We start from the raw sequence: 144,179 nt of genomic DNA, 5'->3' as shown, positions 1-144,179 counted from the left end.
TAAAATGTACAAATGTATCATGTAATTAATTATTACTTTTTATTATTATCATTAGGTACATTATTGACGATAGTAACTTACATGCACATTGTACAGAGTACAATACTTTAAACTATTAACTACTTATGTTCTAACTTTTAACTATTAAAAAAATTATTTTATGTTTTTGGATTTTGAAGTTCTCAAGAACTCGATATTGTAGGGTTTTCAAATTTTCAAAGACTGTGACTGAATTCTCATTTTTTTTTTGAAGATTAAAAGTTTGAAACTTGAGTATCATAAGAGAGCACCAATTATCTTAGTTTCTGCTAGCATCAGTATTATCAAATCTCAATTTTGGGTATTTGAAATTTTTAATTTTAATTTTTTTTGCAATGCACTTGCAACAATAGAAGTCTTATTGTCTTAGATTTACACTTTACAATTTTTTTAATTAGGACTTGGAGAAGAATTTTGTGTAGTAACTAAAACTAGTAGCATGCATGGTCAAAACAAAGTCAAAAACCTCCAGTACGAGTGCAACCAAAAAGGAAAAGAAAGACATTATAGAACTCAGGAAAGAGCTAAAAACCCCATGTTTCACCGATAAATATCATGATATTGTTTATCTTGTTATCCATGAAGATTTGGGAACCATGGGAATTAGACATTCATTGTTTAATAAGTGGAAAGATCTACATAAGGGGAGAAATTATTTCAAATTAAAAAAATATTGGCGCACATATAAATAAACAAGCTACTTTAGTTAGTGGATTAGCAAAACTAGTTGTACTCAAAGTATTCCCTTGCCCAAAACTTATAATGTTATGCACTCAAAGTTATGATGAAAATATAAAGACAACTGTAAACCAAAACACTCAGGAAGAAATTTTATCCATAACCAATAGTGAATTTTTCACTCTATTAGACCTGGGGATAGGGTTAAAGTAGAAAGCTTTAATGAGCACATTGAGTTGGATAAACTAACACAAGCTTATGAAAAACTAGAAAGAATTTTTGAAGATTCATATATCAAGGGTTTTATAAACTCAGAGTCATCTACTAATCATACTAGATTTACTATTACATTAGGCATAGATCATAAGCCTCCTTATTAGTATGATATTTTTTTTGGGAATGCATAATAATAAGGAAGTAGGGGCCAATATTCTTGAAATGATTTATATTATCCATTGTCAAGGCCAATCAGTTGACAAGGTAGAAGTAAGATATAATCATGTTTAGCACATTGTTGAATATATGCAAGAATAATTACTAATAATTAAACAAAGTGAAACTACAGGCAAGATGAAGATGTTTAGGTTCACATGCTACTTGTACTACCTTCATTTAGCAAAACATCACCCAATATTTAAGACTGAGAACAACAAGCTTGATATTGAGATCTATAAGTTTGATGAGAAAACCTAGAAGAAATCAGAGACTCCAAGTCCAGTATATGAGTGGACACATAAGATGAGGATGACTAGTGGCAATAATAACTCCAACCATTTTGTAGACTTCTTTTTGGCACCTATTTATCAAAAATTATGGGCACTTCAAAGCCTTGATTGCATATGCCTTGTAAAGATTGCATTTAACAAGAAAGTCAAATTCCATTAGTTGACTAGTTCTTCATGAAAGACTACACTATGTTTAGGTTTTATAGTTTAGCGGTTGAACTGCACAAACTCTCTATGCATCTAATAGAAAGGGTTTTTTCACTAGACTGTGTATGACAAATGGAGAGCATAGATGAACTTTTTAGTGGACAATAAAAGAAAATGATATTTCCTTCCTTGCCTTTCGCAATTGGAGGCCTCACATTTGAGAGAAAGGCTTTCAAAGTGGTAAATGAATTGGTGAATTTTTAGCTTTGATTTTATCAATCATGTTAAGATTAAACCATAGACAAAAATAACAATTACATGTATATATAAACAATATCAAAAAATAATAAGATCGTACAGAAGAGAACACAAAATACCAAGATTTAACATGGTTCACCAATCCCTAGGCTATGTTCACCAAATAACAAGTCCAATATTATTACGATCCAATGATTACAACCTGATTACAATATGTAATCCCTTACAACTCAATATTGTTGCAAGAAGAAATTTCCACATCATACCTTATAGAAAAACCCCTAATCCTAAGCCCTTTTATACAAGTATTTTTGCCGCTTTAGGGTTATAGTTAATTATAATATGTCAACCAAAAATTACTGATAAAATAGGCCCTGATAAAATAGGGCCCACATTTTTTATGGAGTATGTATAGTACTTCCTTGATTAGTCACCACAAACTAAAAAATAAGTGGAATTGTGATCCACTAAACATAATAAAAGCAAGACTTTTGCCAATGGGAACTCTGCAAGCAAATATCAATACTAGGAGATGTCATTGATAGAAAAGTTTAAAAACATGCAAGAATATTTCAATGCAAGAATTGTCATCACAAATTATGACATTGTACATATAAGAGTCACACAAATTGAAGCCTATGACATACTTCAATTTCTACAAGAAAGCCTTTGAACCTTCTAAGAGATCTATACAGAAAACAATTAAAGAGCCATGTAGATTTGAATTATGGTCTCAAACCAAAATGAATGATTTTTGGGAAATGAGGCAAAATTTGGGTGAACCAAAGACCTCAACAACTTTTGAGGAAATTGAGGATGGACATTTTTGCAATTATTGGAATAAAGAGAATCCATTTTTAGTATATCAATTTGGCACTTGCAGTGACTGTAATAGTCAAAGACAAAAGGACTCTGATTCTAATGAAGACATTCAAGGTACTCAGGATCCTAGGTCAACCAAGCATATTGTTAAACTTTAAATGAGTGGTTTTATTAAACAAACATATACTAAAGGGGAAACTATGATACAAAACATGGGTTATAGAGGTATAGGGTCCATTAGTGCTTGTGTTGAAGGGATTTGGAATCCAATTGCACTACCAAACCCACCAAAAAAAAGAAGTCAACTAGTCATTGGTCTCTTTGATGAGATTGAAGATGATTCATCTAAAGTGGGCAAAACACATTATACTTCTGAAGGTCATTCCAATACAATATTTGCTAAATCTTTAAATCCAATTGAAGTTGATTCCACTAGCACTGGCACTAGCATAGGTGAACCTTGTGTAAAAAAGATTTTTTTATGAAAATTAAAATGAAAGAAATGTCAGTAGTTACTTCACCAATGTATGCACTAGTAGCTTCTGGACAAAACTCTAAAAATAGTCTTAAAACACTAGGATTTGGAATTGATCATCTTCAGGTTGTTAGCAATCCTCAAAATACAATTGTAGGTGGAGTAAGTGTAACTAGATTTGGAGGAGCATACAACAATACAAATGAAAATTCACCTTTTAAACACTCAATTGTGTCACCAAACCTTGATTTTACTTTAAATGACTTTGCAACAAACTTTGATAAGAAAAATAGAAGAAGTAGGAAAATTATGAAGATGTTCAAAAGTGATGTAGTTGGTGAACATCAGGGATCTAATACTAACATTATATTTCTAACATATGACCCAAATACCTAAAGGATAAAATTCATGGTTGTTATGCCCCTAGCTAGAGATAATGTGTAACACCCTGCTAGGGAACCCACAAAAAATTTAAGCTAAAGTTTCACTAAGTTTGCCAATTTTTTTTTTTAAATTTAAAAGATTAAAACAAGAAGAGATAGCATATCAGAAGCAATAACTCACATACATACAACAATCCATAAACAAAATACATCTCTTAAGGGATCCATGATGTTGAATCACATATATAAGTTTTATTAATATTAAATATAATACATAACAAATCCACATCATAGAATAACCATAAGTACAAATCCAATTAAATAATATATAGTTACTTCAGATGCCACTCGGCATAATCAAAATGCATAATCATTTGATGTACAAGTCATAGGATATAAAAAGCTCAAAGAATATACATCATGAATAAATCCAACATCTCATAAGATCTCTAGATAATAAAATAGAATACAACAAAATATAACCATCCAATAGAAAATACAAGATCAAAATGAAAGGAACAACTGCACAAGTACATCTAGCAACAACATCTAGCTGTTGGATTTCAATGGTATAAGAAACACTACCACCTAATCTCGTGGAACCTAAATGATCCACTCCCACCATGCTAAGGAGATAATCTCAAATACCATATAGATATCAATCCACAAGTCATAACCAACATCTAGGTCAAAGAAAACCTGATAGCTATCCATCTCAAAGGTACCAAGACACAAGTAACATCTAATCCTAGAGGCAACAAAGACACGTAGGAAATCTAAGTAGGCAACTATCATTGCATGAGCCTCTAAGGCTACCCTGGTAGCTCAGGACCCCTAGTGTCTCTATGCAATACTAGTATCCTTTCGTACAGACAAGGCATACTAATGAGGCAAGGTCACAAACATCTTCTCTACTCCCATCCTAGCCTATAGTAGTGTTCAAGGTATGGGCGAGAAAAAACACTGACTCTTATTAATTCATTTTAGACCCATTTAATAAAATGTTATCACTTATTAAAACAACTTACAATGGGTTACCCAGGTAGCCTCTTTAGGGCTTCAACCTCCATTGCAAGCCGCTTTCCAACATATACGCAGATAACCTACCCTAAGCTCATGAAAAATACAACTCATAAAATCACAATATTCACCTCAGTCCTATACAAGCAACTAGAAAACACCAAAAGATAACTGATCAAAACCCCAAAGGTTACAACAAGAAAATCATAATAATCACCTCAATTCTATACAAGCAACTGGAAAGCATCAAAAGATAACTAATCAAAACTCAAAGGTTACACTAGGAAAATCACACCATTCACCTCAGTCCTATTAAAGCAACTAGAAAGCACTAATAAGTAACTAATCAAATCTCATCATATAAATATATGAATACATCACAATGGATAGGAATAAAAAATCACGACCAAATGATAAATATTGATCCATATCTCAAATATCAAAACATAAACCACGATATCTCATATAACATCATAAAACAATAACTCCAAAGCCTTTGGTAAACATCAGAAAATGGTCAACATACTAAGTCAAACCCAAACCCAACACAAGGTAAAACATACATCACACTACATGTAGATTCATAGTTTATCTAGTTTTGAAAACACAAAAGTTTGATTTACAAACAAGGTTCCAATTTCCCATTTCCAAAGTGTCATAATTACTATGGTTTTCAAATTTACAAATGTAATAAAAATTACTTAGTATAAAAATCATGTTCATATAAAATAGAGCCCTCTAGACAAAAAAAATTGAGTTTTTATTGAATGCACTCAGTTTTCCCAATTGAATTATAATAATCAATTAAATTTGAAATATATTCATATATATTTTTAAAAGTATACTTATCTATACAAATCTTTAAATAAACATTTTTAAAATTATTCAATTAATAATAATAGTAGTATTATTAATATAACCTCAATTTAATTTTTAATTACAATAACTATTAATTTACTATAATAAAATAATACCTATAAATAATAATAAATATTTAAAACTTTATATAATAAAAAAATACATTTTAAAATTTAATATAAAAAAATAAATTGTTTATAGTCCAATCGGCTTCATGCAAGCCGTGAGTGCTACAAGGCAGTGCTCATCATTGCTACAATAGTATGAGCCACTACTTGGAGCACTCATTGCTACTTGCAATGCTCATGGCTACTATAGTAGCGTGAGCTACAACGACGACAAAAAATAAGGAGGGGGTGAGGATTATGACACACTTCCCCATTTATATATATATAAATAAAAATAGTAAAAAAAAAGCCCCAACATAAATCACAATATTTTATAATATAATTACCATAGTAATTATTAATTACTGTGGTAAAAAAATAAAAAATAAAAATAAAAATATATACATATATTTGATTAAATTCTAATATAGATCTGATAAGAAAAAGAATTACAACCAATCGAATTCGTTAAATAAAATCCTACTTTTCTTTTTCAATCCCTATCCGAATTATAACTTTTTAAAAACAATATGATTTCCACTAAGAATTTTTGATTGATTTTTCTCACAAACAATTCAATAACAAAGAGCAATAATTTTAACAAGGGTGTCAATCGATAACAATCATGAAGAAGACAAAGAAATAAGGGGAATTACTATGCAAATCTCAACAAGACCTTACCTCAATTTGATGTTAACCAAATGAATGCTTGGAACTCGTAAGAAATCATGTCCTCTTGAAAACCCTCTTTCTCAAAATTTTCTCCTCCAAACCAATGTGCGGAGAAATTAGCTCCAATTTCTTAAGAAAGAGTTTTCTCCTTTACGCTTTCAATTTTGCAAACACACAAACCCTTTTCTTTATTATTTTAATTTAATTTATTTCATGTGCAAACTTTTTGCATTTTTATTTAAATAACCTTTATTAAATTTATTCTCTCTCTCTTGCTCTCTCTCTCTCTCTCTCTCTCTCTCTCTCTCTCTCTCTCATTAAATCACAAGACGTCTTTAATAGTATATTTATTAATTTAACTAATAACAATATTTAGAGTTCATTATTATCAAGTAACTCTTAAATTAATTATTATTAAATCAAATAAATATTACTATGCTAAATTTGGAACTTTAATTAAATCTTTTAAATTCATTTCTTCTATTTAATTAATTTCTCAATTAATTAAATATAATTAAAATTTAATTTTTATTTATTTATTTTTGTTAAATTCAATCATTTAATACTCTTTTAATTTGATTTAATTATAACTAAAAATCACAACAGACCCACAAAATTAAATAAGAAAACCTATTTGAAAGACAAAGTACTAAATCAAACTCAAAGGTCAACATCTCAAATTCACATCACTTGATGGATTCAGAAGACTAAATAACTCAAATACTTGTCCTACTTTCTAGGACAATTTTCTTAGGGTTAGGATTTGGACTCAAGAACTATCTCCCCTCTTTACCATTGAGATATTGCGATAGGGCACACTCATCCTGACGATTCAGGAAAGTCGATGCCTAGTACCTACAATTTGTATAAAAATTGAGCATGTACATATACATAAAAATCTAAACTAAACAGACAATGGCAAGGAGTGGTGCATCGTGTAGATCTCGACTAGTAGATGACTATGACTCCCTCCCTCAACCACATCAAAAATATCAAACATAAAGTTAAACATACGTGTGCACCATACACATGCAAGTATGGGGTAAGTATCCATAGAAACTACATATAAATAATCCATCTAACTATCATCATGAAATAACTGAAATCACTATATGCGTCATCATCGAAGAATAATCATGAACACATTAAATGAGTATCAAGTAGCTCATCAAATATATAAATCGAGTATGAAATAACAACCCCATCAAATCCAGTAACCAAGTACCACTAATCATAAAACATAACCATAAAACTAGTGTAAAAGAATTCAATAATATAACATGAAAAGTAAACTAGGGGTAGGCATACATAATAATTCACCATAAAATCTAATAAATTGTATTGATGTACAAGTTACTAGCCTCCAAATGGATTTCTCGAAAGTGAAAAATATTGACCAAATCAATATATCAAAAGAGATCAAAAAATGGTCTACTCTACACTTATGAATGCGGAGAGGGCAAATAGAAGGCTTGCAAAGAAAATAGAAAAGTTACAGGCAAACCTTGATAATATGAAGGCCTAGGAGAAAACATCAGACAATAGGTTCAAATAATTGCAAAACAGTACAACGAATTCTTCTTCTATAGAGGCAATTGTCCAACAAGAAAAGATGAAGGAACAATTAAAAAATATGACTAAAGAATTAGATGAGTGCAAAAAAAGATTTGAGAATGAAAAAGTCTCTACTACACAGTTGTTCAAGTCTGTAGAGAATAGTGCACATGAAAATAATAAATTGAAAAATGACCAAGACTTTGTTGTCAAGGAAAATAATAATTAAAAGATGGAATTGGAGAATGAAAGGAAAAAGTTCTCCTCTACTAAAAATATAATTAGTAATTTGAAGAAGGCATTAGAGAATGAAAAGAAAAATGAGGAGTCTAATGCAAGGATAAGTCATAATTTGTAGAAGGAATTGTAGAATGAGAAGAAAAAATAGGAGTCTAGTGCAAACACAATCCATAATTTGAAGAAGCACTTGGAGGATATGAAGAAAAAAAGGAGTCAACTACAAAGATGATCCTTGATTTGAAGAAGGAATTGGAGAATGCAAAGACAATAGAGTCTAGTGCAAACACAATCCATCATATGAAAAAGGAATTAGAAAATGCGAAGAAAACAAAGGAGTCAATTGCAAGGAAAACCCTTGATTTGAAGAATGAATTGGAGAATGCAAAGAAAGATGAATTTACTCATACTACAAACACACTCCATGATTTGAAGAAGGAATTGGACAATGCGAAGAAAAATGAGGATTATATTGCGAAGATGATCCATGATTCGAAAAGGGAACTCAAGGATGAGATGAAAAAAGAGGTAACTACTACAAAGACAACCCAAGATTTGAAGAAGGAATTGGAGGATGAGAGAAAAAGAGAAACTAATTGGCAAGGGAAAATAGAGGAAATATAGAATGAGTGAAATAGAAATGTCTGAAATGAAAAAATAAATATGGAGAATGCAATTTCACAAACTATAACATCTTCCGAGATCATCATGTCAAGGATACTATAAGAAACACAATTAAACTTATCAAACAAAAAAATTGGGAAAAATTATGTAGAACATTGATAGCTTGTTTGAATGGCTTAGTTTAAATAGCAATATCAGAGGTGTCTTTGAAAATGTATAAAAGAATTGTTGATGATAAAAAAAACTATCTTCATCAATTACATAGAAAATATTGCAAAATAAATTTTACATAAAGTATAGAGATCCAGTAATAGGGAATTGGCAAGCCAAGGAATAAAAAACCATTGTGCCTTTGTAATGGCCTTAGCTATCTATCAAAATTTTGAAAAATTAATGGAAATAGATGAAGCTACGAAATATTCTTCCAGAGACTTGATGAAGATGAATCACAACATACTTCACTTGCTAAATGTTGGATTACCAAATTCAGCTGACTTAGGAAGCAAATTCATTGGAAAAGAAGATTAGATGAAACAATTGCACAACATCATGAACTCTAATTTAGGAAACTTTCCCAAAGAAATCACTCCAGAAAGAATTGCAAATTGCATCGAACCATTGTCAACATTTAATGCATTTACAGATAAACTCCTCGATTCATATAAAAATATCTCTTCAAAGTATGCACTATTGACGATGTTACATCTATTTATTTACAAACTACATAAAATAGAGCTTCCAAATAATGAAAAATGGAGCACCCTAGAACATCCTTGGAGTTGGGCCATCTATGTAATCTGTTAGTGTCAATTTTAACACTAACAAGTAAGAACTTAGTAAGTGATAGTAGCATAAATGTTTTGTTACTTGTTGATCTTTAATTTTGAATTTTGAATTTAATTTCAACTTTGTTTAATGTTAATTATTATAGGAATTAGGAACTAGCCTATCAGGATAGTTGGACAACCTACTAGTACTACTTAGAGCGGATGAATTTTTTTTCCCTACTCCTAGTTGAAAAAATTGTACAATTGGCAATGTGATTGTTCCTACCTATTCCATGTTATTAATTTCATGTTCCTAATCTCAAACTCCTCCCAGTTTTGGACTTTACCTACTTTGTTCCTACGTAGATTAACCAAATTCCATTTTTCTGGAGCCTCTTCTTGATTTATCAATTCAGAATCCCTTAAGAATGTCTTACCTCAATAGGAATATATTTTCAATCTCCTCTTTTCTCAAATTTTTCTTGGGAATGTGGAATAGATCCCATTTCCTTTTGTTTTACATTGTTATACTCTTTACTTGTTATTATATCTAAGCGTTTATCTTCCCTTGTTCCAACAAAAGTGCTTAAATCTATGTTTTTATCTAATATTGATTCACTACTTTCCTTGTTATCTACTAAATTATGTTTTGCTTTATTATTCTCTATGTGCTCATCTTCAAATTCTTCCTTATCCAATTCCATGATTCTTTCAACTAACCATCTTTTTTTACCTCATCACTTTTTTACTTTCTTCTTCTTCTTCTTTAGCATCAAGATCCTTAGGGATTCAGGGAAGTCTTCTACATCTAAGTTAACTTTATCCAAAGGAACGGAAGAATCAAGTCGATCTATTTACTACCTATGTTCAATGTTGTTTCCTCAGCTTTTGATTTTCAACATTTTTGTGTTCTAATTTCATTCTTTTCAAGACTTGAAGTAAACTTTTGTTCATTTTTCCCTTCTATATCTAGCTGATTGCAAAGTATATTTTCTTCTTTGAAAGAATGTTTACCTCCTATTGGCATTTTCCAAAACTTATATAGCTTCTGATTCTTTTTATATTTTTCCTTGATCAAATTAGTATCCTCATTATTTGGTTATTTTTCTATTTCTTGAGTTTATTTTCTTGCATTCTCCACTTCTACATTTTCTAACATTGAATTGATACTTTCTATATTGATCTCATGATCTATCACCCTAGGTTATTTTCCCTTTTTTGGTCTTTTTTATATAATTCTTTCCCCTCTTACCTTCTCTACTTTGGATGAGTCTTTGATTTTATCCCTCTTTAAAATTATTTTCTTTTGTGCCTTCTTGGGTTGTTAGGTGCTTGGTATTTATGGTATCTCTATTTATACCTTCGTCTTATTCTAGTAAATTTACTTGTGAAATATGTTGTGATACGGATAAAGCCTTGTCCATTCTTGGCTTAAAATTGGTTCTAGTATTGTTATACAATGTTTTCTTCAAAGGCTCTGTCAGATTATCTCTAAACATGATGAAGGGTGCTCCCTTTAATACGATAAACCATAACAGAAACAAAGAAACAACAACAATTGCGAGAACAAAATATGGACTTCTTATTTGTGTCGCAAATGTAAAATTACAAAATTCACAAGTACAATATGCTAACTGTTGGTCTAAGATTGGTTCTGACATGTGAGTGTCAACACACTTAAGTCATTTACTTAGTTCATGCTGAACTAGTAATACATGTTGAGCACATGATGTAAATATTAGACCATGTCAAGTCACTTGTATGCCAAGTCACTCAAGTGCCAAGAAGATAGACCATGCCGAGTTATTTAGGAGCCGAGTAAATAGTGGATGCCGTGTAATGCATGTGCTGAGTCATAGTATAAAGAACAGTGCATGTCAAGCATCAAAGACTTCATATGTTGAGTGACACAATTTTGACATATTTTTTTGTAATGGCACAAACAACTATGTAAACCATTTTTGAGCCGAATTAAGATTATATTTTGATATTTGGAAGATAAGGATGAATCTCTATTTGAATTCCCTATGCAATTACATACAACCAATCAGAAAATGGGAAGGATTAAGTGATAAAATGGATGAATCTTAGCCATAGATTCATACCTAACCCTAAGCCACCTAAGTCTTCTTAAGGAGGATGAAAACCCTAAACTATCAATGGATGAAGGAGAGTCAAAGGAGTGAAAAAGATAGTTTGCATGCAGAGCTTTCAAGGTGACTTAGAAGTTATGAAGAAAGATTGAATTGTAGAATTAGTTAGAGAAGAACAAAGGATAGAGAAAAGGATACAACATTGAGACATATGATCATGAAGGATCAAGGAGACATTGTTTAGAGGTGATTTGTTATCAGGAAAGCAAGTGCCAACTACAAGATCTATGATGAGATATTTTAACAGGTGGTTTCAGTCAAATCTCTTAATAGAGTAGTCATAACAAGCTGTATGAAATCCTTTAACAAGGTGCTTATTTAGTTATATTTTGAAGTCCTCTAACAAGGCACACTTCTAACAGGATGTTGAAATCCTCTAACAAGGTGAGACCTAATAGTCTTTGTAAGCCTTTAACAGGGTAGACCTTTCACAGGAAAGATCATGTTCTATGGTCAAAATATTGTAACCTTTATTGGATACACTTTATTACTACAGTAGTGAAAATTTGTGGGTGTCATCCCCACCTCAATTTTACCTTCTCACTTGGATGGTTTCTAGGTAGTCATATCTAGTGTTATGTGTGTGAATGCTTACATGGTTATATGATTTAGATGCATATACTTTACATGTTATTTCAGTTTAATCATTGAATGCATGAAGTAGATGAATATTGAAAGTTTTATGGGTCCAAGTTTAAACTACTGATTCACCCAGAGTTGTCTTAGACAATGTTCGAGCCTTTCTTAAATAGGCAAAATTTTATGTCATCCAGGAAAGTTCCAGATGCTCAAACTTAATACCTAGGGCTGACAAACCCTAACGATACATATAGAATTAGCCAAATACATCTTTAACAAATTATTTTAGAAATTTTGGTAGCCCAACTTTCAAAGGCCATAACTCTAGAACTATTACTCCAATTGGCTATTATAACCACTTTTCAGAAATGTCAGCTCCTGATCTACAGGCTCAGATTGGTGCAAATGCCCTTCCATCGAGTTTTCAAACCTGCTCCAAGCACTCTAAGGCCTCCAATAGTGAGCCTAGAGATTTTTTTGCAAATTTTTTCACCAAAAATCCGCAATAACTTTTCTAATACTTAAGTTGGAGCAATGAGATTTGTATGGTAGGCTTATAATTCCAAAATGAAACTTCATGTAGAAAATGAAAACATTCCAAGCTCGTATGAGAAACTTATTAAAAATAGCAAGTTCTCATAAATAGTAACCACCCTGTCTACTAGTCCTTATTAAAATAGAAAAGACTAAAAGTAAAATATTTTTGGGTGATGCAAGATTGCTCTTACACCTAGGATGCTCCTGCATCAAACACCCAGGGTAATTTGAGAAGTAACTCCATCACATCTTAGGTTTTCAGAGGAAAACCAAGATAGTTAACCTCCTCCCTTGCTAGCCATGATGAATCCTCCACTGGCCTCTCTTTCCATTTGGCTAGATATTCCTCATAAGTTCTATTCCTTGTACTTTTTCCAACACGATTGTCCAGTATCTCCCTAGTCTCCTTTTTAGCCAAACTAGCTACTGGAATACTCCACCACACTTCTACAACTTCATCTCCCTCACCTCCTTCATAATACTCTATCAAATCTAAAATGTTAAATACTGTTGAAATATTCAATTTAGTAGGCAACTCCACTTCATAAGCTTTCCAGAATCATGCCTTTTCACTATCTTGCATGGTCCAAACTTCTTCATCTTTAGCTTATTATATGTACCCACTGGAAAATGCTCATTTCTCAAATGAACCATGACTTCATCTCTAATCTAAACTTCCTTATACTCCTTTTTACATCTTCCTTCGCCTTATATCGTATATTCATCTTTATGATGTGTTTCCTCACCTCCTCATGGATGTTCTTCAAATGTTCAACAAATTCTTCTACTTCAGCACTACTTATCTCTCCTTTATCCAAGTGCCTCAATTCAAAAGCATTTTTGGGACTACTCTCACATACAATTTGGAATGGTGATTTACTAGTACTCTTGTTAACAGAATTATTATATGAAAATTTTGTCTGTGATAAAATCATATCCCATCCTTTTGGCTTATCTCCAATCAAACATCTTAGCAAGTTTCCAAAACTGCATTTCACAACTTCTATCTGTCCATCAATATGTGGATGATGTGATGAACTAAACTTGAAATCTATCTTCAACTTCTTCCACAATGTACACCATAAATACCCAACAAAAATCGTATCTTGATCTTAATCTATAATCTTGTAAAGACCATGTAGTCTCACCACTTATCTGAAAAACAATTATGCTACATGAACATCATCACTAGTCTTCTTGCAAGGAATAAAATGTGTCATCTTTGAAAATTTGTCAACCACCACAAAAATAGAATCATGTCTTTACTATGTCCTCGGTAATCCAAGAACAAAATCCATGTTGACATCCTCCCATAGCTTGTTTGGTATAGGTAATGGTTGATACAACCCTATATTTTGCTTCACTCCTTTTGCCATCTGACATACTCTACAACTTTGTACAAACTTCTTCACATCTTGCTACAACTATGGCTAGTAATAATTCTCAGCAATCAAAGCTATGGTTTTATCTCCACCAAAATGTTTAGCCAATCTTCCACTATGCTTCTCCTTGATGAAATTATCTCTTATTGAATTTATAGGAATGCACAACTGGCTTCCTTTGAACAACATACTATTCTGGATCATGAAATCCAACCACTTTGTCTTCTCGTGTGTAACAAGTTCTGTACAAGCCTTCCACGCTTCACCAAAATCAGGATCATCTGGATACAAAGTACTATGTTCCTTGAACCCAACTACCTCTATTCACATTTATGTTAGAAAAATTTGTCTTCTACTAAGAGCATCTACAAGTTTGTTAGACTTCCCACTCTTGTGTTTCCAAACAAATGTATAACTCTACAAAAACTCAACCCACTTCAAAATGCCTTTGGTTCAATTTTCATTGGCTATTCAAATATTACAAAGCTTGATGATCAATATACAAAACAAACTCCTTAGGGAGAAGATAGTGTCCACTTTTTCAATGCTTAAACTATGGCACAAAATTTTTGATCATAAACAAAATATTTTCTTTTTGCATCATTCAACTTCTCACTAAAATAAGCAACAGGTCTACCTTCTTGGCTCATAACAACTCCTATTGCAGTACCACTAGCATCACAATCTACTTTAAACACCTTGTTAAAATCTAGAGGTTCTAAAATAGGTTGCTCAATAACTTTCTGTTTCAACATATTAAAACTCTTATTTGTTCCTACAATCCACTTAAATTCTTTCCTATCCCCTCTCATTGTTTCAGTCAAGGGTCCACAAAAATTGTTAAAACCTATTATGAACTTTATGTAAAAACTAGCTAGCCCATGAAAAGATCTTATCTCTATCGCACTTCTTGGAGTAGGCCATTCAAGGATAGCCTTTACTTTCTCTGAATCCATTTTCAAATCTTCTGTTGAGACTACAAATCCTAGGTACACCAACTCCTTCTTTACAAAACTACACTTCTTCAAGTTTATCAACAACTTTTCTTCCCTCAATTTATCAAACACCTTACGAATATAGATCAAATGCTCCTCCAATGGCTTACTAAAGATCAAAGTATCATCTAGGTAAACAATGAAAAACTTACCTAGAAACTCCTTTAGTACCTCATTCATGAGTCACATGAAATTGCTTAGTGATTGGTTAGCCCAAAGGGCATGACTAACCACTCGTACAATCCTTCTTTTGTCTTGAAAGTAGTCTTCCACTCATCACCTTCTCTGATATGAATCTAATGGTATCCACTCTTCAGATCTATCTTTGTGAAATACTTAGCACCACTCAAACAGTCCATAATATCATCCATCCTTGACAATGGAAATCTGTACTTGATTGTGATCTTGTTGATAGTGCGAGAATTAGTGCACATCCTCAATTCTCTATTCTTCTTTGGTGTTAATACGACTGGTACAACACATGGACTTAGACTCTCTCCAATCAACCCCTTCTAAAACAACTCATGAACTTGTTTGTTCAACTCTTCACTTTCTACTAGTGTCATTATGTGCACTACCTTGTTAGGTAAATTGACTTGTGGGAAATGTTTTCACTACATAGAACAATATTAGAAAATTTTGCCAATATATCTACAACTTATGCAAGTACCTCCTCTATTTCTTCTTTATTATCTTTTGGAATTATAGCAAAACACACATGCTCATGCTTTATACCTTTGAGGAACTCTTTTTCATTGACAAAACATATTTTGGTAGCACTACATACCTTTTCTTCTTTCTCCTTGAATGACTTCAACTTATGTTTCACTCCATCCTTGGTCAAAGTGTAGGTATTTTCTCACCCATCATGTCCAACATGTCTATCAAATTGTAATGTCCCCTTTCTAGCATTCATAGCATGATGTTGTCGTTAGCCTATTTCCTCACAGTCCCGTAGGCTAACTAGGACATTAAAGGGGCTTAGAGGCCATTTGGCCTAGACAGTTTCAGTTGCAGTTCTTTTTTAGGGGTTCTGAGGCAACTTTGGGCATACTTACTATTTATAGTAAGTCATCTTGGACATGGTCGGACATTCAGTCACAGTGGTATGTCGATGGTAATTGTTTAAAATCGACAGGAAAACTTATTTATCATTGATAAGATTTGTTATGCATTGATAAAGCCATTTTATAAAGTTAAATTTAAATATTTAACTTTATTAATGCATAGACTATAGTTTGTGGGAAATATTTAAATTAAAAGAGTTCCCTTTATTTTTATAATACATTGGAGACATAAGGTACATAAAGGGAGTTATGTTTTATCCCACATTGAGAAAACGAAGGATTGAGCTCTTGTGAGAACACTATAAAAGAAATGGAAGAGCTTTTTTTTTGTATGCTTGGATGAAGATTAATGTTATGTTGTTGGATATCTGATTATCAGGCTTGGAGGATGAAATCCCTCTTTGCTAGCATTCTCTTCGCTGTTGGAAGACACAATCAGGAGGATCAATGGTGTTTTCACTTTAGGAAACACACTGGGTTTCATTTGGGGCGTTCGCATAAAAATTTTTATAAGGGTTTGAGGTGCAAATCTAAAGTTAGTTATTGCTATAGTGCCGCATGAACAGTATTTTGCTACAGTACGGCGTGAACAGTGTTGGTATCAAGTTTACTTGTTTTTCTGGCTGATTAGAAGTTTGGAAGGCTGCTGACTACATCTGCAAAATACTACGGCAACTAATTCCAAGTTTCTTCTGTCAAATTTTGATACTTTGCATAATAATTGTTGAATACAAGTCTGAATAGTTGTTGCAGCCTTTAAGGCAGCTGTAAGTGCACATCTACATTTAAAAATCACCCTTTATCAGTAGATTGAAAGAGTTTCCAGACTTTTCATATATTGTTGAATGTGTGCCAAGTGTTTGTGAAAATGTTATGATGTGTATTATGCATTTTAATGTCACTTCATAGTTGTTCATAAATCTACTCATTGGAAAGCAATTTATTGAGGAAATCAGCTTTATGAGTTCGCATACAAAGTGTTTGACAATATTCCTTAAGTTAAACTTCTACAAGTCAAAGTTCAAATCAGGGGAGGATATTACACAAATTGCCATGACCTACCTTGCAACATATGACATATGCCCATAGGTATAATATCACATAGCACTTCATCCTGATAGCTTCCAATCTTGAACTTCACTAAGCACTGCTTATTGACCATGACCTTGTGGTTATCTTACACCCAACCAATACAATATAGATGTGGGTGTTTCTATCTCTTCAACTTAAATTTTGTGACCATTATTTCTAATACCAGATTGTTAGTTTTTACACCATCAATGATCACATCACAACACTTATCTTCACATTTGCATCTTGTGCAAAACAAGCTCCTTCTTTGATTAAGTTCATTCTCACCACTCGGCAGGACTCTTCTATTAACTAGGACTTTTCCTTGTTCAACATCTTCAGAATGTGAGGATCTAGCATCTTCATCAACATTGCAACTCTAGCCTAGCCTTCTATTCTTCAATCTGTCCTTCCTTAGCATTGAGAACATTCAAATGCTATATGCCCTTCTTCTCTGTAGTGAAAACATTTCCCACGGAAGCCTCCTTTTCCAGATCCTTTTCCTCTGCCTCTTCCTCTCTGATCTCTATTGTTCTAATCATGGGAATTATTGGGATTGTTTCCCCTCTAGTTCTGACTGATACTCCTAGCCTCATCCTTGTTCTTTTGATCAGCATTATAGCCACCATAAGGTTGTCTGCTAGATCTTCCACTGCAACCTCTTCCACTATTCTTGTCGTCAAACTTCTTTCTTAGTTTCTCATCAACTCTTAGGGCAAACTAGTATGCCTCCTCAATACTGTTCATTTGAACTAGACTCAATTTGTCTTGAATACTTGGCTTTAACCCATTAAGATAATGAGCCACTTTCTCCTTATCAAGTTCTGCATGGCCGGCTCTAATGAGAACTCGGTAGAACTCTTCAGTATATTCCTGAACATATTTTCCCACTTGCTTCAACCCTTGCAGTTTCTTTAAGAGATCAAACTCATAATCCGTAGAAATGAATTGTCACTTAAGTTTAGCTATTATATGTTCCCATATAGGATTTAATCATTTCCCTTTCTATTTCACTCCAGCTAAACCTCCTGCCACCAGATCTTCACATGTCCCTTCAGTTTCACCTTAGCAAGCTTGACCCTATCAAGATCATCAATATCTTCATACTCAAACTACTGCTCCAATTCATTGATCTAATTGATCATCTCCTTTGGGTTAAGATTTCCCAAAAATGTGGAAACTTCAAACTTAGGTATTTTTCCAATCTTGGAGATGACCCTAAAAAGCCTCTCTTCCTCTAGGGTGTCTTAGAATTGCCTCTACTTCGGCATTTTCTTCTACTTTATCCTCATCCTTGCTTTCATCTTTTATAGGAAGATTTATTCCTCTATGCATTTTTTCTTCCAATGCTTGCATTTGTCTTTGGAGAGCTCCAAAACCCTCAAGTGCAACACCTACAACTCTTCTACCACACTTTCTTCATGGAGTCATTTTTCGTGCTTCCGTTGAAACCCTAGTGCAAATTGCCTCACAATCAGAGATTTGTCTACATGCTCAGCCTAAACCACAATCCTAGTGCGAATTGCCACATAGTCAATGATCTATCTACACACTCAAGAACTCTAGCTTTAATACCACTTGATGACGAGTGCTCCCCTTAATACCATAAACCATAATAGAAACAAAGAAACAACAACAATTGCAAGAACAAAATATGGACTTCTTATTTCCACTACAAATGCAGAATTACAGAATTCACAAGTACAATATGCTAACCCACATGGGCATCTTCATTACAGTAATTTGCAAGACTAAGCTATGAATGCTTAACCCAAGTACAATATTTGGTTATTTACTAAAATCCCCTTTTGGAGGGGAGGGATAGATTGTTAGTGTTTGCCACCCAAAGTTGTCCAAGACAATGTTCGGGCCTTTCTTAAATAGGTAATTTTATGTTGCCTAGGAAGGTTCTAGATGCTCAAATTTAATACCCAGGGTTGATAGGCTCTAACAATACATATTATATAGTGGGTTAAATACATCTTTGACAAATTATTTTAGAAATTTTGGTAGCCCAACTTCCAAAGGCCATAACTCTCGAACTGTTGCTCCAATTGGCTATTATAACCACTTTTCAGAAATGCCAACTCCTAATTTACAACATACTTAGATCGACGCAAGTGCCCTTACATTGAGTTTTCAAACCTCATGTAGGAACTCTAAGGCCTCCAACAGTGAGCTTGAAGATTTTTCTACAAAATTTTCCACTGAAAATCCACAATAACTTCTCTGATACTGAAGTTGGAGCAATGAGATTTTTTTGGTAGTCTTATAATTCCAAAATGAACCTTCATGTAGAAAATGAGAACATTCTAAGCCCATGTGAGAAACTTGCTAAAAATAAAAAGTTCCCATTAATAGTACCACCCTGTCTACTAGTCCTTAAGACTGAAAATAAAATACTTTTGGGTGATGCAAGATTGCTCTTACACCTAGGATGCTCTTGCATCAAAAATAATTGTTTGTTAGAAAATAGAATATGATTATCTATCCTTAAGATTAGATTCATGTCTAGTTGTTCATCTGTTATCTTTTTGCTTTCACAAATTATACCCTCTATTGATGATGTTTCTAGCTTTAACCTCATATCATTCTCCATAAGTTGATCCTTTGGGTCTATGTGAGGTTATGCGCCTTTTTCCCATTAAGTGAGTTGATTGCAAATGCCATTATGTATCAACATTATGTCCTTTATCAACTAGCTATGTAGTTTGATATTTTCTCTTATGTCTTTCAAAAAATACATTTTATTTTCTACATTTTTCACATTGCTCCAACATCTTTATCTTGTCTATTATGGCTGAATTATATAAATAACATCTATCATTCTCAATTGTTTCCTTCTGTTTTCTTACTAAACCACATAATATTTCTTCCTCTTCATTATCCTAAATATTATCTTTGTGTTCTACTTGTTTTGTGATGTTGTCTTGAATATCTTCTTGGCAAGGAGAGGGGTTGCTAATTGGACACTCTTTGTTGTCTATGTCTTCTTCTCTAATTTTCCCCTTCCTCTATTTCCTTATCTAGTTTATATATCAAACTTTCCAAATGATCCCTTTGTTTGGTATTATTGATCAATTTTAGGGAACTTGTTACTTGTTTATTCAATTGATCCTTAGGGTTTGGTAGCTATATTACCTTATTCTTTTTTTTTCAAATAGTTAACCTTGGGAATATCCTCCCTAGATATGAAGTTCTACCTATATATTTGAAGCTTCCTTCCTTTGTGCCTTTCTTAGATTCTAGAAGGACAATTTCACTTATGTGTTTGTCATATTTTACCCAGTTTAAATTATAAATAGATCTATTAGTTGTGATTTTAATTTGTTTGAACTCTTGTTATTTTTATAGGTTAATTAATATTTTAATTTTATTAGAATTTTTGTAATTGGCTTGTATGCCTAAGAATTCCTTGATAAAGTATCATATTCTTTCTAGAGTATGAAAGTTAATGAGTTATACATGAATTTCTTTAATCTCAACCCAAGTAGGCATTGTTAAGGATTTTACCATATTTTCATTAAAGTTTGGCATCCAATGAAAAAAATTTACGCTATAACCTTTAAAAAAACATACTGATCCAAAAAGCAGACTATCTTTAATTTCTACATTCTTGCAATATAAGTAAATCTAACTATTAGAAAGAGGATACATACTTACCTAATCTCCATGAAATTCATATGACCAATCTATGAGTTTCAGGTCCTCTACTTTAGGTCTATTTCATAAGACAAAAACTCCCAAATTTTTGCATTCCATCCTTTGATTTCTATTGTAATAGTTGTTTATCATGAATGTATTGGAATCTTCATTGGTGTTCCTCTAGTTGGTCTTAGCATTACATTGGGGTTTTGTCGTTACTTCTTCTTTTGTTCAAACTATTTTTAGTTTGAATAGAGGGCTCAACATAATATTAGGTAGATTTTCTATATGCTCTATTGATTTACCATCTTCATGATATTTTGATATTCTAATCATATCTCTACTATTTGACTGTGTTAAGTAATAAGGTATTTTCTTACTGACTCAATTTTACTTAAGCTAAACGTTAGGCATATAATAATTAATTCTTTTATTAGTTATTATCATACAACCTAGGTTAGATTCCTATTAGGGCTTTGATCTCCTTTTATAAGGATTGATCTCTCTTTGTAAATTCATTCACTTTTCTATTAATACCAATTTCTCTTTTTGCTCATCAAGAATGTATCCTTTATGGATTTGTGAATTCCAACCTCCATAGCTTTTTCTTCTCTCATTCTACAACAAGTGTTTGCATGTAGGTGATTATTGGGAGTCATGGGGTTGATCTTTCATCAACTTCAATAGAATATTTAGTTTTCACATTTTTTTTGAATGATAGTATCTTCCAATGTTGAAGTTAGCTACTTCTTTTGGTTTGGTGACTGATGTTTCCTTCATTTGCTTCTAAATTTGTTTGTGGAAGCTCAAAGTGGTTTGAAATGGTGATTGGATTGGCAATTTTTTATTTTGGAAAATAAAACTATTGCATTTTTCCTTGGCAAAAGAGGCGTATAATTTTACGGACCTTGTGCTCCTTTTCATTTAATTCTACCACTCTACTTATTCTCTGAGAACCTCATTTGTATTTATATCTCTACTGGATTCCCTGCCTGGCTTAGACTAGAAGGTTTCTCTGCTAACTGTTACCCTAGGTTGATCTTTACCTTCCTCATTTTTTCCAACTTCATTATATTTTTATTTTTGCTACAATTTTGTATTACCTCCTTTTATGTTTTCCTATGATTTTGATTGATATTTGTAGGTTTTGTTTTGTTAATATAGTGTCTTTTGTAGTTTCTGCATTGATAGGTATGTAGGATTTTTTATTGACACCTAATGTCATTTTATTGACTATTGAAAATCTACCTTTTCTGCCAGTAGGATTTGGTGGCAATTTCTTATTTTGGGCTTTTTTGTTATTTTTCATTCCAATCTACTGAGGGTTTTTGTTGCACGAAGATTCCTATGTAATTTTAGGCCAAGGGGAGCATTATTGGATCTTATCTTGAATAGAAAATTTATGTGCTTCCTGGGTCACTTTTGGCTCTAATCTAGCTGTCCCTCCATGGTGGAGTATAAGAACTGATAATGTGTCCTAGATTTCCATATACTACTTGCACCAATTGTTTTGTATTTTGGTCATGAATCTCAAGGATCTTGGAAAAGACATTGAATTGATTTTGACAAGGCAATGAAGTGTAGTTACTGAAATACACACTGGTTTATTTTGTCTTCCCATATTTCATAAGAGAAAAACATTTTAATTGTTTAACATAATTAAAACCAGTTTTATAATCATCAATTCCTTCCTTCACTGATGGAGCGAAGTAGTTTGCACAAAAGTAGAGATACTGGCCATTTGAAATTGTAGAAAGTGAGTATTTTTAAATAACTCTTTAATGAATATTAATAGATAATTAAGTAATTAATTAAAATTATTAAATTATTACAATTGGAGGGAAAATGATGAATTTGAAAATAAAATGAGGAAGAATGACACTCATTAATTAAATAATAAATATTATTTAATTAATAGTACAAATTATTTTTATTAATTTAGAAGAATATTAGTAAAATTATTGTGCATAAGAAACTAGAAAAATTTTAATGTCTACATTTTGCCCTCTTTAAGACAATGCACTTTTTATATATTGTTTCAAAAAATAACAAGTGCCACATAGTGGCATGTACTTGCCTTATTGTAATTAATTGTATTTTTAAGTATTAAATACAAATTATAATTTTTAAAATAAATTTAATTTAATCTAATTCAATAAAAATTTATTGTGAAAAGTAGAAAAAAAATTTATAATTCATAAATTATTGAGTATAATTATAAATGAATGAATAGAATAGTGTAAAAAATCATTATATTCATATTACCTCATTGGTTAACTACAAGTTCATTGTACTATTTCACTTATATATACTCATAAAATAATCTTTACAAGGTTAAAAATTTTGATTGTGTTATTAAATTTATTAAGTATCAAACATTTGTTGCAGTATTTGATTTTGTGACATTAACCAAAATATATTGGGAGAGAAACTAAAACTTGCATTAATCTTGAATCTAGTCAGAAATATTGCATTATGGAGACCCTTCGAAAAAAGGGCTCCTATAACACAAAACAAGGTCACCCAATCATATAATTTGTATGAAATATTAAATTTGCAAATGAATAAATGAACTTTAAAAGAAATTGAATTATTCTAATATCATTACTTGTGATTGGTAGATACATTTTGAACTAATTCAGTAATTGTGCAAATTGAATGCAATAGTACATTGCCTACGACAAGTACAAGGAGAAAAATTCATGCCGCACTATGCCCTAGTAGGATTGTGAACTACGTGAAATGTTACCCCCTCAAAGGATTAAGTGAAAAAATTGGATATTGTAATGACCCCTTTTGAGGACATTTCTCATTTTCCCTTAATTTGTCTTCTAGACTTCCATAAAATCTCTCTTATGTTCCTCTTCCTGAAATTAATACTTCTCTTATATATGATATGATGAGAAGAGAGATGTCTTTTCAATTAATTATTAATATAGGTTATTATTTATTAATATAATATTCTTAATATTAATTAATTTGTATATTATTAATATCATTTCAACTATCTCATATTAAATAGAATATAATAACTCCTAAATTAAATAATATATTATTAATATTAAGAAATGATATTATTAAATTTTAAAATTTAATACTATTAGATTATAGTATTTAGTTTATTTAACAATATTAAGTTTATGAGGTAGATTGAATATTATGATAACATCTATTAAATACAAACATTATTTAGTTATATAATTTCATTTATTTATAACTTTAATCGTTATATATTACAATAGTATTTATTTATTTATTTATCTATCTTTACTTAAAATAAAAGTATTATTAGTTATTTATAATTATTATATATATTACTTATTTATTGTATCTTAATAATTATTAAATATTATTTTAGTGGGGCTATCAAAGATATGAACTCAAATTATTGGCAAAGTTTCTAGGAGTTCAACAAATGAATGTATCTAAATTTGGAGGTGCTTGGAAAATGTTATAGGCTCCATAAAGAAAAAGGCTACATGGACAATACCAAAAGATGGTTTGCACATCCATATGCACATTGACAAGGTATGCTAACTGCATGTTTGCACAAAGCAAGTGTATGTAATATACGACACAACCAAGTGGATAAAAGAACACAAGTTCTTGGTGAACATAGGATATCAACACAAGTTCTTGGTTAACATAGGATATGTGACAAGTATGATTCAACATATTTGTTGTTAGATAACTGGTATGGGGGGGGGGGTGAGGGGGGGGTGCTTAATAAGTTATAACCATTTATCCTACAGGCCTTAAAATAGTTTTACTCAAACTTAAACTCTTTCATCTTTCAAAATCACTTACTTGGTAACCAAATCTAACATTTAACCTAATCATTCAAGTAAATTTTAACTTCTTCTACCGAGTATCAGAGTAAACTTTGAGCTTATATCGAGTTGCATAAATAAATAGTAAATATGAAATAAATAAAAAACACAATAAACATCCACATAATTTTGACACAAGTATTTAATGTGGAAACCCTATTAAGGGAAAAACCACTGAGGAACTGATAACCTAAAAATTTTACTCTTTTGAAGTGTGCCTTATGAGGAGCCAACCTTGTTAAAGGTTACATACACATTGTTAATGTGACCTTGTTAAAGGATTTTATCTAGACCTTATCACTCCTTGAAATAACTAAAGAGTGTCCTACTTTAAAGGACTTACAAAATATTCAACAGAATGTCAGCATTCAATGGATTTCAATAAGGCTATTAGGTTCACTCGGTTAAGAAATTTTAGAGAGTGACAATAAAATGACTTGTTAGGTTTTAACACTACCTTGATTATTCATATCTCTATGTCACTCAATCTCTTTCTTTCTCTCTTCCTCTTTCTTCCTTCTAATCCCTTTTGGCTAATCAACTTACTCATACATCAACTTAGCACTTCTCTTGCTTGATCTTCACAATACAATTTTGCTTGGTTATCCTGTTGGCTATCAATCTCCTTTTCCAACTTGATAAATAACAATGAATATAGAGTGCATCCCGTAAATAGAAAACTTTTGCCACTCCTCTAGAATCTTCTAGGTTTTTCCACTTAATCACAATTGTTAGATCTTTATCTATCTTAGGTAAATTGAATCTAGACGCTCGAGAAATATACTTCCACCCTGAACTTTGTGCTCTAATTTAAATTGTCAAATTGCCTTCATCATATCTTCTTTGAATTTCTCCATCCATTGACCTCATAACTATCTTCATCCTAAACTTCGAAACTTCTCAGACAAACTTTGTTTTCATCAAATGTCTTAGATCCTATTGCTGCAAAAGTGTCTTTGGCATTTGTATGGTGTATTTGTTAGTGTTAGATATCTTTATGGTGTGTGAAGATGCTTTCATCTTGAGGACTCATGGGGTTCTTGGTAGAGGTGTGGTTTATTGTTTTCATTTGACATATTATCCTTGGGGTTAGGATAGTTTTGTTATTATTTAATTGTATACTCTTGATACGCGTTTAGAATTTTGACATGTTATGGTATGTTTATATGAAACATGTTATCTCTTTTAGTTGAGATAGTTAGATCATATTTTCATATTTATGTTCATAAGGCCATGGTTGGCATTTTCATATTGATCTTAGTATTGAGTACATTGACCATTTGTTGGATACTACATGACATTGTTATGTTGCATTTGGAGTTAGCATGGGTTGGTCAATTACAGGTGCTCATGGATACTTAGAGATGGTGGTGATGTTGATTTCTCTTGTGATTAGAGAAGTATTTGTTAGGATGTTGATAGTTTCAACAAGTCTGAGGGTCATTCACTTGATATGGACTTGAGAGGATATTATTCTTAGATTAGTCTTGGTTGGAGACTTGCATATCTTTATGAGCATTCACATTCGTCACTCTTGATCTACTCAATGATTTTACTACTAGAGAGACTAGTCCATTGTTTCTCTCAAGTGTATTATTTTTATGCTTGTCTTTCATTTATATAGACCTTGAGCTATGGTACATAAGTTAGTTTTAGAGGGTTCATTTGAGAGATGGTTTAACATTGGTTATCTCCTTGTACAGATGTTGTTGTTATGTTTGTTGAGTACAAGAGATGGTTTTATATTGACCATATTCCTTGGATTAGGAATGGTTATTCATTCTTGGTTTAGGAATGGTTTATGATTTTTATCTTCTTGTGAGAGGCTTACATCCATGATTAGTTATATAGTATGGATTGGGTGTTGTTGTGACTTCTTGATTGGGGTTTTACCAAGAAGATCATACTTGGCACAATTTACATCTTGAGGTGTGTGGAAGGACATGATACATAGGTTATGATTTGTGTGGTTTCTCTTTGGCCATGGTTATCTTGTTGGATGTTCAATTTCACTTACATTGGATTTAACATTGGTTGGAGATTATGATCACTAATTTGTATTCATGTCAGAGTTGTCATGGTTATTACTCTATCTCTTTCCTTTATTGGTAATGGAGAGCTTGGTAGAGTGGTGCAGACATGTTGTGAGAGTTGTTCTTGCCAGTTACTAGTTTATGTGTTGTGGATGTTCTTGATACTACATGGATTCACTTCTATGAGATGTTGTGAGTGGACTGCTTACATATTTGACATTATCTTTCACAGTGGGAGATTCTTAGTAAACAAGTGGCAGATATTTCTCTTGAGGATTTTGATATTTGGTTATAGATTGGTTATGCTGATAATCTAAGATTCACTTGGTATACCTTTTGAGGTATGGATAGTTGGATGGGTTGGAACTTGTTCTAGGTGTTATTTCAGCTATTTATATGGACAACTAAAGATACAATAGATTATCCTTGGATCAGGTGTTTATACTTGGCATTTTAGTTGGTATATGATTTTATTATTCTTATATGACAAGTTTGATGGATTTTTCTTCGGATAACATCTATATATGTCAAGTGATAGTGGCATAATAGGAGATGGATCATTCATGTTTGAGATGTTGGATACTTTGATTTTGTTGCGAGTACTAGGATGAAACACATGGTGTACTTTGATCCATGGTGGTGTATGTGCTAGGAGGGATGGTTCCCTTGTTCATTTATGTGGCTATGGATTGACCCTATGCAATGTATACAACAATTGAGAAATTCTTGAGATTATTTGTGTTGCTCACATTGCATAATATTATTTTAATTATAGTAGCTTTTATATATATATATGTGTGTGTGTGTGTGTGTGTGTGTGTGTGTGTGTGTGTATATGTGTATATATATATATATATGTATGCATATATGTGTATATATATATATATATATATATGTATGCATATATGTATATATGTATATATATATACATGTATATATAAATGTATATATATATATATATATATATATATATGTATATATGTATAATATATACATATATATGTATATATATGTATATATACATGTATAATATATACACACACACATATATATATATATATATATATATATATATATATATATATATGTATAATATATACATATATATATATATATGTATATATATATATGTATGTATGTATGTATGTATGTATGTATGTATGTATAAAAGCTAGTGGCAGTTGCGGTGCAATAGGAAAAACATTTACTTTTTATTTATATTTTGACAAGATTATTATAAAATTGTTAATTAATTTTATAAACTTACTATAAAATTATGCTTCAAATTTTTATTTTTTTAAAATTTAATTTATGAAGTTTAATTTAGATTAAAAAAAAGTAATTTTATTTTTGGCATATTGTCATGTAAAATGTTATAGTCAAACATAGATATATGGTTAGGGGCAAAGTTACCATTACAGTTAATGGTAACCTTAGGGATATAATAAGGGTTAGGGTTAGCATTAGGGTTAGGGCTAGAGTTAGGGTTAGGGTTTGAGTTATGGTTAAGGTTAGGGTTAGAGTTATGGTTATGGTTATTGTTAGAGTTATGGTTAAGGTTCGGATTAGAGTTATGTTTATGGTTAAGGTTAGGGTTAGAGTTATGGTCATGGTTAAGGTTAGGGTTAGAGTTATGGTTATGGTTATGGTTAGGGTTAGTGTTATAGTAAGGCTAGGGTTAGGGTTTGAGTCAGGATTAAGGTTACATTCAAGGTTAGGGTTTGAGTCAAGATTAAAGTTAGGGTTAGGCTTAGGGTTAGAGTCCAATTATGGTAGAGTTAGATTTAGGGTTAGAGTTAAGGTTTAGAGTTATGCTCATGGTTAAGGTTAGGGTTAGAGTTATGGTTATGGTTATGGTTAGGGTTAGGGTTATTATAGGGCTCGAGTTAGGGTTATTGTAGGGATAGGGTTAAGGTTTGAGTCAGGGTTAAGGTTAGATTTAGGATTAGGGTTAGGGTTTTAGTTAGGATTAAAGTTAGGGTTAGGGTTAGGGTTAGAGTCTATTATGGTAGAGTTAGATTTAGGGATAGAGTTAGGGATAGAGTTATGTTTATAGTTAAGTTTAGGTTAGAGTTATGCTCATGGTTAAGGTTAGGGTTAGACTTATGGTTAGGGTTAGGGTTAGGGTTATAGTAGGGATAGGGTTAGGATTAGGGTTAGGGTTAGGGCTTGAGTAAGGGTTAAGGTTCTAGAGTTACAGTTAGGGTTAAGTTTTGAGCCAGGATTAAAGTTATGGTTAGGGTTATGGTTAGAGTCCAATTATGGTAAAGTTAGATTTAGGATTAGAGTTAGTGACAAATTAATGTTTATGGTTAAGGTTAGTGTTAAGGTTAGGGTTAGGGTTAGAGTTAGAGTTAAGGTTAGGGTTAAGGTTAGAAATAAGGTTAGGGTTAGTGTTAAGGTTAGGGTTAAGGTTAGAGTTAGGGTCAAGGTTAGCATTAGGATGAAAATTAGGGTAAGGGATAGAGTTTGAATCAGAGTTAGGGTTCTTGTTAGGGTTAGGTTTGCAATTAGAGCTAGAGTTAGGGTCAAGGTTAGAGTTACAGTCAGGTTTAGAGTTAGGATTAGGGTTAGGGTTAGAATTAGGGTTACAAATATAGTTAGGATTAGAGTTAGAGTTAGGGCTAGGGTAAGGGTAAGAATTAGGGTGAGGGTTAGAATTAGGGTTACAAATACAATTAGCGTTAGTGTTAGGGTTAGAATAAGAGTTAGGGTTAGGGTTAGAGATAGAGTTAGAATTAGAGTTAGAATAAGGGTTGGAGTTAGTGTTAGAGGTAGAGTCAGGGTTATATATGGGGTTATAATTAAGGTTAGGATTAGAATTAGTGTTAGAGTTAGGGTTAGGGTTAGTGTGAGGGTTATGGTTAGGGTTAGCATTAGGGTTAGGGTTAGTGTTAGGGTTATGGTTAGGGTTAGCATTAGGGTTAGGGTTATAATTAGAGTTAGGGTTAAAATTAGTGGTAGTGTTAGTGTTAGTGTTAGTATAAGAGTTAGAGTTAGGGTTAGAATTAGGGATAGAATTAGGGTTAGGGGTAGGGTTAGGGTTATCATTAGATTTAGAGTTAGAGTTAGGGTTCAAGTTAGAGTTAGAGTTACAGTTAGAGATAGAGTTGTGGTCAGGGTTAGATTAGAGTTAGGGTTAAAGTTACCTGATTAGATTTAGGGTTAGGGTAAGAGTTAGGGTTGGGATTAGGATTAGAATTAGGGTTAGGGTTAGAGTTAGAGTTATATATAGTGTTAGGGTTAGGAAATCGGGGGTAGGTTTATAGTCAAAGTTAGGGTTAGGGTTACAAAAAGAGTTAGAGTTAGAGTTAGGGTTAGAATTAGGGGCAGGGTTAGAATTAGAGATAAAGTTACAGTTGGAGTTAGGGTTAGAGTTAGAGTTAGATTTAGGGTAAGAATCAGGGTTAGAATTAGGGTTAGGATTATAATTAGCATTAGAGTTAGAGTTAGGGTTAGAATTAGGGTTAGGGTTAGGGTAAGAATTAGAGTTAGAGTTATAGTTAGGGTTAGAGTTAGGATCAGAGTTATAGTTAGGATAGGGTTAGAGCTCAAATTAGGGTTAGGGAACTAGAATTAGGGTTATATAGGTTAGGGTTAGGATTAGGGGTAGAATTAGAGTTACAATTAGAGTTACAGTTAGAATTAGGGTTAGGGTTAGAATTAGGGTTACAAATATAATTAGGGTTACAGATTGAGTTAGAGTTAGAGTTAGAGTTAGGGTAAGGGTAAGGGTAAGAATTAGGGTTAGGGCAAGAATTAGGGTTACAAATAAAGTTAGGGTTAGAATTAGGGTTAGGGTTAGGGTTAGATTTAGAGGTAGGATTTGAGCTAGAGTTAGAGTTAGAATTAGAATTAGAACAAGAGTTAGAGTTAGAGGTAGGGTTAGAATTAGGGCTAGGATTATGGTTAGCATAAGGGTTATGGTTAGAGTTAGGGTTAGCATTAGGGTTAGGGTTATAATTACTGTTAGTTTTAGTGTTAGTGTTAGGGTTAGAATTGGGGCTAGAATTGAGGCTAGGGTTAGGGTTAGGGTTAGGGTTAGGGTTAGAATTAGAGTTAGAGTTAGGGATCAAGTTAGAGTTAAAGTTGGAGATAGAGTTGGGGTTAGGGTTAGATTTAGGGTTAGGGCTGGAGTTAGGGTTAGATTTAGGTTTAGAGTTAGAGATGGGGTTAGAATTAGGATTGGGTTTATGATTAGAATTAGGGTTAGCATTAGAGTTAGAGTTACATATAGTGTTAGGGTTAGGATGATGGGTAGGATTAGGGTTAGAGTTAGGGTTAGTGTTAGGGTTACAATTAGAGTTAGAGTTATAGTTATAGTTAGGGTTAGGGTTAGAGTTAGAATTAGAGTTAGGGTTAGAATTAGGGGTAGGGGTAGGGTTAGGGTTAGAGATAGAGTTGGAGTTAGAGTTAGGGTTAAAGTTAGAATATGGGTTAAAGTTAGGTTAGATTTAGGGTTAGAATTAGCGTTAGAGTTAGAATTAGAGTTAGGATTAGAGTTATAGTAAGGCTTAGGGTTAGGGCTAGAATTAGCGTTAGGGTTAGAATTAGCATTAGATTTAGGATTATAAAGGGTTAGGGTTAGGGTTAGGGGGAGAATTAAAGTTAGAGATAGAGTTAGAGTTAGAGTTAGGGTTAGGGTTAGGGTCAAAATTAGAATTATCTAGTTAGAGTTAGAGTTAGGGTTTGTGTTATTATTGCAGTTAAGATAATTTTTGGGTTACTGATCATATTATAGTTGATGTTAGTGCTATTATTACACTTTACCTTGGTGTTAGGATAATTGATAGGTTAAATTTTAATGTGGGTTAGTTCTATTATAGTGCCCATGATTAGTGCTATTGTGATACAAGTTATTAACCTTTTTAATAATGTAATCCCTCCCCCCCTCTCTCTCTCCCTCTCTCTCTCTCTCTCTAACTACACCCATTAATATCTCCCCCCAATATCTAAATATACCCTCTCTCTCTAGTCTCTAGATATGCCCCCTAATCTGTCTCTCTAATCTCTAGATACACCCACTTATCTCTCTCACCCTGCTTTCTAGATACTCCTCCTAATCTCTCTCTCCCTTTATGCTCTCTAGATACACCCCTAATCTCTCTCTCTCTCTCTCTCTCTCTCTCTCTCTCTGGGAGTGTGTATATACATATTCTCACTTATAAAAAAATATAATATTATTTCTAGTTACTTGTACATATAGGGTTAGGCTAAGGTATATAATTTACTAAATGATTAGTACAATCCTATATAGAGTAAGAGTTAAAGTTAGGATCCAAAATTTACAATTTTATTTATATGACACTCAGTGTTATGGTTAGGGTTAATAAGTGGTTAAATGTTACACTAAAATAAGGGACAAGGTTAAGGGAAGTATGAGATTTAGGTATAGTGTTGGAATATCTAGAGTAAAACTATGGTCAAATTTGGCATATATGTTATACAAATGACTCGAATAGTGGAAAAATTAATTCATGAAAGGGAAGTTATAAGTCCCAACACAACAATTTAGATGATGTTAAACGTGTGAAAGAATATATAAGAGTCAATTTTATGAAAATTATTTCTCCATGATGATGTGAGAACATTATATATTGTTGAATTTTTAATAATGCTAATGCAATTTTTATTGCAATGATTAAGAATTGTAATCAATAAATCTCCCTATTATTAAGGAATCTATTTAGATTTATGATTTTCTTTCTTAATTAACATATTTAGTAGCCACATCCATTGAAGAAATTTTTCATACAACAATAAATTTATTTTGTCATGTTCTCTTCTCCATGAAAGTTACATTGAACAATGGGGAAATAAAACTGCCAATACAACTAATTAGAAGTAAAAATTTGAAATCGGAGACAAGAATGAACTATATACAAAAAATATATCTGTGATGGTGTAAATACATGTCACATTCTTCAATGATTAGGATTCTTTTGCGACCTTTATTTGAACAATGATTGTGAAATACTTCTTTCATCATTGAGGGAAACTCGTCCACTTTTGTAGATGTGTCACACAAATTTTTATGCATCTTATGTAACCATTTCTTCCATTTCCTCAACATAGTCAATTGGAAATATTGCTTCTCTAAAACTTTAATTATAGTTGTGCGTGCCTCTTTAATTATTTGTAGGCATTTGTCAAACTCGATCTCGAAGAAATCATTTGAGATCATTGAAGTAGTTAAGCTCTAGTATCCAATAATGTTTGATTCTCTATTCAAGGTATCCATAACTCAAATAGTAACCTATAAACTTATAAACAAAAATCAACATATGGAAATAATTAGAATGAAAAAGTATTAATAGTTAACGTAAATTCTTTCAAATGAATAATGTTCAAAATAATATAAATAAAAATCAAAACTATTTCAAATGAAATAGTTAGATTGTAATGTTTGAAATATGGTGGCATTGTTTTCCACTTTTCAAACATTACAAACATAAATATTAATAAAAATTATATATACTATGAAAAATATTTAAATAAACACATATATAATCTAATTAAATAATGACAAAATATAAACTAAATATATGATTCGTTTATTTTAAATTAATATAAACTTTAATAAAATACAAATTTTATTGATAAGGTAACTTTGCTATCCACATCAATGATTAAATTTAATTATGAAACATTAAAAATATAAATATTTTGAAACATGCAAATATAAAACTATTATGAAACATACAAATCTAAAACATGGAAACCAAAAGTATTTTGAAATATGCAAATCTAAAACTAATGTAAAACTAAATTGAAACATGCACATTAAAAATCTGCAAAAGAAATGTATTATCAAATATCTAAATCAAATAGTTTTTGAATCCTAAATCTAAATCAAACATACAAGGCTAAACTATATGAAACTTTAATCTACTCCTCTTCAAAAACTCTAATTTGCTCCAATAATCTCCATCTCTTCCTCCTTGCAAAAACACAAAATGAAAATGAAATGAGGAGCATTTGTTTTATAATTTATGAGAGAACCCTCATATCCCCTAATAGATGTCTTTTGACATTCCACGAATTTGTTTCAAATTTCCCCACTCCTCACAAAAAATAAGCATGAATGTGCATGCAAAAATATATTTAAAAAAAAGAAAATGTTTTATATTTAAAATTTTAATTAAGTTATTTCAGCCCTATTTTCTTGGGTTCTATTTTTTTGGCCTTATTTTTTCGAGTCCTCTTTTTTGGCCTCTCTTTTCGGGCCCTATTATTTCTGCATCCATTTGGCTTAATATTATTTTGGCCAGCTATTATTTTGAGAATTTTATTTTATTTTATAATTCAATAATGATAAAATATATAATAAATATATGATTCATCTACTTTAAATAAATCATTAACTTTAATAAAAATACAAATTGTATTGATATGGTGGCATTCTCATCTAGATTAATGATAAAATTATACTTTGAAACATGAAAATATAAATACTTAGAAACATGCAAATGTAAAACTATTATGAAACATTCAAATCTAAAACATGCAAACCAAAACTATTTTGAAATATGCAAATCTAAAACTAATATGAAACATGCAAATATAAAACTAATTTCAAACATGCACTTTTAAAATATGTAAATGAAAAGTATTATAAAATATATAAATCAAATAGATTTTGAATACAAATCTAACTCTAAATCAAACATGCAAGACTAAACTATTAAATGCAAGCCTAAATAGTTCTGAATAGAATTCTAAATCAAAATGAAATTAATTAAAATCTAAATCTAAATCAAAGTAGAACATTATAACTAATTTTGAATTTCAATTTACATCTACATCTAAATCTAAATGCAAATGTAAATAAAAAATAGAAATCTTACTTGCAAAAAAGTTACTCCAAAACTTCAATCTACTCCTATTTAAAAACTCCAATCTAATCCTCCAATAACCTCCACCTCTTCCTTCCTGCAAAAACATAAAATGAGAATGAAATGAGGAGCCTTGGTTTTATAACTTCTGAGAGGCTCCTCATATCCCCCAATAGACGTCTCTTCACATTCCATGAATTTGTTTCAAATTCCCCCACTCACCACAAAAAATAAGCATGAATGTGCATGCAAAATTATATTTAACAAAAAAAAAAATCATATTGAAATTATTTCCCCCCAATTTTTTTGGGCCCTATTTTTTGATTCCTATTTTTTTGAGTCCTACTTTTTCGGGCCCTATTATTTCAGGCCTCCATTTGGCTTCCTATTATTTCAACCAACTATTATTTCAAGAATTCTTTTTTAATATTTAATTTAGAAGTTTGTAACCACTCCCAGTTCTTTTTTATTGATAGAAAATCTTTTTTGGCATATTCTCATGCTGGATATTTATGATGTGATTTTATAGAATGCCTCTCAGCATAATTATGTAATATTGTACCTAGGATCACCTAGATGGGTGCGTAACATGGAGAGATTCATATGGAATATCCTTGATGAGTTGTATAGTAACATTGTGATAATATTTGATGTAATTATTTAACATTGGGGAAAAATATTAAATGTGGGTCAATAGGGGTTTAGTAGCACATGGTTTATGTAATAGCACTTGGTGGTTTTCTGATAGATCGCTACTATTAAAGCAACCACAAGGGTAGTTGTAGAGGTAAGGGTGAAAAAAAGGAAAGTCAAGCAAGACAAGGTGAGAAAGGGTAGCCAAGGTAGTAGTTGTGAAGGTTGGAAACATGACATGGGATGTGTGGATTCGTGCGTGTTCACATGAATTGCTTGGTTGTGGCTATGACTTTGAAGGCTTCCATGGTTATATTGCAATGGTGTTTTGTTGAATAATACATGGTGATGGATGCTTTCGAAGGGTGGATCTTTCCCTCAATGAGGATTTCCCAAGACATATCTTGTGTCACATTTTTGTGGGTATGTTGTCTATTCTCTCGCAAGTGGATTTTAAATGCCTTTTACTTTAGATCTATTATGGGTTATGTGGAAAGGATAATATTTTTGTTGCAAGTTTCCTTGAAATGTGGTTCATCTTCCTCTTCAACTCCTTAATGTTCATTATTAGGCCAAAACTGACAATTTGGGACAAGGTGAACCTGTTGCATAATCTCTTAAGCTCCTCATGTTCATTGGCACAATCAAACCAATAATCTTCAAAAGCAGTGTTCACTTGCAAACTGCTTGTTATCAAATTTCATGTGAGGTTTATAAAACTAAAATTGACATTTGAACAAATCTACATCCAGATCCAAAGCATCTAATGTAATTCTATATTCACACACACCTAATTCAATGTGAAAAGAAATACCTACCTCACTCTTGTGTGAGTACATTTTATTGACATGGGTAATTTTCTGCACAATTCCATAAACACAAAGCAAGCCAAGGCATGTTTGGAAAACTTCATAGGGGCTCCTACGTACCCTCCAACCCTTAGGTATATAAAGAGCGAGAATTGTGTATAATTACACCCATGCATACCAATAAGTTGAGTAGCTTTATTTGATACTCTCTGATAAGGAATCCCTACTAGTTCATGTGTCAATTTACCTGAGAAGGTAACGTTTATTCTTTTATAAATCACAATGCAATTCTTTCTTTGTAAACATGAATAGTATTCATATCTTCATGTCCTATGTGAAAGGTTCATGTAGCAATACAATCCATTCTCTGGTACAAGTGGGGCTATAGAGCAAGAATGAGGTCATGTGAAACCCTCATCTATCAAAAATGTCATTATTGAGTTGAACATGCAACTCTTCTATGATAATATCTCCCTAATCTAAGAACTAAAATTTGGATGAAAAAGACATCCAATATTCAAAATGATAAGAGCATTGCAGGATCCCTTAACCCTATTTAACAAGGCTACTATGTCTCTAATGTGGTTTTTCATATGCTCAATAGTAAGGGGTCTTGGTAACCTTGACCCACCTCTTTGTGCCTTAATTAACTAGTTCTTAGCTATCACAATTATGTATAATTAATTATTTTGGGAGAATTGTCCCTATGAGGAAAAAGTGTCAAATTCTAAGTACTCGTCCCTTACCTAAATTTCCAAAGCTTTTGTGATAGTCTCTTTGTTGATTGGGAGTAACATCTTATAACCAACATTCACGATGCACCTCTTCTTGGGGTCATACTTGTCTATACATTTCTGGACCAATTCTAGGAAAATCATTGATGGTAGGAAAGTCATGGCTTCAACAATTTCACGTTAACTATGTTGTTCATGACAAAATCAACTATGAGATTACTAGTCCTTACAAAAAATGAAGCCATTACATGTCTTTGTGTTCTGGAGTGTTGCATACCATACTAGAGGCATTTTTAAAAATTTGGAAAGTTGTCTTCATCTCTGTTTCCAAAGGAGAGTAGATATGCCCATAAACTCAACTGTGATACATATTCTTTGAGAGAAGAAAAGTAGTCAACAACTCACCTCTACAAGCAGTTAATGTAATGCCTCGCCAGGTGACCCAAAAAAAATTAACCTAAAGTTTCACTAAGCTTGTCAAACATTTTTTTGAAAGATAATAAGTTAACAACAATAAATATAATATAGTAGAAATATTAATTACATTCATATAAGTACATACCATAAAACAAATTACATCTCTTAGGGTCCTGTGACATTGAATCACATTTACGTTTAATAAATACTAAACCCAATATATAACACATCCATATTAAAGAATAACTACAACTAAAAATTCTATTTAAACAATATACAATTACAGGATGCCACTTGGCAATAAACAGAATGCACAATCATCCATTGTACAAGTCACAGGGTATGAGAGGCTGAAGTAATATACATCATGAAATAGATTAAATCATCTTGTAAGATCTATGAAATCAAATACAATACTATTAGAGTATAACCATCCATCATAGAAATACAAGATCACATAAAAAGGAACATCTGCACAAACACATCCAACAACTACATCCGATAGTCGGATCTCAATGGTATAAGAAAAAGCACTACCACCCGACCTCATAGAACCCAAAAAGGCCCACTCCCACTGCGCTGAGGAGATAAACTCAAGTCCCAAATAGGATAACAAATTCAAAAGTCAAAACCAATAACTAGGTTCAAGGAATCACCTAAAAGCAAACTATCTCAAGGTACCAGACACAAGTATCAACTAAACCCAGAGGTAATAATGACACATAGGGAATCTATTATGCATGTGAGAAAGTGTCATCACATGAGCCAACTCTAAAGTTACCTAGCTATTCTTTTAATCATTTGCCCCCCTAATGACTCTTTGTGGCACTAGTATCCTTTCGTACTAATAAGGCATATTGACAAGTCAACTCTAAGGTTACTCGGCTAGTATTTTAATCCTCCAGCCCCCTAGTGACTTTCTGTGGTACCAATATCTTATTAATTAATTTTAAACTTATTTAATAAAATGTTATCATTTATTAACAACCCACCATGGATTAACCAAGTAGCCTATTTAGGGCTCCGGCCTCTATTGCAACCCACTTCCCAACATAACATACAAATAACCTACCCTAAGCTCAGCAAAAGAAAAAGATTTCAAATGACTATAAACCACACATCAGTTCTTAAACAAGCAACTAGAACATACTAAAAAATTAGTAATCATAATCACAGATTCCACAAATACGATCATCTGAACAAGACTAATCCAAAATCAAGTACACATAAACCAAATCTATGTCATAAAATGACCACCAAAAACAAATCATATAATCACCTCAGTCCTATACAAGCAATTGGGAAGCAATCAAAGACTCAAAGGTTATATTAGGAAAGACACATCATCCACCTCAGTTTCACGTATGAACATTGGAAAGCAATAATCATCATTAGATCAAACTCATCATAGAAACACATAACACATCACCATGGTCAAGTATAAAAGATCGTAATCAAAGCATCATCATGACATCACAGAACAAAACTTCCAAGCCCCTCTGGTAAACATTTTGATTTGGTCAAAGATAAGTCAAACCCTGAAAACCCAACACCAAAAAATCACATGTCACATTAGGTACATATAGAAGTCATTTTCATAATTTATAAGGTTTTGAAAACACACAAGTTCAATGTTCACTATAGGTTTTCAAGTTTTCATTTTCATTTCCAACACAAAGATTCAACAACTAGGATTTTAGTTTTCTTTTCCAACTATGACTATTTATAGAATTTTCAATTTCAATCAAGGTTCACATTTCCATTTCTCTAGTTGCCAAATTTACTATGATCTTTGATTCCACTAGAATCCTAGATGATTCAACAATTCATATAAAGTCGTTTAAACATTGTTCATAGTACAATTCGTTATCAAAACATACAAGTTCAAGTTTTCATTTATGAGTTTTCGACTTTTTAAAATATGGTAATTACTAAGATTTTTTAATAAGAAGATTTCCCTAGCAATATAAATCATTTTCATATAAAGTTGAATCATCAAGCACAACCCAAGTTTATTAAAGATAACCATTAATTCTCCCAGTTAATTTCTTTGATTTTCAATTTACTTTAGAATTATATTTAAATAATAAATTAATAAATCAAATGTTCGAATAATTAAATTAAAATTTTTAACAATACTTATTAAAATTAATAATAATTATTATTATCATTTTTTTTGGTAAACAACCAAAGCCTTATATTATATTAGATTATAAAATAAAATTTACAAGATTCTCTGTTCTAATGGGCACTAGTAGGAAAGAACGAAGAAATAAATCTCCAGTCTAGCCCAGGACTAGAGTCCTTTATTATACATAAAGTAAAAGGGGCATACCCCAATGAGACAGAAATCAAAAATTTTTTTGATGATTAAATACATAGATATACAATAATAAAATAAGGAGGGGACCAGATGAGCACAAGGCATGCTTCCTTCGGGATGCAATAGGGTACCTAAAAAAGTGAGGGGATAACACAGACTAACCACCAACCAAAGTTTGATGTTAGGGATAAAATAATGAAACCACCTCTAATTTGTTGAATAATCTAGAGATCAGCAGATAAACCAAAAGCAAATTAGCTGGAAGTCATCCTTTCATGCATATGATGTTTGTCTAAATGATGGTTAAAGTTGGATTTAATGATACAATAATTATTATACTAGTTTGAAGCATAATCTTTCTATTAACAATTTGTTAATTGCTGTTGAGTAATGATGTTATAATTGTTGGAAATATAGATGGAGTAACTAAGAGGCGGGGTGAATCAGTTACCACAAAAACAAATCCATAGATCCCTTAGATGTCTTATAAAACTAGTTACTACTGTCACTCAGTAACCACACAAAAATTGTTGTAACTTAGTAGATGTAGTGTATGTTATCTTTAACAGATCTTAAACATTCACAGTGATTAACATGCATGCATAAAAAGAAATAACATGAACAAATGAGACACCAAATTTAATGTGGAAACCCAATATGGAAAAAACCACCAAGTAACTAGCTACTAATTTTCACTCTTCTGAAGTGAGCCCTATTAGGAGCCAACCCTATTAAAGGTTAAAAAACACACTATTAGGTGTGACCTTTTTAAATGATTTAATCACTCTGCTAGGAGTGGCCTTGCTAGAGATCTTTATAAAAATTCAATAGAGCTCTCATCTTGTTAGAGGATTTACAAAATGGCTGTTAAACCAACTTTGTTAAGAGATTTATAAATCACTGCTACAATGGTGAGAAAGTAGTAATGAATTGACCTGAATGAGATGCAACTAAATTGCTGATATAGATCTATGTTCTGCTTTACTAGATCATCTTCTGATCGAATACAACTTTGCTGCTCCTCAAGGATATCTGATCCTTCTTCAAAATTTGTTCGCACTTTCCTCTTCACACTTGCATGCTCGCTCATTACATTTTTAGCATTCACAACTTGACCTCTTATTTATACCTTACAATTTGTCGAGTCGGCTCATGTACAAGTTACAATTACCAATAATTATTATATCAGTCGGCTACAATCATTACATGAAACAATTAAACTTTATTTCCCAAAATAATGAAAATCTTCATTGGCCGACCCTGCTCGATAAATATTGCTCCAGAAATGATTTCCAGTGTTAACCAACTAAAGCTCAGTGAACATTGTTAAATCTACAAAATCCTTTGGAGACCGAGTGAACTCGGTAAACACTGACTTTCCTTCGTTGACTTTGTGAGCTCGATTAACACTGACTTCTACCACAAAATCCTTCAACATTCGAGTGATCTCGGTAGACATTGTTTTCACATAGTAACTTTCAAGAATGCTCGGTAGACTCTGAATTTGCTTTGCTAACCAATTGAGCTTGGTACACTCTGTAGTTTGCTTTGCTAACCAACTGAGCTCGGTAGACTCTGTAGTTTTCTTTCCTCACCAACTAAGCTCGGTAGACTCTATTTGATAACTGATATGACATTTGTGTAACATCAAAGACAAAACACAATTGGACAATTATATCCAACAATCTCCCTCTTTAGCATTGATGGAAACACAACATGTCATAGCAAATGAAATTTGAGAACAAGTCTTTTTCTAACAAAACATTTCTCCCTTTTAGATTTTATGCCACAAACTCCTATAATGTAGTAATCTCCCTCTCTGAAGGAATTACATAGCTTCTTTTCTAAACAACAAACTCTCCACAAACAAATTCAAATTTCAAAAAGATATGACAGTACACTCTCCCTCTTTGACAATACATGCTAAAGACAACACATACCACATGAGTAACAATGTACCTTGAGTATTGATTCATATGCAATGTTTCTATGACTATGTTGCATCAACTAAAAGATCTTCATCTTGGTTCTTGTTGATGCATCACTAAAACTTTATTTTAGTGAGCTTCAGATAGGGGAATGACCCCTAGCTTACCTCTTAGATACAAGAATGCATCCTTAGGTAATAGCTTTGTGAATATGTCAGCAATCTGCTCTTTTGTATGGACATATTCCAATTCTCTTACAAAATGATACTTTATTGCAATGTGCTTGGTTTTGGAATGCATTACTAGATTCTTGGATATGTTGATTGCACTTGTATTATCACAAAACATAACAATTGGTTCTTTCATCTCAAACTTCATGCCTTCCAACAACTATTTAAACCAAACAATATTTGAATAGTTTACTACTGCTACAACATACTCTACTTCTGCTATAGATTGAGATGTACAATTTTTCTTTTTACTTGTCTAAGAAACCAACCTCTTTCCAAGAAAGAATGCTCCACCACTTCTACTCTTTTTGTTATCAATGTTTCCTGCCAATCAGCATCAGTAAACACTTTCAAGTCCAAATTTGTACCATAGTCCATAATCTTCAGTTCCTTTCAAGTATCTCAAGATCCTCTTGATTGCCATCATGTGATTCTCTCTGGGTTTTGCTGAAAATCTTGCCACAACACCAACTGCAAGAGCAATATCAGGCCTTGTATGAACTACATAGTGCAACTTTTCAATCATTGATCTATATAAGGTCTGATCTACCTCTTTTGATTCATCATTCTTGGTAAGCTTTAATCCAGTACACATGGGAGTCCTTACTGGTTTACAATCTTCCATACCAAACTTCTTGAGTATCTCCTTGATGTATTTAGATTGAGTAATGGAGATACCATTCTTGCTCTGCTGAATTTGAAGACCAACAAAGAATTTAATCTCACCAAACATTGACATCTCAAATTTCTTGTTCATTTGCTCTGAAAATTCTTTCCATTGATCATAATTCCCTATAAACATAGTATCATCCACAAATATTTCTGCCAAAACAATCTTGTTATCTGGTCCTTCCTTGATATACAAGCTACTATTATAATTAGTTCTCTGAATAAGATAGTTATGCAATCTTTCATACCATGCTCTAAGGGCTTGTTTCAGACCATACAATGCTTTGTGTAATTTGTAGACCATGTTCTTCTTGTCTGGATCAACAAAACCCTCAAGTTGCTCAATGTAGACTTCTTCATCAAGAATACCATTGAGAAATGCTGATTTGACATTCATCTGATATAGCTTAAATCTTTTGTATGCAGCATATGCAAGTAAGGTCCTGACACCTTCCAGTCTTGCAAAAAGAGCAAAAGTCTCTCCATAATCAATTCCTTCTTTTTGAGAGTAGCCTTTACATTCCAATCTAGCTTTGTTTCTTGATACCTTACCATCCTCATTCAACTTATTTCTGAATACCCTCTTTGTTCCAATCACATTTTTGTCTTTAGGCCTAGGTACAAGAGTTCATGTTTTGTTCTTCTCTATTTTTTCTATCTCTTCATTTATAGCCTCAATCCAACTTTCATTTTCTAATGCATCTTTGACATTTCTAAGTTCAAAATCAGAAAGTAAACAAGTACCTTTTAACTTACTTCTTGTCATAGTACCTTCATATTTGTCTCCAATAATCTGATCTGGTGCATGATGTCTCCTGACATACTTAGCCAATATAGGTTCCTTGCCTTTTGATTGAGTTCCACTATCTTCATTTTGAGTTTCAATTTATGGCTTTGGTTGATCTGATTGCTGCTTGGGTCCTTCAGACTTGGTAGGCATTAGCTCGATAGCATGCATCTAAATGTGACTCGGGTTCCTGCAACTCGGTTTGAACTTCTTGCAACTCGATGATTGAAGACTCGGGACTAGAAGTTTCCTGATTGACAGATGTATTTGGCACTGTATCAGGTTCAATGAAAAAAAATCTCTTGTAATCTTCTGGTTCTTTTTTGCTTTCTTCTTCAGTTCTTTCTACAAACTCATCAACTTTCACATGTGCACTTTCTATGACTTTGAGGGTAGATAAATTCAAACATCTATATGTCTTACTCTTGCAAGAATATCCAAAAAATATACCTTCATCACCCTTCACATCAAATTTGTCTTTTCTAGATTCTTTCAAAATATAACATTTTCTTCCAAATACTTTTAGGTAACTTACATTGGGTTTATGGCCATACCATAACTCATAGGGAGTCTTGAATGAGTCCTTCTTCAACTGTACTTAGTTCAAGGTATGAGGTGCAATGTTGGTAGCTTCCTTCAAATATTTGATAGCAATGTTCTTTTCAATCATTAGAGTTCTTGCACAATCCATGATAGATCTGTTCCTCCTTTCAGCTATTCCATTCTGTGAGTTTCAGGAGCTGATACCTGTCTTTTGATTCCTCTTTCAATGCAAAAGTTATTGAATTCATGGGAGATGAATTCACCACCTCTGTCTAATCTCAAACATTTCAATCTTTTTCATGTTTCCTTTTTAACTCTGGCCAAATACCATTTGAACTTCTCAAATGCTTATGATTTCTCTCTCAAATACATGATAGTCATCATTCTAGAGTAGTCATCAACAAAAAGAATAAATAACTTTTCTCTAGTATAGCTCTCAATTCCAATCGGTCCACATAAATCAGTATGCAAATTTCCAAAATATCTTCAAATTGATAATTTTTACTTTTAAAGCTAGTCTTTCCCATCTTACCAATTTGACAATTCTTGCATAGACCAACCTCAGGTTTCTTTATACTAGGAATGACTCTTATTTTCTTGAATTTGCTTATTTTCACCAGGTTATCAAAATTTACATGACATAACCTTCTGTGCCATAACCAACTTTCTTCAATTTGAGAAATAAAACATGAGCATTCACCAAGTTCAAGATCAAAAAAGTTATCTTTTGTTTGTATGCTTGATCCAATCAGTTTTCATTTGTCATCTAGCAATCTTGCTTTTCCATGCATGAGTTCCACCTTGAATCCAATATTGATTAGCTGTGCCACACTCAACAGATTGTGTTTCAGTCCTTCAACCCAATAGGCATTATCACACACAAGCTCTTTGGTTAGTGAGATTCTTCCTCTTCCTTTTATGCAACAAGGTTCATTATTACCAAACCTCACACTGCCACCATCATAGTCTTCAAAATGTTCAAAATTTGTTTTGTCACCAGTAATATGATGAGAACAACCACTGTCTATGATCCATGTATCATTTTTTCTTACATGAGAGATAAGTGCCATCTTACCTTACTCATCATTATTAGATTCATCTTTCACAGTAATGTAAACAATTTCATCTTCACTATTGTCAAAATCCTTAGAATCCTTAGCCATGATTTTTTTTTCTTATCTTTGTCCTTGAATGATTTGAAGTCTTTCTTGCCATTACACTTGTGACCTTTCTTCTCATCCTTGTTTTTCTTGTTTAGGCACCTAGTAGCAATATGACCAATTTCCTCACATGAAAAATAGATTAGAGGAACTTTACCTTTTTATTTTCCTTTGCCTTTAGAATATATCCTTGCTAGTAGAGCTTCAACCACCTCAAGATCACTGTCAAAACTCTGTTCTGATTCTTCTTCACTTTCTGACTGAGAATCCTTTATCTTTTTGCCTTTTTCTTTGAGTGAAAGCTTGGCTTCAAATGCTGATTCAATGTTCTTGGAAGCTGGAACATAGCTGTCATAGTTATCTAGCTCAGATGTAGTCAATCTTCCTACTATGACCTCTAAATTTATCTTATGATTTGCTTCACATCTTCTTTCTTGAATTGCAAAAACTCTAATTGCATAAATAGGAAGCAATGTTTTAAGAACTTTACTAACAATTATTTCCTCTTTGATATCTCCTCCAGAAGTCTTGATTGCACTGACGCTTCCTTTGACTCTTTCACCATATTTAGCAATGTTCTCATCCTCATCTGATCAAATTGTCCTCTTAGAATTTCTGTTGTGGCTCTCCTCACATTGTCATCACCCCCATAGATATCTTTCAACTTGTTCCACATTTCAAAGACAGTTTTGTAGTCCTTGATATCATCAAATTCTTCATAGCTTAGGGCCAATGCAATGTCTATCATCATGGTGTTATGAATCTTTTTTCCAACAATGTCATTGACAGATAATGTACCAGAGGGAGTTAAATATTCTTGATCAAGGTATTTCAATCCTGTATCTCCAATGGAAGCCAGATGGAGTCTCATGAGACCTTGCCATGCTGAAAAGTTATCCCTATTAAGCCTTGGAATTTCCCTCTTGTAAGACATCCTGATCTTTAGCTTAGATCCTTGAAATCCTTCTTACAAAAACCAAATGCCCTGATACCAATTGTTGGAAATATAGATGGAGTAACTGAGAGGGGGGGTGAATCAGTTACCACAAAAACAAATACATAGATCCCTTAGATGTCTTATAAAACTAGTTATTGCTATCACTCAGTAACCACACAAAAGTTGTTGTAACTCAATAGATGTAGTGTATGTTATCTTTAACAGATCTTAAACATTCACAATGATTAACATGTATGCATAAAAGAAATAACATGAACACATGAGACACCATATTTAACATGGAAACCCAATATGGGAAAAACCACCAAGCAACTAGCTATTGATTTTCACTCTTCTGAAGTGAGCCCTGTTAGGAGCCAACCCTGTTAAAGGTTACAAAACACACTGTTAGGTGTGACCTTGGTAAAGGATTTAATCACCCTGCTAGGAGTGGCCTTGCTAGAGGTCTTTAGAACAATTCAATAGAATTGTCACCTTGTTAGAGGATTTACAAAATGGTTGTTAAACCAACTCTGTTAAGAGATTTAGAAATCACTGCTACAATGGTGAGAAAGTAACAATGAATTGACCTGAATGAGATGCAACTGAATTGTTGATACAGATCTTTGTTCTGCTTTACGAGATCCTCTTCTGATCAAATACAACTTTGCTAGTCCTCAAGGATATCTGATCCTTCTTCAAAATTCGCTCACACTTTCCTCTTCACACTTGTGTGCTTGCTCATTACATTTTTAGAATTCACAACTTGACTTCTTATTTATACCTTACAATTTGTCAAGTCGACTCATTAACAAGTTACAATTACCAATAATCATTACATCAATTGGCTATAATCATTACATGAAACAATTAAACTTTATTTCCCAAAACAATGAAAACCTTCATTGGTTGACCCTGCTCGATAAACACTACTCCATAAATGATTTCCAGTGTTAACCAATTGAAGCTCAGTGAACACCGCGAACTCTACAAAATCCTTTGGAGACTGAGTGAACTCGATAAACACTGACTTTCCTTCATTAACCTTGTGAGCTCGGTTAACACTGACTTCTACCACAAAATCCTTCAATGCCTGAGTGAGCTCGATAGACACTATTTCCATAGAGTAGCTTTTAGGAACGCTTGGTTGACTCTGAATTTGCTTTGCTGACCAATTGAGCTTGATAGACTTTGTAGTTTTCTTTGTTGACCAACTAAGCTTGGTAGGCTCTGTTTGATAATTGATATGACATTTGTTTAATATCAAAGACAACACAAAATTGGACAACTGTATCCAACAATAATAAATTTCATTTGTCCTCTGTATTCTTTGATATTTGCAAATGACTCTGGATTTGTATTTCGCACTCATTCATAGTGATTGCAATTTTAGGATTAAATTTATAATGTAAGTTCAAATTATAGATTAAATGATGAATATCATGAGTAAACTTAGATAATTAAAAGTTTGAATCCATTATAGAAATTAGAGCCATCCACTATTCATTCTAGATCGATTTATATTTAAAACACAGTAAACTAAATAGGGATATTGTATTGATATATTCGACATTTACAAAAGGATCTAGACAACCTCTATTGAGTACCAGAAGGGCTCTATATAATGTATTATAATTAAGCTGCTTTTGAAAATACAGCTAGTCAACATCTTTCTTAAACTTTACTTTATATTTCCTATAGGTTTCTTAGGGAAAATGCAGCAAAACTAGACATATATAGCTTTGACCTAAGTATAGTAAAACCTACCCATAGCTAAGAAGGAGTCAAGAAAAGCCCAAAGAAAAATACAAGAGACAACCTGAGATCCTGGTTATGTAGCTTGATTCTGCTTTTTGAAAACCATAATGATCTTTGAAGGTTTTTTGCCTTCGAGCCTAGTGGAAATTGATAGGTATTCCTTGCTCTGCTAGATTTGTCATAGTTTAGGAGACAAATCTCCACTATTTATAGGTCCAAGAGATCCGCCTTCGAGCGGATATATGCATCAAACACCTGCAGATAATTCATTAGCCATTCTTTGCCTGGGTCCTCTATAATGCCTCTCCACCTCAGCAAGAATTGAACACTAGCTTCCATCCTCGACCATTCCCTATAGAAGATTATGTTGTCTATAATTACCAAACACGGACGTCTGGAGCTTTTGGAAAGTTCAGGACTACCTACTGTGTGTTCCATATAGGCTTTAGGCAACGGGATTTTGAGTTTTGCATCAATGTTGGCAACAACTACCTCTAAACCTATCAGCCAACAGAGGTTGAAGAGATTATTGCTCAGTCTAATAATGTCCCACTTTTCTACTCTGACCCTAGCTAGGCATCCTATCCATAGCCCCAGGATGTCACTATTAGTTTGCCATCAGTAATTGTAATTAGAAACCCCCCCCAAAAAAAATACCCTACTAATTGCTACTCTGCACATATCATCTATCAATCTACATATCCTAGTCCATCTTTTAGGTTTAACTAGACCACAGAAAGGCATTGTGCAATTTTCATAAGCATGATACAAGCTAATGTTTGTATCCATAGGGGGAGACACTGCTGATTTGAGATTAAACTATGGGGTAGAATGGGAAAGTTGAGGCCCGAGACACGTTAACATGGAAATCAGGGGGAAGGATCTAGAATAGTGGATGATGATGTCATCTCCATATATTCGCTTGATTTTCCCTCTTGAAATCGTATTTAATTTTATACTTGTGATCACTATTCTCCTGAGAAGCAGATTATAATCATGCGCAGATAAGTGAGCCATATTTTGTGGTAGTTGGGAAAATCATGATTCCATGTGTCTAAGGGGATGGGGAAAAATATAAATTAAGAATAATAGTCTTTGGGCTAGCTTTGATTAAATGATAACAAATTTTCTCCATTTGCGCCTTTGTTTGCTAAACTATCTGCTTCCAAATTGCCTTCTCTAAATATATGCAAAAATCTAACTTCTTCAAATTCTTCCAGTAGTTTTAAAGTTGCTTTTAATCTAGAGTTTAAAATCCAATTTGGTGTTCTCCCTCTCTTGAGAGCGTTTAGAACTATTTGTGAGTCTCCTTCGATTATAATTTTCTTGATTCTTAGATTGCTACAGGTTTTTAGTCCTTCTTCTACTACTTCTAGTTCAGCCATGTTATTCGAAGTTACTCCTAGAGGCTTTGCTTTTTTTACTAACCAGTTCCCCATTTCTTCCCTAACTATGCACCCTATTCCTGCCTTACCAGGGTTGCCTCTAGAGGCCCTGTCAAAATTCAGTTTCTTCCATCCTATTGGTGGTGGTTCCCATTTGCATTTTTTTTTTGTTTACACTATTTTTCTTTATATATGTGAGAGGCAGATTGATGAGATGTTTCCATTGTCTTTTGATCTCTGCATCCCATTCTATGAATGATCCTTCTTCTTTTGAGTTTTTTCTTAAGTTGCTATTGATAACTTCCATTATGTTGGCCTCGATTTTGTCATAGAGAGATAGTGAATTTAGCTCTTTGTCTTGAAATATTCAACTATTTCTTTCTTTCCATATTTCCCAAACTAAGATTGTTGGGGTGATATTCTAGAGTTTTCCATAAACTTTCTTGTTTGCATTTTTAGGCCATCCTATCAAGTGTTCGTGTCATTTTCTTGGTAGAGGGGCTATCCAATTAAGTTTGAATTTAAGCCACGTCCAATAGTCCGATGCATATTTGCATTGATATAGGAGGGGCTCTGTTGTTTCTGAGTCTTCTTTATAGAGCATGCATCTTGTTGGGCCTTCAAATCCCAATTTTCTGATTCTATCTGCTGTTAGGATTCTCTTTTGGATGGCTACCCATAGAAAGATGTATGCTTTACGAAGCCCTGCTAAGTCCCAACAAAGGTTCATTGGGATGTTTAATGCTTCCTACCTCTGTGAGGTAACGATTTGTTTATAACCTTATTTTATTTTATAAATTTCATCTTTGGAAGTTGCCCAAATAAGTTTATCCTCCCTGTTTTTAACTGTGATCGGACACTCTTTAAGAATATTTTCTAAAATATCCTAGTCTACTTGATTGAGTCCACAATTGGCAAAGGATTTTCATTCCTAGGTGGTTTCCTCATTGGATTGTCCAGATTACTTGTATATAATCTTCCACTTCAAAACCTCGGATTGTCTTTAAGTGTATTTTGGCATTGAGGGTTACCTCAATAAGGTCACGAGGGGGGTACCCATTCCATGAGTCTTCCCAAAATAATGCTTTGTTCCCTTTCCCTAAATCCCATGTCGAGAATTTGGTTATTAGGGGCCGACACTTCATTAGGAAATTCCAAGCTACTGAACCCTTAGGGGGCTTCCTAGTTCTAAGTAGTGAGGTACAATCAGATGCATTTAGATATTTGTTATATAGGATTCTAGCCCATTTTCTATCTCATTCTTGGTAAACTCTCCATACTTGTTTATCTCCTAAGGCTTCATTTTGCCACTCTAGGTTTTTAATACCTAGTCCTCCTGCTTCTTTAGGCCTACATATTTTTTCCCATCTAATTAAGGTTGCCTTCTTTTTATCTTCTATGTCATTCCAAAAGAAATCTCTTAATTTCTTTTCAATTTTAAGGTTTATATTCTTTGGTAGTTGTAAGCATGAGAGTTGATAGATAAGCATAACTGATAATACAACTTTAATTTTTGTTGCTCTTCCAGCCTTAGTCATCCATTTGCTTTTCCAAGCCTCAGTCTGATTGTCAAAATTTCCTAAGGTTTGATCCCATCCTAGGTTATTCTTATTCCCTTTATCTAGGTATATACCTAGATATTTAAATGGAAAAGTGTCCTTTTTAAATCCTAGTTTGTTGCATATATAGTCTTCCCTGTTAGCTGTCGTGTTTAAGAAGAATTTTTTTGATTTTTCTGCATCGACTATTTGGCCTGAGGCTTTTGTATAAGTGTTCAAAGTTTCTATATTATCCTCTTTCTTAGTGCTTACTCTAGCTAATATTGCATCATAAAAAAATTTCTAATGGGTTATGTTTTCCATATTTTTAGTGACCTTTACTCCTTTGATTTTGTTTTGAAGTTGCATTGTTTTGATTGCTCTTCCAAAGGATTATGTCGTGATGCTAAAAAAAAATAGAGAGATGGGGTCGCCTTGTCGAATTACCCTAGAAATACTAAAGAAACCTTCTGGAGTTCCATTGATAAGGAGAGAAATTTTTGGAGTAGATATGCATTGAAAAATGATGTTTACCCATTGTTTCAAAAACCTGAAAGCTTCGAGTGTTCTGGATAGGAATCTCCAGTCTATTTTGTCATGAGCTTTTTGTATGTCTAATTTTAATAACATACAAGCTTTGTTGTTTTTGTTTGTTGAGTGGATGGTTTCTTGGATGATAGAGATACCATCTAGAATAGATCTCCCTAGTACAAACCCTGTTTGTTCTTCTAATACTAATTTAGGGAGATATTTTTTGAGATGGTTCGCTAGAGTTTTTGAAAAAGCTTTATAGATTGTATTGCATAATGCAATAGGTCTAAAGTCACTGTTAGAATCTGAAAAGATTAATAACCCAGAAAACTAGTGCAAAGAGTAAATATCTAAACTATGAATGCAGATGATACAAAATCAAAATAGCATCATAGAGTTAGTCTCCAAGAGAGTAATGCAAATGCTGGAAGAAAAATAGCATTAAGAGGATGCAAAAACAAGAGATACAAATACAAGCCAGGTAGCATGCTTATATAGGCTAGGAAGAGGGAGGAGGTGGCAACACCAACCAATGAGGAGCAACCATCTATCGGACTAAAGATAGCAAAGTATCTTCCCAAGATAGCTAATGGATGCTTACATGTAGGAAGGTGACACCTCACAACCATTCACCTAATAAGACATGCTTTATTAACCTAAGCGAGATTATTAAAAGTGTAGTAAAAACCTAGCAAAATAGGAAAAATAAAAAACTACACTAACAACCCCCCATAAGCGAAGCTTGGGAGGAAGCTAACCTAGCAAAGCTATGAAAGCAGGAAAATGGGTCCCGACAACAAGGCCTGATCAGGTACCCAATACAAGAAAAAGAACTAGATGAAGGAAACTAAGCCTCCAATCTAGGAAATGTCTCAAAGAGAGGAACAAAAAAGAGCATGAAGCATCTCTAAAGCATGAAGCTGCAAACTCTGTCAAAATGCTGATCTATAGAACCTCCATGGAAATAGAAGGCATGAACCATCAACCAAAGAAGCATAGAACAACAAGTGAACCCCCTATAATGTTGAACAGGGAGAGGGGTGATAGGAACACTGAAATGCAATGCCAAAAACATCTGCAAGAAGAAGAATCAGGAACACCAATAGTGCAATAGAAGTACAAGCACGGGATAAAGGGTGGTGTCACCGACACACTGCATGGGCTAATGTCGTGGAAGAAAAATTCACTTGACAAAGGTGGATGAGCACAAAATGGCAAAACATCATAACCCCCCATGACACTTTATAACTGAGTGCGAGTACAAACAAACACAAGGTGTACAAGATCCCAAATTTGCAAAAGCAGGCACTTTATCTCAGTGCGTTTACAGAAAAAGGAATGCAACAGAATAGAAGCATACAATGCTCAAAAGTCAGAAAGAAGAGTGAGCCAAAAGAACAGAAGAAGAGATTCCAGGACCTGTAGAATCCAAGTAATCTGCCAGAGTGCGAAAGTGCAAAACTCGAATGAGAAAGAACCTAGAGCAAAATCTAGATAAAAAACCTCTGCAACTGAATAACTCACAGAACCATCTTTCCAACGATATTTGGCAAGCCCAGAAAAGAGTCTGAATAAGCGAGATATGGCTCCCAGAAGGCAAAATAGAACATCTGGCTTTGACTGCCAAAATAGGCAACCAAACTATAGCAAAAATAAAAAAAAACTATACCATCATCTTCATCTCAGAACCAGCTTTCCGATACATTTTTCGGATCAAAAAAATACATCCGTATGCTCAAGTTATGGAAGAAAAACCGACAGGGCCTCCTCATGAAGAGCATATGCTAAAAGTGAAACTTGGGCACAATAATCAAGGAAAAAAATAGCACCACTGTGATCTACTCGAAAAATCATGCACTTTCAAAAAAAGAATCACCTCGATACGAAGTTGTATGAGAAAGTTATGATCCTTCGAAGTTTCCAAAATGAGAACTATGCACAGTCACGGCTAAGAATCTGCAATTTTTGAAGAATTCATGCATGAAAATCAAAAAATAACTCCACTAGTGGATAAAGCACAAAAAAATAGCCAAGTTCATAATAAGAATCATCAAAATCGGAGTCCGTATGAGCAAGAACGAGACATTTGAAAACTGCATTCAAATCTGCGGCTGCCAACGGAGAGGGGTATGGCTGTAGCTTTGCATGCTCAATTCTAAAAAATATACAGCTTGCATGCAAAATCTAAAAGATACCCAGATGGTTTTTTGGGGCTGCGAACAAAATTTAGAAAGCGTTTTTCTTGCTGATGAACAGAAAATGTTGCTGTAGTGTAAATCAGACGCCTTTAATAGTAAAAAAACGGCTCCAAAAATTAGAAAACGGCCCCAACAACCAAAATATGATATGCAAATGCTGGATCAGCTTCTCAAGTCCATCAATGGCATGTTGGAACCTGCAAAACTGATTGAAAACTCCAAATATGCAAGTTGGTTGTCAGATTTGAGATTGAAACCCCAGAGAAAAACTGTTTTTGTCAAAACTTTTCTAATTCTCAGGATCATCCAAAGATGCAAGAGAAGAGCATACTTCGTTTTTCAAAAAACTACAATAAAGTTTATTTGCCCCCCCCGAATCTCTCAAATAAGGAAACTAAAATCTACTCTTGCACATAGAAAAGCTCTGATACCATGTTAGAATCTGAAAAGATTAATAACCCAGAAAACTAGTGCAAAGAGTAAATATCTAAACTATGAATGCAGATGATACAAAATCAAAATAACATCATAGAGTTAGTCTCCAAGAGAGTAATGCAAATGCTGGAAGCAAAATAACATTAAGAGGATGCAAAAACAAGAAATACAAATACAAGTCAGGTAGCATGCTTATATAGGCTAGGAAGAGGGAGGAGGTGGCAACACCAACCAATGAGGAGCAACCATCTATCGGACTAAAGATAGCAAAGTATCTTCCCAAGATAGCTAATGGATGCTCACATGTAGGAAGGTGACACCTCACAACCATTCACCTAATAAGACATGCTTTATTAACCTAAGCGAGATTATTAAAAGTGTAGTAAAAACCTAGCAAAATAGGAAAAATAAAAAACTACACTAACAGTCACTTGGTTCTTCACTCTTGTTTTTCTTGGGTATAAGAGTTAAGAAGGTATGATTAATTTCTAATAAGAGGGATCCTCCATTTCTAGAGGTTTCCAGTGTTTTCAATAAATCTTCACCTAAAATATCCCAACATTTTTGAAAAAAGAATGCTTGGAATCCATCCGGTCTAGGTGATTTGTCTAGATCAATGTTGAAGAGAGCCGTTTTGATTTCTTGAAGTGTGAATGGCTCATTAAGGACTTTATTATCCTCTGTTGTAATCATCTTAGGTATTGTCTTCAACATTTCTTCTTGTTCTATTCTCTTAGAAGTATCGTAATTATTAAGTATATCTTTAAAATATTCAACAAAAATTTCTATTATTTTATCTGGATTTTTTGTTAGATTGCCTTGCGAATTTTTAATCTTTGATATATTGTTGTGTACTCTATTATACAGTGTGTTGTTATGGAAGAATTTTGTGTTACGGTCTCCTTCTGTTAGCCATTTTTCTCTGGATTTTTTCTTCTAGTATATCTCCTCTTTTGTTAAGCTTTCTTCTTGTTTTAGAAGGTATTATTTTTCTAGTTGATATGTTTCGTTATTCATACCTTTTTAAATAATTTCTTTATTTAATTTTCCCAGTTTCTCTTCTATATCTAATTTTTCTTTAAATATGTTTTTAAATTGTGTTTTATTCCATTTTAATGCCTTTTCTTTAATGCTTTTTAATTTGGATACAAAACAGAACATTTGAGATCCCTAAAAATATTCTTCTTGCCACCACTTTTTTATCTGTTCCATGAAAGTCTTCTCCAAAAACCACATCTTTTCACATTTGAATGGATTCCTGTTGGGTTTAGCCTGTTCTTTAATTTCCATTTTTACGGGGAAGTGATCTGAACCTACCATAGTATAATTTCTACATTGATCTCTCTGCCCAGGTTACTTAAGTCTCCTTTAAAGAAAAATCTATCCAGCCTTTTTGCAATGTAGCAAAAGCCTTTCCTTCTGTTGTTCCAAGTGTATGTTCCATTTTTGGTGGGGATATCTATCAGAGAATTCTTTACTATCCATTCTCTGAAATCTTCTAAAGCTCTAGATATTGTCTTTATCCCACCATATTTTTCCTCTTTTTTTAGTCTTGCATTGAAGTCTTCCCCTATGATGATATTCTCATCCAGTACTGTGTTAAAGAACATATTGATCTCACTCCAAACTGCTGATTTATCTGCTGCCTGAATGGGCCCATAGATGTTTATTAATGTCATCTAGATATTTCACTTTGTGCTGGTTACTCTACTTCCCATCCAATTAGCTTGGGTAGATATGCCTTCTATGTTGACTTTCTGGGTATTCCATATAATACCTAGTCCTCCTAAGGCTCCTTGTGATGGTTTAAATTTGGATTTCCAAGTTCCAAGTTCCTGTCCTAATTTTATGCCTTCTTCTTTGCTTAACTTAGTTTCTTGAATTAATAGAATTTCTAAATCAAATAGTGTTAGATTACACTTTAGTAAGTGTTTCTTGCTAGGAGCATTTGGGCCCCTAGTATTCCATGTAGTGATTTTCATTGTTCCTTGGGAAGGCTCTTCCCCTTTCCACCTTGTAGGATTTCGAAGATATTAGTTTGTTCCTTTACCTGTCCTCCAGCCTCCCTCAATTCTTTTAGTGATTTTCTTCCTCGCTTCTATTTGGGTTTTCCACAATTAGGTGTCTTTAACCCTTCTTGATTCATTGATATGCCCAAATTTTCCAAATTTAGTTGTTTTACATTTTCTACTATATTTGATTCTTCTATTATCTAATTGTCTTCTACTAAAATTTCTGAGTAGTAATTTATTCATTTGATAGTCTTTTGCTTCTAGGGTTTACCCTTGTTCTTCAAATCTCTTTTCCTTAGCTCCATTCTCCCAGATGGGACTTTCCACCATAGCTCCTAAGTCATCCCATATTGATTGTTCTTCACTTTGATTTTCCTGTCCTTTTTCTTGCATACTTGTTTTCTCTCTAACTTGTTATGTTTCTAAGAATGTTTTCCTTGTATCTATTTATTTCCCTCTTTATTCTTTGTTTTGGTCGAACATTTCCTTACCATTGCTTGGAGTCTGCCAGAATTTGTAACTCTTCTTTTTTTCTTTTTTTCCTGATAGTAATGTTACACCAGTGTGCTAATTCCGTTGGTGGGATACTTAGATTCTGTTCAAACTTCTTTGATATTTGAGCTTCTTCTTGATTCAATTCTTGCTCGGGTTCTATTTCTCTAGAGTTCTCCTGTTCAGCCTGATTATTACCAAGCTTCCCTTCCTATATTGCTGATGTCTCTTCTTCTATTGATTTGCTCTGAGTGTTTCCTTTGTTTTTTGATACCTTCTTTGAGTCTGTTATCAACATCTTCTTACCTTTGTGTTCCATTTGAGAAACTTTTGCCAAAGTGCATTGATCTACCAAATCATTCTGTAGTAACAAAATCTCATGTGAGAGCATCTTTATTTTTTTAACATTGAGTTCCATTTCTTCTATTGCGTCCTCTATTCTACAATCTTTACATTTTCTAAATTTGTCTAAAGAATGTCAATAGCCTATATTTGTCATCCATCCACTTTCCTCCTTTTCTTCTCTTTCCACTCTTTCATAATGAAGCTCCTTGATTATCTCTATTTTTTCCATGGTTTGGTTGTTTTCCTTCTCTGATGTTCTTTTTGCCTTGTTTTCCTCCATTTTTTTGTCTTTTCTTTTGCTTTCCCTTTGACTTTCTTTTAGATTGTTCTTGATATGAATATTTTAAAAGTTTGTACCCATGATTTTGCCTATTTCTCCTATATACTCAATAAATATTAAGTTGTATATCGATATATTTGTTATGATTTTCCTTTTTATTGTATTGCTTAGTTCTGTTTTAACTAAGACTCTTATCTTGCTTGTTTTAATTTTACTGACTTCAATTCCTATGAGGGTTCCTAATGATTCGCTTATTCTTTTGATAATGTTAGTCCCATTTAGTTCCAATGGTATGTCTGCACATTCCATCCATTTGATTGCCCGTGTGTATTTGTTATGGTTTTCATTGAAATTGGGTTGCCATGCTGTGAATTTAATATGATGCCCCTTATAGAAATAGTTTGAAAATTTTAATATTTCATTTCTAGATCTTATACCTGGCATTGTATGAACCAACATTGATTAGCATAGAGGGTTATGTTACTTACCTTCTTACCGCACCTTTTGACCAAGTTCCATTCTACCTTACTTCTAAATTTTGTTGGCCTGTTCCAATACGCATAGACACCTTTCTCAGGGCATTCCCTCCACTTTTCTTCACTATGAATGTTACTAATGATTATAGTGTCAGTATTCTTAATTTTGGCTGAATGTCTTAAATTGGGGTTCCTTCCTCCACTTGGATTGTTTGCTTCATGATGCTTCTTTCAATGTGGGGGATATATGCCTTTGTTGCTGATTGATTAGCTCCCTTCTCTAGATGGTTTTTAAGAGTGAAGACATTTGATTCATGTTTTTTTACTTGCACCCTTCTTCTAGTCGATGATAGACCTAAGGTTATATTGTTAGGCTCAGAAATTGATTTGGGCTGATACATTTGGTTTTTGTGATTGAAATACCCCAATCTAGGGTTTTGCTCTTCGCCGTTGAAATAATTTGTTTTATTGAAGAAAGCCTTTTGATTCTTCGTTCGTTGGATCATTTTGTCTCCCCTGTTATCTAATATCATGCACCGTCTATACTTCCTCCTGTTTTAAACAATCTACCATCCATTTTTGGTTTTGCTATTCTGGATTTTGTGAATGACAACATTTCGTTCAGCATGGTGTCATATTAGGTTTTGAAGCCTTTTGATTTTTTTGGTGATTTGCAAATTTGTTGTTCATTCTAATCTGTGGAGAGTGCTTCAAATTGATTTTTAATTTGTAGAGTGCTTTCCTCCTTATTTTGGTGTTGATTTGTGTAGTGGAATATGGAAGGCTTATTTTTGGGGCTACATTTCTTTGCTGCTTTTTTGGGTTATTCACGAAATTCGTCATTTTGCAAAGTAGAGCTATAATTATTAATGAAACAATTCTTTATAATTATCAATTATTACCATAATAATTTTAAATTTATTAAACTTTGGAAAAAATTTCTCAAAAAGGAAACCTGCTAAAAATAAAAACTTTCCTGAAATGGAAACTTGCCAAAAATGAAAATTTTCCTGAAATGGAAACTTGCAAAAAGTAGACATTTTCCCAAAATGGAAACCTACTAAAAACGTAAACTTTCCCAAAATGGAAAGTTACTAAAAACAAAAACTTTCCCAAAATGAAAACTTACTAAAAACGTAAACTTACTAAAAATGGAAACTTACCAAAAATGAAAACTTACTAGAAATGGAAACTTTTCAAAAATGGAAACTGTCCAAAAACCCAAACTTACTAAAAATGAAAACTTTCAAAAATGAAAATTACTAAAAATGGAAACTTCAAATTAACAAGGGTTTTAATCCCTCCATTCATTACAGATGCTTTTGAAAACGAAGAGCAATAATCTCAACACGAGGGTTTCAATTTTTCAAAGAATATAGAAAATATTTCTCAATCAAGGAACAATAACTCACATACAAGAGTTTTCAAATTCAATTCAAAACTGGAAACAAATTCGCAAACAAGGAGAAGATAGAAATTTGAAAAACGAAAACTACTATACAATTAAAACCATGAGATCCTACCTAATTCTGATGCTAAAATGACAGACGCACAGAACACGCAACAATTCCCCTTTTTTCTGAAAAACCTTCCTCTCTCCAATTGCTCCTCCAAAACCCAGTTAATGAAGAAATGAACTCTAGATCTTTGATAAAGAGTTCTCCCCTAAATTTAAGGCTTTGATTGTGCAATCACGTGAGGGAACTCGCTGATCAAAATCTTTTAATTATCTTATTTTCTTTTACATCTTCATGCACAAACTCTTAGATATTTAATTAAAATATCTTTATTAAATTAATTAGCTTTCTCTCTTTAATTTAATTTATTTAATTTTAATTTCATGCATACACTTTATGCAATTTAATTAGAATAAATTTTATTAAATAATTGCTTACTCTCTCTTATTAATTTGTGAGACGTTTTAATAATATATTTAATTAATTTAATTAATAATATTATTTAGAGTTTATTATTAAAATAAAATTTCTAAATAATAATTATTAAATTAAATAAATATAATTACGCCAAAATTAGAACTTTAATAAAATCTTTAAATTCAATTCTCTTATTTAATTAACTTCTCAATTAATTAAATATAATTAAATATTGAATTTTCTTTATAAAATTTTCATTAAATTAAATCATTAAATTATCTTTTAATTTGATTTAATTAAAACATAAAATCACAACAGACCCATAGAACCAATATGAAAACTCATCATAAAGTACTGAAAACTAGACCAAACTCAAGGGTTATAATCATGAATTTATGTCACTTGACAAATTCAGGAGGTAGACAACTCAGATTCTTGCCCTACTTTTTAGGACAATTGGTTTAAGGATAGGATTCAGACTCAAGAGTTATCTTCCCACTTATACCATTGAAATACTGCAATAGGGTATGCTCATCCTAGCAATTCAAGGAAGTCGATACTCGGTACTTGCAATCTACATATAATCCATGTATGTACATACACATATTCTAAACTAAATAGGCAATGGCGGAAAGTGGTACATCGTATAGATCTTGACTAATAGGTGACTACGACTCCCTTCCTCAACCACTTCAGAAACGTCAAACATAAAGAAAACATACACATATGGGGTAAGCATCCATAGAAACCGCATATAAATCATTCATCTAACTAACATCATTAAATAATTGAAAGTCATTAAATGGACATATATATCATCATTGAAGTAATCTTGAAATAACTGAAATAACCAAGTAACTCAACACATATATCAATTGAATATGAAATATGTGTAATCAAATCTGATAACCAAGTACTGATAATCATAAACATAAACATAAAACAGGCCTTAAAGAATCCAACAATACAATCAAAAAAATCAATTAGGGGTAGGCATTACAATTAAACCTTGCTACCTTTTTGTCCAAGCACCAGTTATCTATATGCCCAAGCTCTTCTTGCAAAATATTTAGAAACTAATGCTAGGTGAGTAAATTGATACAACTAAATAGCATGACATGTAGTAATAATGGACGGGGGGGGTATTCAAGCGAGCATATTTCATAATTATTGTAACTTCATATGAGTAGCCTATGAGGTTCAAAGTTCAAATATGATGAACATAATATTCATCACCACCTATCACATGACTTAATACCTGCTTTATATTATTGCATACCTTTTTGCAAGGAACCACTGAATGTATTGAACTACTTGAACTGTTTGAACTGGGTTCCATGTGTTCAAGTTGTCCAATGTTCTATCGTACGTTTTGTTAAACAAAACATATGACTAGATAGGAAAAGAGGTGATGGAACTTCCTTCTAAAAATGAGACTTTAATGTGAACACAAAGAATAGTTTAACTCCGGAAATTGCTTGATTTGGTTCAATGGGTTCACTTAGAAATGAACTAAAATTGATGACATATTTACTTGACAGATTAAACTAGTTAAACACATTGAACTGGTTCAGTGTGTTCAATATGTGCAAAAATTTTCAACATGTAAAACTTAGTCAATATACAACTCGTAAGCCTTGCAAACGAATAAATGTCTTTGACATGAAAAATCTCATAAATTTGGTAATTTTGGGAGGGTGACTAACAATTTGAGAAAGAAATGGATGAAATATTGAGAGAAATCCTCCTAAAAGAAAGGCATGAGGTTAGACTGAAGAATCGAAAGTGAGAAGCTCCCATGGATACTAATGAACCTCATTAACATTATGGACAACACAAGTCAATTATGAGTCTGATGTATTTATTTTAGGTATTCCTATCAAGATTAGTGAGATGTTTTTTGTTCAATTTATTGTGACCATTCAGGACTTTTCTAAAGAAAATGGGATGAGAAAGGTGAAGAAATGACAAAGGACAAGGTTAAAGTAGTTGACGTATCCATGGAAACAAATAAGCCACTTGAATCATAAAAGGAAAAGGATGATAACTTGAGTAAAGAAATGGATGAAGTTCCAAACGATGCAAAGAAGGATAATGAAAGAAAGTCTTACAACATGAAGAATGAATTTGTTGTTGATAAGAAGAAAGGTGAAATGGAGATTGACCTAATAGACATTGTCATGACAATATTGAATAAGGATAACATGGATGAAGATAGTATGAAAGTTATTGAAGTCCCATTTTAGTGTTAGATTCTCTAAGTCCCATTCATATGATAAAGCTAGTCAAAGCAACACAAGTCAAAGAAAAGGAGAAAAACTAATGCAAGAAAGTGAATTATTTGAGAAGGATACAATTACCATAAAGAAATTAATACCTTATTTTGTGCCTGACCCAAATGAGTCTTCATCACATCACATTGAAAGATTGTTGAATGTAGTCACAAACCACTTTGAATCACTTGAAAAATTAGCTATGAAATAAGTCAAAATTGAGTTTGATGATATGATATGTCAACAACTGACATTTCCAATGCAACTGACAGAGTAACTCTAGGATCAATCATTCAAAAAGTCAAGAATGCATTGATTGAAGGTGGACACGCATTGTAGAATTGCATTGTCTATTCTAATTTTGAGACCAATATCAACAAGGTCATCATAGACAGTGATAAAAAATTGGTATATGTTGCTAAAGATTATGACCCTATCAAAGTTTTAGCCTCAATTCATACATTGAAGTAACTTCACTAAATGACAAAATAAAAACTCATCTTGATGTATTAAACTAGTGTAAATGCATCAAAAGCCATTGTATATGCACTTCTTAAAACTTACCTAACCAATGCAGAAAAGACATCTTACATTCTTAAAGGACAAATCCAGGTGATGAAATGTATCAAGAAGATTTCACAAATTTTGTTGCTCTAAAGAATAATTATTAAGATGTTTTCATAATTACGTAAGTGTATGTTGCATTTTTATGTATACATGTGAAAGGCATAGGATTTTGGTATTAAAATTTTGAGTTAACCCTCCACTCTTTGTCATTGATGTTAAAAATGGATGACGAAAAGATTGATTAGTTTTTGGCAAAGATAACTTTAACAATTTTTTATTTTGACACTTAGATCTTTCAATAAGAGTTTCCATCAATGCTAAAGAGGGATATCATTGGCAAGAAACATTGTATTGCCACTTGCATGTTGTTATTAATGGCAACACTGCATGTTTCCTAAGGTCTCTTATCTTTATTGAAATTTATCAAGGGTTTGAAGGAAAAGATGATAAAGTATGGTAGAACATAATAGTGAGCAAATTTCAAAGTATGGGTTGATACAAACAAGTTTGGTGGTGCTATCCTAAAGCATGAGAAAGATCTACTTAGATCATATATGAGCTACACAACAGCTAGTGCTAATGAAAGATGGATAAGTTAATCGTGACTAGTTTATAAGATTGAGTTTTAGAGTTGTCCTACATGTGTGAGCATCAATGATAATGATGTGGAAATTGATGAAGGCAAACTTGATAATATTCTTCAATTCATTCCTTGATCATAAATCCTTGAAAGTATAAAAGTTAGCTTCTTAGAGGGCTTCTTGGGAGATATCAAATCAAAGGTACAAGAAGGTAGTGGCTACGAGGGACTCCCTACATAAAAAGAATGAACTTTAATTCTATTTTTGGATGGAAAAAAATTATATATCATATTAATAGAAAATATAAGTAAAAAAACTAAAATTATTATTTTTAGTTACCAAATAGAAATACACTTCTTCTCTAATAACGAACTATCATGACTTGGTGAAAATAAAGAGGACTTGAAAGCATTTTTTGCCTTTTTGGACACCTTGGTGTCATATTCCATAAAACCTTGAAACCTTAGTGATCTTGAAACTAGGTTTTACTAATTTTATAACTTTGATCCAAATACAAATTTAATTCCTGATCTAGGAAGTAATAGTGTAGCTATGCATTTTTAACCATCGAAATTACAAGAGTTATGTTTTAAACACAATAATTTAACCATGTGTTTAATTACATAAAAGAGAAAATAATAAAATAAAAATAATAGAAATAATTAGAAAGAGATAACAAAGAGACACAAACAATTTAGTTTGGATAAGTTTAGGTCTATCAGTTTATGCAATTCTTTTTATAAGATTATTTCCAAAGTTCTAACTCTCAAAATTCTCTCCATTCTTCCAGCTATTATTTCTGGTCAGCAAAATGGCTTTGTTCCTAGCAGGCAGATCTTGGATTCCATAATCACAATTCATGAAAACATCCATTCTCTTGTGGCGTCTAAGAAAGAAGGGTTTTTGCTTAAGCTTGATCTCTCTAAAGCATATGATAGAGTTGACTGGAACTTCCTCCTTAGGTGTTTGGAAGCATTTGGCTTTAATAAGAGATTCAAGGATATTATCTTTATGCTTATCTCTTTGGCTTCCTTTTCTATTTTGATTAATGGTTCCCCTTCCTCCTTTTTTAAGGCTTCAAGGGGCCTTAGACAGGGAGACTCAATCTCTCCTATTCTTTTTATTATCTTGGTTGAATGCTTGGGAAGATTTATTAATAATATGGTTGTTAAAGGAGACTTTGCTGGTCTTAGCCCTTCCTCCTCTGATCTAGTGTGTCACATCGGCAATTTGTGGATGATTCTATTGTCATGGGGGAGGCCTCAGTGAGAAATGCTAGGAATATTAAGAAGGCTTTGATTGACTATGGGAATGCTTCTGGCCAAATCATTAACTGGAATAAAAGTGTGATTTATTTTATTAATGTTAGTGAGGCTAGACAATTAAAGATTAAAAGGATTATTGGGTGTGAAAGTGGATCCTTGCTTGGAACTTATTTGGGGCTACCTTTGGGTTTATCTCCCTCTGATAATTTTTGGAACTCTATGATCGACAAGATTCACTTGAAACTTGCTGGCTGGAAGGGATCCCTCCTTAGTCATGCTGGGAAGGTTATTGTTTTGAAATCTATCCTCCAAAGTGTGCCGCTCTATGCTTTGAGTGTCTTTAAAATCCCCAGAAATTTTGCACTTGCTATTGAGAAAATACAAAAAAAATTCTTGTGGACAGGTATGGAGACTAAAAAGAGACTTCCTCTTATTGCTTGGGAGAATGTTTGCATTCCTAAGGGGAAGGGAGTGCTTGGGCTTCGGAGGATTTCTTTTATGAATGAACTTTTATTGGCTAAACTTCTTTGGAGATGGCATAAGGAAGAGGGGGAATGGAGGAATATTTGGGATTATAAATATAATTGGAATAACTTTGATTTTTAGCATCTCCTTCTTTCTGATTATGATCAAGGGGGATCTCAGATTTGGAAGAATGCTCAGAACTTTAAACACATTTTAAGGAAAGGAGTCAAATGGAAGATTGGAAATGGGTTGAAGATACTTTTTTGGGAAGATATTTGGATTTTGGATTACGCCCTCTATGAGGATCCAAGATGGAATGGGTTTATGGAGCAGTGCAAGACTCAGTTTCGTACTCTGGTTAGTGATTACTGGAAGAATGACTCATGGGTGAATCTTCTTAGCGTGGATTTGAATCTTGCTGAGCTCGCTAATTGCTTGAATGTTTATTGTCTGAACCATGAAGATGATGTTCTAATTTGGAAAAAGGATCCTAGTGGTGTGTAGTCTACTTTGTCACTTTTGCTAATTCTTTTGAAGATTATGAGATTCCCTATTGGGCAATGGCTTGAGTAAAAGGTATGACTCCTAAAAATGGCTTGGATAAAAGGTATGACTCCTAAAATTAATATCTTTTTTTGGATCCTTTTGCAAAACAAAATTTTAACCCTTGATAATCTCAAGAAGAGAGGATTCTTCATTGTTAATCAGTGTGTTCTTTGTAAGAATGATGCGGAATTGGTGGATCATTTAATGCTCCATTGCCCCTTTACTACTGAGGTTTGGGATAAAATTTGGGACTTAATGAATATGGTCTGGGTCCCACATGCTACTATCCAGTTGTTCTTTTTTTCTTGGAAAGCTCCTTCTAAGAACACTCTGATTATTAAATTGTGAGATTTTATACTTCCTTATCTTTCCTGGGGGGTTTGGAAAGAACGTAATGATAGGATCTTCAGAGGAGTGGAATCCAACTCTATTCAAGTTTTCCATAAAAGCAAGGTCCTTTTGCATGAAAATATCAAAATTTGCGGTAAGGGACAACAACCTTCTAATGAGTGGGATGTGGGGGTGATGAATAATTGGAATATAAGGAGCTTGATTCTAGATGCAACAGATCCTAACCCAAGAGAAAGTGCTAGATGGGATTGTCCTCCGACTAATTGGTTTAAGTTGAACTTCGATGGGGCCTCAAAAGGGAATCCGAGCCTTGCTGGTTGTGGAGTGGTGATTAGGAATTCTAATGGTGATTTTGTTGGTGGTATGGCTATACATTTGGGGTGTCAAACCAATCATGTTGCGGGAGCCTTAGCTGCTCTTTATGGTCTTATGTATGCCAAAGACCTAAATCTGGTAAATATTTGGATTGAAGATGATTCCCTCAACATTATAAATTGCTTAAAGAAGATATATCCACCATCATGGAACATTAGCAACATTATATTGAAGGCTAGGGATATTATTAATTCTTTTCAAAATTGCATTATTTCCCATAATTATAGGGAAGCAATGGGCTTAGCCGATTGGGCTTCCAATGTGGCGTGTTATAATGATCAAAAAATCATATGGGATTCATATGCCACTTTACCTACTGATGGCCACAATTTGTCAAGCATGACAAATGGAAATCCCAAAAAACATCTTTTAATAATGACACTATTAGAGAATTATGATTTTTACCTCTTTGTAGTGAAGTGGGCTTTTATTTTTGGAAATGCGGGCAGCTCACACAGATTACGGGTTACTTCTTTCTATCAGTGTTTAGTTTGTGGTGATTGCAGGGTGATTGGAGTTCTTCAGTGTGAGGAAACCAGAGCCTCATCTTGCAGAGAGTTTGGGGTTTCTCAGTCAGAGCAATTTAGGGTGTTTGTTGCAGAGATTAGGGGGGGAAAGCGGAAACAGGTCAAACTGCCTAGTTGTGCGGAATGGAAGAATAAACCAAAGGTTTGGGATATCCTCAGGTGTGGCAATTTTACCAGCTACATGGAGAGACTTAAAGGAAATAATCCTGCTATCGTGCACCAGTTTGTAAAATCTTGGAAGGATGGCTCGATTTTGGTCGGGAATAAGAGGATGGAGGTTACAGTTGAGACCATTGCAAAGGCTACTGGGTTGGATTTGGACGAGATGAATTTCTACAAGGAAAGGAAGATATCGGACAAGGCAACTGATGATTTTGTTGAGACCGAACAGGAAAGAAACCGTCTGGTTAAGATAGGTACTTCTTACTTTAACCCAACTTTTGTATCTCGTCCGTGGTGGTTTATTTTCTTTGTCATTATGGAATATTTAACTTTGGATGGTCGATATACCAAATTGTATGGTTATCACTTTGTGCTTGCAAACCATTTTCGACATAATATTAGGATGAATTTTCCTTCCTACTTGTTGTAGTCTCTTGCAATTTCTACTCAAGCCATGCAACGTGACCCAACTGCAAAACATGTATGCCATGAAGGGCTTATGGTTTTGATCATGAATGTGCTCAAATCTAAAAAAATCTAGAAACTAAGGAATTTTAAAGTGGAAGATCAAGATACGGAAGGGAGTATTCAAGAAAAAGGCCATGACTCTGATACACAAGATGAGGCTGAAGGAGGTCTAGCTAGCCCTAAAATTGGTTCTAGTGGCAGCAATAAGAAAAAGAAGAAGAATACTAAGAAGGAGGATTCTAACTGGGAGAGGGAAAGTGATTTTGTTGAAGAAATTGTTCGTGAGCACATCAAAAATAGGGTAGGCAATAAAGGTAAAGGTAAGGGTTGTCTAGATGAGATAGTTTCTATGCATTCTGATGATGAGCCTTTGGTTCATCACTTGGAGAGGAAAAGGAAGCCTGTGCGGTATCAGGTCAATAAAAATGCTAAGAAAGTTAAAGATGATTCTAATGCTGATATTGATGAGCAAGGATCTAAATCTAAAGGGGGTGATAGTGGGTTAGGGTTTTCTAAAGGTATGTTTGGCAACCCAGGCTCTATTCAGAAGGACATAGACATCTTAAAGCATAAAATGTTTCTGCTAAACAAGGAAATGGAACAATTTTCCAAAATGGCAAGAGGGGAAAGAACTCTAGGACAACATATTGACAAGCTCTTGGAGGTCATAGGAAATGCTGAACAAGTTAAAAATTTGATGCATAAGATTCCTATGTTGGAAGCTAAACAGAGGGTTATGGACAAGGATATTAGTAGTGTCCACGGAAAGGTGTCAAAACTTGAATCCAGACTGGGAAACATGGACAAATAGCTTAAGCAAATGGTGGAAAATGTTTCTACCTTTCTGAAGAAGAATGAGACAGGTAAAGACCAGGATTCTCCCTTGGGGGCTGATTCTCAAGGACCAAGTATGCGTACCCAGGCCCATTCGAAGAAGATTGAGGAAACCAGTAGGAAAGACGAGGTCAAAGCTACTACTAAAACCATGCATTCTCTGGTGGACTAGGTGGTGAATCTGATCAACACTCCTTAGTTGGTCGGTTGCTATTCCTTTGCTCGACTTTTGTTGTTTTTTCCAGCACTATCCTCTGTGACCTCTTTTTTGTTGTCTGAGGTTTGTTTCATGCTTGGTCTTGGTTTCTTTTCTCTATAGTTCTTTTCTCTTACTTGTTTCCAAAACTCTGTTGTTGTATAGGTCTTAGGTCCTTTAAAACCTGCTTTTACTTAATCAAAACAAAGAGATGCAAACAATTTGATAATAGAGTTCGCCCTACCGGTACTACATCTCCACGTCCACTTCTAAATTTGGGGATCACTATATTAAATTTGGAAAGTAAAATTGCTTTGTTACAAATTCCAAGCTTTGAGCATTCATAGTCTCTTTTCTTGCACTTGAAGATGTTAGGATTAACCACATACATAAATAACAGTTACATGCTATTAAAATTTAGAGGGGTTGCAAATGAAATGATATTGTCTTCAAGGTATATATGTTCCAAAGGCAATGCTCCTAATATAAAAAAGTGTAAGCCATGAATAGGCATGTCCCTTTAAGAGACATGTCTATTGTTTATTAATAATTAATATTATAACCATAGTTATAATATTATTATATTAATTTAAGCTGATATAATAATAAATACACCTATATAACTATATCTCACAAATAATTATATATAGGTTTATCCAAATGAAGCTACCACACATCAACACTCCCTCTTAGCTAGGGAGGATAAACACATGATCATATATTACCTCAATATAAAAATATCTTTGATTAGAAGATATTCAACATTTTGATATCACCTCTGATATCAAGAGTAATGGTCTCCCAAAATATCAACATGCAATATTCACCAAGTACTCAAATAAGTTGTGATATCACATCTGACATCATGAGTATTGGTCTCCCAGGATATCATACAATATTCACCAATTACTCAAAATAAGGTTTGATATCACATATGATATCAAGATTATTGACCTCCTAGAATATCAATGATATTCATTAAATACTTTGGATAACGGTCTCCCAAAATGTTGAGATGCAAAACATTCACCATTTACTCAATTTATTTTATCTCATAATACAAGTTATTGTAAGATCGTCACCTTACAATAGCTTATCCAAATACAAGTGATGATCATTTGGAAGTCATCTATTCCTCATGATGTACAAAGGGAGTAGGCCCATTAAAATCACATGGTCATGATGTATGAATCACGGTCCTCTTGACTACAACAATTTATTGATCGCTGGAGAATCCATCTCATCATGGTTTACTCCCTCTGGATCAATGATCAAAATCACTAAAGGTTGACTAAATCATATCCTCTATCTCACTTCCTCTCTTTCAAGGTTCCCATAATGAAATGTCAAGCTCCCTCTAAATCTCAATCTCCCTCTGCCTGCAATAACATTATCAGAGGAAAAGATCAAGGTATATAACTCTTATAGTATATATTGAAATACAAATAAAATAGAGACTAATATAATTCTCAAAATAAGCTCTTTTCAATAAAATATAGATAAATAGAAACTAACATCATTCCCTCTTACTTTTAGAATGATCCACTTTATTCCAATCTAATAAATATATAATTAAATATATACATTAAACATATATGCATACATTGAATACAATAATCTATATTTATAACATATTATTTTCTAAGATGATCAATATCTCAATCTATCCACTTATATTTATAAGAAATTATTTAAAATATTTACACTTTATGTATATATGCTTTTCATATATAAATAACTATCATGTATCTTTGATCACATTAGTGATGTAAAGAACTTGAAATAATATAATAAAAAACTTAAATAATACACCCTAGACTTACCTTCATGGGATTGAGGGCCCAAGACCTTCAACCACTCCCTAACATTTCTTAACGCTTACTATGAAGCACACCTCATTGCTTTATTTTATTTTATTTCAATGGACTCTTGTCATAATTCATCTGAGTATTTGGAACAAGCTCGATTCAAATAATAAGCGATCTCTACGCTATGAACTATCTAATCTTTGCATTCATTGATGATTCAACCGTGGCATTCATGGGTCCATCAAATTGAAGCCAAGCACGTCTCCCAACATCAACGTTTGATCCATAGAGCACTTTCGAGCTTGGTGTCGTCAAACCCAAAGATGGAGGATATCTCCCAACTTGACGCCCCTTCTAGTATGTACATCCCTCATTCGATGAAGACAATCTCATAGATTTCCCTTTGTCTCTCTACACTGTCTAACCAATCGACAACATTCATGTAGGGCACACAGTTCAAGCATTGAGTATTATAGTAGCTCATGAATTGGTCATTCTTTTGCTGAGCTAGAAGAGATATGATCCAATGCAGATCTAGCGATGCCTCTTGGGTCATCTCAAGCATCATCATCGATTATCTCAATGGTGATTGTACAAGCCCCAAAACCACATTGTGTAGGCTTCTAACCCCAAGCAGGGAATCAACATCAAACATTGGCTCACTTCGCTCATTTTTGTGCATTACATTGGATTAGAATCCCATGCTTGGTCATTTGATACACCTATGTGAATCTCATTCACGGTAACACTCAATCTACAATCACCCAAGACAACAATTGTAACTTGCATTTATCATTCCATCTTATCGATCCCCCCATGCAAGAAACAAAGTTGAGCTCTGTCAGATACGAGCCAAGAATTCCTGATCAAGTTGTACCTTATTTGTTCGCCCATATAATAGTCTTGATTCCTTCCATCCAATCTAATTTGTTTGATTCACTCCTTCCGTAATTATTCTAGAGTATCCAATTTGTGCAGGCAATGAGGATTTGGACAACTATAGAATTTGGCTTCATAGTTGTTGATTGCATTGACATGTAGATGCTCAACAAACTCATTCTTCACAATTCTTCACATATCATACCATCCTTTCACATTTAATGGCAAGTGTTTCATGCATTTTGGGAAAAAAATCCAAATTCTTTGTCTATGATGCTTCACTTTGTGCATATTTTATACTCAAGTATTTCCAACAATAAAATGTGATATATATTCCATTGTAATACTTTGATGGATGCCCAAGCTTAATTCTCAATGTCTTGTTATGACACAAGAAAGCAAAATATTGGTAATGGTTGTCGTTTCTAACTTTATACCCTCTATTGTATTTTCTTGAAGAGCATCTAAGGTCCATTTCAACAAATCTATTATGTGCATACCCTATAAACTGGCCATTATATTAGAGAGACTTTTTCAATTATTTTTCTGATGGTTGTAAACTCTACTAAGATAGATGTCCACATGCTCTTTTATGGGGAGACAATTAAATCCATAACCTTATAATTTTTTTCAAATGTACTTTAATTACTCTCGAATTCTCACAAGCTAGCAGGATAACCAACTCTGATACCATGTTAAAATTGAGAGGGGCTTCAAATGTAATGATATTGCATTCAAGGTATATATGTTCCAAAGGTAGTGCTCCTAATATAAATAAGTGTAAGCCATGGATAGACATGTCCCTTTAAGGAACATGTCTATTTGTTTATTAATAATTAATATTATAACCATAGTTATAATATTATTATATTATATTAATTTATAATAAATATAACTATAGTTATATATTGTTATTATATTAATTTATCTTATATAATAATAAACACACATATATAACTATATCTCCTAAATAATTATATATAGGTTTATCTAGCTAAAGCTACCAACATCAACACATGCAAATATAGCCAATATCAAAAAATAATAAATCGCACATAAGAGAACATAAGACACAAGGATTTAATGTGGTTCACCCAATCCCTGGGCTACGTTCACCAACAAGAAGTCCAATATTATTATTATCATCTAGTGATTACAATATGTAATTCCTTTACAACTCAATACAAGTGCAAGAAGCTACAATATCACTATACATTATGAAATCCCTAACACTAAGCCATTTTGTACAAGCTTTTGTCACTTACAAAATTAGGGCTATAATGTTGTCCAATATAAAAATAGCAACCAACACCCTTTACAATAGTAGGTCATTTTGGCTTCGAAAACCTTGTGGGGGCATTATCCCTCGACTCCACCTTGTACTACGACAGGGAACACACCTGGGGCACTGCCTTAAGACCCTGCAAGGAGCCACTACCTCTAAACTCCCGAAGAAATAATCTTTGGGGGAAATTGCACCGAATAAACCTCTGAGTTTAATTAGGCTCCACATCACAAAAATCTCCCACTTGCAAACTAATCAGACTCCACAACAATAACCTCCCACTTGGAGACTGATCATAGCACCGCTAAACATGTAGCTCCCACTAGAATATCAAACCACCCTGGAATCTGTTGTTCTTTTATTTTGTTTAGTCTAGAAGACCAACCAAAGCTGAAGAGGAGTTCAACATCTCCTTGGTTACTATCTTGGTAAACATATTTGTTGGATTATCATCTATATGTATCTTCTCCAGCTTTAACTATCCATCATCCAAAACTAACTAAATGAAGTAGTACTGCAACTGTATGTGTTTTGTCTTTGAATGTAGAGAAAAATCCTTCGTAATATGAATGACACTCTGGCTATCTGTAAACAAATAATAATCCCTCTATGGGTGTCCCAATTCTTCCATGAGAATTAAAGCCACACTATCTCATTTGCTTCCTTTGTAGAAGTAGCATACTTTGTCTATGTAGTGGATAAAATATTAACCTTCTACAATCAAGAAATCCAACTCATTATTGTCCCCCCAATAGTAAATACATAACATGTAGTACTCCGCTTGGTATTAATATCTCCTGCCAAATCAGAGTCAACATAGCCCTGTAAATTAGTAGTAGAGCCCCCAAAATGTAAACACTTATTAGATGTTTCTCTCAAACATCTAAGAATCCATTTAATTGCATTCCAATGGTTGATCCCTGGATGACTCATATACCTGTTAACAACTCCCACTACATGTGCAATATCTAGTCTCATACATACCATAGCATACATCAAGCTTCCTACAACTGAAGCATAAGGTACCTTGGACATCTTATCCTGCTCTTTTTGTGTCTTTGAACACATCTCCTTAGTCAACTTCAAATTACCAAGTAAAGATGTGCTGACAACTTTAGCATTCTCCATAGAGAAATGTTGCAACACCTTCTCAATATAACCAGTATGAGAATATCAATTTTATGTTCTTCCTATCTCTACAAATTTTCATACCAAGGATTTTTTTTTTGGCCCCTAAATCTTTCATAGAAAATGAATGTGTTAATTGTTCCTTTAAACCCTGAATGCAATCCATGTTAGACCCAACTACAAGCATATCATCAACATGTAAACATAAAATAATGTTGTTGTTATCATCCAACCTCTTAAAATAAACACAATGATCTGAATGACACCTATTATATCCATACTCATGCATAAAACTGTCAAATTTCAAATATCATTACCAAGCCATATAAACTTTTCTGCAACATGCACACTAAGTTCTCCTTACCTTTGAATCCTTGTGGTTGTACCATATATATCTCCTCATCCAAATCACCATGAAGAAATGTTTTTTAACATCAAGCTCCACCAAATGAAAATTTTCAGTAGCCACAATACTTAAAATAGTACGAATAGAAGTCATTTTAACAACATGAGAAAATATATTGTCAAAATTAATGCCTTTTTTCTATGCAAATCATTTTACCACTAACATGGCTTTTAATATTTTCTTACCTTCATCCTCTTCTTTCAACTTGTAAACCCATTTATTCTGTAAAGCCCTTTAACCTGCAAGCAAATTGCATTAACCCCAAGTCTGATTTTTCATCAAGGAGTCAATTTATTCTATCATCACAGACTCCCATTGAATCATAGTATCCACTTGCACAACTTCATCATAACATTCATATTCACCAGGATCAATAAGTAAAATAGAGTACAAAGAGGGAGAAAATCTTTCTGTAGGTTTACTTAGCTTTGTTGATTGTCCAACATTCACTAGGGTGTGTGGTATTTGTTGTTGCGATTTTTGCAAAGCATGAGGGACTGTTCGAACATCATCTTTTGGAGTATCATCCAACACTACATAATCATTTTATTTCTTCTCATGTTGTTGCACTAGATCTTTGTAGAACACTTTATCATTGAATATGACATCCATGCTTCTTACAATTTTACAATTTTCAAAATCCCAAAGCCTATAGCCAAATTCATCAATGTCATATCCAATGAATATGCATTTTTTTTACTTAGCTTCCACCTTGGTTCTATTTTCAGAATCAATAGGTGAAAATGCTTCACAACCAAAGGTTTTGAGAAAATAATAACTCATATTCTTACCCATTCATCCTTCCTCTAGAATACCACAACCAAAAGGAGTAGAGGGACCTCTATTAATCAAATATACATCAGTATTGACAGCCTTTGCCCATATGGCACCGCAACCTCATGCCCCTTGCATACTTCACTATTATCTTGTTCATGTGTTCAGCCACTCCATTTTCTTGTGAAGTTCTTGGAATAGTTTTTTTATCTACAAATACCATTAGTGGAGCATTAATCTTCAAATTCGTTACTGAAATATTCACCTTCATTATAAGATTTGAGGCATTTTGGCTTCTTACTAGTCTCATTTTCAACCAAGCATTTCCATTTCTTAAAAGTTTGAAATACATTAAATTTTTGTTTAAGGAAATAAACCCATACTTTTCTAGTTGCATCATCAATGAATGTAACATTACAATAAGAGCCACTAAGGGAAGATACTCAAGCTGGTCCCCATACATCTATATGCACTAGCTCTAATTTCTCATTTTTTTTCCCTTCCCACTCTTTACAAAACTCACTTTATTTTGTTTTCCATACACACAACTTGTATAGAAATCAATATTAACACATTTCAGACGTGGTAAAATTTTCTTTAAATAAAGTAATTTCATACACTTCTCACTCATGTGCCCAAAATTGTAGTGCCATAGTGTTGTATTGGAATCTACAACAATTGTTTGTTCTCCATGCTCAGCTGCAACAATTGTTCTTGAACATTCATTTTTCTCTTAAACAATTAAAGTAGAAGGAACATTATGACCTATACAAAAATATAAGGTGCCTACTTTCACACCTTTTGTTATTACAAGAGAACCTTTTGAAACCTTCCAATTTTTATCATTAAAAGTAACTATGCAACAATCATCATCGAGTTGCCCTGCTAAAATTAAATTCCTACTTAAGAATGGAACATGTCTTACCTCATGTAGTAGCCAATGATTCCCATTTTGCAACTTCATCTTAACTTTTCCCTTTCCAATAATGTGACAGAGTTCATTATCCCCCAAATAGACAAGCCCAAAATCCCCTTGGACATAATCAATAAAATAACCTCTATGGGGTGTAGCGTGAAATGAAGTCCCAGAATCTAAAACCCAATAATCATAAATATTTTCTAAAGAAAGAAGAAAAACATCATCTTCAAATTTGTTACTTAACACATGTGCGTCCTTGTTCCCTTATGGTTTATCTCTTTCATTGTTCTTTCGAGTCCAACAATCTTTCTTCTTAGGCCGTGGTTTCCCATAGTACCATCAATCTCTTGGTCCTCTGGATTAAGACCTCTTCCTCTTTGATTTTCCCCTTAATTTCTCACAATTTCCAGAATTGTTTCCTCTTTCAATCATTTTGTCTTTGCTTTGTGCATTCAAAGCACTTCCTTATGTAGATCCTGTAGACACTTAAATTTGATTACACTATTTTAGTAATCCTATTTAGTTATTAAAAAGGGCATCATTAATTAAATTCTTATTTAATTAATCCTTTGTCATCCCCTAGTTGATTAATTTAATTAATCATCTATAGTCCTAATTGATAAATCAAATAATCTATTATTTATCAATTAAATCTTTTTCTCCTATCTAATTCCAAAAATCCCCATTTATTAAATAAATCTATTTGATAAATGAAATCCTCAAATTCAAAAAAACCCTAACCTATCTCTAATCCTCCATTTAGCCTAATCCACCCCATCCACCCATGCTAACCAAGCTTAGCCACTAACTCACCCACCCTCATTAATGCCATCCACTTGCACATCTCTAACATCCCTAATCTAATCCTAAACCCAAGCCTAGTCCACCCCCTAATGTTGTCACATTCCTTAAACAAGTTTAAGACTTTCCTAATCCAACCAAAGTCTCCCCTCAAAAAAACCCAACCACTAAGTCATGAGTGCTCTTACAAAACATAAAGACTCTTACAAGCCCACTCATGACTCTTACACCCATCTTCCATACTCTTCCCTCTTCCACACTCATTCCTCTTACATCCCTCTTACATACTCAACCCCACTCATCATGACTTTAACCAACCCTTAACCCTACCCTCTCACACTCATCCTCCTTGTGACAAGTGTCACCTTCCCATTGGTGCTAAACAAGCACAATCCATGTGCTCCCCTTTGAGTGCATCTTAGCCCTCCTTAAGCCTTCATCCATCCTTGCATCTAAGCCCTCCATCCCTCTACCCCTTAGCCTATAAATTGAATCCCATCCCAAGCTATTTAATCAACAATCTTTGAGCTAAAGTTACCATGCTATTTTGAGAACCAAAGCCATCAACCATACCCTTATAATGCCAAATTGAGAGCTCACAAAGCTACCAATTTGCCATTACCCATCTCCATTGAAGCAACTTTTGAGCATCTTGAGCATACATCCACAGCAAAAGGACACATCTACAGAATCAAGAAAGCATGGAGTGTTTTCCCTCGTGAGGTTTGCACTTCTTATTTTCTTTCTTAGTCTAAGCATATATGTGAATTTAGTTTTTGGTTTGTGAATGTTTACTTCATTTGTTAATGTTCTTTGCATACTGATTCTAGTTCTACATTTTGGCACGCCCGGTGGGACCCCACTATGGGTCATTTAATCATCTATTTTCATCTATATGTCATTTTTCTAACCATCTAATGTTTGTTGTTGTTTGAGTGTGTTGTGAGGGTGTTTTGCTTGTTTTTGCAGGTTAAAGAACGCACTTAGGAAGAAGAAATACCATCTAAAAAAAAAAAATTCGCATTTTCAGCTTTTTTTGGCGCAGTTTTGGTGTTTGCAACCTGCTCTGTCTGCGAAAATCGACTTCTGCGAAAATTTGCGTCTGCGAAAATCGACATCTGCGAAAATCCGCGTCTGCGCAAATCGACATCTGCGAAAATCCGCGTCTGCGAAAATCGACGTCTGCGAAAATCCGCATCTGCGAAAATCGACATCTTTGTTTTGTCCTCTTCCTATTTTGGTGCCTCTGTAGTTCAGCGTCTTTGTATTTTGGCAGACTGTGTTCTCTGCTTGCTTATGTTCCATTTCTGCTATATTATTTCTGCACTTTGTAGCTTAAAAAAAAAAAAAAAAAAAGAAGAAAGAGTATAAATCAAAATTTGACTTTTAGTGGTTCCGTAGGATTTAGACCATTTTAAGCATTTTTACGCGTAGAAAAAACAACAAAAAAAGTTTAAAAATTTTTTTCCATAGTTAAGCTCTCATTTTTGAAGATTTTGGCTAACTAACTAAAATTGCTTTTTTTTGTCTCATTGCAGGTTGGAGCACATATGGAACCACTAACCATGTTTCTTGCAGGTTTTCATGTTGCTAAAAAAATGAACTTGAATGTTTAACCATTTGTCTTTGAATGCATGTTGCTAAAAAAAAAAAATGAACTTGAATGGTTAAACACATTTTTCATTGAATGAATGTTGCTCAAAAACACACTCTTGAATGTAATGGGTTAAAATCAACTTTCTTTGGAATGCATGCTTAAAACAAAAAAAATCCAATCTTGAATGCCAAGGATCAATTAACCATTACAAATCTCTTTTTCACATGCAATCTAGGTAAAGTTGGATTTTTGGACATTTAAGAAACTTTGTTAAGTTAAAATACAAATTTACAAAAATCAATTTGAGTAGTTCCTTGGACTCACCTCTTTTCTAATCACCCATCAAATATTAACCATTGGTTGCAATCTCAGCGCCATTTATGGGGATGGGTCTACTTGAAAAAGGTGTTAAATGTTCCACAATCTAACTCACTCACTTGGTCTTTGAACGTTTGCTTTAACTTTATCAAAATTCTTAAATGGTCAAAACTCTAGATTAAATCGATCACACTTCAAGTTTGGGCACTAAAATTGAACAACAACTGACGTGGAGAGCCTCCGGGCGCGCGCTTGAAATCGAATCTCACACACTTTTGTTTTGGGCTTAAAACAAACTCACACTCAATCTTGAATGCCTTAAAGCAAATTAATCGATACTTGACGTGGAGGGCCTCCGGGCGCGCGAGTTTGCTTTTGTTGACCCTAACTCTTCTTATTGTGTGCATTCTTCGATCGATTTACTTTTGTTGGCGCTTCAAGTTGAAATTGGACATTGTCTCTTAAACATGAGTGCTTGCAAAGTCTAGATTAGCACACATAAGAGTCAGTTGGTAAAAGAACAAGCGTGTTTTTTAGCCCAAGGTCATCCGAGTCTTCTCTCCCCTTGTCGTCTTTCGAGGCCATCTTGGGTGCATAAGATTAGGATCCAAAACCTTGTTTCTTTTTTAGGAGGCCTGCTTGGGGATTTCATCACCCCTTGGACGACCTCAACTCCAGCGTTCCGGCGGAGTATAAGAATCGGGAGGTGAATCGAAAGACACCTCTCTTGGGATCAAGATTTTGTCATTCGGGCTAAGCCTCAAGGAACTTTATACCCTTGAGAAGTGAAAGAGGAGAAGTGGGTTACCGCTCCTCTCGGCTGTGTGACATCCTTTTGGTCTCATCTACGGATTTGGGCCTCACGTACCTTGCGTATATCGAGGACTCCCTAGCTAAACCAATTGTCTGCCTTACAGAAAACCATCTAGGATGTTAATGTGTTTGGAGTGACTGATCGAAACATTTGTAGAACATACACACTCCTTGGCACAAGTGCCACATTCTGAGAACCACAAACTTCTATTTGGGTGTTCCTATCTATTGCTTGTTTTTATTTTACTTGTTGAATGAATGTTTGCCAAACTTGGTCAATCCTAGCTTAGGGCACACTTAGCGTAGTCACTGCCTATTTTGGAAGTTGAACAAGTTGAAGCAAAACAACTGAGATTTTTCCCAAAGCCAAGCAGATTCAGGAATTTATGTCGGAACAACCCAAACCCAAATAGAAGTTTCACAAGGTCAAACTCAAGCCATCTCTAGCATACCAAGAACTTTCAGCCAAGAGAAAAGCAATAACACCAAGCCCACGAATTTCCAAACTCCACAAAGCAGAGGACAAAGCTACCGACGAAGCACTTCAAGAGGCCTGGTTAGAGCGCACCATCAAATTTAGCCAACATCCAGGAGTTAATCCTGCTTATGCCTTACCAACTAGGCATGATTTTTATGATTAGACACCCTTGTTTCTCCACATCTTCTTGGATAAGCTTCACTCTAGAGTCATCTTTGTAGAAGAGCCAGCCATCTTAGCTTATCCCCTTAAGCATTATTAGCTCATCCATCTCATTTAGAATCATACCATCTAGCTAGTAATTGAAAATCTGCACATCTAAGCTTTCAAAATTGTTGTCACTTTGCTAAAAGTTTGCCATTCCTAAAATCTTCCACATCCACCAATCTCACCAAGGTTATCCCTTTGACAGAGCTTTGTCTAGGGTAATCTAGCTTTGTCACTTGTTATCCCTCGTCACCTTGAGCTAAAGGTTGGGATTCGCAAGTGGTCAATCTCGTGTTCTTCCTAAAGGATCATCAGTCTATCCTTAAGTTGACACAATCACCACCAAGCTTGCACATAGGAAAGCAGACCTTTTGTACTTTGACAACATATCTTTGAAGTTAGAATCCCCAACCCAATCCTCCTTAAGTTTTGTCATATAGCTTTGCCTCAACCTAGGAAATCATTTGCATAGAAAAGCCTTCTCCCTTTTGCATCCATCAGCATTATTGCATCTCATCCCTAGGAGCATTTTTTCATGCCACCCGTCACTCGCTTAGCCAAGAAGAAAGAAACAATGGAGCCCTATCATTTAGATCGAACAGCCTCACCCCTCTTGAGCACTCAGCCATCCTTCAGCCCAGAGCCAGCTATGCCATCACCTACTGACATTGAAGCTTTCATGAACCAACCAGGAAATGCAGTATTGGTAAATGCCATTATAGACAAAAACAAAGAGACAATCATGGCTAATTTTCGAAGGGACAATGTAGGAACCTTTGACTTTGGAAGACCCCCTCCATTATCAGATCCATCTCACCCATTGTTTGGGCAGCTGCCACCACCCATAGGCTCTTATGATCCAAATTATCCTCAATTTATTCCAAAAGAAGAGCCTCCAGCCAATCCATATGACCCAACAGACCCAAACATACCATCATCCACCCAAGTTGAAATCTCCATGCCGCAAGCCAACCCAGCCACCACCACTCCATCCTTGGTTCATACCTCTCCACTCCAAACCCCCTTTACCCAAAACATCTCACCGTTCACCCCCTTCACTATTGCTGCTGCTCCCACACCTAGCCTTCCAAATCCACCCATCTCCCAAATTAGTGCTAGCATCCTTGGCCAACCTCAGCAATATACAACAGGGATGCCACCCATGGAGCCAAGTAATCAACCTTTCATCGCCCCTAGCTTGTTCACCACAGCCCAAAGCACAATCCCATCATTTCCATTAGGTCTTGGGAGCTCAATACCACCAGCCACAAATCCACAAGCTACTACCTTCACTCCACAAAGCTATCAAAACCCACAAGCTACTGCCAATCTTCTACCAAGCTCCCAAGTGACCCTAGCTCCCACCACCTCTCTACCAAGCTTCCAAATCCAGCCACAAAGCTATCAAACCCCATCAATTCCATTCCCAAGCTTTCAATTCCCACCACCTCCACCACCAACTAATCCATTACCTCCAATTACCAACTACTTTTCAATGCCACTTCTAGGAGGTAATCCACCACCCCAGCCAACCACCAATTATTTGCAGATGCCATCCCAAATGGGGGCACAACCCACATACATTGGTCAAACCCCACAAGCCCTCTGATCCTTTCCCCAAGCCTCACAACCACCTTATACCTTACCTCCACAAAGCAATCCATTTATCCCACAGCCAGCTTATGTTCCTCAATCCCAACCTCAAATCCCATATCAACAGCAAGCCTCGCAGCACATGCAGCAATATGCGCCACCTCCCCCTCAACAACCCGTCATCCACCATGCAGCTGCCCAAACAATGTACAATCCCTATCAGCAAATCCCTCACAGCCATCCATATTCAGTGGCCCCATCCAGCACATACCTACCTCAAGGCACTCCTATATTGGGGGCACCCCAACCATCACCTATCAATTCAGAGTGGGAGCAAATGAAGACAGCTCTGAAAGCCATCCAAGAAGGGAATGATCCAAAGACATTCAAGTTTGAGAATGTGTGTCCTTACCCATTTGACAGAGCCATTACCATGACACCATTTCCCGAACACTTTGAGGTACCTAAATTTGACAAATTCAGAGGAAAAGGAGACCCTGTCACACATATCAAAGAATTTTACATGCATTGCCAGGACGTGGCATACAATGATGTCTTTCTCTTGCGCCTTTTTCCCAAAAGCTTGGCTGGACCAGCTCTTGAATGGTTTTATAGAATCCCCTATGGCACAATTAAAAACTTTGCTGAATTATCTGAGGCATTTGTAGCCCAATATGCCCATCTTGTTGAAACAGAGCTATCAATAGTTGATCTTGTCCACACCAAGCAAAAAGGTGGAGAAAGCCTTGCCGAATACCTGCAAAGATGGCAAACCCTTACCACCCGCATATCCTGCACCTTGCCAGAACGCCATGTGGTGAAAATGTTTATTGATAATGCACATCCCAGCTTGGCTCACCACATGACCATGAACTGTTTGCAGACCTATAAGGATATCAAAGAGAAAGGAATGATCCTTGAGCAAGGACTCATCAAAGATGGTGTGGTAAAGATTTACAAAGAGGCCAACCAAAATCAATCACATTCCAATGACAAGTCTAGGTATTGGAACAAAAACAAGCATGTTGCAACAGATGGAGTTACTGACACCAGACATGTGAATATCATTGGTCCTTCTCGAAACCAGTCTAACCCACCATATCAAACAAACAACCAACAAGCTACCAATTACCAACAACGAAATAACCAAAGCTATCAAAACCACAATACAAGACCCAACTTTCAAGGGTCTAACAATCAAGCTAATGCCATCAATGTAGCTGCAGGGCAAAAGCCCAGATTCCAACCTGCACCTAGAAACTATACACCCCTTGGTGAGCCATTGGATGTTATTTTTGAGAAATTGGCTAAGGAAAACCTTATCAAATTTCCTCCTACCCAACAAATTGATCCAAGCCAATCCAAAGCTGCATGGTACAAGGACAATGAGTATTGCAAGTTCCATAGGGTAAATGGTCACACCACCCTCAGATGCACGAAACTGAAAGACTATGTGCAAGACCTCATTGATCAGAAGGAAATCACTGTTGGTGCCCAAAACTCTCCCAATGCAGGCTTACAAATTTATCAAAATGCTTTTCCTCCACACAACAACCAAAATATTGGAAAAGCACCTATCCAAAACAACACCAACAACCGCCAGCCAAACCAACAGCATGGGAAGAACAATGACCACACTTCATCCTATATAGACTATGGTAGCCTTATAGGTTGTATATCTGAGAAAGAGCCTTCAGTCAATGTTATCAATATCCGAGGACTAGACAATGAGTGTGCGGTCACCACTCGAAGAGCGCGATTTAACATCGCAGGCCCACCAGTTTCATCAACACCATCAGCTCCATCAAAAAGCCGGTATAATATCTTGGAACACCTTGGGAACATGCCAGCCCAAATATCCATTTTAGACCTTCTCCGCACTAGTCCTGTGTACAAAGACATCCTTGACAGTGCTCTCATAGAATCCCGTGTCCCTTCTGATATCAATGCTACTGATTTTCGTAATCTTGTTGGACACCTTTCATCCTCATGTGCCCTATCTTTCAAACCCACCGACATACCTGCGGTTGAGCCAGATCACACCCTTCCACTTCGCATAGCCATCATGGTATCCAATTTTGCCGTGAAAAGAGTAATGATAGATAATGGATCAGCCTTGAACATTTGCACCCTAAAATTCATAAAACAAGCTGGGTATACTGAGGCAGATATGATCAGTGAGGTTATCACCATCAAAGCTTATGACAACTTGGAAAGGACCACAGAAGGGACTATTTTGCTACCAATCAAGGTTGGGCCAGTCATTCAAGAGACAGTTTTCCATGTTGTTGATCTAAACCTACCATTTAACATCCTCCTCGGTCGCCCATGGATTCATGCTATGAAGGCCGTTCCATCCACCTACCATCAGTGCATCAAATTTTCGCATCAAGGCACTGAGGTAACCATCCATGCCGATCCAGAACCCTTTGCTTACTGCAATGCGGTTGAAGCTTCATATACAAACCATTGCCCTGGAATAGACATCGGCACAGCCATCGCCAGCTCATCCCACACTTGTAATGACGCAGAAACCATCCTTGCCTCCACCCTATCTACTGTAAAGATCAACAACAAAGGATGTGGAGAATATAGTCTATCAGATGCATTTGCTGTCGGAGCAATCCCACTTGATCCACATACCCATGGACGGCCAACATATCACAAAGCTAAGGAGATTCCACCTCCTCGATACAAACAGTTTGGCCCAACCACCTTTGTGTCCTCAAAAACCCCTCTTCATGAGGAGCTCGCTCCAGATATCAACAATTGGCTACATAAGGATGCACCTCCAAGAAATCAAGCACGCCTTGATCACTTCAGCCAGAAGTATCCCCAACAACATAAGCTTGTCACTGAAAAATGGAACTATCAAGGAGGTGGACTAGGACCAGAAGAAAGGGGCATGCAATGTCCCATCGAAGCACATGATTGGGAGATAAAGTCAGGTCTTGGCTTTGGCATACCCACAACTGGGGGCACCAACGAGAATGGTCACGCTTTTTCGAACATCCACCGCGACCTTGTCGGAATCGAAGACATTCCTGAGGAAGTTGAAAAGAGAGCCTACGACGATATCCCAGACCAAATCTTCCTAGGAGACTCTGTTCTCCGAGAACTATCCATCCATCTCATTGACCTACCACTTGCTCATCCACAACTCATAGATTGGGACCAACCAAGTGTCATACATATTGATGAGTTCGCATCAGAGGAAGCGCTTCTAAGATTCATGGGAGCTGAAACTCCTCATAAGAAGACAAAGCCAGATTCTGCCTACATCTACAAGCTAGATCCCAAGGGGTATTTTGGAGAAAATCCCCAACCTAGTTTCGATACACCCAAAACTGGAACTAAGGTAAAACCGGGACTAGCTAGGGTAGCAAAGAGAACCCCTCAGCAAGAAAATCCAGAGCCACAAGCAGAACATGAGGATTTAGTATTGCCTCCTCAAGATAATCGACCAGAGGTGTCTTCTATTCTAATAGAGGATACTAGAGAAGTCAACATTGGTTCTTCAGAGATCCCTAGAATTGTTCACATTGCTGCATCCCTATCACAAGACCAAGCTGACCTCCTCTTTGAGGTTTTACAAGAGAACATTGGCCGATTTGCATGGTCATATCAGGACATGCCAGGACTTGATCCAAAGCTTGTAGTTCATCATCTTGCAGTTGATCCAAAGATCAAGCCCGTCAGACAAAAGCTTAGAAAAATGCACCCCAAGGTGGCATTACTAGTCAAAGCTGAACTAGAAAGAATGTTAGCTGCCAAGGTTATCCGACCTATCGACTACTCAGAATGGATCTCCAACATGGTCCCTGTCACTAAGCCTTCCGGTGACATCAGAATCTGCACTGATTTTAGAGATCTTAACAAAGCTTGTCCAAAGGATGATTTTCCCTTGCCCAACATAGATATGATTGTAGATCTCACAGCGGGACATGAAATTCTGTCCCTTATGGATGGATTTTCTGGGTATAATCAGATCAAGATTGCAGAAGAGGACCAGCATAAGACAGCATTCACTACCCCTTGGGGAACCTTTTGCTACACCATGATGCCTTTTGGCCTAAAGAATGCTGGGGCTACCTATCAAAGAGCTATGACAGCCATTTTCCATGATCTTATCCATAGCATTTTGGAAGATTATGTGGACGATATCCTAGTCAAATCTCACACCTTCATGGATCATCTTGCTGACCTGGAAAAAGTCTTTGATAGGTTGGCCCAATATCATCTCATGCTAAATCCCAAGAAGTGTGTCTTTGGGGTCACATCTAGCAAGCTTCTAGGCTTCATAGTTTCTAAACGAGGTATAGAGATTGACCCCAAAAAGGTCAAGGCTATCTTAGACATGCCTCCTCCCCAGACACTGCGACAGCTTCGCTCTCTTCAGGGGAAACTTCAATCTGTTCGGTGCTTCATCTCCCAACTTGCAGATAAGTGTACACCATTTTCACACTTGCTAAAGAAGAATGAGAACTTCAAGTGGGATCTTTTATGTCAGCGCAACTTCGATCAGCTCAAGCAGTATCTCACCAATCCCCCTATCTTAGTTCCACCAGTTCCTGGTCGTCCCTTGATCTTGTATATATCAGCAACACCTACTGCTCTAGGGGCACTTTTAGCACAACATGATGATTATAGCAGAGAGAGAGCCATCTACTATATCAGTAGAACCCTAGTTGGTTATGAAATCAATTACACTCCTATGGAAAAAGCTTGTTTGGCAGTTGTTTTCTCAACTCAAAAGCTTCGCCACTACATGCTAAGTTATACCATCCAACTAGTCTCCAAGATTGACCCTCTCAAGTATATGCTCTCCAGAATAGCACTTACAGGCCGTTTGGCCAAATGGGTTATGCTACTAAGTGAGTTTGACATCCAGTATGTGGACAGAAAGGCAATCAAAGGGCAAGCTATAGCAGATCACCTAGCTGATGCACCTCTAGTAGATGCATATCCTTTGCTCACAGAATTTCCAGATGAGCATATTTGCCTAATTGAAGAACAGCCCCCATGGAAGCTTTATTTTGATGGATCATACACCTCTCATGGATCAGGGGCAGGAATATTATTAGTTACACCTCAAGGAGATTACATTCCAAAAGCCTTCAAGCTACAATTCCCTAGCACCAACAATATAGCAGAATATGAAGCTCTTGTAGCAGGATTAAAGATAGCTGCACAATGGAATATCACTGAGTTACAAGTCTTTGGTGATTCCCAACTCATTATCAAACAAGTCTTAAATGAATATCAAACCAAAGATGAAAAGCTATTACCCTACAAAGAGCTAGTTGATTAGCTGACCCAGCATTTTACAAAGCTTCAGTTTACACAAGTGCCTCGAATGCAGAACAAGGCAGCAGATGCCATGGCCACTATCGGCTCGCTCTTGGAAATTCCCCAAGAAGCTACGCAGTATGAGTTTTTAGTTGAGCAGCTCCTCACACCTGCCTATGCGAATGAGGATTCAAACCGTGTTTGTATCTTGGTTGGTCCCCAATCCCCTTGGTATCATGAAATTCACGCTTACCTTAACGATGGTATCATATCCCCTCACCTCACACGTACCCAATGCCAGAATCTCATCCGAAAATCATCCCGCTATGTTATCATAGCCAATACCCTATATCGTCGGGGTTATCACGATACTCTCTCTCGATGTTTAGATGAAAATGAGGCCGCGATGGCATTAAAAGAAGTACATTCCGGACTTTGCGGTGCCCACACGAGTGGTATTGTCCTAGCACAACAAATCCTTAGAGCAGGCTACTATTGGCCTACCATTGAAGAAGACTCTTGTGACTTTGTCAGAAAGTGTCTCCCATGTCAGCAGCATGCAAATCTTGTGCACGCTCCAGCACAGGATCTACAGCCTATTGCACCACCTTGGCCTTTCGCTTGTTGGGGCCTTGATCTAGTTGGAACTATCACCCCTCTCTCATCTGATGGACATAAATGGATAATAACAGCTATAGACTATTTCACTAAGTGGGTGGAAGCAGTCCCCTTAGTCTCAGCTACATGAGTTCAAGTCTCCAAGTTCATCTTGTACCACATTGTTTGCCGCTTTGGCATCCCATCCACCATCTTTACTGACCACGGAGGTAACTTTGAAAATTTCAACATGGAAGAATTATGCACTTCCCTCCGCATCCATCACCGCTTTTCTAGCCCATATTTCCCACAAGGTAACGGCCAGGCAGAGGCAACTAATAAAACCCTCCTCAAAATCCTAAAGAAAGTTGTCAATGATTCCGGCCGTGATTGGCACCTTCAAATAAATCCGGCTCTATGGGCCTATCGAACTTCCTTTCGTACATCCACAGGCACAACTCCATACTCCCTAGTCTATGGTGCCGAAGCGGTATTACCTATAGAAGTTGAACTTCCCTCACTACGCATATCTTTGCGAGGACAAATCTCAGATGAAGAATACAAAGTAGCTCGACTCACCCAGCTAGATCTCTTAGACGAGAAGAGACAACAAGCCTATGACCATCTCACAGTCTATCAAACTCGTCTCAAAAGGAATTTCAACAAGAAGGTGCTCCCACGACACTTTCAGCCAGGTGACATGGTCCTCAAAGAAAATATGAAAGTCCAAGCAGATCGAGAAAAGAAAGGAAAGTTTGAACCTACATGGCTTGGTCCCTATGTGGTTACTGCCTCCTTTGGCTCCGGAGCCTATCAATTATCTACACCAGAAGGAGAACTCTTAAATGATCCCACTAACATCATTCATCTCAAGAAGTTCTATGCTTGAAGATCCTTGGTATACCCAGCTTTTGAAAAATACAAGAAAAAAATAGTAAAGAGAAATAAGCGTCCAATGGTGAAAACTTGGCAATTCAAGCGCCTTGGATAGGTACCTTGGTGAAAACCTGGTAATTCAGGCGCCTTGTGTGCTAAAGACTAATCCATTATCTATCACTATCCTATCCCTCATCCATCCACCCACCATCCCATAAAACACCTACTTGTTCCCTTGGTGTTCCAATCAAATATCCAAAATCTGATGGAGCTTGTCAATACCTCCTGTACAGCTTGTAAATCTTGTACCAAAGCTTGTATTATACCTTGTAAATCTTGTACCATACCTTGTATATATCCAAATCTTGTCCAAAGCTTGTACCATATTCCAGCTTGTAAATGATCTTGTATCCTAGCTTGTATCCTATCACATGCACACACAGAATCCCATTTTCCTTAAGCTTTTCACAAACCATCTACCTATCCACCTATCAACTATTATAGACACCCCATCCTTCACAAACATTTCCATCTCACAAAAAAAACCAAAACATGAACAAACTTGTACATTTGTAACATATCTTGGTCTGTCAGCTTATACATCCTCTTTAGCTTAGTATCATTGTATCTATCCGGCTTTCATGTTAGTTCATCCTTGGTCAACATCTTGCACACATTGCACACCTTGGTTAGATATTCCAATGCATCCTTTAGCTAGATCTCCTATCACCAAAGTGTTATCCTTCTTAGTTCAGCTTGCTAGACACATCACTCATCCAGATCCATCAGCTTAGGTGCTCTCTGATAGATTTTTGCAGGATATAGCTTTCCTCATGTCTGATCTTGGTCCGTTAGTACCTCGTCTTACCCATCTCGTTGGCAAATAGTTCTCTTTTGGATTTTCACTTTCTTTTGATTTGGGATCTTCCCTTTTGGGTCTTGAAATATCTTTTCCAAGCAATCTCCTTGTTCCCTCCTCAAGGTTGCCATGATCTTCCATATCATGGTATGCTACGAATGGGGCAATTAGAGCGTAAGGTCTTGATCAGGTCTTTTGCTTGTTTTCTTTTTCTGCTTGTGGGTTACCTAGTGTCATTTCCACGCTGCCTCCTCTGGGATTCATGTGTGATACTGGGGCAATCCTTGTGTGTTTGTTTTGAGTCAGTTCGTCAGTCCTCTGGACGGTTGGTGAAAAGGCCTTGATGTTCTTGGTAACCTTGGCAATTAACCAAACAGTCCTATAGCAAATCTAGTGCTCAACTACATGGTGGTACTTCTCTTTGAAGTATCCCCCCGCTCAAAAAGCTTCAATGGATTCCTTTTATAGCGCTCCGCTCCTCCATCTCCCCCCCCCCAATCTTGGAAAGTCTTAAGCTTGCTTTACTATTGTGCCTCTGATTTCCCTTTATCATTCTCCTGTAGTGAGAGTTTGAGCTAATTCAGCCCCTTTGCCAACCTGCGTCTCAGCTCGTCTCAATTTCTTGTACTTTTCAAGAAGTCGTCGACCCTCATTTCTCTCCCCACTGCCTTCTTGAGGGGGCATCATCTAAGTCTAGTCTCTCCTCTTCTTATCCGAGACTGGGGCAACCTTGTTGCTAAAACATCTTCCTCGTGTCGTCTTCATTCAAACTTCTTTGAAACAGTGTTGTCTCAACACTATGTCAAAGAGGGGCAAAATGTAGACACTTAAATTTGATTACACTATTTTAGTAATCCTATTTAGTTATTAAAAAGGGCATCATTAATTAAATTCTTATTTAATTAATCCTTTGTCATCCCCTAGTTGATTAATTTAATTAATCATCTATAGTCCTAATTGATAAATCAAATAATCTATTATTTATCAATTAAATCCTTTTCTCCTATCTAATTCCAAAAATCCCCATTTATTAAATAAATCTATTTGATAAATGAAATCCTCAAATTCAAAAAAACCCTAACCTATCTCTAATCCTCCATTTAGCCTAATCCACCCCATCCACCCATGCTAACCAAGCTTAGCCACTAACTCACCCACCCTCATTAATGCCATCCACTTGCACATCTCTAACATCCCTAATCTAATCCTAAACCCAAGCCTAATCCACCCCCTAATGTTGTCACATTCCTTAAACAAGTTTAAGACTTTCCTAATCCAACCAAAGTCTCCCCTCAAAAAAACCCAACCACTAAGTCATGAGTGCTCTTACAAAACATAAAGACTCTTACAAGCCCACTCATGACTCTTACACCCATCTTCCACACTCTTCCCTCTTCCACACTCATTCCTCTTACATCCCTCTTACATACTCAACCCCACTCATCATGACTTTAACCAACCCTTAACCCTACCCTCTCACACTCATCCTCCTTGTGACAAGTGTCACCTTCCCATTGGTGCTAAACAAGCACAATCCATGTGCTCCCCTTTGAGTGCATCTTAGCCCTCCTTAAGCCTTCATCCATCCTTGCATCTAAGCCCTCCATCCCTCTACCCCTTAGCCTATAAATTGAATCCCATCCCAAGCTATTTAATCAACAATCTTTGAGCTAAAGTTACCATGCTATTTTGAGAACCAAAGCCATCAACCATACCCTTATAATGCCAAATTGAGAGCTCACAAAGCTACCAATTTGCCATTACCCATCTCCATTGAAGCAACTTTTGAGCATCTTGAGCATACATCCACAGCAAAAGGACACATCTACAGAATCAAGAAAGCATGGAGTGTTTTCCCTCGTGAGGTTTGCACTTCTTATTTTCTTTCTTAGTCTAAGCATATATGTGAATTTAGTTTTTAGTTTGTGAATGTTTACTTCATTTTTTAATGTTCTTTGCATACTGATTCTAGTTCTACAGATCCACCTAAGGTTTTCCTATGAGTTTCCTCACTTAGAATAACACCAATCACATCATCAGATTTTAGGGTACTAAATCTAGAAACATAATTACTCATAGTCATTACCAAGTCATTCTAGCTTTCAGGAAAAGAATGCAAAATAAGAGTCCTAATTTTTTCATCAAAATTGGCATTCATAAAAGATAACTGACTAGTAACTGTATTAAATTCATTTAAATGATATGCAATAGATCCACCTTCTGTCATCTTTATATTAAATAAAAACTTTGTGACAAATACCTTGTTTGAAGTAGAGGACTTTCACATAATTTTGTCAGGGTTTGCATCAACTCTTCTGTTGTCTTCACTTTTGAATTTTAAATGTCATTGATCATGTCAAGCATAATTGAATACTTCCAAGTGTCTTTCTATTTAGAATCTCCCAATCTTCATCTATCATAGTTCCTTGCTTCTTGGTTTTTCCTTGCAATGGCTTCCATAAATCCTTCTATAAAGATAGTTCTCCATTTGCATTTTCCATAACTGAAAGTTCTGCCAATTAAACTTCTCAACCTTCAGCTTACCCTCCTATATCATCACTTCCACTCAACCGCGAGACCTTCCTATGGAGGATAACTTAAAAAAATGATGACGGTCTGGCTAAAAAAAAATGGCAACGGTCTAGCTCTGATAACTCTTGTAAGGATTAACCATAGACATAAATAAGAGTTACATGCAAATATAGCCAATATCATAAAATAATAAATCCCACAAAAGAGAATACAAGACAAGGATTTAACGTGGTTCACCCAATCCCTAAACTACATCCACCAACTACAAGTCCACTATTACAATCTACAATCCCTTATAGATCCACCAACTACAAGTCCACTATTATCCAGTTATTACAATCTGCAATCCCTTACAAATCAATATTGTCATAAGAAGCTACAATATCACCATACATTATGAAATCCCTAACCCTAAGCCATTTTGAACAAGCTTTTGTTGCTTATAAAATTAGGGTTAGAATGTTGTTCAATAGAAAAATAGCAGTCAACACCCTTTCCAATAGTAGGTCAGTTTTTGCATTGGGGCACACTAAGGGTAGGACCCTACAAAGGGTGTTTCCCCCAAACCCCTATAGAAATAATCTGTGGGGAAATCACACTAAATAAACCTCTGAGTCTGATTAGGCTCCACACTACAATAGAAGACAATTCACAAAGTCTTTGTGCCTACAAAATTCTTCACAAAGGAAACTCTCCACATCTAATTCCTTCATCAAAATTCTCTCAGAGTAATTGTTTCCAAGGTCTAATTATCCTCCCAAAGGAAATAATCCCTTTTTATACATACAATATACTAAGATGGGGATAAACCCATATCTCTCAAATTTACACTACCTTCCTTATAAAATCAATAACCTCCACTAAGTTTATTTGGAGTTTATTCGTTTTGATAAAAATGAAGGAGATTGATTTTTACCCATTCCCTATATTGGAGGCTTGGGCTCCTTTAGCAATGGGCTTCCCTTCATTATTAACAAAACCAACCACCACCAAATTTAAATTAACAATCCACCAAATCCAATCTTGAAAATCATGCTAGTGCAATTGGTCAGTGATGGAAATAGCATAGCAGTGGTTATGAGTTCAACTCTCCACGGTGTTATTTTTAGCTTTTTAAACTCATCAATTACCTTTAAGTAAAGTTTGGCGCACTTAATATTCAAACTTGTTCATGTGGTATGGTGGTAGAGGGGCATGTTTCTAAAGGTAAGGTTCCAAGTTCAAACCTCATTGTTGTTCATTCTGGACAACTCAACAACTAACCTTAAGTGAAGTCGCCTACCTTGGAATGGTGCTGATTGTGTTATTTTAATAGCTCACAATGACACATCATTAGATGATTAGAAAATGCCATCTCCCTATTTTCCTAGTGGATTGACAATTTCCATGTCATCATGTTGATTAGATTGTTGATGTCATCTTTACTTGTCTTTCCCTCCAACTTCAAACAAGCATAACTTCCACATATGATCTTCATTTTTGACAAAACAAATATCGTTGTAAATCTCTTGACAAGGTCCTCAATTTGAAATCCATTGTTGACCACTTTTGAGATTGTTAAATTTCACCTCTTTTTTATTAAGTCAATCCCTAGTTCATTATTTTGACCTAAACTTTCACCAAGCATTTTTTTTTACCATGATCTCATGTTGATGCAATTCAAGTGGTGTCAAGATCAGATCAACAAGCTCTAGTCAATGATGTTGATTATATGAGATTCTAAGGCTGTGAATATTTTAGGTTCTATAAATCCACCTAGATCATGTTAATGTTATAGCTTCTATCGGAGTGATTTTAACATGAGATACCTTGTTGATGGTAAATCCTCTTTAACATATATATATATATATATATCCACCTAGATCATGTTAAGGTTATAGCTTCTATCGGATTGATTTTAACATGAGATACCTTGTTGATGATAAATACTCTTTAACATACATATCTTATATATATATATACGTGTGTGTGTGTATGTATATATTATATATAATAATATAATAACATATTACATATATGGTTATTTATATTACTATTTATATATAGAGACATGTGTCCTCTCATATTTAAAAGCCTTAATTTGCATTTGGAATACAATCAATACAATGGCATTATTAGTACATTTGCAACAATCCTAGAAACCAATAGATCATTCCTCCCCACTAAGAAGCTTTTGGACCTCCAAAAGTCTATTTTTATATAGAATGAAAGTGAGGGCATGTTCGCCTCACTTCTCCAGTATCACTTGTACAACTTGCTAGAATTTTGAATATTTGACTCATCATAAACACAATAAAAAATGAGAAAGCATTGTTGACACAATTACCCATACATCCACCAAGATTCATTGTTGCATCCATCACCCACATAGTACCAACTAGTAGAAAAAGAGGCAACAACACTACATAAACTAATGAAAAAGAAAAAGCATCAAGTCTTTAGATCTCCTGCACAAGAACGTTAAAAAAAAAGCATTCAAATCATTTTTTACCATCACTGGCTAAAGACTTTATTCCTCTTGCACATTATTCTCACTAGTTGTGACAGACATGCAAGTCAGTATACTACTTACATTTACAATCATCTTCAAATTTCATGTGGTTACAATTGATCTCTCATTCTTCATCTAATGAGCCTTTACAATGTATTCAATCCCATCCTTAAACAAATGATACATGTTATGCTCCCTGTAGAAGATAGCTTTCCTATCATATAAGTATGGGCTACCCAACACAATCCCACAAATGTCTAGTGGTACCACATCAAAGTCCACCTCATCTTTGTATTTGGATGTTATTGCAAATCTTAACCTACATTGCTTAGTTGCTCACAATTTGTTATCATTGCACACCCAACCTTGTGGATAAGGTCTCTTATGTGGGTTAGTTTCCAATCCCAGCTGTTTAACAACTTCCTTTGAAATTAAATTAACTTGGGATCCATTACCTATCAATGTGTCAATATTAGTGTTCTTAAAAATCACCCTTATATGAAAAAGTTCACACCTTTTACTATGTTCAGAAACATCACAACTTTGGAAGTAGAACATGAAACATTAGTAGTAGAACTAGTACCAATGAAAGGTTTGCCTTTAAGACCCACGACTAATATATTTGTTTCATCATTAGAATATGATCCAAGATCCCGAACAACTATTGTAGTATTTTGCTTTCCTTTATGACCCTTCTTAAAACCTCTTTGGTTTCAACTCTAGATGTAGTTTGCATCTGCATGCCCTTTCTTCTAACAATGTGAAGTAGGCTTTTCACCTTCCTCTTTTTTCACAATGGCTGCTTTCTTTTCCTTCTTGTGTCCTTCAAGAGAAAAAAATTCCTTCTTTAAACTGAAACTTGTGTTTGCTCCACCTACTTCAATATGGGTTGCCTAAACACACACTTCATCAAAGTTAGATGGACTAAACATCAATATTGTATGTCTCAAATATGAATGCATTCCACCTATATATTTTAACAGAGTATATTGTGTATAAAGAGGAATTCCAAGAGTTAATGCCTTCTTCCTAACACCTGTGTATACTCTTGCACATCTTGTCTTTTACCTTGCCTGAGGTTTTGCTAATCCATAATGGCTTGTTGCATATAACCCAAAGCAGAAGTAAATTCATACCAAGATGAAATTATTTTACCATGTGTAGCAAGATCATCATGGCTCTTACTCTCCCACGAGTCTAAGAGTAGCTAGCTAGATTTTGGAAGAATCATCCAAAATCTTTTGAACCCTATAGTACACTTCAATATGCTTAAGCCAACTATCTAGTTTTTCAACATCCAATTCACTATTATTTATAGGCAAGTCAAACTTCATGTCAATTTTTAACAAAGGTGCATTAACTTGCACAAGTTGTATCTTTTTAGAGGAAGTAACCAACTTAGAAGAAGAAGAGGATGAAAAAGATGGAAATTCAGGAGAGTCGCTATCACCTCCTACTCCTTTGCCTTTGTCATATTTTGATGAAGATTTAGCTTCTTCCTTCTTCTTAGCGTTGTCTGCCTTTCTCAACTCTTGCTCTTGCCTTTCTTGGAGAAGAATGTCCACCAATGCCTTCAATTCTACACAAGCTCTTTGGAAGGCTCCTGCATCAAACTTGAAATGACTTTGTTCAAATGTCATTACTTGCAAGAAAGTTCTTCTTTTTCCAATATCTGGATTGAACTCTACAAGCTCACCTTCCTCTTTTTTCAACTTCAACCTGGGTAACATTCACCACCAATTTTTCTACAAAACAAGCTCTGATACCAAACTTGATCTGTAAACTAAGATTTACAAGTTTTATAATTTCAATCCAAATACAAATTTAATCCTTGATCATGTATTTTTAACCACTAAAATTACAAGAGTTATGCTTCTAACACGATAATTTAACCATGCATTTAATTACATAAAAGGAGAAATAATAAAATAGAAAGAATACAAAGAAATACAAAGAGAAGAAAACACTTTGATAACGGAATTCACCCTGCCAAGACTACATCTCCAGGTCCGCTTCTCAATCTAAGGACCGCTTTATTAAATTTGCCAAGCAAAATTTCTTTGTTACAAATTCCAAGCTTTGAGTATTCACAATCTCTTTTCTTGCACTTGAAGACAATTCACAAAGTTTTTATCATTACAAAATTCTTCACAAAGAAAACTCTCCATGTCTAATTCCTTCGCCTAATTGTTTCCAAGGTCTAATATACTAATATGGGTATAAAACCATATCTCCCAAATTTACACTATATTCCTTATAAAATCAATAACCTCCACTAAGTTTATTTAGAGTTTATTCATTTTTTTATTTGGAGTTCATTCATTTTGATAAAACTACAGAAGATTGTTTTTTACCCACTCACTGTATTAGAGGCTTGGGCTCCTTTAACAATGGGCTTCCCTTCATTATTAACAAAACCAACAACCACCAAATTTTAATTACGCCGAGAGGCGTTCTATACAATGGCAGCACAAATGCCTAGCACGGGAATATGCCAAGATTCCTTGTCAATAAAAAAGAAAGGAAAGTCGTTACACACTAATTTAATTAAAAATAATTTGATAAATACATTTTTAATTATGCTACTGACAGCAAGAGTAAGCAGTGACGATAACTACCGCCGAGGTGGGCTATGCGGGTGGCGTTTCATGCATTTAAATTTGTTTTTGCGTTTTGAAGTATTAGCCATGCAAATATGCCATTTCAAACGTTTCCTTTTCATTCTTTCAAGATGATCGAATTAAAGAATTCGAATATAACTCATGTAACAGTAGGAAGCTGTAAGGACAATTCTAATTCCTTATATATTATATCCGTCTCTCTTCTATTCTGCAAAAGTCTCTTACCTTGCTCATTTACAGTGCGTGAGGAGATCCGAAGGAGGCATTTAAGCCAGGATAAAGTAATTATCAACTGTACAAGCTGTGAGTCAAGTAAGGTTGTGATTTAAATTTCTTCAACCATATTTCATTCGTAAATACTAGTCTTTCTTTCTGTGGCATATTCATATATGTTTGAATCGATATGTGTTTCAAGTTGTTGCTGATTCTTGCAATATATCCATATATGTTTGAATCGATATGTGTTTCAAGTTGTTGCTAATTCTTGCAATATATCCATATATGTTTGAATCGATATGTGTTTGAAGTTGTTGCAGATTGTTGCAATATACTCTAAAACGAAAATCTTCCGCTCATTGTTGTATCTTAATTAATTTTTTTAAAACTTTCCTTTCCTTTCTCATTTTAAAATTCTAAAAACTTTCCTTTCCTTTTGCTCCTTTTAAAATTCTATTTTTTTTTTTCCTCTCTACATAATTTTGGAAACTTTCTTTGTAAATAAAAGTACAAATAAATGAATTTTTTAATGACAATTGTTGAAATCAAAAGTGACTAAAATTTTAGTAAAAAGAAAAAAGAAACAAGGAAACAACATTTTTTAATAGTTAAATTTAAAACAACCACCTAAAAACATGAAATATAATCTTTAGAGTAAACCAAATAGGCCCATCTTCTTTACATGTCATGGACTGTGTCTAAACCTTAATGGCTTCTATAATCTTCATTATTTTTGAGAATAAGTTAGGGAGCCTAATCATCTTTACCATAGCAAATTGTGACTTTTGAAGCAACATCTGTCATTCTTGCTTGCTCCTCTATTTTCCTCTATTTGTTGCTATGTATGCTAAGAATTGAATCTGCAACAATATTGCAAAAATGTTGTTGCAATAATAAAAATCATGAGCACACAAATAACCTTATTAGCCATTGCTATGAATCTTTCATAGTTTATATACAGTTCTTTGTTTGCATAATAGAAACTTCCAAATCAAAATAATAGAAACTTCCACATTAAAATACATTTCCTTCCTTTTTCTCATTTCAAAATTCTAAAAACTTTACTTTCCTTTTTCTCATTCTAATTTTTCTAAAACTTTCCTTTCCTTTCTCATTGTAAAATTCTAAATTCTTTCATTTCCTTTTGCTCATTTTAAAATTCTATTTTATTTTTTCCTCTCTACATAATTTTGTAAACTTTCTTTGTAAATAAAAGTAAAAATAAATGAGTTTTTTAATGACAATTGTTGAAAACAAAAGTGACTAAAATTTTAGTAAAAAGAAAAAAGAAAGAAGGAAACAACATTTTTTAATAGTTAAATTTAAAACAACCACCTAAAAACATGAAATAAGTTTTTCCATACAAATTTTGTTTACATAATTTAAAGAAATAAATAAATAAATAATGTTTTCTTATGAGTAATAAAATGATGTTACACATGGTCTTTATTTTTATATGATTAAAAAATGAGAACATAAAAGATATGTAAAAAGTTCTAAGTATAGATAATATTAAATATTATAATACTAAGCAATTTATTATAATGTTAATTATATTTGAAAAACTATTTGTAATGTTTTCATTAAGATGTCTTAATCAATTTTTACCCCTCTTTTTGCTAGATTACTATTTCAATTATAATAGTTTTGTAATTTACATTTAGATTAAATTTAATCTTCATATATTAATATTTGAAAACTGGATGGCAATGCCACCATTTTCTAAATATTTTATTAAAGTACCAATTTATTCAATTTTAAATTAAAAAATTAAATTTACACTTTTAATTTAGTTGATTGAAAATTAGAGTAGCCATATATTTATTTTAAGTTATGCTTATTTTTTATATGCAATTTTAAAAGAATAAATAGTAACTTTTACGCATCAATCTTTGAAAAGTGGAAGGCAATGCCGCCATTTTTAAAATATTATAATACTAAGCAATCAATTATAATGTTACCTATATCTAAAAATATTTGTAATGTTTCAAAAGTGGATGATAATGCCGCCATATATTTTCATTAAAATATCAATTTATTTGTTTGTAAATAAGAAAAAATAAATTTATACTTTCAATTTTGTTTTTCTATTGCAAAGTTTGACATCATGTATACATGTGTTTTGCAATAAAAGGTCTTTTAGACCATTGTTTTTTAAAATGATGTATCCAAGGTTTTCATAAATAAAATAATATATTTACATGATGTATCCAATGTTTCATAAATAAAAAGTCATTATATATCTTCATATTTGTATATTTCTTTAACAAAATGTATTTTCATAATTTTTTTAATGTATTCTCTTATTTATTGTTCATACTTTCTTCATTTATTCTTAATTAATATATTTTTCAGCAATCTTTAAATCTTTAAATTGTTTGTCTCCATTCACAGATACTTTGATTTTACTCATTTAAAATATAAATTTTCTTCATTCGTGCAAACATTATATATAAATTTAACTACTTATATAATAATCTTCATTGCTATAATTTTTCTGATATCTACTAAATAAAGTATCCTTTAAATAAATCATATACACATTTTAATAGATGAAGTTTACTAATTTATATGGTTTCTATGGAAAATTATTTAGTGTCATGAAAAATATAGCTTAATTCACTAATATTAGTTTTGTACTAGCTATGGTGAGACCTAGGTTAAATTTTGAATCAGAGGAGGCAAGAAGAGAATACCAAAGGCAATATCAAAGAGAATATCGTAGAGAATACCTAGACGTCAACAACAACAACAACAACAAACAGAAAATGAAACAGAACAACAAAGAATAACATTAAATCAAGGAAATAGGCAAAGTTATGGTAGAAGAAGGTCTGAAGTGTTAGTTGCACAACTAGAAAATGATGAAAGAGAGAACAAAAATGTACAGAGAAATAATCGTCAACGTACTTCTCAGAGGGTCCTTCTAGATACACAAAGGTGCAGAGTCCAACATGTTGAAGTGCAAGCAAGTGACATACATGAACATCCTATAGATGCAAACAATCAACTAAATGTTCAGTATAAAGGGTCTCCATCTATAGAACATGTCCCAGAAACAACACAACATGAAAGTCAAATCCATGTGAATGATGAATTAGAAGGTGATAGAGAAAACATTCCCAATCCAAATGGTATGCTTCAATCCGAATTTAGAAGATTCCAAATGCAGTTTAGATATCAGATAGATAGTTTGAAAACACCAAAGATGTGTTATTTTTGTCAAGAGTCATATGCAGGAATGAAAGTATATCGCACCAATGAGGGTCCAATATGCAATAGGTGTCGTCAAGAGACAGGAATTCATAGGTTTTCATCTTCAAATAATATGGATCCAGGATGTCAACCACCAGAGCTTGCAAATTTAACTCAAGTTGAAGAAATGCTCATTGCACGTGCAAACCCTATATTGCAAGTTACACATGCAACTGGAGGTCAGTATAAGTATAAAGGACATACCATTAGTTTTCCTCAGCATGTTGAACAATTATCAAAAGTCTTTCCACACACAATTGATCATTTACCAATCATCATTGTTCGAAGAAGGGATCAACGTGGTACAGGATATAACTTTACTGTGAATAGGGATCGTGTTTATAGAGCATTGAAATACAAAGTTGAAAATGATAAATTTTATGCAGATGTCAAGATAGATGAAAGTGCTCTTAATGACTTGCTTTCAAATAGGGATGAGAATATTTTTCATAGATTAAAGATAGTGCACATGGAGTTTGATTCTGATGCAAATGAAGTTGTATTCCTAGGTCCTCTCATGGAGACAAATGAAGGTAATATAATTGAGCACACAAACTCTATGGCCTCAAGGCCACCTAATGCTCAAAGGGAAATGGAATTAATTCATGCTTGGGTTAATAATCCTGATGCAATTCCATCTGCTTTAATTGAGTGGCCATCTATAGGTGCATCACCTATCAATGAGTATGTCACATCTGGGTTGTTGGATATGGCTTTCCCAACATTGTTTCCAGATGGAAGATGTGATTGGTTAGAGCCTAGAATGAAGCTAGTATACTTGCATGAATTTGTAAAGCATCTAATCAAATATAGGGATCATCGCTTTGGAAAACATCCAAGGTTTAGGTATTTTGTGTAGAACATGGTAATGAGACATCGCACACAAAGTTCAGCATCTATTTTTGCAAAAAGGAGCTTTCAGGGAATGCCAATAACTATTCATGAATTGCGTGAAAATATGGAAAATATGCCTCGCAATAATCTCGCAGATAGGCTAATGCGATTTGGAACAAGTCTAAGAGGAACAAGATCATATTGAGCAAAATGTAAAGCGGAATTAACTGACTTGCTTGACCAACTTGGCACACCTACAATTTTCTTCACATTAAGTGCAGCAGATATGCAATGGCCTGATTTACATGCACTAATGCCTGGTACAACACCTACTAATCCACGAGACGCTCAAAGATGGAGAAGGCAGAATATCATCAACTATCCGCATATTGTCACTTATTACATGCACTTAAGGAATACAATGTTCAGGAAAGAAATACTTGAAAAAGGTATGAAAGTAAAGGACTTTTGGTGTAGATATGAGTGGCAACATCGTGGTTCACCTCATGTTCATGGCTTCTTATGGTTCGAAGGGGCACCAAATATGGACACTATTAATTGGTTAAATGAGGATGAACGAAAATGTGCTGAGAGATATTTTGATTCTATTATTCATGCTTGGAATCCTAGACATGATCCACATCAAAGAAACATAAATGTAAGTTTCATATTATAAATGAGTTAAATATTAATATGTGTTTCTCACCTCTATCCAATAGAATAATCTATGAATTATCATTTATAGGTCTTCCAGAATTTTGGTGAGCATCCATGCCTGAAGCATACAATGCAACTAGCTGAGATGGATATAGACCAGGATTATGAACAGATACTCAATTGTGTTGAGAGACACACTGTTTGTAAGGAGGGAGCATGCCTTCGTAAAAAAAGAGGAAGAATGGTTTGTAGGTTAATCAAATTCAAAAAAAAATTATGTATAAATTTTCTATTTCACATTTTTTAACAAGTTGGGTTAACTACATATGTATTCACCAATGTTTCAGGTATAATGCTCCTTGGCAATTAAATTTGGAGGGATCAAAGTTATATACCGATGTAGAATCGGGTGAGAAAAAAATTGAACCAGCAAGAAATGATGACAGAGTTAATACACAAAACCGATACATACTGCAATTGTGGAGGGCTAATGTTGATTGGCAACCTGTCCTTTCAAGACATGCAGTTATCAAATATATTGCAAAGTATGCAGCAAAAGCAGAGAGAAGCTCTGAAACATATCAACAAATGTTGATGCGTCTTTCAAATCTTGAAAATCCTGATGATTTAGCATCACGGGCATATAGAAAGCTTTTAACAGAGACAATTATAGAAAGAGATATTGGAGCTCAAGAAACATGCCATATGTTATTAGAACTTCCATTGGTGGAGTGTAGTAGAAAGTTTTTCAATCTAAATGTCTCACGTGAAGTTTTCAAACCTGTGGTAATCAATGATGATAGAAATGAGGAAGAACTCACAAAATCTTTTGTTGATGGTTATAAAAAAAGACCACTTTGTATGGAAGGTATCAGTTTGATTGATGCAGCAAGGTCCTGGTTATATAATCCTAAAAGAAGAGGAGATAATAAATGGGGGCCAAGAAAGAAAGCAGCTATTGTTAGAGTTTTTCCTAGGTATTTTTCTATTCCTCCACGAGATTCTGATAAGTGGGTGAACTTTTGTTTGTCTGAGTTGTTACTATACAAACCTTTTCATAATGTTGAGAGAGACATTGGTCATGATGATGATACTATAGTAGAAAATTGGGACTCCCTCAATTATAATCCTTGGCATGTCCGAAGGCAAGAACATGCACAAAATAATGAACCTTCAAGTGATTCAGAGACAGAAGATAATGGAGCCATTCAGGAAAATACTACTGAACATGAGTGGGAAATAATATCTAGGTTACATCATGGTCAACATATGCCAGTTTTTGAAATTGACATGTTGGGGAGAAGAGATATTGATAGAAATACAAATTGGTGTAGTGGATATCAAAGTGAAGAGGAGACAATCCGAGCAATAAATTTCATACCTGAAATGAAAAAGCATGGATTTCTTATGTATGATGACATTCCACAGTGTATCAACTTTACAACTCTTAGTCACAAGCAACAAAAGGCAGTCGACATTATTCTGACACACTACCATAGCAATCAAGTGGGAAATCCTTTGTTTATGATAATTCAAGGAATAGCAGGAACGGGAAAGTCTTATCTAATTGGTGCCATCAATCAATCTTTTCAAATGGCATCAATGACAAATCCTTCTCCTCTTCTATTGCTTGCACCAACTGGAGTTGCAACTTTCAATATAGGAGCATCTACCATTCATTCAAAGTTGCAAATTCCAATTACAAATTTTGCCCAACTATAAGGGACAAGACTTACAAGCTTTCAACAAAAGATGGAAAATATCAAATATATTTTGATTGATGAAATGAGCTTCATTGGCCAGAACATGCTGGAAAATATAGATAGTCGACTTAGACAAGCCTTCCCGCATAAAGCAGACATAAGCTTTGGAGTTATCCCTTTCTGTACATCACATGGTGTTATTAATGTCTTCTAATTCTTATTAAGATTGGTCACATAGAATACATATCTTTTGATTTTACTTTATATATGTAACTAAAAATTTTGCAACTATCTTTCAGGTGTATCTATTATTTTAGTTGTTGATTTGGGGCAATTACCTCCTATTAATGATAGACCAGCATATGATAGCAATAGGCGGGCAAAGTTATTGTGGCAAGAATTCAAGATAGTGGTTAAACTAGATAAAGTATTTAGGCAAGATGGAGAAAATATCCAACAGCAAAGATTTCGTCAGCTTCTCACAAATGTGAGAGATGCGAATCCACAAATAGATGACTAGAACTTGCTTATGACACGAACACCTATAAGATTAGATGTTGCAAGCAATGATGAGTTTGATAGGGCAGTGCATTTATTCTCTACAAATGACAATGTTCGTAACCATAACATGAGGATGTTGTATTCTTTAAGACATCCAGTTGCATGTAGCCTTGCAACCAAGTCAAGGAATGGTAATGGAAATGAAGATTTATCAAGCGAGGAACTTGATACAGAGTTATTGATTACTAACAATGCAACAGTAATGTTGACTACAAATCTATGGATAGAAGCTGGTCTTGTGAATGGATCATTGGGATATATCAGAAATATTGTCTACAAACCAGGAATTGCTCCACCTGAGCCACCATCATATGTTACAGTTGAATTTGACAATTACTCTGGAGTACCATTTGATGATCACCATCCAAACATAATACCAATAGCACCATTGCAAAGGGGTAGGACCTTCCAACTACCATTAAGGTTGGCATGGGCGTTGACTATTCACAAATCTCAAGGGCTAACTCTTTCAAAAGCCACAATTGACATAGGTCCAAGAGAAAGACCAAGATTGACATTTGTGGGGATATCTCGTGTTAAGTCACTGGAAGGTTTGAGGATAATGCCACCCTTTACATACGACCGTTATGAGAAAATGAAAAGTGAGAAACAACTTTCAAAGAGAAAAGTAGAAGAATGTAGACTGAGAAGTCTTGAAAATCATTGATGTTTTGAAACATATTATTTAATAATAAAGATTTATTTGTTCTACTACATTATGTGATCATCATCATCAACTATTATGTTGTTATTCTTATTATGCACATTGATAGTTCATATTCCACAATTAATGAAAAGTATAATTTGATATGCTCAATCTGACATGATAACCTTTTTATTTGCACATTTTAATGCTTGCAAGTACCATTATGCTGAAATTTTATTATACTAATTCTCTTATTTGTAAATTTAACTATGATCATCAATTGGGTCCACAAATTAAGTTTATAATATTATTTCAAATTATAAAGGCATTCTTCAATTCAAATAAATCATAATGTTTTTGCTTCATTATTTTCAACCAATACATTGCTACTCAATATTTTAAATCTATGTTTGTCTATTCTTCACTATCCATGAATGGTCATAATATTACCATGTTTCAATACCCAAAGTTTCATTACAAATTTTAATACAATTTGGTTTTATATTCATTTTCTCCACAATTGATTGTACTAAGTGACCTGTTCTATTTTTTCAAGACCATTATTGATATAAAATATTTATCCCTCTCATTAAGTATACATGTGTTCTATTTTTTAAAATTGGTGATAATGCTTTCTAAATTGTTTTCCATGTTTTTTTTTAGCCATGGAAGCCTCTGATAGACAATCAAGCATTGTTGACATGAGCCCAACTTCTTCAGTAGACTCAAATCATTTTTATGAGACAGAGTTTCAGAAGTGTGCATGAATAATTAAACAATGTTGTACAACTATGGTAAAAGCTCTTGAGAATGCAGCTTTATCTATTGATCATGTACAAGAGATAGAGATAATGGAGATGGAAGATGTTGCAAAATATGTACGAAACACATCTACAAAAGTAGATGCATTTCCATCCATGATGAAAGAGGTCTATGATGATCATATTATGAACAAAGGCCGTAATACAATTTTAATCTCTGAAGAATATGTCATGTACTTACATCATTATGGAGAACTATACACATGGTCCATATGATGATTTCACAATTTTTAGTATTTCACTTATTACTTTATCTAGAGAATTGTACTAGGAGATGTTGTTCTCCTTTCATCTATGTATCGAAAAATAAATAAACAATTTAACTTCTTAGCTCAAATTCTTCTCAACTATACTTGCAAATATTTCAAATCTTTTTCCTTCACCTTTGTGTTTGTATTATTAAAGCTTTAACATGAGATATATCATTTATATGTTGATCATTAAATTATGTATAAAATTGATGTTTTATTTCTAACTATTAATCCACTCTAAAGCAGAATATTCATTTTATACTCAATTTAAGTGCAATCATTACCTCAATAACATTTAGTAGTCCTTCATTGTACACTATTCATGCTAAGCATAATTAACATTAATTAATTGTCTATTTATAAATGCAACTATTGAAGTTATAAAACTACATAAGGAAAATTGTAATCCTTATATTGCTCTATTATGGTAAGAGGCATGTGTAAGGAGAACAAGCTGCTCTCCTAAATGTAACTTTAAACACAACAATCGTAATTCTAACCGTGGTCCTACTTTTCCCCTAACCATAATTCTAATGCTTTGTCTACCCCTAACTCAAACTATAAGCCTAATTGCAACTTAGAATTTAACCCTAACTCATATTTTAACCCTGACCCTAACCCTTACCCTAACCCTAACCCTTTCTCTACCCATATCTTTAATTCTAACCCTAACCCTATGCCTACACCTATCCCTACCTCTAACACTAACATTAATTGTACCTTTAACCATTGTCCTACTTTTCGCCTAACCTAATCCTAACTCTAATTTTGACTCTAACGCTAACTCATATTCTAACCATAAACTGAAACCTAACCTTAACCTTAACCTTATCTCTAACCCTAACCCTAACCCTAACACTAACCCTAACTCTAATACTAACACTAACCCTAACCCTACCCCTACCCCTAACTCTAACTCTAAATATAACTCTATCATAATTATAATATAGCCCTAACCCTAACCCTAACTTTATGCTGACTGCAATTGTAACCCTAACTCAAACCCATACCTTAACCTTAACCCTGATGTAACTCTATATATATTGCTAACTCAATATATAAACCTAACCCTAACCATAACCCATAATCTAACCATTTCTCTACCCCTTTGTCTAACTCCACCCATAATCATAATCATTACCCTATTGCACCCCTAACTCTAACTATGAATCTAACTCTACCATAATTTTACTTTAATATTAACCCTACCTCTAACCCTAAATCTATCCTTAAACTTGACTTAAAACTCTAACCTTAACCCTAACTCTAACATTAACCCTAATTCAAACCCTACTTGTAATATTAAATCTATTTGTAACTCTAACCCTAACCCTAATTGTAATTCTAACCCAAACTGTAAGTGTAACTCTATCTCTAACTATAGCCCTAACTCTAACTATAACCCTAACTCTAACCCTAAGTCAAACTCATGCTCTAACCCTTAACTTGACCCTATCCTCAACCATAACCCTAACACTAATACTAACCCTTTCTCTACCCCTATCTATAACCCTAACCCTAACCCTAACTCTAATCCTAACCTTAACTGTAACTCTAATCCTATCACTAATCTTAACCTTACTCCTACCCCTACCTCTAACTGTAAATCTAACTCTACCATATCTAGACTTTAACCCTAATCCTAACCCTAACTCTAAACTTGACCCTAACTCAAACCCTTACGCTAACTTTGACCCTGATGCTACCTCTATATATAACATTATCTCTATATAAACATAACCCTAACAATAACCTTATGCCTAACTCTTTCTCTATCTCTAACCCTAACCCTAACCCTGATTGTAACCCTACCCCTACCTCTAATTGTAGCCCTGAATCTAACTCTACCATAATTGGACTTTAACCCTAACAATTATTTTAACTCCAACCCTAACCCTAACCATGACTATAACCCTACCCCTACCTCTAATTGTAGGCCTAAATCTAACTCTACCATAAATGGACTTTAACTCTAACCCTAACAATTATTTTAACCCTAAAGCTAACCCTAACTCTAACCCTTTCTATACACCTATCTCTAACCCTGATCCTAACTCTAATTCTAACCCTAACACTAACCCTAAACCTTACCCCAACCATACCCATAACTCTAACCCTAACTCTAACTCTAACTATAAATCTAACTTTACCATAATTAGACTCTAATCCTAACTGTATCCCTTAGTTTAATCTTGACTAAAACCCTAACCCTAACTCTATCCTTAACCCTAACTCAAAACTCTAACCCTAACCTTAACCCTTACTTTAATCTTCACTAAAATCCTAACCCTAACTCTAACCTCAACCTCGATTCATAACTCTAACCCAAACCTTAACCCTTACTTAAATCTTCACTAAAAACCTAACCCTTATTTTAACTCTAATTCTAACTCTACCTCAACCCTAACTCTAATTCTAACCCTAACCCTAACAATAATAGTAACCTAAACCCTAATTCTTACCATTGTCCTTACCCTAACCCTAACACTAACACACTCTAATTCTAAACCTAACCCTAACTCTAAACCTAAGAATAGTCGTAATCCTAAAATAGCCCTTGCCCTAGCCCTAACCCTAACCCTAACCCTAACCCTAACTCTAATTGTAACTCTATTCCTAATCCTAACTCTACCTCTAATTGTAACCCTAACCCTAACCCTAACTCTAATTAAAATCCTAACCCTAACCCTAACGATAACCCTAACCCTAACCCTATTTCTAACCCTAACCCTAACCCTAACTCTACTCTTCAATATAACAATTTACCTAACAATATCCTTAAAATAAAACTCGATTAAACTGATAAGAATTTTTAAAAAAATGTTCAATAATTTTATACTACTACTATTTTATAGTAAGTTTATACAACTATATTTAAAAAGAAATAAAAAAATCAATACTAACCTTATCAAAAATAGAAAAATCAAAAAATATTTTTCTGGTTGCGCCGCGACAGCCACTAGCTTATATATATATATAAAAGCTAGTTAATAATCAACCAAATCCAATTTTGAAAATCATGCTAGTGCACTTGGTCAATGAAGGAAATAGCACAATAGTGGTTATAAGTTCAACTCCCTACGATGTTATTTTTAGCTTTTTAAACCCGTCGGTTACCTTTAAGTAAAGTTTGGCGCACTTAATATCCAAATGTGTTCATGTGGTATGGTGGTAGATGGGCATGTTTCTAAAGGAAAGGTTCCAAACCTCATTGGTGATGATTTTGGACAACTCAACAATTAACCTTAAAGTGAAGTCGCCTACCTTGAATGGTGCTAGTTGTATTATTTTAATAGCTCACAATGACACATCATGTTCAAACTTCATTGGTGATAATTTTGGACAACTCAACAATTAACCTTAAAGTAAAGTAGCCTACCTTGGAATGGTGTTAATTGTATTATTTTAATAGCTCACAATAACACGTCATTAGATGATTGGAAAATGCCATCTCACTATTTCTCATGTGGACTGATGACTAATATGTCATCATGTTGGTAGACTGTTGGCTTCATGTTGATGTCATCATTACTTGTGTTTCCCTCCAACTTTAAACGAACATAACTTCCACATGTAATCTCCATTTTTTATGAAACGGAAGTCATTGGAAACTCTCAACAAGGTCCTCAATTTGAAATCCATTGCTGACCACTTCTGAGATGGTTAAATTTCACGTCTTTTTATTAAATCAACCCTTGGTGCGCCAATTTGACCCAAACTTTGACCAAGCATATATTTTTAGCATGACATTTCGACACAATTCAAGTAGATATAGTCAATGATGTTGATTATATGAGATACTAAGGTTGTGAATTTTTTAGGTTCTCTCAATCTGGATCACTTAGTTACAAACAAGGAACTTTTTCATAAGACTTGCAATCACTAACAAACCATGTATATACTCTAAATCCAATAATTTTGCACTCATTGCTCATCAAACCTCCAAATACAAACAATACAAGTCTACCCTCTTCATTATCTAAAATAATTTTTTTTTTATAAAATAATACACACTCTTATTTCAACAATCTTGCCACTTCACCACTTCAAGTTTGCTCTCTCCCATGTTATATCGACTCATTTTTCTTGCTAAACCTCAATTACTAATAATATTCACCCCTCTAATTTGCAATGTCCAAGTTACGTTCCAAATGACCACTTTTGACTTTTATCAAGTTAATACAAAAATGAAATTATAAAAATGTGATGAATTATAGAAATTGTATTTTAAAAGTCATTATTTTGCATAAGAGCACAGTCAAAACTTCTAATAGTCGAAGATATATATAAACCCCAATTCAAGACCACCAATGATTGACCTTCGATGGATAAGCCTAACACGGACCCCTTATAAATTTGTCATCTTCTTCCCCCAGAAAAAATCAATAGCTGTAAATACATGTGTCCCCGGAGCTGAAGAAATCTGATTCCCCATAAGTCAACTTAATAATCAAATGAAGCTACGTCTGATCTATACTTTAAATGAAAGGTCGCCATATGACATAAACCTTACTTCAAAAGCTAAAATATCGGACATGAGACAAGGCTTAAATACCGTTTATAACAGCAAAGCAAATTGACTGGATTGGAATCTAATTCGTTTGAAGGATTACATTTACAAGCTGAAAAGTACATATGTACACCGAGGGGCGCCATACTAGTGCCACATTATACAGACTTTTGGGATTCCAAAACTGTAAACCAATCTCTATCCTTCAGACATGACATCTTAACAACCTAATATTCTCTCTCATGTTCGCTGTCCAATTTATTTTACTTCACTGGGCCACCTTATCCTCGGCAGAGAAAATGATTCAATACTCAAAGAGAACATGAAACCCACAAACTGCAAACTTTGTACAAAGATTTGCCTAGTTAATTAATGTAGACTAGTATCTATCTACAGTGTGTGGATGGAGAACGAGGCGGCTGGCAGCAGCAGGTAACAGGCCAAGTGGGGAAGTGCAATCACCATCAAAAAAGCCTTGAATTGCATTTCATCTGTCCAAAGCACTGATCACTACCCTGCATTTGGTAGTCCAAGAGGAATTAGTACCATTGCCTGCTGTAAACAGGAGAGAGCATATGAACGATAGTGGTTCAACTGATTTAGAGAACTAACCAGTCATACACAGTTGGGCTTCTGGGTTCTGCTTTCTCTCTTTTCTCAGATCCAAGTTTTGTTGGGGTTCTCGGGGTTCTCCATGGATTTTCTCGCTCTCTTGGTGTCCCTGAAACATGTTGCAGAATCAGGAAATGATATTTTATATTATTATTACTAGAGATCATGTATGATCTCAGATTGCATAAAATAGATGTTCATTATTGAGTTATTGTTTTAGTTGTATTTCATTATGTTTTTTAAAATATCTTCATTTTCTTTGAAATTTCAATTATTATTAACAATGAACTTCAAATAACTATAATAACTTTATTACAATAAACGGAGTCTTCAAAAATAGGAGCTTCTACATTCCAAGTAATCCCTTAGCCCTTCAGAAATAAAACTTAAGCCCCATCCTAAAACCCCCTAATTCATGAATAGAACCATGTAATCTTTTATTAACAAATAACACCTCGCCATAATTAAAGCTTTTCTGAAGAAAAACACCACAGACTACTTCATAGAGAGGAGTACCAGGAGGTTTGAATGTATATCAATGCAATCTTAATAATTGCCTTTAATGTACACCTCATATCCGTGAAGTTGACTCTCGACTGTGAAATGCATTGTGATCCTTTCACTTTAAGAAAAGTTTCTACCAGCAATTTATGGACATCTGGATTCATGCTAGGGTCAAGATATTCTGATGCCTCGCGAAATCAAATTCTGTTTTCCAGTTAATCTGACCTTCTAAATGACTAACTCTCAATAGTTTAAGTTGTCAAACAGATTCTTCCAAAGACAACTCCCTCAAAGGATTCAATTACCTAAACTTGCACTGCCTTTTTAATAGCATAACCAAAAAACATACAAATTTAGCTTTGCATTTCTGCAGCTTTGACTCAGATTTGCAGCAACAAAAATTTGCATGATTAATTAGATGCAATGTATTATTGTGTACCTGGAATCATAATAATCTTTCATTTTTGCCCCTTGACCCACCTAAAAACCAGTAAATAACTTCCCAAAACCCCAAAATTTTATAGCCATTAATCTGCGAGGAGGCAATGGTATCCACCACAATCTTCTTCTTAAACCCTTCGTTAAGAATCATATTCAATATCAGAACTGCAACGAGCAGGAGATGTGGCAAGCAAAATACAAAGCAACAAACGTTGAAAATTGTTCTATAGTTGCAAGGAAGGATTTGCTTCTTCGATATGCTCCAGTTCGCAAGCCAAATGTCCTGATGATCTAAAACTGGATGTGGATATATTTAGAAACTTGAGTGTGATATATGCGGATACAAGAATAAGATCAAGAATATACTATTGCAACTTCCTTTTAACTAATTGTTTACCCAAACAGGCAGATTCATATTAACCTTGGAAATCTTTACTTACATGAAAAGGGTGAAACGGGAGGGCTGTCGCTTGAAGGTGAAGAGGGTACTTCAGAGGTGTCCACAGAGAGGGGGCGTCCATATGGAGGCTTCATTATTTGGATGCTCCGGCTTACTTGTGCCGCCTCTTCATTTGATCTCATTATTTCTGCACTTGCTCTGCGCCGCCTCATCAATTTTAAAGCCTCTTCACTCTCTGTCAAAGCACCATCAAACCACAGGGTCAAAATCTTATATTTCATTCAAAATTTAATGAAGAATTGTAAGCCACTTCAGTTTTTTACACTCAAAATTCTTTTCACTCTACAGCACAAATAAATACTTCACAATACGAAAAATTCTCCCCTCCCCACACAAATTATATATTGCAAGCACAAATCTGCCCTCTTCACTTGCTCAGTTCCAAACAAAAAAAACAAAGGATTATGGTTACACGGCCAAAAGGCAGACGAAGTACTATCAGAGAATCAATTGACTCAAAACTTTTAATTTCATGACCTAGGTAAACAACATTAACCGTCTCCGAAAACCCACAATCAATATGCTGAACAAAACAAAAAATCTATATACTGAACGAAACCCACAAATCATGTCTCAATTAAAAAGCACGAACCCAAGTAATTTATCAATAGCAAATCACTCAGAAACCCTTGTAACAGTGTTCACCAGATCCAGATCACACCAAGAAAAATCTTTAAACACCCAAATATCATTGAAGGACAAACAAATAACATCTAAGACCCAAAATTCTAACAGCATTTCAATTCAAATACCCAATATCTTTTAGGATCAACCAATAACGATATCGACCCATCTAAGCCCGATGAAAAATCTAAAAACACCCAATATCATTTATCATCAACCGATATCGTTTATCATCAACCAACAACAATATCAACCCATCAAAGACCCATGAAAAATCTTAAAACACCCAATATCATCTATCATCAACCAATAGCATTTAAGATCAAACAATAACAACATCAACCCATCTGAGACGCAATTCAACCAGCATTACAATTCCCATCAATGAAACCCCCCATCTAAACTCAAACACATCAAACAATAGCACTCACTTAATCTTCTCCAAAAAAGTGACCAAGTTCATTTCTGTAACGAACCTGGCAAAGACGACTGGCCAGGAATGTTAATGGTGGCACTCCTCCTTAGTTTACCGAGGCCATTATCAGGCTGTGGGCCGGCAACTGTATCATCCCAAAGCTTATCCAAAAGACCCATAATTTCTTCCTCCCAAGCAACAAGAATACAAGTTGAAAGAAACCCAAATTCTCAACCCAGACTGATTCTTCGGTTATGCAAAGATTGTGAGCTCTTAGACTCACCCCCTCTCGTACATTATATAGCAGAAAAGCTCGCTAATTTCACCCCTAAATTAGCTTAACCACTATGGATGATTACAATTACCCAAAAAATTAGAGTACACGTCAGCACTGCCTGATCGGGAATTGTTGCACCGGCAAGCTGATAAAGCCTATAGAGATGATGTTATTTTTCTAGGTGCACAAGTCACCATCAACCACGTCAGGTGATAAGAAGAATGGGCCCACGTCAGCCTCGAGTTAATCTTCCCGGGGGTCGTGGAGCCCATGTTAGGCCACGTGATGGACAATATCTTAACGTCTTTCCCCTTGTTAAGAAATCAAATGTATGAATAAAGTAATGAGATTTATGGCGGGTTTTTAAAGCCTTTAGGAAAATTAAGTAGTTATCCACTTCGCTGAGCCGGCATTTTTGATGCAGCATTACAAGCGTTGTCTTTTTTGCAACATTGGACGTATGTTACCACTTGGGTGAACATGTGTGTTATGGCATGACATGCTCCCTTATGGGGTGGCTAGTTAGGGCGCCCCCTATGCCCCATACATAATGTACCAAAAGTAATTAAAAAAAAAATTGGGCAGGATATTGTTTGCTTCATTTATGGTCATCAAGGGGTGAATATGAGATTCATCCCTAGCCCAACTCATTGGGAGATCAAGCGGCCATGTTCAAACCAAACCTCTACTATTCTATATGTGATTGGAGCTGCATACGCACGATGGTTGAAAGCCCTACCCTCGGCCTATTGATCATTCCTCACCAACAGTAAAGACAAAGGTGGGGGTAGATACAACATTCTTGACATTCCCTTCACCCTTGTCGGATCTCCAAAGCAAAGGGAGCAACATCACCAATCAATAGTTGCATGGCTTCTTCCCTTGCCCCCAATTATTATAGTTAGTTTGTGTCCCCAAATAGATTATTGTGGGGATTCATCATCCTCCTTGTTATTATGTATCTATTTGATGAGCCGAAAAAGTCTACATGCATGCATAGTGGGATTGGTGGGTGATAGATCAATAGATGGCCCACTTATGCCCAGTAGGCATTGCCATTCTTGACCTACTATTCTAAAGGGGATTAGAAAGACCCTAGTTGAGCTTGGAGCAAACGAATCATGAATCGAACCGAAGGGAGACCTAGGATGGGATATATAGATAGTTCTGCCCCCCAGGGGTTGCGATAGGTCTCCGACTAGGTAGGTGGATAAGTGCTCAGATTTCGATATGTGAGCATCGTGCTAGGAACTTTTTGTTGTTTTCGGTTACAGAACATACAGATCATGAAGAACAAATGTTGAAATTTTCAACAAAATCCATTGTGTATTTGATTTTTTCCAATTTTGGTCAAAGGTGCATTTTGTCTTAACAATAGCCGCGTCCATTAATGAGTAGAGCATGTATACATATTTTATATGAAAATAATTCTAAAATGAAACTAGCGGGATTTTATATTGAATGGCTTGGAGAGTGTATATCGATAATAACCCAAGTGGCTACATGGTAATAATTCAAGTGGTTACATGATTTCAAGGTCAATTCACTCAATTTTGGTGGTTATTTAAGGTAGGCTATGTCACATGTTGGCTCTATGGATGAAGGTCTATTATACACTATTGGAGAGGTTTTAAAGGGGTTTTCCCTATTAATTGTTGAGCTCTAATTTATTGAGCTAAACTCTCAATTCTTCTAGTGAAGAGTTCAGCTCCAAATCAATGGACTAAGCTCTCAATTTCTCTAAGGAAAAAGAAGTAAGTGATTCATGGTTGAGTGTGGTTGAGTAGTAGTATCAGTTAAGTGAGCTTAGTTTTTGTTGTTGTTTTAAATATTCTAGGTTGTGGATTTGATTCCTAATTTACTTGTGGTGTGGAAGATGATCCACTACATATCATTTCAGAGGCTACAGAGGGGAGCTTGTTGTGAACGAGCTAAGCTCCAAATCATTGGGCTTAATGCTTAATTCCTCTAAATAATTAAGTGGCCTTAATGTTGGGAAATTTTCATGGTTAAGTATGCTTGAGCTAGAGTAGTATTAGTTGAGTATGCATACTCACGATGGTTGAAAGCCCTACCCCCAGCCTATTGATCATTCCTCACCAATAGTATAGACAAAGGTGGGGGCAGATACAACATTCTTGACATTCCCTTCACCCCTGTTGGATCTCCAAAAGCAAAGGGAGCAGTGCCACCAATCAATAGTTGCACAGCTTGTTCCCCCGCTCCCAATTATTATAGATAGTTTGTGCCCCCAAACAGATTATTATGGGGATTCAACATCCTCCTCATTATTATGTTTATGTTCGATGAGCTGAAAAATTTTGCATGCATGTAGAGTGGGATTGGTGGGGGGTAGATCAATAAATGGCCCACTTATGCCCAGTAGGGATTTCCATTCTCAACCTACTATTCTAAAGGGGATTAGAAAGACCCTAGTTGAGCTTGGAGCAAATGAATCATGACTTGAACCGAAGGGAGACCCGAAATGGGATATATAGATAGTCCCCCTCCCCAAGGGGTTGCGATAGGTCTTCGACTGGGTAGGTGGATAAGTGCTCATATTTCAATATGTGAGCATTGTGCTAGGAACTTTTTGTTGTTTTCAATTACAGAACATACAGATCATGAAGAACAAATGTTGAAAATTTCAACAAAATCCATTGTGTATTTGATTTTTTCAATTTTGGTCAAAGGTGCATTTTGTCTTAACAATAGCCGCGTCCATTAATGAGTAGAGCGTGTATACATATTTTATATGAAAACAATTCTAAAATGAAACTAGCAAGATTTTATATTGAATGGCTTGGAGAGTGTATATCGGTAATAATTCAATTGGTTACATGATTTCAAGGTCAATTCACTCAATTTTGGTGATTATTTAAGGTAGGCTAGGTCACATGTTGGCTCTATGGATGAAGGTCTATTATACACTATTGGAGAGGTTTTAAAGGGGTTTTCCCTATTAATTGTTAAGCTCTAATTTATTGGGCTAAACTCTCAATTCTTCTAGCGAAGAGTTCAACTCCAAATCAATGGACTAAGCTCTCAATTTCTCTTAGGAAAAAAAAGTAAGTGATTCATGGTTGAGTGTGGTTGAGTAGTAGTATCAGTTAAGTGAGCTTAGTTTTTGTTTTTGTTTCAAATATTCTAGGTTGTGGATTTGATTCCTATTGTACTTGTGGTGTGGAAGATGATCCACTACATATCATTTGAGAGGCTATAGAGGGGAGCTTGTTGTAAACAAGCTAAGCTCCAAATCATTGGGCTTAATGCTTAATTCCTCTAAATAATTAAGTGGCCTTAGTGTTGGGAAAATTTCATGGTTAAGTATGCTTGAGCTAGAGTAATATTAGTTGAGTGAGCTTAATGTCAAGAAATGGTTGAGTGTATTTGTGTTGAAGTAGTACTGTGATGGGTGAATGTGTGAGAAGTATCATGAACAAGCCTATGAACATTGTCTAAATGTAATGAATGTTAAGTGGAATATATGTGTTTGTGAGAGATGAGTAAACTTATACATGGGTGAATGTCTGAGAAGTCTCGTATTCTAAAAGATGAGTCTTGATAAATGTCATAAAATTAAAAACTGGTTATAATATGATGTGATGGTTAGTGTTTAATTTTGTTAAGTATGTGAAGGCTTTATTTGTGGAAGTTGCACTACATAATGGTTAGTATATTGGTATAATTTAGTAGGGTGGTATGTTTAGTTTAGTAAATTATTTGATAAATATTGTGGATTTGAGTTGTCTTGTATAAATGTGACAAACTGTTTGCAATTTGTCACAATGGCATAAAGATGTCTTTTACTTGTTTTTTGTAGTTTTTAAGTTTGTAGATTTTTCTATAGTGTGATGTTTGTTGATATAGTTGATAACAAAATATGTCTTGATCAATATAACAATTTGGGACCATGTTTTATAGAGAAGGATAACAATGACAATGAATACTTAACTATGGGAGAGAGATTAGATAAGATAAGCATTGAAAGATGCAATAAAGAATATAAATATTAAAACTACAACATTTAAGAACCAAAATAAACAAATATCATGTATGGATTAGTTCCTCTCATTGTAGTATGTTTAAATATTAGTTTACCTATATATGTTACATGTTATCAATTTGATTTATATATACATTTTGAATGCAAAATTCCATGTAATATGTAAACAACAATAATACAATTTCTTATATTTTTTACATTTTATTTGTTCAAGTGTCGATAAAATATTCTTAAGTGTGTAGGGCCTTGAGATTAGTATTGATCACCTTGATGTACTTAATGATGTTTATATTTTGTATCATTTTCTGAAACATATATATTGTATATTTTTGAGTAGGCTTGGTAGATTGGTACCTGTAGGTTGAGTGTCTTTTCTATGATAATTTGGTAAAACTATCTCAATTTGAGATGATCTCATTTTTGTTGTGAACTCAGTTTATGCTCTATATAAATATAAAAATATATATTCTTAAGTGGATGATCTTAAAAAAAATTGTGACTATTAGTTACAATTCTAAAAAACAAGGGAGAATGTGGGTGTAGATGTGTGCACATGATTGACAATGATTAGTAGAATTAATTGTTGTACTTTTTAGTTTTTCAAAAATTGTTTTTCTTAAAGCTAAGCTACTAAAAATTAATTAAAATTGATTTCTATCATTGTTACAATATGAACTAAAAAGGAAACGTTTTCCCAAAATTTACATGTGTATTGTATATATTAGAGTTAATGTGACTCTACAACACTCATAAGATCAATTGAAACACCAAGATAATTTTCAAAAGAGAATGGAAAGACAATTGCAACAAGATGCAAAAATGATAATATTGCTAATAGACATAATCAACCTTCTTATATAGGCAAGGCATTAAGAAAATATGATAAGGAAGAGATAAGTTATCATCAAAACAAGGTAGAGTCGTGTGTCCACCAAAGGTGGATCGTCATCCAGTATGCAATGAAGTATGTACAATATGTGGGGGATGCTAATGTGATAAGTACACTAAAGGAGGAAAAAACACATAGAGGGGAATGTGATAACTATTATCACCTCCTAAAGTTGAATTTCTCCTATACGATGTGTGAATAAATGTGTGAACTCCTAGGTGTCTCATATACAAACTACTATGTGTTATCCTAAGTGCACTCAAGTAAAGTGTAATTAGGTGAATGACTAATTACGCCAATATCCCCACCCTATCAAGTATAACTTAAGAGAATTCACTTAAATTCATAATGCATGATGGGCCCCAACTACTGGGCCATGTTAGGTACCCATGTACAATATACAATGCAATGCAATAAATCTCTCATAAATAAAAGAAAAGGAGAAAACCACTTGGGAGAAAACTTCCCTTTAAAAAGAGATAAAACAACAACAAATAAGATGTATGTATGGAGGACTTAAGACCCCCTAAGGACTAAATATATCATGTATATATTGTCAAGTACTCCTCCATTGGAAGGAAAGAAGGAGACATGATATCCTCCACATAATGAACAATCTCTTGTAAAAATGATGAGTGCTTGACAATAAAACACAATCTTGTGTCTACAAACAAAACATCTACCCCTTGGAAAGAAGATAGACAAAGTACAAATGTAGGAACACTTCCCATTCTAGATAAGAATTTGGAAGTGGAATCTGAATGTAGTATGATGTTGGTGTCTATGAAATCTTCTCAATTGTCACCATGTCCTTGGATGAGGATCAAGATGTCATGAACCAATTAGTAACATGTCCAATCACAAAAGAATGTGGCATACAAGGAACCAATGAAAATATATTCTTAACAAGATCCAAAGAAAAAGATGAAGTGACAACATTGTTGCCATGACTCTCATTAAATATGAGAAATGTCTTTGAAAATTGAATGGAAGTCTCCAAGCTCAAAGAATTTGTCACATAAGCATGATCAAATTAAGCCAAGCAATGTGAAGTATCAAGTGAAGGAAGAGACTCATAATATTAATCTCCAAAGGTTGTGAAGAATATTCCCCAACTATGATGTACTTATCATCAAAGAGAAGAGAAATCCCCTTAAATATGTCTCCAAAATTTTTAATGTAAGAGTCTACAAATAATGAACCAATTTTTGGCAACTAGGAATTCAAACTAGGAAGACAAATAGTGTTAGATATGTTTAGAATAATTGGAGGTGGTGGGTGAATTAGTTACTCAAGGTCTATATGTACCACTTGAACTATTAAACATTAAACACATCAATGTTCTACTAATCCTACTTAACTTGTTGTTGCTCAATCTATATTGTAAAACTATCATAAACTTAACTTGCATTGCATAATGAAAAACATTATCACACATAAAACATTCATAAGACATTCATCATAGTTTGACACAAGGATTTTATGTGGAAAACCAATTTGGGAAAAGCCACCAACAACATGTTACTCATTTTCACTCTTTCGAAGTGAGCTCTATTAGGAGCCAACCTTGTTAAAGGTTTACAATACACATTGTTAGATGTGTCCTAGTTAGAGGATTTAATCACCCTATTAGAAGTGGAATTGTAAAAGGACTTTGATCATTCCATTTAGAATTTTACCTAGTTAAAGGATTTACATAGATCGTTAAGTCTTTCAATGACTGTTGGGTCAACCTCTATTAAAAGGATTTCAATACAAACTGTTTACAATTATAAGAAAGGAAACAATAGGTTTTGATCTATGTGATTACAACTCACTTTTGTTGGTTCATATCTCTAGTTAGTTCTTATGTTGGTTCACTCATAAGCCTTTCATTGTCATCTCTGATCTTGATCTACTTGGACACCCATCAAGCAATTAGTCTACACTTCTCATCAACACTTAAGCCTTTTTCTCAAAATCACTTATTAATAACAACATCACATATGCAAGATTTCTTCTTTAGTTTCGCATTCACACTCTTGTGTGCTTCTGATCAACCTTGCTTTGTATATGAACTTTCTCATACACACTAGCTACGATCGACTAGACTTGATTAGACATGACACAAAAAGTTCAGTTCAATATCCCTTTAAATAGGAAATTTGTGCTTTACCATTTTCTACAGCCATCATAGATCTTAGATTTTACAATCAGCTTCAACTCAATTCAATGTGTATGTACAACTTCTTGATCATCCTCTAGAAAATTCTCTAGAATCCTTCTATTAGGTCTTTACCTAATCACCATCTTGAATATAATGATCCAACTTATCAATCTAATCCTCAACACATTTTACATCTTCCAAGAAATCAATTGACTCGGCTTGATCTTACAATTACTTTAAATTTGATATTTTACTATCACTTGGCAATCATTGAATTTTAAAACTTGGTCGTCATTGAAATACTCAGTTGTTGTTTAAGCTTTTTGGCTCAAAATCAACTAACTTTCTTGGTCGAAGCTAATTCTCGATCAACACTAGATTTTCTCGGCACTAACAATGGCTTGGTTGATAGTAGCATTACTCAAAACACCTTAGTAATTTACTCTTTTGCTCGACATGTCTTAGCTTTCTTGACATAAACAATTATTTTGCTTTATCAAAGTCTATCTAATCAAATATCCATTGTAACTTCCTTTTCATAACTTCAACCTTTCCTCTAGGTGTTATAGTTATGAGTAACTCTCAAATCCTGTTCATCAATCAACTAGATATGACATTTAGATTAGGTAGCAATATGTCTCATCCTAGATTTGACATCAATGACAAAACAACAATTTTTTCAATCGTAAGTTTCCAACAATTTCCCTCTTTGGCATTGATGGCAACATCTCAAATATCCAAAGTACTAATAATAATATTAGTTACGATACAATCCAAAAGATTTTACCTCCATGAGTGACCACTATCCTTAGTTTGATTTTGATTCTCATCCATTCAAATTTTTTGCATCAAGTTTTCCATCATTGTTATCTTTCAATATATAACATTTACTTCCAAATATTTTAAAATATTTAACATTGAGAGCATAACTATAACATAGTTCATAAGGTGTAGCATTTGTACCTTTTTTGACTTGAGCTCTATTCAAGGTATAGAAAATAGTACTAACCACACTTCTCTCCAATATTTCTATGATACGCCTTTCTCCATAATTAGTGTTCTAGCACAATCTATAATTGATATGTTCTTTCTTTTAGCTATCCCATTTTGAGGAGGGGTCCATGATGCTGACATATGCCTTTTGATTCCTCTGTCATTGTAGAATGTGTTGAACTCATGTGAGATGAATTCACCACCTCTATCAAATCTCAAACACTTTAGACTCTTCCATGTTTCCTTTTCAACTCTGGCTAAATATCACTTGAATAATTGAAAGGCATCAAATTAACTTTGAGAAATATTCCAGTCATCATTTTAGAGTAGTCATCCACAAATAGAATGAAATATCGATCTCCATAATAACTTTTAACACCAAAGGGTCCACATAGGTCAGTATGAACCAATTCCAAAATATCACTAGGAGTATATGTTTTACTCTTAAAACTAGACTTGGTCATCTTTCCCAACTAACATTATTTACACATAGCATTATCAGGCTTCTTTAGTTTAGGCAATCCTCTTACTTTCTTCATCTTATTTATATTCACCAAATTGTCAAAATTTACATGACATAATCTTTTGTGCCATAACCAAACATCTTCTTGTTGTGCAAACATACATGCCTCTTTTGATAGGTCTAGATAGAATAAGTTACCTCTTGTCTGCTCACCAATCCCAAATATCTTACCATCACCATCATGTATCTTGGCCTTCCTATTGTGAAATTCAACTCTACAACCTAATTTGTTTAACTATAAAACACTCAACAAATTGTAGTTAAGTCCTTCAACCCAGTAAACATTTCCACATGTTATTTTGTCAATCAATTGAATAGTGCCTTTACCTTTTATAACACATGGAATATTACCAAATTTAACACATCCTCCATTATATGGACCAATATCTTTAAATTTGTCTTTATCACTAGTCATATGATTGGAACATCCACTATCACTTATCCATCTATCACTTTTGTTCACATAAGAAATTAATGCATTTTTCTCATCTTCATTAGGCTCTTCTTTCATAGAAACTTAAACAACTTCATCATCATTACTCTCAAATTCATTATCAATCTTTCCTTCAACAATATAACAAAATTTCTTACCTTTATCATCCTTGCTTCTTTTGTAGTCTTTTTCATATCTTCTTCCTTTATACTTTCTTTCCTTCTTTTCATCCTTATCTTCTCTGTCAAGACATTTAGCAGCAATATGACCAAACTTTGTTGGACGAAAAATAAATGATAGGTAATTTACATTAGTATTTACTTTTTCCTCTTCCAAACCTTTTTGCAATGAGGCCTTCAAGTTCATCAATCTCATCATCATAACCATCACTTTCACTCTTCACATGTTTCTCTTTCTTCTTAGTAAGAGTCAGTTGTGACTTGAAAGCAACTTCAATGGTAGTAGGTGTGCAGTTATCAAAACTAGACATCTCAAAAGTAGTAAGTCTACCAACTACACCTTCTAAGGTCAAGTTTTTACCTAGTGTGCACCTTAGTTCTTGAATTATAGAGACTCTAATGGCATAGATAGGGAGTAGAGTCCTCAATACCTTGCTTATCACTGTTTCATCTTCACTTTTTTCCATTTTCTTCTCGAATAGCATTAACAACCTCTTTAACTCTTGTGCAGTATTGTACTATGTTCTCACCTTCAATCATTCTCATATCATCAAATTTACCTCTAAGGCTTTCTTCTTTAGCTCTTAGTACATTTTCATCACCTCCATATATGGTCTTCAGTCTATCCCACATTTTCTTTGCAATATCACAATCTTTTAGGTTATCAAACTCGACATAGCTTAGGGCTAAGGCAATCTCCAACATTGCTTGGTTGTGATCTAACTTATGTCCCAATTTTTCAGTAGTCAAAGGAATAGTTGTTACTGCTACATATTTGTTGCTCAAAAAATTTATAGCAGCATCACTGATACTGGATATGTGAAGCTTCATCAGGGTCTGCCATGTAGGAAAGTTCTCCTTATTCAGCTTGGGAACATCTCTCTTATTTGTCATGATCTTTAGCTTTAAGTACCTTCAAACTTTTCTCTATAAACACTTAGCTCTAATACCAATTGTTAGAAATGTTTAGAATAACTGAGAGGAGAAGAGGTGAATCAGTTACTCAAGGTCTACATGTACCACTTGAACTAGTAAACATTAAACACTTCAATATTCTATCGATCCTTATTAATTTGTTGTTGCTTGATCTATATTGTAAAATTGACGTAAACTTAACTTGTATTGCATAATGAAAAGCATTATCACATGTAAAACATTCATAAGACATTCATCATAGTTTGACACAAGGATTTTACATGGAAACCCAATTTGGGAAAAACCACCAACAACGTCTTACTCTTTTCCACTCTTTCGAAGTGAGCTCTATTAGGAGCCAACTTTGTTAAAAGTTTGAAATACACATTGTTAAAGGATTTAATCACCCTATTAGGAGTGGTCTTGTAAGAGGACTTTGATCATTCCATTTAGAATGCCACCTAGTTAATGGATTTACACAAACTGTCAAGTCTTCCAATGACTATTAGGTCAACCTCTGTTAAAACAATTTCAATACAAACTATTTACAATGATAAGAAAGAAAACAATAGGTTTTGATCTATGTGATTACAACTCACTTTTGTTGGTTCATATATCTGTTCAATCCTTATGTTGGTTCACTCATAAGCTTTTCATTGTCATCTTTGATCTTGATTTTCTTGGAAACTCTTCAAGCAATCAGTCTACACTTCTCATCAAAACTTAAGCATTTTTCTCAAAATAACTTATCTATAATAGCATCACATCTGCAAGCTTTCTAATTTAGCTTCACTTTCAAACTCTTGTGAGCTTCTGATCAACCTTTCTTTGTATAGACACCAAAAGTTTGGTTCAGTGTCCCTAGTTTAAATTGGCAATTTGTGCTTTAATATTATCTACATCTATTGTAGATCTTAGGGTTTATGATCAACTTCAACTTGATTCAATGTATATGTACAACTTCTTGTCATGCTCTAGAAACTTCTCTAGAATCCTTCTGTTACGTCTTTACCTAATCATCATCTTCAATTTAATGATCCAACTCATCAATCTAATCCTCAACATGGTTTACATCTACCTAGAAGTCAATTGAGTTGACTTGATCTTACAATTCCTTTGAATATGATCTTTTACTATCACTCAACAATTACTGAATTTTGATACTTGATTGTCACTAAAATACTTGATCATTGTTTAAGCTTTTTGGCTCAGCATCAACTAACTTGCTTGGTCGATGCTAATTCTTAGTCAAACTAGATTTTCTCAACACTAATTGTGGCTTGGTTGGCACTAGCATTACTCAACACTCTTTAGTGATTTACTCTTTTGCTCGACATGTCTTAGCTTTCTCGACATAAACAATTACTTTTCTTTATCAAAGTCTATCTCATCAAATATCCATTGTACCTTCCTTTTCATAACTTCAACCTTTCCTCTATGTGCTATAGTTATGAATAACTCTCAAATTCTCTTCATTAATCAACTAGATATGACATTTATATTAGGTAGCAATATGTCTCATCCATAGATTTGACATCAACAATAAAACAACAATTCTTCCAATTGTAAGTTTCCTACAAATACATATCTCTTTCAATGACTCACTAGAATCACTAACAAAATGTGAATGTGTGATGTCAATTGAAGAAGTAGTAGTTGCAAGTGGAGTCAATGGATCATCATAAATCTCAAGTGCTACAAAATATTCAAGCTCTTCTTAGTTGTCATCATCAAATGAAATCTTATCAACATCATCAAGTGGAAGAAGTCATTCTTAAGTAGGACCATTTGCGGAAGGACATGTGGATCTCCAAAAATCTCCCAAATATTAGCCTACAATATATCTAGGCACTAAATACATTCAAACATGGATTAGATATTGCAACCAAAATTTAAACTTACACACAAATCAATCACTCCTCTAATATCATCAATCATATTTCTCCAAACTGATTACTTTCGCTATGAATTTGGCTTAGGAATGGGTACATAAATATAAGTCAAGAGATTGAATTGTCTACAACGTGTGATGATGTCTTTTTAGTATGACTCACAATTATCCATAATCAAAGTTACAATAGAAGGATATGTTGCAAACTCATTATTACATCTATGATACTCCCTTCAAATCATAAATTGAGATCAATAATCGATTACCTTGCACAATTGATTTCGAAAAATAAGGTGAAATGGACTTTGAATACTAGTGTTTATAACTTTCAAAATTAGACTATAGAAAAATCTAATTAAGAATTCATAAGATTTATCAAAGATCATGTAGACACCCAAAATCTTCCCTTCGGGCCTATATTAGTTTATTTAATATCTCTTGTAGCACTAAGGTTAATTATCAAATTAATTATATTTGCTATGTTCTATAACTTAATTTATTAAATACACTTACTTCTTAATGTATTTGAATCTAATTTAAATACATTCTCCTAATATATTAAATTTGATTTAATACATGTTTCTCCATAAATCCCTTTTAAATACATTTTATTTATTTATTCCCTTTACATGCTCAATTTCTCCTAAACCTGATTAGACCTAGATCCTACCTTACACCCATCACTTTCTAGCTAATGAGCCCATTCACTAACTAACTAATGTTAATTAGACTAATTTCTTGATACCTAGAACCATTAGTCCTAATTATTTGGTCACACATGTATGAGAAAATTTCTAAAAATTGTCTTTTCAAATAATACTAAATTTTTCTAAACAAGGTTTCTTACAAAATTGATGACATCTTATCAAAATTTCCTAGAATGTCTCATTGGTCAATATCTCTCTCAAGATCTGTAGAATTGTGTTAAGAGGAGATAAGTTCCATTTTTTTGTTCTAACAACTTGACCATAGCCAAATTAATTTTTTCGGTTATATTTTCAAGGAATTATCAAGAGTAAAGCTATAAAGTTGGAAACAAAAAGCAAGCGCTAATTGGTTAAATTTACCTAAGATATTTATGTAAGTACTAAGGGCTACACCAAGGATACCTATCCATCTCTAATCTTTGGTGCCCAATTGAGATGGTTTTCTTAATCTAAACACAACATGAGGCTTCATGGCATTGTACCTATCAAAAAAGAAATCCTTCTCAAGATCTATGCCACACTCTTACATGTATACTTGAAGTACACATTGACCCATCACAACTCAAGTTTCTCACATATGTTTGAGAAAAGTTAGAATTTGGATGACTTATATGTCTCCCTTTTGGTACCTATGTGGATGCCATATAGATTCCACCTCCCCAAGGGCTCCTAAAAATATATAAATAGAGCCCTTGTCTCAAGAAAGTTATCTCCCTTTTTTCATTAGAGTTACTATGGTAGTTTCATTCTAGAGCATTTTAGCAATCTTAGAGTTTATTACTAATACTTTTTAGTAGATGTATTCATTTATAGTTTAATGTTCATCTTAATTGGTAGTTACATTTACTAGTTCATCTTCATTAGATCTTAGATCTTATATACATTCTTTCATTTGTATCAAATGTTTAAGGATGGTTGCTCTATAATTATTCCTTGATCTATTCAATCTTTCATCATAGTTGCATTTAGCATTGCATTCACATTCATCTTCACATTATTTATGGGATTAAAAGCTTGTGTTGGGAGAGAACACCCACAACACTCCTTACAAGGATAAATTCAACAAGGTTTGTGTATCCTTGTTCAAACTCATCGGATGTTGTGATGGAAGCTTTATGATTGGTTTTGAGTATTCTTAACATGCTTGTGTAGTTGAAATTGATATAATATTTCATCTTGATCCCAGCATGTAGATTTTAGCACATATAGATCCAAGCAAATACAAGTTCCAAAGTAGACCAAAATATAACAAACATTGAAAGTGACATGTCCACTCATAATGACATAATGGCTACAATTTGATAGAAAAATATTTAAGTAGACAAATAATATGCACTTTAAAAAAAATGGCACCTAAAATTTAATTTTTTTGTATGCATGAGCATAAATGAAGCCTTGGATGTTATAGAATAAAATATTAGATAGGAATTGTCATGAAAAATAATAAATTCTAGAAAATTTGTACATCAAAATTAGAAAGAAACTACACGACTATGAATTTCAAAATAATCTATTCTAAAACCCAACAAAAATGCTCAAAAATGCCTTTAAATTAGCAAGATTCATGCCTTTATAGTTGGAATGCAATTCAAAGAACTTGAATGGTAAAGGGGAAAAAGGTCAATTAATTTTTAATATCAATGAAATATATAATTAGATTTGATAGTTACATGGTCATTGTAGAAAAGATAACTACCTCTTAAATGGTTGTCGATTTTCAAACAACAAGAGCCATGTGTCAAAAAATGAATGGTTTGTACCAAGCTAAAATGGTGCTTGTTGTCAATAAAGGATGATGTCATGTATACACAAGTGGTGTGTTGATGTGGCACACAATTGTAGTATTGTTGACATGATAATGTTTGGTTGGGGCCAACATTTTTGGCATGCACAACTTAATTTCTACTATATGTGGGTCAATGTTGATGATGTTGTGTAGTTAAATTGAATGTTGCATGGTAGATTTAGTAGAGGCCATATTGGTCTATTGCCAATTTTAGGGACTTATTCAGGTATATTCTCAATATGTTCAAAATTTGGACTATTCAAATTTTAAATTACACCTTATACATAAGAAAAGAGAATCATCAATGGATCATTGGTGGTATGATCAATCTTTGTGTGTTGTCAAATAGTGTATTTCATATGCTTACCACATTATTTGTTGATACCATATATTGTAAAAAATAAAACACAACTTCTACAAAAAACCTAGGAAATAATAGAGAGGAATGGGGAAACAATTGTCCACCCTAAAAACTACATTTTTTTTGAAAGAAAACTCTTCTACATAAATGATTAAAATTATAGAAAAAATGTTTTTTAGATTGTACCATCTATATAGGTGGAGCATACAACTTACCCGTGCAAAACAAAAATCCTCATATTTGACTTTGGCCAAATATAGGCAAAGTTATGAAAAAAACCAAAATAATCTCCTAGACACAATGATAATATCCAAATAACCTTATTATGTGTTCACAACCAAATTAAGCCAAATTGTTTAGTCTTGAGAAGGACTCTTTACACCTAGAGAGCTATGATATCATGCTAATTTTTTGTTTGACTCTACAAAATCCCCAAGATCAAATGAAAGACCAAGATAACTACCACAAAAGAATGGCAAGACAATTGCAATAAGATGCAAGAATGATAATATTTCTAATAGACATAATCAAAATGTAAATAATGAGTCTGCTTATATAGGCAAGGCAATAAGAGAGCATGATAAGTAGGAGATAAATTATCACTCGTGCACAATGTAGAATTGCATTTCCAGCAAAGGTGGATCATCCTTCATTGTGCAATGAAGTATGTGCTACATGTGAAGGATGATAATGTGATAAGTGCACTAAAGGTGGAGGCAACACATAAAGGTCAAACAAATGGATTGACTATTTCTTATTATATTTATTACTATACAAATCATTTTTTGACATAGAAAGTGATATTGGTCAAGATAATTATTCCATAATATATAGAAAAGTGGGAGTCGTTCAATTATAATCCTTGGCATTCTAATGAACAACAACTATAGAGGATGTTGAAAATTATAATGAAGAATGAATTAAAGAAGATGAAGTTATTCAAGGAAATACCATAGAGCATTAATGGGAAATTATATATAGACTTCATAGTGGTCAAAATATGAAAGTTTTAGAAATAGATATGTTAGGAAGAAGAGACATTGATAAAAATATAAATTAGTCTAATGAATATTTGGATAAAGAGTATACAATGGGAAAAATCAATTTCATAAGAAACATGAAGGACCATGAGTGTGTCATATATGATGGTATTTCAAAACACATCAACTATATAACCCTCAGTAATAAATTAAAAAAGGCCATTGACATAATTATGACACACTACCATAGTGATCAAAGTGCACAACCTGTGTTTATGATAATTCAAGGAACAACAAAAATAGGAAAGTCATGTTTGATTAGTTCTATTAGTCAAGCTCTTCAAAATGAATAAAGATTAGGCCCTTATCCCCTTCTTTTGCTCACATCAACAAGAGTTATGACCTTTAATATAGGATCTTTTATAATTCATTCAAAACTAAGAATTCCAATTAGAGATTTTTCTCATCTAAGGAGCAAGACTTACAAGTTTTCAAGAAGAGATGACAGATATAAAATACATCTTGATTGATGAAATGAGCTTTATTGGGGCAAAATATGTTATAAAGCATAGATTCTCAACTAGGAAAGGCATTGCCACAAAGTGTAGATACAAACTTTGCTAGTATACTTCTATATTTATGGCCAAGGGAAACTAATTGTAAATTTAATATAATAAATTAGAACAATATTAGTATACAAATTCGTACTATTTTTTATTGGTTAGTGGGTATATCTATGGTTTTGGTTGGAGAATTGGGTCAATTGCCATGATAGACTAGTTTATGATAGCAATAAGAGGACACAGTTATTATGGGAGGAATTCAAAATTATGGTTATTTAGATATAAAAATTTCAAAGAAGATGAACAAAAAATTCAACAACAACAAAATTGTCAACTTTTGACAAATCTTAGGGATGCAAACCCATAAATTGATGACTGGAAATTGCTTATGATGAGAACTCTTATCAATTTAAATGTTGCAAAAAATGAAGAATTTGATAATTATGTGCATTTTTCTCCACAAATGACAATATTTATAATCATACCAATAGAATGTTATATTCATTGAAGAATCATGTTGCACGTAGTGTTGCAATAAAAGTAGGAAGTGGCAATACAATAGAAGATTGTTTAAATGGCGAGCTTGATTTAGAGTTTTTGATTAGTAAGAATTCAAGGGTGGTATTGACTTCAAATATTTGGGTACAAGTGGGCCTAATAAATGGAGCCCTTGGGTATATTCAAAAAATTGTCTACAAATCATGAAGTTTACCATTTGAGTCACCAACATATGTGACAATTGAATTTGACAATTACTTTGGTATACCATTTGAAGACCATCATCCAAATATAGTTTCAACAATACCAATACAAAGGGGTAGAACACTTCAATCACCATTAAGATTGACACGGGCATTAACCATTCATAAGTCTTGGCACTTAAATCTTTCAAAAGCTACAATTGATATAGTACCAAGAGAGAGAGCATGATTAACATTTATGACAGTATCTCATGTGAAGTCTATAGAAGGTCTTCAAATAATTCCACCATTCACGTATCATCATCATGAAAAAATAAAAAATGGCAAACAACTTTCCAAATTAAAGGCTAAGGAAAATAGACTCAAATGCTTAGAAGATAATTGTTGTACTAATGTTTTTAACAAATTTACAACAATAACTATATTTTAGAAGTTATGCATTTACTTATGCCATATATTATGTTACATTACTAAATGTTATCTTATATGAACTATTTATTAAGTTTTATTTATTTTGGTGTACCTTATCTATAAACCTTTTTTGTTAATTATGGTTAAGATTATAATGACTTTAGGCCTTCCTTCACTATTTTGAATAAAAATATATATCATCATCATCATCATCATCTCATATATATATATATATATATATATATGGATGTTTTCGAATTAAATATATATTTTAAGGTGAATTTGTGAAAAAGTATACAAATTACATATTTGTGGCAATAATAAAATCTTACTAATATTATAATTCAAGATACTCTTAGAATTAAAAATTATAATGTCACCCATACACCACATGCTATTAGCTTATACATGTGTGTAATTATAAATTGTAGACTAACAACAATTTCCCCCTCCTTTATAAATTTGTTATATTTTTGTTGTCTTCAATCCAAAATATTATAAATGCTAACCAACTTTATTCTTGATTCTATTAATTAAAACTATTTATCACTTAAATCACCTAATTCAAACAATTTTTTCAATTATCACCCACAACCTTAATTCAAATATCTTATGTATATTAATAAAATAATATTCTTGTAGTGATGGAGAATCACCCTTTTTTTAAAACCTAACATATATATCTAATTAAATATTTAATCATCTTCAAAATAATGTCTCTTTATTTTACATAGATTTTTTGAAATATATTACATCTCCTACTCTACCATCAATTTCAAATTCTTCCACTTTTGAAAGTGTAATATCTATCTTATATTAAACACAACAAAAGCCTATTCAATTTATTAAAAAATAAAATATTTACAATCAAATTTGTTATTATTATTAAATACCTATGAGCTTAGTTAATTTAAATTGATTATTTTCCTTAAATGTTATGAACTCTATGTACTTTACTTACAGTCATATCATCTTGTATCCTCATATCATAATCATAGATTATAAATTATAATTCAAGTGTTGTACAACTCATCATTAAAATTACTATTAAATATAAAAACATTGAAAAGTAATATGGGACAATAAAGCCCAACATAAGAACAAGTTTTAAACTTTATCCTATCTTAAAAGTATGTTTACACGTGTAAAGAAGAATTGAAACCAATTATTGCTTTGGCAAAGGCAAAGTGACTTTGGATTTATCAACAAGTTGCAAGGTTAAGTTATTCAAATAATACTTATATAATAATAATAAATTCTATTTTCAAAAATATTTTTAATATTAAAATTGAAATAAGCCAAAGAGATAATGCCAAGCGGGTGGAGATGAGATCTTCCAATGTGGAGAATCATCGAAGTACTGAGAAGTCCAAGACAATGACTTGGGAATAGATTTTTTAACAATATAATAATGGAAGAGTTTATAGAAGTATAAATATGATAAAAAAATTAATCGATAAATTAATCAAATGATTATATTTTAATTAGTTAAATATATATTTTTATCGTTTTTAAAAAATTATAATATATAGAAAATAACGTTAAGGTCAAATGATTTTATTTTTCAATTCATACCTAATTTGCTTAAATCTAAATTAAATAGACTTTAACCTAAGCTCCTATCACTTGGTTTTAATTGAATAATAAAAGTTTAATATATTAAAATTGCAAATAAGATAAATATGAAAGACAATGACATCCCAATCAAATATTATAATTGATAAATAAATGTGGGCCTCATTGATAACAATAACAATAACAATAAAATTTTTTTACCCCATGGTGACATTAAAAATTGGTAAAGGGAAGGGAAGTGATATTTCCTCTAGAACTTTCCTTCGTTTAGGATTAACTTTATCCCGATGACTCGCAAAAATATGTCATTGGTCTCCTCTTTCTATATATTTATTATCTTGAGGAGACTTTATTTTGTGAGACAAGCCAACAAGAATATATGTGTTGTTATTAGGGGTATGATAAATATTGTAATAATTGTTAGAATTGAGTATTTGAATAGTATTTTTTGAGAGTTAGAATAATTTATAATTTAAAGTTGAGAATCGGAAAACTTGAAAACTTTTATTTTTTCAAAATTTTAAGTTATTATTTTGATTATATCTTTTAGGTTGGAATATAGGTGTTGCATTTGATAAGATTTGATTCTTTGTAAGTTTTTAAATGAATCATTCAACTAACTCTATTAATAGACTAAAGATCATTTAATCTATTATACTTTACAATTATCAACCTATTTGAAGAAGTAACACAAAATATTAAGTGGATTAGATATTTTTCTTTTTAAAAATTTTGAGATTGTAAATTTAGATAATGACATGAATGATATTAATATAAAATATTGAGACATGTATAAAATTATCTTGCTTAGTTTATGGTGTGATATTTATTTTGACTAATTATATTACTCAAGATGTTGTGAAAATATATTTGGAAATCAAAAGTTGAAGCTACATTAAATACCACAAAGAGGTGCAATAAATAACTTCAAAGTTTTTTTAGGCGTTAGATTAGACCACACATTCAAACTTTTGTCCTTGAACACTTTTTATTAGATTAGTAGGGAAAGGGTTTGGATCCTAATTACAAAACAAACATAACACTAAATAGAAACCAAGAAATAACAACAAAATGTAGTGAAGGGGAAACCAATCACTACACCAAAACAATCTCTAACTCTGCTAAAACTGCAAGTCTAACTAGATATTAAACATATAAATCCTACTTGCAATTTTTTTTTTGTAACCAATAAAACATATTGTCAATACTTTAACCATAGAAATCTTATTTGTAAACTTAACTATAAAACCATTGAACAATTCACAACTAGGGAGCCACCAAGGTACCCAAACCCAATCCAAAACATTGAAAATAAAGGACATTTGACTATTGTTATTTGGGACATCGATAAGATCCCAATTCATCTCAAGTTCCTCAAATGCCTCTTTTTAGTTGTTCATTTTTTCATATTGCAGACTCTATCCTTTCAAACCTTTGTAGACACCTTTCTTTTTAAGTTGTTTCTTGATATTGGGTCACCTAGTAGACATTCATGTCATTTATCTACTGATAATACCCTTGGTGATTCTTATGATGAAAAGTATATTGGTCTCCCTTTCTAGACTTCTCTCTATCATTGATAGGTTCTTCAAGAGATTTTCCTTCTCCTTAAGCTCCAAGATTCTTTCATTTTTGTTCTCACCTTCATCTACAAATTAATTTATCCCTTACATCACATCGCACTCTTCCTGGGATATTTTCATCTCTTCCTTATCATAATACCAATTTTCAAGATTCTCCTTTATATCCTTCAAATCTGCAGTACCCTTTTGAGAATTAACCACCTACTCATCTTATTCGTCTTCATCCTTATAGACCTAATCTTCATTATCCTCTTTAGTAGTGAAAACCTCTTTTCTTCAAGAGTATTCATTCTTATTATTGTCCACAAAAATATTTTTTCCTTTAGACCTTGGATCCAATGTGGATTTAGGTAGACTAGAAAACATGTAAATCCCCAAATAGGACCACACCAAATATTTCCCTAAATTATTTTTAGCCCCTATGTACAATCATATTCACTTGTATAATTTAATTTTGAGGTCTCCAAGACATGCTTCTCATGTTTGATAGCTAGTAGTGTTAACAACACCTCTGGGGACTTGTTATAGACACATTAAAGAGTGTTGGCTCTATTATAATAGTCAAACTCCATGGAAAATGCATCGAATTCATAGTCATGCAACAAAAAGGTTGGTATAGTTAATACAATTGGGATCGATTAAAATTAATGTCACACATGTGGATGTTCAATGGTAGTTACAAGACTTGATGGAGGGATATTTCATTTTGGAAGAGGATCAACTTGACTTCCATTTTCTTGCAAGTTAACATTTGCCTTTTTAATCTTTGCATGTGAAGACTTTAAAAACTATTAAAGAGTTATGATAAAAAAAAAAAGTTTCAATTTTGATTACCTATGAGATGGGCATGTTAGAGAAATATGATGTTAATTCTTATCTTACTATATTTATTGATTTCCCATTATGTTGGGAATGAGTCTTTGTGGGTGTTTTTTCGATCTTATTTTATATACCACATTGGTTTTTTCCTCTCACAAATATCTATACACATATACTTGATATAGTAGTTTTATTTGTTGAGTGGAGGTATCCAAATATTGGCATATTTCTCATAATATAATTGCAATGTGTATCATTATATACCTCTCATTTAAGATCAACAGTGTTCTTGCCTTCTTTCCTATGTGGATTTGTTTTTCTCAAACATGTTTCTTTGTGTAAATCTAGTGTTATCTTTGGTATTGCCAATTTCAAGCTTTTATGTTGAATGTGTAATCACATTATTGTGTTAGATAATCTTGTTTAAAATTTGCAAACAAATTTAAAAGTTAATATTGTAGTTTCGCACATGGCTATCAACATTTGGTATCAGGTCCAAGAGTTTTTTTGAGAGGTTTCCATGTATTTCTTGTAAGTGTTTGAGGTTTTTTTTTCCCTATAGTTAGAGCTTTTGATGTCAATTTTATAGATTTGTGGAGAAGATTATACACTATGACCTCTACCTATCATAAAGATATTGAGAACTATAATGAAATGATAAATGACATGTGGAAATTGAAGATGAAAAATCTCCTTGAAGAGAGATATATCAATGGTTTCTTGTTTTCACAAGATACAAAATCATCTACTCTTATTAATGAAGATTGGAAGAAGTTGGACAAGAAGGTGCAAGGAACTATTCATTTGTGTCTTTTGGATTCCCCACTTTAAAATCTCTACAAAATACACTGCACCATATAACTTAATGAGGTCTTTTCTCTACTAACTAAATCAATTTTTATTACAATATTGTTATCCATAGTTATGGAATTTCATTCTAACTTAATCGACTACATTCTTATATGAGTAATTAGATGATATTGTCTAATTTAACATAAATAATTCAAGGTAAAAGGAAAAATGAAATCTATTTTAACAACTCAAAAGTTATTTTTATGCATTAAAATGGTTATTGTGTACATGCAATCAAAAGTTTTGTACATGTGTTAAACTAGGACTTGGGAGGAGTAGGGTTGATCATATGTGCACTGCAAATAAGTTTGTGATCAACTTTTAACCATTTTATCTGAGAATAATGAGGCACTAATCAAATAATTCAAGGATTTCAATTTGTATTATATACTTATGTATAGTGGGGAAATGGAAGCAATTCACCTTATACACTAATGTAGGGAGAAGACCAAGATCCACCCCTTTGATTAAGTTTGATTGGTATAAAGGGAAGTATCAATGCAAAACCTAAATAGAAAATGATGAATAATGCCAATTTATATTTTTCTCTCACCTCCACCTTAAGAGGGTTTAAGCAAGAAGATATGCAATATAGAGATGAGATATAAATAAATGATAAGATGATAAAGTATATTGAAATAGAAAAGAGGAAAATAATATATCTTGTGAGATACAAACTTGAAAATGGGTTGTCAAATAACCTCTAAAAGGGTTGATTCCTCAAATCTAGACTAAATATTGTGAGATAGACAAAACCTAAAAATTGTTCAACAATCTATCAGGGGTGACCTAATCATTGTTGATGCATTAGGGACTTGCTCCTTATGGAATGAGTGCGACGTTGATTCTGATTTCATAGTTCCTCAATCAAACCCTCATTTAGGAATCAACCTTGAATTGAAATCAATATAGAATGCTAGGAAGTAGTAGTGGTAGATCTAACATAAAGCAATGTAAATCTATGAATATGCTCTTGAATTTGGAATGTGATCAAGTATGTAAGTGCAATAGCCTTGAATCAACTTCAAAACCCTAGAAAGGAAATCAAAGTGAAACCAAAACCTTCATGAATGAATGTGCTTGAAATTTACCTTATGAGTGTGGATGAATGTATATCTTGAGAGGATGAATGTAGAAGATTCAATAAAGGATCTTGAATATATGAAGGGAGATCTTGAATGTTGAAAGTGCAATTGAAGATCGAGCATTAACTCCCTCAATAGCTTGAATGCATGAATCCTTGATCTTCACTAGAGAGATAGATTGAATGCCTTAAATGCTTGAAGAGATTAAGTGCATGATTTTTTGAGCACTTGATGATGAGATATGAGAAATGGAGCAAATAGAAGGGTTTATATAGAGCTTGGAATTGACTAACTCATGTAGGCTGACTTGCCTAAGAATTAACACCCCAAAGTTATCCAGTCACAGGACTTGATCGAAGGACCCAAAATAGGGCCCAATTAGGGGCCCACCACAACCCTGATTGGTCCATTAGGGGCACATTATGCCCCTAACAACCAAGGGCCAAAACCTCTAGGATCCCAAAATAGATCCCAAAAATCAAGTACAAAGTCCAAGATATAGTCATTTCAATGCGAGGAGAAGATTCCAAGTGATTAAATGAAGGGAAGAGAGGACCTAGGAGGATAGATCCTACCTTGATCTTAACGCTATGAAAATAGGATCTTTAAAGAGGATCTATTAGGTTTTACCCCAATTCTGTTAGAATATATAGTCCACCAATATAACTGAGGGGGTGGGAGGGTCAATTAGTTATCCAACTATTATCACAATTATTAACCTTATTAAATCTTAACCATATGAGCAATATAATCGTAAATCACAACAAGATACTCATGCACAATAATACCAGATATGTTAACTAGGGAAACCCTTGATCATAGGGAAAATCTCGATGGGGATGGTACCCATAGGATGATGTACTAATATAAATATTCCTTGTTAGAGGATGGACCCTATTAGGAGTCTCTAAGGACACTTAATACGTATCAATCCATACTAGGAGACTTTCAATCCTTGTTGGGAGATTCCAACCCTATTGGGAGTTGTAGTAGGTAGATGGATCCACTGTCCAAACAGCTTCAAGGGCAAGACCAATGAACCCATTGTCCGAATGATCTCTGAATTATTTCTTGCAAAATAATAGAATTGAACTATACTTCTCCTTCCTCTTTCTTTGTCTTGTCAAATAGACTTTTGCTCCTTTTGATCTCAATACCAGATCACAAACTTTGCATCCAATAATCCCTTGGATCACTTACTCGCATTTACCAAACACTCTTCTCTTATTTGCACTTCCTTAAAACACTCCACATTTAATCACACTTTACAATCAAGGAAAATACTTTCCTTTATACTGAGTCCTCAAAACAATTCCTTGAGTCAACCTTGAGGCTTTCTCAATTAATTATAATAGGACCACAATAAGATAATTAATTATTTGGTAAGCGTATAACACTGTCTGCTCATAGTCTACACAACTTCTCACACGTGTGACTTTAGGACTTGCGCACTTATTGACGTCATCATCAAACTATCCTCTATTGATGTATAACTTTGAAAACCCTAATTATATTTATGTTAAGAGATAAAATATATTCATCATAAACTTCTTCTCAGGTACTCTATTTCTAAACTTCTCCCTACAAATCATGTATATCTTTTGTATCTCTTTGACTTATGTTACGCTCACTTAACCTCGTCATTAGGACATGATGTGGAACATATCCTTAACCTCATGTCACTTGATCATCAAAATGTTGTTTGTACAACCATGATCTCTATCTGCTACTCTGCCAGTCTTCACATAATTACTGCTACGTTGAAATCAATGAAAAACATAGTCATGAATGCAACATATCAATACTGCCACATGCTCTTCAATATTTAGGATACTCCCCCAAAGGAATACCATCAATATTCATGCTAACAAATTCCACCTAGGAGAAAGGACAAAAAAGGGAAGAAAAGACAAAAGATGCAAATGAATGACTACCTCACCTTAAATGAGTGCTAGAATCATCATTAAATTGAGGTTCTTCCAAATTAAGACTATAAAAATTAATATGAGACATACAAGTATTTTAAGCTTCATACTTGGTATGAAGATCCACAAAAATTGGCCCGAAAAGAAGCTACAGTAAAAGGAAAATAATATGTCTTGAAACTATTTTGTGCTGGTGTGGCATGTAGACCAATAATATTGTAAGTATCCCCTTACTAGTAGGCATTGATTTTAGCATAGAATTGTGTTCAAGGTTTTTAGATATTTTGGAGGACATGAGAGATTTCTATATGTAAGCATGGTAGGATGTTTTATATATTCAACAAATTGTACAAGGATACACATCTAAAACAAAGTGACGAGAGTTCAAAGTACACATTCATGTCAAATCTTGAAAGAGAAAATTGAACTTGCATTAAAACACTTTTAATATTAGAAAGGAACTTTGGATTATTTTTCATTTTTTCATAGTTCTAATGATATCATAAAGATGTTGAAAATGCATGTGGATTTGTTGGTCATTATTTGATTATAGATCTAGATATTCCTATGTAGGCATCATGTCTTTACTCTATTTGAAAAAATAGTTAGTTGAATTTAAAAAAATGCATTTTTCATAATTGGAGTAAGGTATTTTGTAGAAACACATGCTTGCAAAGTTGTGTGATTGTAGAGATTGTGTTACAATATTGATTTGAAGAGTTGTTCAAGTTTTGAATTGTGAGTCAAAGTGTAACTTGTTTGCCCAAGATATTTTGTTTCTATATTAGAATAAACATGTAGGTATGCAATATCATTTTGTTATGAAAATGGTCAAAACAAGGAAGGTTCAAATTGACAAAATCAATACTAAAGTATGTAATGTTTTTACCTTGAAAAAGCATATAAGTCAAGTTGAGCTTTTGTGGTGTAGGGATAGAATGGGTTTATCCCTTTACCACACATGAAGTTATTCTCTCATGATAATATTAAAAAATCTTGTCTCAAATATCAAGATAGAATGTTAGAACTTTGGTGTGTTATTCACTTGCAAAGATTTGTTGTTGGGTTTCTTGGTGAGAGAAGATGTTGAAATCGTTTTGTCCAAGTGTTTGATCGTGGGATAATAAGAAAGTATATAGCTATAGTGATTTGTATTAAGTTGAGATGGGTTTCAATTTATGCTTTGTTATGAAGACTTGCGTAATTATGATTTCTACTAAAAATCTAACTTGGTATGTGTTTGGAAAATTTATAGTTATTAATCATGTTCATTGAAAATCAATTTCAATTTTTGTTTGGAAGTAAATTGGGAGACAATTTATGAGTTGAGGAACTCAATGTATTACGGTAAAACATCATCCCCATCTCAAAAGTGTTGCTATAATATTGCCAAAGGCATGATAACACAATATATTTTCTCCTATGAATGTTCTTTTGCAAATGACTTATGTTTTTTTAGTACTCACAAGGTACATGAGTATTTTACATAAGTGGTAGTCAACTTCATGTTTATACAATAAATAATTACTAGCAATTGCACCTTGTGGTGCAATAGGTACGCTAATGAAACTTTGAATTAGAGTTTTCTTAAATTGTTAACAAAACAAATCAAAATAATCATTGAAAGATTTATTTTTCCATAGTATGTAATAATTGTAGGATATGCATCTTTTTCCACATACTAAGGAAACAAAAACAAACAAAATTAACCATGAGCAACCAATACTCCATATCATATGTTGGTACTATTTGGTTGAAAGATTCCAAAGCCTTTGCAATACATCCATTTTGTAAATATCATACAAACATAGCATCTCATTAGATGACTTTTTTTGTATAGGTATTTTATCGAATAGTATAGGAAGATGGAATATATACAAATATTGCCCCCCACCCCCCCAAAAAAAAAAACCAAAAAACAAAAATGTGCTTTCTCTTTTGATGTATGTTTATTTAAAAGATATTTGGCCTAGGAAAGGAAGATGTTTGAACCAGATAGCGAGGAAATTAAGGTAAGAACCTGATCTATCTAGATTTTGTGTACATGCTTACTAAGACATTTGTAAATAGTAAAAAAAAGTATGGATTTTTTTTGTATTAAATATGTTTTTCTAATGTCTAATCCAAAATCCTTATCCTAAGGAGGAGTATATTTGAACTACATAACCGAAAAATTAAGAAACCAACCAGATCTAGAGTTTATCGAGTTACATAGATGGTGGTTTCTAGATATTTCCCTAGCTTAGTCCCATAGATCTACCAAACTACCACATGTTTTTCAACTTTCAAGCACATTGTTGGGATACATGCTTTGAGATCTAGAGTGAGCTTTCAGATATTTATAGGTAGTTGGATCTCAAATTTAAGAACATTGAATAGTATTTGAAAAGGCATTATATTATACAATAAATTTATTCTATCCAATTTCTTTCTCTTTCAGACAAACCCTGAAAGTCATATGAAACCTCTATGAGAAACATCTCTTGCAAGAAAAAATCAATTAAAAATTTAGAGTATAATTTTCTTTACCCTCTACTTTGTCCAGTTGAATGTAGAAACCTTTTTTTTTGAGCAATAAAGACAAAGCACTTCTTTGCGTAGGAAGCAAAGTTTTCTCTTTAGATTGTTGCTCATAATTCGGTTCTATATTTTGTTGGGATGAGAAACTATGAAAGCATCCTCTTGTTGTACATAAATACTACTCTTTCTTATGAATTTTGATTTTGTATTGTGCAGATTATACCAAGCCGATGCAATTACTTTCTCATTTGGAAAATCATCTTTATACCCATCCTTTTTTCTATCTCTGTACAAATGGTTGTGACCTTCATATTCTTTTATAGGCTCTCTCCCCCATTCTCTTTTTTTTTGCAAAATCGTTGGCTCTCTATGTCTCCCCTCTACCCACTCCCCCCCCCCCCCGCCCCCCTCTCTCTCTCTCTCTCTCTCTCTCTCTCTCTCTCTCTCTCTCTCTCTCTCTCTCTCTCTCTCTCTCTCTCTCTCTCTCTCTCTCTCTCTCTCTCTCTCTCTCCCTGTAGATGCTTACATTAGGTTCCAATATCCAATGAGTGCTAAGTGATCCATTTATTCTCATGAGAGATGGCTTCCTACTCATGAAATATGTGTCAACGAGTTTGACTAAAAAAAACACAGTTAAATCTTGATAGCAATATCACAATTTGACTTTCCTACTTATTCTTATTAATTTATTAAATTTAATAATGTGAGTGTTTATCTAAAAACTTTACTTAATTCTTATTTATAACCACTTTTTATGTTTTTAATTAGATAAACAGGTTTTACAGGGACCCTGAAACCCAAGAGTTAAAACAAAAACAATGCTGATAATAAGCATGAAAAGCCCAGCCAAAAGAGTTCAAGTTCAAAAGCTGATAATAAGCCCAAGGCCTAGCCTAGAAACAAAGAACAAAGAAAAGACCAGGAATAAAAACTAAATAGAAACGACAAAGGCAAAAGCCATGAAAAAAAGCCAAAAAATAGATTGAGAAAAAAGAACAGGCAATGGATTAGTCCTCGTTCTTTCTCTCCAGGTCTTGCATGGCCTGAGCAACCTCATAGGCCATCTGGTTCTCCTCAGCCTCTTGTTGGAGCTCCCTTTGATCCTCCTGGTCCTGACCATTGTTGATGTTGTCCTTTGCAGTGTCAAACACTAGTCTAGCTTTTTCCTTGTCTTTTCCATCCTCTTCTTCCTTAATAACTCTATCTTTGATCTAGCCAGTTAAAGAAATAATGTTTTTGTTAATGGAGCTTAGCAGTGATATCATCTGGTTCGAGAGATTATGATTGTAGATTTTGAGGTTGTTAATCCTTCTCTCCGCTAGATTGAGCCTCTCACCATTTTCGTCTCTGTTATCAGAATCCACTCCATTCTTGTTATCCTCCATATGACCCACCTACTCTTTGACCTCCTCCAGCTCATGGAAAAGTCACTTGATTGATCTGAAGTTATCAATCATACTGTTGCGGGCATTGTTCAAAAGGTTCAGCCCAGATTCCCTAGCATTATCTGAAATAGCCACAATCACCGAGTCTATGAGTTCATAAAGCCGCTCCTCTTCTTGGTTATCCACAAGGACTTGTGGGTTCATGGCCTCTCTAAAAATGCCCATTTTCGAGGTCCTAACATTAAATTTTTCCCAGCTTTCCTCCTATCTTTAACTTGTACCTCCCCACCCTCAGTCTTAGGATCCATTTTTTGCTCCTCAGGTTGGGCTTGAGTATGGATAGGAGAAAGAGGTAGAAAAGACATATCCCATTCTTACTGCATATTCTCATCCTCCAGACCCTCTCTCTTGCGTTTCTTCCCTCCCCGATCTCCCTTATTTACCTCCTGCATCTCCTTTTCCTCCTCTTTCATCTCCACATCCTCCTCCTCATCATTATCAACCCTCACATCCTTCACATGATGCTTCTACCCAAGAGCCCTAGGGCTTTTCCTACTTTGGGGAATGGAAGAAGGCAAATTCTTGACTTGAAGGGTGACAATTTTATCTGTAGAAGGAATCCCGCCATCCTCAGAGCTAAAGCTCTAGATATCATCCGAGTCTAAAGAGAAGCTGGAGCTTCCAGAGGTCACATTCTCAGTTTGAGGGGGGGCATTGCTTATGGTTTGAGCCTCAAAGTGCTCATAAATAAGTAGCAAAAGCCCCTCATGCAGAGCAAGGATATCAATGGGCTTCTTTTTGAAGCTAACCACCGCCTTGCTCATGGAAGTTAACAAGTAAAAAAGAAAATAAATTTTACTACTATGTCGAAAATGATTCAAAAGAACAAAGTGGTGGGTATGAGCTCGATCAAACCTAGGATCCAGAGTAATGTACTCGATAACAGCTCTCAGAACATACCTCCACAATTTCTTCATGGTATCAGGAACATAGTACGTGTCAATCTTCTTGAGGGCTTTCAGTTCCTCTGTATCCTTCACAAAATCTTGCACAGTGTTAGCCAAGAGCTTCTTGTCCCTGAAAGACTTAAAACCCTCAACCAGGATTTCAAAGAAAGTCGATATCACCTCCTATGTGATCATGAATGATACCCCATTCACCTTGACTCTGCCGTCCTTCCATGAACCAACCATACTATAAGTTACCTCCTAATCAAAACCATGCAATTTTGCAATGTATCTGGTAATCCTGCCCTGATCCAGTTGCTTCCAAACTTTTTCCCTACTACTCCATTTCTCTATTTCACCAACCGGCTCCTTTCTGCACCTTTTTCCTACCATATCTACACTCTACGCACCCTCAATTCTCATATGCACCTCACACTATGACTAATAGGAACCTCTTTGGTTGAGCAGAATACAGAAAGAAATAACATTTCTGTAGCTCCTATTGCAAATGCAAAAAAAGACCCAGAAAGCATGTCAAAAAGTTTGTAATAAATTATAGCAATTACAATTTCCCATGCTTCCTTTTTGGGAAGTACCCTTTCCCCTTGATCCATTCATGCTCATAATTGCACATTGATCTTCTTCGTACTTCCTTGGATCTTGTCCAGTTTGATCATGCTTTTGACATCCATCAGAAAAATATTTTTGGGATGCCAAGTCATAATTTGGTTTGCGCCAACCCCTATATTAGCTAATATGTCAGCAACCGGGTTAGCTTCCTGGAAAATATGAGTGACGTGGACTCTACCAAATTTGGCAAGAGTCTCACGAGTCTCATCAATAAGATTTGCAATCGACCATGATGGTTAAGAGTTTCCATTAATACATTTTATAATATTGTTCGAATCCTCTTCAAGCCAAAGGTTAGTAACTCCAATTTCAAATGCCAGTTTGACAACATTACACGTAGCATTTGCTTCTGCAAAGTGGTTGGTTTGAAATCCTAGCAGGAGGGAAAAAGCTACAATACCATCGCCATTTTTATTCCTTATTATGCCTCCAGTTCCCGAGGAGCTAGGATTTCCCTTGGATACTTCGTTGAAGTTGGCTTTATGCCATCCTTTTGGGGGAGAAACCATTTGGCTTCCTGTCTTTTCATCTTTCTATCTTTTGCCTTCTCCTTTTTTCTGCCGCCTAACTCTATATCTCCCCCTTTCCTTACTGAATAGTTTTCCCTAATGTTTGCAAATATTTTATTTCCTATCACTATAGCTGACTCCTCTTTATCTCTGAAGATTCTATTATTTCTCTCCTTCCAGATGCTCCAACAGAAATGAGGTAGAATACAT

The 144,179-nt window shown here is 33.9% G+C and overlaps 1 protein-coding gene and 1 long non-coding RNA gene across 2 annotated transcripts; one reads left to right on the top strand and one right to left on the bottom strand.

The window, feature by feature from the left end:
- Positions 1-109,369: 109,369 nt before the first annotated feature.
- On the bottom strand, positions 109,370-112,649 carry LOC149572323 (dormancy-associated protein homolog 3-like). Its single transcript, XM_089813523.1, has 4 exons — positions 112,440-112,649; positions 111,320-111,514; positions 109,935-110,043; positions 109,370-109,837 (listed from the first exon to the last, which is right to left on the bottom strand). The coding sequence occupies exons 1-4, from the start codon at positions 112,555-112,557 to the stop codon at positions 109,810-109,812; spliced, it is 450 nt and encodes a 149-aa protein (XP_089669649.1). The 5' UTR covers positions 112,558-112,649; the 3' UTR covers positions 109,370-109,809.
- On the top strand, positions 110,182-111,475 carry LOC149572324 (uncharacterized). The gene is made up of 2 exons (XR_016359909.1): positions 110,182-111,249; positions 111,285-111,475. It is a non-coding gene; the product is annotated as an uncharacterized LOC149572324 (long non-coding RNA).
- Positions 112,650-144,179: the final 31,530 nt, after the last annotated feature.

The sequence above is a fragment of the Cupressus sempervirens genome, chromosome 2 (assembly GCF_028749045.1).
Source record: "Cupressus sempervirens isolate cs-2001-9-10 chromosome 2, ASM2874904v1, whole genome shotgun sequence".
Taxonomy (NCBI): domain Eukaryota; kingdom Viridiplantae; phylum Streptophyta; class Pinopsida; order Cupressales; family Cupressaceae; genus Cupressus; species Cupressus sempervirens.
This window is presented reverse-complemented; position numbering and strand designations above follow the sequence as displayed.

Bases quoted from the DNA above. Each gene is read 5' to 3' on its own strand.
- LOC149572323 (XM_089813523.1), bottom strand. From the start codon at position 112,557: ATGGGTCTTTTGGATAAGCTTTGGGATGATACAGTTGCCGGCCCACAG. The intron at 111,515-112,439 runs GTTCGTTACAGA...GTGCTTTGACAG, and splicing joins TGGCCAGTCGTCTTTGCCAG to AGAGTGAAGAGGCTTTAAAA. The intron at 110,044-111,319 runs GTAAGTAAAGAT...AACATGTTTCAG, and splicing joins TCCCGTTTCACCCTTTTCAT to GGACACCAAGAGAGCGAGAA.